This window comes from Microcebus murinus, chromosome 28, assembly GCF_040939455.1.
Source record: "Microcebus murinus isolate Inina chromosome 28, M.murinus_Inina_mat1.0, whole genome shotgun sequence".
NCBI classification, from domain to species: Eukaryota; Metazoa; Chordata; class Mammalia; order Primates; family Cheirogaleidae; genus Microcebus; species Microcebus murinus.
In genome coordinates, this window is record NC_134131.1 from 16,790,964 (window position 1) to 16,896,668 (window position 105,705).

At 63.5% G+C, this 105,705-nt stretch overlaps 29 non-coding genes across 29 annotated transcripts; all 29 read right to left on the minus strand.

The window, feature by feature from the left end:
• Positions 1–242: 242 nt before the first annotated feature.
• On the minus strand, positions 243–361 carry LOC142865254 (5S ribosomal RNA). The gene has a single exon (XR_012915557.1). It is a non-coding gene; the product is annotated as a 5S ribosomal RNA (ribosomal RNA).
• A 3,533-nt stretch (positions 362–3,894) lies between these two features.
• LOC142865255 (5S ribosomal RNA) lies at positions 3,895–4,013 on the minus strand. Its single transcript, XR_012915558.1, has one exon. It is a non-coding gene; the product is annotated as a 5S ribosomal RNA (ribosomal RNA).
• A 3,530-nt stretch (positions 4,014–7,543) lies between these two features.
• LOC142865256 (5S ribosomal RNA) lies at positions 7,544–7,662 on the minus strand. Its single transcript, XR_012915559.1, has one exon. It is a non-coding gene; the product is annotated as a 5S ribosomal RNA (ribosomal RNA).
• A 3,530-nt stretch (positions 7,663–11,192) lies between these two features.
• Positions 11,193–11,311, minus strand: LOC142865257 (5S ribosomal RNA). The gene has a single exon (XR_012915560.1). It is a non-coding gene; the product is annotated as a 5S ribosomal RNA (ribosomal RNA).
• Positions 11,312–14,845: 3,534 nt separating this feature from the next.
• On the minus strand, positions 14,846–14,964 carry LOC142865259 (5S ribosomal RNA). The gene has a single exon (XR_012915562.1). It is a non-coding gene; the product is annotated as a 5S ribosomal RNA (ribosomal RNA).
• Positions 14,965–18,497: 3,533 nt separating this feature from the next.
• LOC142865261 (5S ribosomal RNA) lies at positions 18,498–18,616 on the minus strand. The gene has a single exon (XR_012915563.1). It is a non-coding gene; the product is annotated as a 5S ribosomal RNA (ribosomal RNA).
• Positions 18,617–22,146: 3,530 nt separating this feature from the next.
• LOC142865262 (5S ribosomal RNA) lies at positions 22,147–22,265 on the minus strand. The gene has a single exon (XR_012915564.1). It is a non-coding gene; the product is annotated as a 5S ribosomal RNA (ribosomal RNA).
• Positions 22,266–25,795: 3,530 nt separating this feature from the next.
• On the minus strand, positions 25,796–25,914 carry LOC142865263 (5S ribosomal RNA). The gene has a single exon (XR_012915565.1). It is a non-coding gene; the product is annotated as a 5S ribosomal RNA (ribosomal RNA).
• Positions 25,915–29,447: 3,533 nt separating this feature from the next.
• Positions 29,448–29,566, minus strand: LOC142865264 (5S ribosomal RNA). The gene has a single exon (XR_012915566.1). It is a non-coding gene; the product is annotated as a 5S ribosomal RNA (ribosomal RNA).
• A 3,533-nt stretch (positions 29,567–33,099) lies between these two features.
• On the minus strand, positions 33,100–33,218 carry LOC142865266 (5S ribosomal RNA). The gene has a single exon (XR_012915569.1). It is a non-coding gene; the product is annotated as a 5S ribosomal RNA (ribosomal RNA).
• A 3,532-nt stretch (positions 33,219–36,750) lies between these two features.
• Positions 36,751–36,869, minus strand: LOC142865074 (5S ribosomal RNA). Its single transcript, XR_012915375.1, has one exon. It is a non-coding gene; the product is annotated as a 5S ribosomal RNA (ribosomal RNA).
• Positions 36,870–40,407: 3,538 nt separating this feature from the next.
• LOC142865267 (5S ribosomal RNA) lies at positions 40,408–40,526 on the minus strand. The gene has a single exon (XR_012915570.1). It is a non-coding gene; the product is annotated as a 5S ribosomal RNA (ribosomal RNA).
• Positions 40,527–44,060: 3,534 nt separating this feature from the next.
• On the minus strand, positions 44,061–44,179 carry LOC142865268 (5S ribosomal RNA). Its single transcript, XR_012915571.1, has one exon. It is a non-coding gene; the product is annotated as a 5S ribosomal RNA (ribosomal RNA).
• Positions 44,180–47,721: 3,542 nt separating this feature from the next.
• On the minus strand, positions 47,722–47,840 carry LOC142865269 (5S ribosomal RNA). Its single transcript, XR_012915572.1, has one exon. It is a non-coding gene; the product is annotated as a 5S ribosomal RNA (ribosomal RNA).
• Positions 47,841–51,373: 3,533 nt separating this feature from the next.
• LOC142865076 (5S ribosomal RNA) lies at positions 51,374–51,492 on the minus strand. Its single transcript, XR_012915377.1, has one exon. It is a non-coding gene; the product is annotated as a 5S ribosomal RNA (ribosomal RNA).
• Positions 51,493–55,025: 3,533 nt separating this feature from the next.
• LOC142865270 (5S ribosomal RNA) lies at positions 55,026–55,144 on the minus strand. Its single transcript, XR_012915573.1, has one exon. It is a non-coding gene; the product is annotated as a 5S ribosomal RNA (ribosomal RNA).
• Positions 55,145–58,677: 3,533 nt separating this feature from the next.
• On the minus strand, positions 58,678–58,796 carry LOC142865271 (5S ribosomal RNA). The gene has a single exon (XR_012915574.1). It is a non-coding gene; the product is annotated as a 5S ribosomal RNA (ribosomal RNA).
• Positions 58,797–62,326: 3,530 nt separating this feature from the next.
• LOC142865272 (5S ribosomal RNA) lies at positions 62,327–62,445 on the minus strand. Its single transcript, XR_012915575.1, has one exon. It is a non-coding gene; the product is annotated as a 5S ribosomal RNA (ribosomal RNA).
• A 3,528-nt stretch (positions 62,446–65,973) lies between these two features.
• On the minus strand, positions 65,974–66,092 carry LOC142865273 (5S ribosomal RNA). Its single transcript, XR_012915576.1, has one exon. It is a non-coding gene; the product is annotated as a 5S ribosomal RNA (ribosomal RNA).
• Positions 66,093–69,624: 3,532 nt separating this feature from the next.
• LOC142865274 (5S ribosomal RNA) lies at positions 69,625–69,743 on the minus strand. Its single transcript, XR_012915577.1, has one exon. It is a non-coding gene; the product is annotated as a 5S ribosomal RNA (ribosomal RNA).
• A 3,533-nt stretch (positions 69,744–73,276) lies between these two features.
• On the minus strand, positions 73,277–73,395 carry LOC142865275 (5S ribosomal RNA). The gene has a single exon (XR_012915578.1). It is a non-coding gene; the product is annotated as a 5S ribosomal RNA (ribosomal RNA).
• A 3,530-nt stretch (positions 73,396–76,925) lies between these two features.
• Positions 76,926–77,044, minus strand: LOC142865277 (5S ribosomal RNA). The gene has a single exon (XR_012915580.1). It is a non-coding gene; the product is annotated as a 5S ribosomal RNA (ribosomal RNA).
• A 3,529-nt stretch (positions 77,045–80,573) lies between these two features.
• On the minus strand, positions 80,574–80,692 carry LOC142865278 (5S ribosomal RNA). The gene has a single exon (XR_012915581.1). It is a non-coding gene; the product is annotated as a 5S ribosomal RNA (ribosomal RNA).
• A 3,533-nt stretch (positions 80,693–84,225) lies between these two features.
• LOC142865279 (5S ribosomal RNA) lies at positions 84,226–84,344 on the minus strand. Its single transcript, XR_012915582.1, has one exon. It is a non-coding gene; the product is annotated as a 5S ribosomal RNA (ribosomal RNA).
• A 3,536-nt stretch (positions 84,345–87,880) lies between these two features.
• LOC142865280 (5S ribosomal RNA) lies at positions 87,881–87,999 on the minus strand. The gene has a single exon (XR_012915583.1). It is a non-coding gene; the product is annotated as a 5S ribosomal RNA (ribosomal RNA).
• A 3,535-nt stretch (positions 88,000–91,534) lies between these two features.
• On the minus strand, positions 91,535–91,653 carry LOC142865281 (5S ribosomal RNA). Its single transcript, XR_012915584.1, has one exon. It is a non-coding gene; the product is annotated as a 5S ribosomal RNA (ribosomal RNA).
• Positions 91,654–95,189: 3,536 nt separating this feature from the next.
• On the minus strand, positions 95,190–95,308 carry LOC142865282 (5S ribosomal RNA). Its single transcript, XR_012915585.1, has one exon. It is a non-coding gene; the product is annotated as a 5S ribosomal RNA (ribosomal RNA).
• Positions 95,309–98,835: 3,527 nt separating this feature from the next.
• On the minus strand, positions 98,836–98,954 carry LOC142865293 (5S ribosomal RNA). Its single transcript, XR_012915596.1, has one exon. It is a non-coding gene; the product is annotated as a 5S ribosomal RNA (ribosomal RNA).
• Positions 98,955–102,490: 3,536 nt separating this feature from the next.
• On the minus strand, positions 102,491–102,609 carry LOC142865283 (5S ribosomal RNA). The gene has a single exon (XR_012915586.1). It is a non-coding gene; the product is annotated as a 5S ribosomal RNA (ribosomal RNA).
• Between the last annotated feature and the right edge of the window lie 3,096 nt (positions 102,610–105,705).

Below are 105,705 nucleotides of genomic sequence, written 5' to 3' on the forward strand. Positions count from 1 at the left end.
TCCAGCGTGTCGGTTCCCACAGAGCAGACCTTTGGTCTGAGACCTGACAGTCCAGAAGCCACGCATGCTGCCGCGTGACGGCGGTGTCGCGGCTTGGGACAAGAGGAGGCCCCACGGTGCGGGCTGGGGCGCCAGGCACCGCGGCGGGCGCTGAGGGTGGGGGTGACCCCCACCCCGGGCCGCCGACTCGCTCCCAGAAAGGGGACAGAACAAGAGGCAAAACAAAAAAAAAAAAAAGAAGAAGCCTACGGCACCCGGTATTCCCAGGCGGTCTCCCATCCAAGTACTAACCAGGCCCGACCCTGCTTAGCTTCCGAGACCAGACGAGATCGGGCGCGTTCAGGGTGGTGTGGCCCTAGACGGCGGAGGGCGCCCCTGCCCCGCTCAAGAAGCCGAGCCTCTCTGCGCTTCCCCGCCGCCTCCTCCCCCCGCCCCAGGCCCCGCGCCGGCGCTGACCCGCACCGGGCCGGGCCTGTTGAGTTCACCGGCCGGGTCCGGCGGGCTCCGAGGGACGGGGGTGACAGGCGGGGCGGGGCGGGGCGGGGCGGGCAGGGAGCGGCGGGCCGGGGTGGGGGGCTGTCTCTCTCTACACACACACACACACACACACACACACTCACACTCACACTCACACTCACTCACTCACACTCACACAAGATGCGCCTCCACGGCTGGACTCGCCAAGGTGGAGACCTTCCAGCCCCCTTCCTCTCCTCGCCTGGCCCACCCCCAGCTCGTGGCCGCCGCCGCCGCCGCCGATTGCGCACGCGCGGGTCGCCCGCCCTTTGACCCCAGGCAGGGGCCGCCCTCCCCGACAACCCCTTTCAGCTGCGCCCCCCACCCTGTGGGTGGGCTGCCGCCTATTCCCCCGGGCCCGGGCTGGGGCACAGCGCATGGGGGAGGGGAGCGAGTGTATGGGGCGTCTCTCTCTCTCTCTAGGGATGTGTCCCATGGGTGGGGTGGCGTGGTTTGTGGGGCGCTGAAGAAATCAGTCCCCTCCATCTCCTACCTCTGGAAAACGCCCAAGCCCTTGGAGAACTGCCGGCAACGCGACCGTGGGGGCCGGGACCCTCCTCTGTGTCCTCCTGTGGCCCAGTCCAAGGGGCCTGGGCCTGGCCGGGGCTGCATTGGACCCCGACCACCCTGGCGTGTGGACTCGCTAAAAATCGGCGATTAGATATTGGATTCCAGCTTCATTGAGGTCATTTCACTAATGAGTGCACCGGAAAGAGTTTCCTAATCCATCTGTGAGGGTGGCAACTGAAAGAGAATTTTAAAGCTGACAGAATAGGCGAGGAAAGGCATAGGAGATTTCCACACCCAGTAAGGAAGCCTTTCCCGAAATGGAAGAAAGAAACGAGCAAACAGAGACACCGGTAGCCCGCCAGGATCAGAGTCTGCCCCCGAGAGAAAGTACCCTGACCAGGTTCACCCGTGGGTGGGTGGCGAGCTAGCGGCATTCAGAAGAGCGAGGCCCGCAGTCTGTGCAGAAGACACCTGCACTCGGGTGTGTGTGGCGGCACGATTCACAAGCAGCTCCAGATGTTAAGCCAAGGAGAAGCCAGGGAGTTCCCAACGCCCCAGGTGTCCTCAGCCCACGACTGGCTGCTGGGGGAATGCGAAGCCCGGCTCCTTGTCTCAGAGCCCTTGTCTCAGAGCGGGACAACCAGGAGGTGTGACGTACACCCCGGGGTTCCCAGGAGGATCAGGCTGAAGCTGGGACTTGGCCTGAAAGTGTCCCCTCGCATGGCCACCCCCTTCCCCTTCCTGCTCCTCTACTCCTGGTGCCCCTCCATCCAGGGGCCAGACCTTAAAGAGTCACCCGCAAGAGAATCCTGGTCCCAAAGGAGCCTTCTGGGGGACCCGTGCTGAGAGAGGTTGTGGGCATGGCCCGCTGGGGCTCTGCCCGACCCAGGGCTGAGAGATGCAACCTCCCAGCTCTGGGTCCCTGCAGGGGAAGCATTGGCAAGCACAGGGCCAGTCCTCCAAAGGCCCAGGTGCAGGGAGCCCAGGCCAAGCAGCCTGTGGAAGAAGCCACCCCGGGAACACGACTGCAGGCCACGGCCCTTCCCACCTCCTCCTCCTCCTCCTCCTGCTCCTCCACCCCCCCCCGACCTCCCACCCCCCCACCCCACCCCCCGACATGGCGCAGGGCTCAGAGACACCTCAGACACTTGCTACCCAAAGTGCAAAGGGCATCAGTTGCTCCTCCAAACCCCCCCCCCTGCCCAGCAGACCGCGTTGTCCAGCCAGCCCCCGGGCCTCCCTGGGGTGCCCAGCACAAAAGTGCAGACAACCACCGGACCCTCAATCTCAGTTTTCGGATGTTTTTGCCACTCTAAGGACCCGCAGGCCAGCTGGGCCTTCTGGCAGGACAGAGAGCCCCGGAATCCGACGTGGAGAGCTGGGTGTACGTCCCCACGAGGAGGCGGTCCCCACCTCCGCGGCTCTCCCCTTGCGGGGGGGAAAAGCAGCCACGGGGCCTCAGAGAAGACACCAGGCTGGGCGCCCGCCCCACAGTGGGGGCACGTCCCCCACAGGCCACTTAGCGCCGGCCGCCGGCCGGCGGACGGTTGGGTGGCGCGAGACGCTGCGGCCGCCCTGCTACCGGGTTCCTGGGAGGGCGTCCTGGAACCAGCGTCCACACCAAGCCCTTGGAAGGCCCAGGCGACGGAGGAGCCCCGTCAGGCAGGGGCCGAGGACGGTGACGGCCCGGGCGGGGAGGAGCGTGTCAGGCAGGGGCAGAGGACGGTGACAGGTGACAGGCCGGGCGGGAAGGAGTCAGTCAGGCAGGGGCCGAGGAGGAGACGGGCTGGGTAAGGGTTAGGGTTAGAGTCAGGGCACAAGTCACAATCGCAAAGACCTGGAAGCGACCCGAGTGCCCATCGACCCACGAGTGCGTAAATGAAATGTGGCGCGTGGACACCACGGAGTGCTATTCAGCTAGGAGGAGCAGCGGTGAGAGGGCACCTCTCGTGGTTCTCCTGGCCAGAGCTGGAACCCGTTCCAGTAAGCCAGGTAGCCCAAGAATGGACACACGAGCACCACGTGCTCGCGCTCACCAGCAAATGGGTACGAACCGATGGACACCTAAGTGGACACAGAGGAATCACCTTCATCGGGTGGGTGTCGGGCGGGTGGGGGGAGGGGATGGGCATACACCTCCATTAGGAACGGGGTGGGTGCGCACCGACTGGGGGATGGGCGCACTTGAGGCTCTGACCGGAGGGGGGAGGCTGGGAGAGGGCAACGTACCCGACCTTAACATTGGTACCCCCACAATACGCTGGAACAACATCAGAGGTAAATGAATAAGAACACAGGGGGGAGGGGGGCACGGGCAACACATGTCACCTTAATACTTGGACTCCCATCATCTGCTTGAAAAGAGAGAGAAAAGAAAATGCAATCATAGAGATAAGAGACACTTTTTAAACATAATGAATCCGAAGAGAAAAGTAAAAGGAGGCCTGTGGAGCAGGTCTGGGTGTGACTCCGGATCCCCCAACATCAGGTGCCACCACCAAAGATTCCTACGTGTAGCCCATAGAACCCCAAAAGCAACGGGACGAGTTCTGGTCACATACTCCCTCAAAATGACATCCTGGCCTTCTTCTGGAACTCCCTCCCCTCTCAGACTCTCAAGGTTTCCTCCAGCGTGTCGGTTCCCACAGAGCAGACCTTTGGTCTGAGACCTGACAGTCCAGAAGCCACGCATGCTGCCGCGTGACGGCGGTGTCGCGGCTTGGGACAAGAGGAGGCCCCACGGTGCGGGCTGGGGCGCCAGGCACCGCGGCGGGCGCTGAGGGTGGGGGTGACCCCCACCCCGGGCCGCCGACTCGCTCCCAGAAAGGGGACAGAACAAGAGGCAAAACAAAAAAAAAAAAAAGAAGAAGCCTACGGCACCCGGTATTCCCAGGCGGTCTCCCATCCAAGTACTAACCAGGCCCGACCCTGCTTAGCTTCCGAGACCAGACGAGATCGGGCGCGTTCAGGGTGGTGTGGCCCTAGACGGCGGAGGGCGCCCCTGCCCCGCTCAAGAAGCCGAGCCTCTCTGCGCTTCCCCGCCGCCTCCTCCCCCCGCCCCAGGCCCCGCGCCGGCGCTGACCCGCACCGGGCCGGGCCTGTTGAGTTCACCGGCCGGGTCCGGCGGGCTCCGAGGGACGGGGGTGACAGGCGGGGCGGGGCGGGGCGGGGCGGGCAGGGAGCGGCGGGCCGGGGTGGGGGGCTGTCTCTCTCTACACACACACACACACACACACACACACTCACACTCACACTCACACTCACTCACTCACACTCACACAAGATGCGCCTCCACGGCTGGACTCGCCAAGGTGGAGACCTTCCAGCCCCCTTCCTCTCCTCGCCTGGCCCACCCCCAGCTCGTGGCCGCCGCCGCCGCCGCCGATTGCGCACGCGCGGGTCGCCCGCCCTTTGACCCCAGGCAGGGGCCGCCCTCCCCGACAACCCCTTTCAGCTGCGCCCCCCACCCTGTGGGTGGGCTGCCGCCTATTCCCCCGGGCCCGGGCTGGGGCACAGCGCATGGGGGAGGGGAGCGAGTGTATGGGGCGTCTCTCTCTCTCTCTAGGGATGTGTCCCATGGGTGGGGTGGCGTGGTTTGTGGGGCGCTGAAGAAATCAGTCCCCTCCATCTCCTACCTCTGGAAAACGCCCAAGCCCTTGGAGAACTGCCGGCAACGCGACCGTGGGGGCCGGGACCCTCCTCTGTGTCCTCCTGTGGCCCAGTCCAAGGGGCCTGGGCCTGGCCGGGGCTGCATTGGACCCCGACCACCCTGGCGTGTGGACTCGCTAAAAATCGGCGATTAGATATTGGATTCCAGCTTCATTGAGGTCATTTCACTAATGAGTGCACCGGAAAGAGTTTCCTAATCCATCTGTGAGGGTGGCAACTGAAAGAGAATTTTAAAGCTGACAGAATAGGCGAGGAAAGGCATAGGAGATTTCCACACCCAGTAAGGAAGCCTTTCCCGAAATGGAAGAAAGAAACGAGCAAACAGAGACACCGGTAGCCCGCCAGGATCAGAGTCTGCCCCCGAGAGAAAGTACCCTGACCAGGTTCACCCGTGGGTGGGTGGCGAGCTAGCGGCATTCAGAAGAGCGAGGCCCGCAGTCTGTGCAGAAGACACCTGCACTCGGGTGTGTGTGGCGGCACGATTCACAAGCAGCTCCAGATGTTAAGCCAAGGAGAAGCCAGGGAGTTCCCAACGCCCCAGGTGTCCTCAGCCCACGACTGGCTGCTGGGGGAATGCGAAGCCCGGCTCCTTGTCTCAGAGCCCTTGTCTCAGAGCGGGACAACCAGGAGGTGTGACGTACACCCCGGGGTTCCCAGGAGGATCAGGCTGAAGCTGGGACTTGGCCTGAAAGTGTCCCCTCGCATGGCCACCCCCTTCCCCTTCCTGCTCCTCTACTCCTGGTGCCCCTCCATCCAGGGGCCAGACCTTAAAGAGTCACCCGCAAGAGAATCCTGGTCCCAAAGGAGCCTTCTGGGGGACCCGTGCTGAGAGAGGTTGTGGGCATGGCCCGCTGGGGCTCTGCCCGACCCAGGGCTGAGAGATGCAACCTCCCAGCTCTGGGTCCCTGCAGGGGAAGCATTGGCAAGCACAGGGCCAGTCCTCCAAAGGCCCAGGTGCAGGGAGCCCAGGCCAAGCAGCCTGTGGAAGAAGCCACCCCGGGAACACGACTGCAGGCCACGGCCCTTCCCACCTCCTCCTCCTCCTCCTCCTGCTCCTCCACCCCCCCGACCTCCCACCCCCCACCCCACCCCCCGACATGGCGCAGGGCTCAGAGACACCTCAGACACTTGCTACCCAAAGTGCAAAGGGCATCAGTTGCTCCTCCAAACCCCCCCCCCTGCCCAGCAGACCGCGTTGTCCAGCCAGCCCCCGGGCCTCCCTGGGGTGCCCAGCACAAAAGTGCAGACAACCACCGGACCCTCAATCTCAGTTTTCGGATGTTTTTGCCACTCTAAGGACCCGCAGGCCAGCTGGGCCTTCTGGCAGGACAGAGAGCCCCGGAATCCGACGTGGAGAGCTGGGTGTACGTCCCCACGAGGAGGCGGTCCCCACCTCCGCGGCTCTCCCCTTGCGGGGGGGAAAAGCAGCCACGGGGCCTCAGAGAAGACACCAGGCTGGGCGCCCGCCCCACAGTGGGGGCACGTCCCCCGCAGGCCACTTAGCGCCGGCCGCCGGCCGGCGGACGGTTGGGTGGCGCGAGACGCTGCGGCCGCCCTGCTACCGGGTTCCTGGGAGGGCGTCCTGGAACCAGCGTCCACACCAAGCCCTTGGAAGGCCCAGGCGACGGAGGAGCCCCGTCAGGCAGGGGCCGAGGACGGTGACGGCCCGGGCGGGGAGGAGCGTGTCAGGCAGGGGCAGAGGACGGTGACAGGTGACAGGCCGGGCGGGAAGGAGTCAGTCAGGCAGGGGCCGAGGAGGAGACGGGCTGGGTAAGGGTTAGGGTTAGAGTCAGGGCACAAGTCACAATCGCAAAGACCTGGAAGCGACCCGAGTGCCCATCGACCCACGAGTGCGTAAATGAAATGTGGCGCGTGGACACCACGGAGTGCTATTCAGCTAGGAGGAGCAGCGGTGAGAGGGCACCTCTCGTGGTTCTCCTGGCCAGAGCTGGAACCCGTTCCAGTAAGCCAGGTAGCCCAAGAATGGACACACGAGCACCACGTGCTCGCGCTCACCAGCAAATGGGTACGAACCGATGGACACCTAAGTGGACACAGAGGAATCACCTTCATCGGGTGGGTGTCGGGCGGGTGGGGGGAGGGGATGGGCATACACCTCCATTAGGAATGGGGTGGGTGCGCACCGACTGGGGGATGGGCGCACTTGAGGCTCTGACCGGAGGGGGGAGGCTGGGAGAGGGCAACGTACCCGACCTTAACATTGGTACCCCCACAATACGCTGGAACAACATCAGAGGTAAATGAATAAGAACACAGGGGGGAGGGGGGCACGGGCAACACATGTCACCTTAATACTTGGACTCCCATCATCTGCTTGAAAAGAGAGAGAAAAGAAAATGCAATCATAGAGATAAGAGACACTTTTTAAACATAATGAATCCGAAGAGAAAAGTAAAAGGAGGCCTGTGGAGCAGGTCTGGGTGTGACTCCGGATCCCCCAACATCAGGTGCCACCACCAAAGATTCCTACGTGTAGCCCATAGAACCCCAAAAGCAACGGGACGAGTTCTGGTCACATACTCCCTCAAAATGACATCCTGGCCTTCTTCTGGAACTCCCTCCCCTCTCAGACTCTCAAGGTTTCCTCCAGCGTGTCGGTTCCCACAGAGCAGACCTTTGGTCTGAGACCTGACAGTCCAGAAGCCACGCATGCTGCCGCGTGACGGCGGTGTCGCGGCTTGGGACAAGAGGAGGCCCCACGGTGCGGGCTGGGGCGCCAGGCACCGCGGCGGGCGCTGAGGGTGGGGGTGACCCCCACCCCGGGCCGCCGACTCGCTCCCAGAAAGGGGACAGAACAAGAGGCAAAACAAAAAAAAAAAAAAGAAGAAGCCTACGGCACCCGGTATTCCCAGGCGGTCTCCCATCCAAGTACTAACCAGGCCCGACCCTGCTTAGCTTCCGAGACCAGACGAGATCGGGCGCGTTCAGGGTGGTGTGGCCCTAGACGGCGGAGGGCGCCCCTGCCCCGCTCAAGAAGCCGAGCCTCTCTGCGCTTCCCCGCCGCCTCCTCCCCCCGCCCCAGGCCCCGCGCCGGCGCTGACCCGCACCGGGCCGGGCCTGTTGAGTTCACCGGCCGGGTCCGGCGGGCTCCGAGGGACGGGGGTGACAGGCGGGGCGGGGCGGGGCGGGGCGGGCAGGGAGCGGCGGGCCGGGGTGGGGGGCTGTCTCTCTCTACACACACACACACACACACACACACACTCACACTCACACTCACACTCACTCACTCACACTCACACAAGATGCGCCTCCACGGCTGGACTCGCCAAGGTGGAGACCTTCCAGCCCCCTTCCTCTCCTCGCCTGGCCCACCCCCAGCTCGTGGCCGCCGCCGCCGCCGCCGATTGCGCACGCGCGGGTCGCCCGCCCTTTGACCCCAGGCAGGGGCCGCCCTCCCCGACAACCCCTTTCAGCTGCGCCCCCCACCCTGTGGGTGGGCTGCCGCCTATTCCCCCGGGCCCGGGCTGGGGCACAGCGCATGGGGGAGGGGAGCGAGTGTATGGGGCGTCTCTCTCTCTCTCTAGGGATGTGTCCCATGGGTGGGGTGGCGTGGTTTGTGGGGCGCTGAAGAAATCAGTCCCCTCCATCTCCTACCTCTGGAAAACGCCCAAGCCCTTGGAGAACTGCCGGCAACGCGACCGTGGGGGCCGGGACCCTCCTCTGTGTCCTCCTGTGGCCCAGTCCAAGGGGCCTGGGCCTGGCCGGGGCTGCATTGGACCCCGACCACCCTGGCGTGTGGACTCGCTAAAAATCGGCGATTAGATATTGGATTCCAGCTTCATTGAGGTCATTTCACTAATGAGTGCACCGGAAAGAGTTTCCTAATCCATCTGTGAGGGTGGCAACTGAAAGAGAATTTTAAAGCTGACAGAATAGGCGAGGAAAGGCATAGGAGATTTCCACACCCAGTAAGGAAGCCTTTCCCGAAATGGAAGAAAGAAACGAGCAAACAGAAACACCGGTAGCCCGCCAGGATCAGAGTCTGCCCCCGAGAGAAAGTACCCTGACCAGGTTCACCCGTGGGTGGGTGGCGAGCTAGCGGCATTCAGAAGAGCGAGGCCCGCAGTCTGTGCAGAAGACACCTGCACTCGGGTGTGTGTGGCGGCACGATTCACAAGCAGCTCCAGATGTTAAGCCAAGGAGAAGCCAGGGAGTTCCCAACGCCCCAGGTGTCCTCAGCCCACGACTGGCTGCTGGGGGAATGCGAAGCCCGGCTCCTTGTCTCAGAGCCCTTGTCTCAGAGCGGGACAACCAGGAGGTGTGACGTACACCCCGGGGTTCCCAGGAGGATCAGGCTGAAGCTGGGACTTGGCCTGAAAGTGTCCCCTCGCATGGCCACCCCCTTCCCCTTCCTGCTCCTCTACTCCTGGTGCCCCTCCATCCAGGGGCCAGACCTTAAAGAGTCACCCGCAAGAGAATCCTGGTCCCAAAGGAGCCTTCTGGGGGACCCGTGCTGAGAGAGGTTGTGGGCATGGCCCGCTGGGGCTCTGCCCGACCCAGGGCTGAGAGATGCAACCTCCCAGCTCTGGGTCCCTGCAGGGGAAGCATTGGCAAGCACAGGGCCAGTCCTCCAAAGGCCCAGGTGCAGGGAGCCCAGGCCAAGCAGCCTGTGGAAGAAGCCACCCCGGGAACACGACTGCAGGCCACGGCCCTTCCCACCTCCTCCTCCTCCTCCTCCTGCTCCTCCACCCCCCCGACCTCCCACCCCCCACCCCACCCCCCGACATGGCGCAGGGCTCAGAGACACCTCAGACACTTGCTACCCAAAGTGCAAAGGGCATCAGTTGCTCCTCCAAACCCCCCCCCCTGCCCAGCAGACCGCGTTGTCCAGCCAGCCCCCGGGCCTCCCTGGGGTGCCCAGCACAAAAGTGCAGACAACCACCGGACCCTCAATCTCAGTTTTCGGATGTTTTTGCCACTCTAAGGACCCGCAGGCCAGCTGGGCCTTCTGGCAGGACAGAGAGCCCCGGAATCCGACGTGGAGAGCTGGGTGTACGTCCCCACGAGGAGGCGGTCCCCACCTCCGCGGCTCTCCCCTTGCGGGGGGGAAAAGCAGCCACGGGGCCTCAGAGAAGACACCAGGCTGGGCGCCCGCCCCACAGTGGGGGCACGTCCCCCGCAGGCCACTTAGCGCCGGCCGCCGGCCGGCGGACGGTTGGGTGGCGCGAGACGCTGCGGCCGCCCTGCTACCGGGTTCCTGGGAGGGCGTCCTGGAACCAGCGTCCACACCAAGCCCTTGGAAGGCCCAGGCGACGGAGGAGCCCCGTCAGGCAGGGGCCGAGGACGGTGACGGCCCGGGCGGGGAGGAGCGTGTCAGGCAGGGGCAGAGGACGGTGACAGGTGACAGGCCGGGCGGGAAGGAGTCAGTCAGGCAGGGGCCGAGGAGGAGACGGGCTGGGTAAGGGTTAGGGTTAGAGTCAGGGCACAAGTCACAATCGCAAAGACCTGGAAGCGACCCGAGTGCCCATCGACCCACGAGTGCGTAAATGAAATGTGGCGCGTGGACACCACGGAGTGCTATTCAGCTAGGAGGAGCAGCGGTGAGAGGGCACCTCTCGTGGTTCTCCTGGCCAGAGCTGGAACCCGTTCCAGTAAGCCAGGTAGCCCAAGAATGGACACACGAGCACCACGTGCTCGCGCTCACCAGCAAATGGGTACGAACCGATGGACACCTAAGTGGACACAGAGGAATCACCTTCATCGGGTGGGTGTCGGGCGGGTGGGGGGAGGGGATGGGCATACACCTCCATTAGGAATGGGGTGGGTGCGCACCGACTGGGGGATGGGCGCACTTGAGGCTCTGACCGGAGGGGGGAGGCTGGGAGAGGGCAACGTACCCGACCTTAACATTGGTACCCCCACAATACGCTGGAACAACATCAGAGGTAAATGAATAAGAACACAGGGGGGAGGGGGGCACGGGCAACACATGTCACCTTAATACTTGGACTCCCATCATCTGCTTGAAAAGAGAGAGAAAAGAAAATGCAATCATAGAGATAAGAGACACTTTTTAAACATAATGAATCCGAAGAGAAAAGTAAAAGGAGGCCTGTGGAGCAGGTCTGGGTGTGACTCCGGATCCCCCAACATCAGGTGCCACCACCAAAGATTCCTACGTGTAGCCCATAGAACCCCAAAAGCAACGGGACGAGTTCTGGTCACATACTCCCTCAAAATGACATCCTGGCCTTCTTCTGGAACTCCCTCCCCTCTCAGACTCTCAAGGTTTCCTCCAGCGTGTCGGTTCCCACAGAGCAGACCTTTGGTCTGAGACCTGACAGTCCAGAAGCCACGCATGCTGCCGCGTGACGGCGGTGTCGCGGCTTGGGACAAGAGGAGGCCCCACGGTGCGGGCTGGGGCGCCAGGCACCGCGGCGGGCGCTGAGGGTGGGGGTGACCCCCACCCCGGGCCGCCGACTCGCTCCCAGAAAGGGGACAGAACAAGAGGCAAAACAAAAAAAAAAAAAAGAAGAAGCCTACGGCACCCGGTATTCCCAGGCGGTCTCCCATCCAAGTACTAACCAGGCCCGACCCTGCTTAGCTTCCGAGACCAGACGAGATCGGGCGCGTTCAGGGTGGTGTGGCCCTAGACGGCGGAGGGCGCCCCTGCCCCGCTCAAGAAGCCGAGCCTCTCTGCGCTTCCCCGCCGCCTCCTCCCCCCGCCCCAGGCCCCGCGCCGGCGCTGACCCGCACCGGGCCGGGCCTGTTGAGTTCACCGGCCGGGTCCGGCGGGCTCCGAGGGACGGGGGTGACAGGCGGGGCGGGGCGGGGCGGGGCGGGCAGGGAGCGGCGGGCCGGGGTGGGGGGCTGTCTCTCTCTACACACACACACACACACACACACACACTCACACTCACACTCACACTCACTCACTCACACTCACACAAGATGCGCCTCCACGGCTGGACTCGCCAAGGTGGAGACCTTCCAGCCCCCTTCCTCTCCTCGCCTGGCCCACCCCCAGCTCGTGGCCGCCGCCGCCGCCGCCGATTGCGCACGCGCGGGTCGCCCGCCCTTTGACCCCAGGCAGGGGCCGCCCTCCCCGACAACCCCTTTCAGCTGCGCCCCCCACCCTGTGGGTGGGCTGCCGCCTATTCCCCCGGGCCCGGGCTGGGGCACAGCTCATGGGGGAGGGGAGCGAGTGTATGGGGCGTCTCTCTCTCTCTCTAGGGATGTGTCCCATGGGTGGGGTGGCGTGGTTTGTGGGGCGCTGAAGAAATCAGTCCCCTCCATCTCCTACCTCTGGAAAACGCCCAAGCCCTTGGAGAACTGCCGGCAACGCGACCGTGGGGGCCGGGACCCTCCTCTGTGTCCTCCTGTGGCCCAGTCCAAGGGGCCTGGGCCTGGCCGGGGCTGCATTGGACCCCGACCACCCTGGCGTGTGGACTCGCTAAAAATCGGCGATTAGATATTGGATTCCAGCTTCATTGAGGTCATTTCACTAATGAGTGCACCGGAAAGAGTTTCCTAATCCATCTGTGAGGGTGGCAACTGAAAGAGAATTTTAAAGCTGACAGAATAGGCGAGGAAAGGCATAGGAGATTTCCACACCCAGTAAGGAAGCCTTTCCCGAAATGGAAGAAAGAAACGAGCAAACAGAGACACCGGTAGCCCGCCAGGATCAGAGTCTGCCCCCGAGAGAAAGTACCCTGACCAGGTTCACCCGTGGGTGCGTGGCGAGCTAGCGGCATTCAGAAGAGCGAGGCCCGCAGTCTGTGCAGAAGACACCTGCACTCGGGTGTGTGTGGCGGCACGATTCACAAGCAGCTCCAGATGTTAAGCCAAGGAGAAGCCAGGGAGTTCCCAACGCCCCAGGTGTCCTCAGCCCACGACTGGCTGCTGGGGGAATGCGAAGCCCGGCTCCTTGTCTCAGAGCCCTTGTCTCAGAGCGGGACAACCAGGAGGTGTGACGTACACCCCGGGGTTCCCAGGAGGATCAGGCTGAAGCTGGGACTTGGCCTGAAAGTGTCCCCTCGCATGGCCACCCCCTTCCCCTTCCTGCTCCTCTACTCCTGGTGCCCCTCCATCCAGGGGCCAGACCTTAAAGAGTCACCCGCAAGAGAATCCTGGTCCCAAAGGAGCCTTCTGGGGGACCCGTGCTGAGAGAGGTTGTGGGCATGGCCCGCTGGGGCTCTGCCCGACCCAGGGCTGAGAGATGCAACCTCCCAGCTCTGGGTCCCTGCAGGGGAAGCATTGGCAAGCACAGGGCCAGTCCTCCAAAGGCCCAGGTGCAGGGAGCCCAGGCCAAGCAGCCTGTGGAAGAAGCCACCCCGGGAACACGACTGCAGGCCACGGCCCTTCCCACCTCCTCCTCCTCCTCCTCCTGCTCCTCCACACCCCCCCCGACCTCCCACCCCCCACCCCACCCCCCGACATGGCGCAGGGCTCAGAGACACCTCAGACACTTGCTACCCAAAGTGCAAAGGGCATCAGTTGCTCCTCCAAACCCCCCCCCCCCGCCCAGCAGACCGCGTTGTCCAGCCAGCCCCCGGGCCTCCCTGGGGTGCCCAGCACAAAAGTGCAGACAACCACCGGACCCTCAATCTCAGTTTTCGGATGTTTTTGCCACTCTAAGGACCCGCAGGCCAGCTGGGCCTTCTGGCAGGACAGAGAGCCCCGGAATCCGACGTGGAGAGCTGGGTGTACGTCCCCACGAGGAGGCGGTCCCCACCTCCGCGGCTCTCCCCTTGCGGGGGGGAAAAGCAGCCACGGGGCCTCAGAGAAGACACCAGGCTGGGCGCCCGCCCCACAGTGGGGGCACGTCCCCCGCAGGCCACTTAGCGCCGGCCGCCGGCCGGCGGACGGTTGGGTGGCGCGAGACGCTGCGGCCGCCCTGCTACCGGGTTCCTGGGAGGGCGTCCTGGAACCAGCGTCCACACCAAGCCCTTGGAAGGCCCAGGCGACGGAGGAGCCCCGTCAGGCAGGGGCCGAGGACGGTGACGGCCCGGGCGGGGAGGAGCGTGTCAGGCAGGGGCAGAGGACGGTGACAGGTGACAGGCCGGGCGGGAAGGAGTCAGTCAGGCAGGGGCCGAGGAGGAGACGGGCTGGGTAAGGGTTAGGGTTAGAGTCAGGGCACAAGTCACAATCGCAAAGACCTGGAAGCGACCCGAGTGCCCATCGACCCACGAGTGCGTAAATGAAATGTGGCGCGTGGACACCACGGAGTGCTATTCAGCTAGGAGGAGCAGCGGTGAGAGGGCACCTCTCGTGGTTCTCCTGGCCAGAGCTGGAACCCGTTCCAGTAAGCCAGGTAGCCCAAGAATGGACACACGAGCACCACGTGCTCGCGCTCACCAGCAAATGGGTACGAACCGATGGACACCTAAGTGGACACAGAGGAATCACCTTCATCGGGTGGGTGTCGGGCGGGTGGGGGGAGGGGATGGGCATACACCTCCATTAGGAATGGGGTGGGTGCGCACCGACTGGGGGATGGGCGCACTTGAGGCTCTGACCGGAGGGGGGAGGCTGGGAGAGGGCAACGTACCCGACCTTAACATTGGTACCCCCACAATACGCTGGAACAACATCAGAGGTAAATGAATAAGAACACAGGGGGGAGGGGGGCACGGGCAACACATGTCACCTTAATACTTGGACTCCCATCATCTGCTTGAAAAGAGAGAGAAAAGAAAATGCAATCATAGAGATAAGAGACACTTTTTAAACATAATGAATCCGAAGAGAAAAGTAAAAGGAGGCCTGTGGAGCAGGTCTGGGTGTGACTCCGGATCCCCCAACATCAGGTGCCACCACCAAAGATTCCTACGTGTAGCCCATAGAACCCCAAAAGCAACGGGACGAGTTCTGGTCACATACTCCCTCAAAATGACATCCTGGCCTTCTTCTGGAACTCCCTCCCCTCTCAGACTCTCAAGGTTTCCTCCAGCGTGTCGGTTCCCACAGAGCAGACCTTTGGTCTGAGACCTGACAGTCCAGAAGCCACGCATGCTGCCGCGTGACGGCGGTGTCGCGGCTTGGGACAAGAGGAGGCCCCACGGTGCGGGCTGGGGCGCCAGGCACCGCGGCGGGCGCTGAGGGTGGGGGTGACCCCCACCCCGGGCCGCCGACTCGCTCCCAGAAAGGGGACAGAACAAGAGGCAAAACAAAAAAAAAAAAAAGAAGAAGCCTACGGCACCCGGTATTCCCAGGCGGTCTCCCATCCAAGTACTAACCAGGCCCGACCCTGCTTAGCTTCCGAGACCAGACGAGATCGGGCGCGTTCAGGGTGGTGTGGCCCTAGACGGCGGAGGGCGCCCCTGCCCCGCTCAAGAAGCCGAGCCTCTCTGCGCTTCCCCGCCGCCTCCTCCCCCCGCCCCAGGCCCCGCGCCGGCGCTGACCCGCACCGGGCCGGGCCTGTTGAGTTCACCGGCCGGGTCCGGCGGGCTCCGAGGGACGGGGGTGACAGGCGGGGCGGGGCGGGGCGGGGCGGGCAGGGAGCGGCGGGCCGGGGTGGGGGGCTGTCTCTCTCTACACACACACACACACACACACACACACTCACACTCACACTCACACTCACTCACTCACACTCACACAAGATGCGCCTCCACGGCTGGACTCGCCAAGGTGGAGACCTTCCAGCCCCCTTCCTCTCCTCGCCTGGCCCACCCCCAGCTCGTGGCCGCCGCCGCCGCCGCCGATTGCGCACGCGCGGGTCGCCCGCCCTTTGACCCCAGGCAGGGGCCGCCCTCCCCGACAACCCCTTTCAGCTGCGCCCCCCACCCTGTGGGTGGGCTGCCGCCTATTCCCCCGGGCCCGGGCTGGGGCACAGCGCATGGGGGAGGGGAGCGAGTGTATGGGGCGTCTCTCTCTCTCTCTAGGGATGTGTCCCATGGGTGGGGTGGCGTGGTTTGTGGGGCGCTGAAGAAATCAGTCCCCTCCATCTCCTACCTCTGGAAAACGCCCAAGCCCTTGGAGAACTGCCGGCAACGCGACCGTGGGGGCCGGGACCCTCCTCTGTGTCCTCCTGTGGCCCAGTCCAAGGGGCCTGGGCCTGGCCGGGGCTGCATTGGACCCCGACCACCCTGGCGTGTGGACTCGCTAAAAATCGGCGATTAGATATTGGATTCCAGCTTCATTGAGGTCATTTCACTAATGAGTGCACCGGAAAGAGTTTCCTAATCCATCTGTGAGGGTGGCAACTGAAAGAGAATTTTAAAGCTGACAGAATAGGCGAGGAAAGGCATAGGAGATTTCCACACCCAGTAAGGAAGCCTTTCCCGAAATGGAAGAAAGAAACGAGCAAACAGAGACACCGGTAGCCCGCCAGGATCAGAGTCTGCCCCCGAGAGAAAGTACCCTGACCAGGTTCACCCGTGGGTGGGTGGCGAGCTAGCGGCATTCAGAAGAGCGAGGCCCGCAGTCTGTGCAGAAGACACCTGCACTCGGGTGTGTGTGGCGGCACGATTCACAAGCAGCTCCAGATGTTAAGCCAAGGAGAAGCCAGGGAGTTCCCAACGCCCCAGGTGTCCTCAGCCCACGACTGGCTGCTGGGGGAATGCGAAGCCCGGCTCCTTGTCTCAGAGCCCTTGTCTCAGAGCGGGACAACCAGGAGGTGTGACGTACACCCCGGGGTTCCCAGGAGGATCAGGCTGAAGCTGGGACTTGGCCTGAAAGTGTCCCCTCGCATGGCCACCCCCTTCCCCTTCCTGCTCCTCTACTCCTGGTGCCCCTCCATCCAGGGGCCAGACCTTAAAGAGTCACCCGCAAGAGAATCCTGGTCCCAAAGGAGCCTTCTGGGGGACCCGTGCTGAGAGAGGTTGTGGGCATGGCCCGCTGGGGCTCTGCCCGACCCAGGGCTGAGAGATGCAACCTCCCAGCTCTGGGTCCCTGCAGGGGAAGCATTGGCAAGCACAGGGCCAGTCCTCCAAAGGCCCAGGTGCAGGGAGCCCAGGCCAAGCAGCCTGTGGAAGAAGCCACCCCGGGAACACGACTGCAGGCCACGGCCCTTCCCACCTCCTCCTCCTCCTCCTCCTGCTCCTCCACCCCCCCCCGACCTCCCACCCCCCCACCCCACCCCCCGACATGGCGCAGGGCTCAGAGACACCTCAGACACTTGCTACCCAAAGTGCAAAGGGCATCAGTTGCTCCTCCAAACCCCCCCCCCTGCCCAGCAGACCGCGTTGTCCAGCCAGCCCCCGGGCCTCCCTGGGGTGCCCAGCACAAAAGTGCAGACAACCACCGGACCCTCAATCTCAGTTTTCGGATGTTTTTGCCACTCTAAGGACCCGCAGGCCAGCTGGGCCTTCTGGCAGGACAGAGAGCCCCGGAATCCGACGTGGAGAGCTGGGTGTACGTCCCCACGAGGAGGCGGTCCCCACCTCCGCGGCTCTCCCCTTGCGGGGGGGAAAAGCAGCCACGGGGCCTCAGAGAAGACACCAGGCTGGGCGCCCGCCCCACAGTGGGGGCACGTCCCCCACAGGCCACTTAGCGCCGGCCGCCGGCCGGCGGACGGTTGGGTGGCGCGAGACGCTGCGGCCGCCCTGCTACCGGGTTCCTGGGAGGGCGTCCTGGAACCAGCGTCCACACCAAGCCCTTGGAAGGCCCAGGCGACGGAGGAGCCCCGTCAGGCAGGGGCCGAGGACGGTGACGGCCCGGGCGGGGAGGAGCGTGTCAGGCAGGGGCAGAGGACGGTGACAGGTGACAGGCCGGGCGGGAAGGAGTCAGTCAGGCAGGGGCCGAGGAGGAGACGGGCTGGGTAAGGGTTAGGGTTAGAGTCAGGGCACAAGTCACAATCGCAAAGACCTGGAAGCGACCCGAGTGCCCATCGACCCACGAGTGCGTAAATGAAATGTGGCGCGTGGACACCACGGAGTGCTATTCAGCTAGGAGGAGCAGCGGTGAGAGGGCACCTCTCGTGGTTCTCCTGGCCAGAGCTGGAACCCGTTCCAGTAAGCCAGGTAGCCCAAGAATGGACACACGAGCACCACGTGCTCGCGCTCACCAGCAAATGGGTACGAACCGATGGACACCTAAGTGGACACAGAGGAATCACCTTCATCGGGTGGGTGTCGGGCGGGTGGGGGGAGGGGATGGGCATACACCTCCATTAGGAACGGGGTGGGTGCGCACCGACTGGGGGATGGGCGCACTTGAGGCTCTGACCGGAGGGGGGAGGCTGGGAGAGGGCAACGTACCCGACCTTAACATTGGTACCCCCACAATACGCTGGAACAACATCAGAGGTAAATGAATAAGAACACAGGGGGGAGGGGGGCACGGGCAACACATGTCACCTTAATACTTGGACTCCCATCATCTGCTTGAAAAGAGAGAGAAAAGAAAATGCAATCATAGAGATAAGAGACACTTTTTAAACATAATGAATCCGAAGAGAAAAGTAAAAGGAGGCCTGTGGAGCAGGTCTGGGTGTGACTCCGGATCCCCCAACATCAGGTGCCACCACCAAAGATTCCTACGTGTAGCCCATAGAACCCCAAAAGCAACGGGACGAGTTCTGGTCACATACTCCCTCAAAATGACATCCTGGCCTTCTTCTGGAACTCCCTCCCCTCTCAGACTCTCAAGGTTTCCTCCAGCGTGTCGGTTCCCACAGAGCAGACCTTTGGTCTGAGACCTGACAGTCCAGAAGCCACGCATGCTGCCGCGTGACGGCGGTGTCGCGGCTTGGGACAAGAGGAGGCCCCACGGTGCGGGCTGGGGCGCCAGGCACCGCGGCGGGCGCTGAGGGTGGGGGTGACCCCCACCCCGGGCCGCCGACTCGCTCCCAGAAAGGGGACAGAACAAGAGGCAAAACAAAAAAAAAAAAAAGAAGAAGCCTACGGCACCCGGTATTCCCAGGCGGTCTCCCATCCAAGTACTAACCAGGCCCGACCCTGCTTAGCTTCCGAGACCAGACGAGATCGGGCGCGTTCAGGGTGGTGTGGCCCTAGACGGCGGAGGGCGCCCCTGCCCCGCTCAAGAAGCCGAGCCTCTCTGCGCTTCCCCGCCGCCTCCTCCCCCCGCCCCAGGCCCCGCGCCGGCGCTGACCCGCACCGGGCCGGGCCTGTTGAGTTCACCGGCCGGGTCCGGCGGGCTCCGAGGGACGGGGGTGACAGGCGGGGCGGGGCGGGGCGGGGCGGGCAGGGAGCGGCGGGCCGGGGTGGGGGGCTGTCTCTCTCTACACACACACACACACACACACACACACTCACACTCACACTCACACTCACTCACTCACACTCACACAAGATGCGCCTCCACGGCTGGACTCGCCAAGGTGGAGACCTTCCAGCCCCCTTCCTCTCCTCGCCTGGCCCACCCCCAGCTCGTGGCCGCCGCCGCCGCCGCCGATTGCGCACGCGCGGGTCGCCCGCCCTTTGACCCCAGGCAGGGGCCGCCCTCCCCGACAACCCCTTTCAGCTGCGCCCCCCACCCTGTGGGTGGGCTGCCGCCTATTCCCCCGGGCCCGGGCTGGGGCACAGCGCATGGGGGAGGGGAGCGAGTGTATGGGGCGTCTCTCTCTCTCTCTAGGGATGTGTCCCATGGGTGGGGTGGCGTGGTTTGTGGGGCGCTGAAGAAATCAGTCCCCTCCATCTCCTACCTCTGGAAAACGCCCAAGCCCTTGGAGAACTGCCGGCAACGCGACCGTGGGGGCCGGGACCCTCCTCTGTGTCCTCCTGTGGCCCAGTCCAAGGGGCCTGGGCCTGGCCGGGGCTGCATTGGACCCCGACCACCCTGGCGTGTGGACTCGCTAAAAATCGGCGATTAGATATTGGATTCCAGCTTCATTGAGGTCATTTCACTAATGAGTGCACCGGAAAGAGTTTCCTAATCCATCTGTGAGGGTGGCAACTGAAAGAGAATTTTAAAGCTGACAGAATAGGCGAGGAAAGGCATAGGAGATTTCCACACCCAGTAAGGAAGCCTTTCCCGAAATGGAAGAAAGAAACGAGCAAACAGAGACACCGGTAGCCCGCCAGGATCAGAGTCTGCCCCCGAGAGAAAGTACCCTGACCAGGTTCACCCGTGGGTGGGTGGCGAGCTAGCGGCATTCAGAAGAGCGAGGCCCGCAGTCTGTGCAGAAGACACCTGCACTCGGGTGTGTGTGGCGGCACGATTCACAAGCAGCTCCAGATGTTAAGCCAAGGAGAAGCCAGGGAGTTCCCAACGCCCCAGGTGTCCTCAGCCCACGACTGGCTGCTGGGGGAATGCGAAGCCCGGCTCCTTGTCTCAGAGCCCTTGTCTCAGAGCGGGACAACCAGGAGGTGTGACGTACACCCCGGGGTTCCCAGGAGGATCAGGCTGAAGCTGGGACTTGGCCTGAAAGTGTCCCCTCGCATGGCCACCCCCTTCCCCTTCCTGCTCCTCTACTCCTGGTGCCCCTCCATCCAGGGGCCAGACCTTAAAGAGTCACCCGCAAGAGAATCCTGGTCCCAAAGGAGCCTTCTGGGGGACCCGTGCTGAGAGAGGTTGTGGGCATGGCCCGCTGGGGCTCTGCCCGACCCAGGGCTGAGAGATGCAACCTCCCAGCTCTGGGTCCCTGCAGGGGAAGCATTGGCAAGCACAGGGCCAGTCCTCCAAAGGCCCAGGTGCAGGGAGCCCAGGCCAAGCAGCCTGTGGAAGAAGCCACCCCGGGAACACGACTGCAGGCCACGGCCCTTCCCACCTCCTCCTCCTCCTCCTCCTGCTCCTCCACCCCCCCGACCTCCCACCCCCCACCCCACCCCCCGACATGGCGCAGGGCTCAGAGACACCTCAGACACTTGCTACCCAAAGTGCAAAGGGCATCAGTTGCTCCTCCAAACCCCCCCCCCTGCCCAGCAGACCGCGTTGTCCAGCCAGCCCCCGGGCCTCCCTGGGGTGCCCAGCACAAAAGTGCAGACAACCACCGGACCCTCAATCTCAGTTTTCGGATGTTTTTGCCACTCTAAGGACCCGCAGGCCAGCTGGGCCTTCTGGCAGGACAGAGAGCCCCGGAATCCGACGTGGAGAGCTGGGTGTACGTCCCCACGAGGAGGCGGTCCCCACCTCCGCGGCTCTCCCCTTGCGGGGGGGAAAAGCAGCCACGGGGCCTCAGAGAAGACACCAGGCTGGGCGCCCGCCCCACAGTGGGGGCACGTCCCCCGCAGGCCACTTAGCGCCGGCCGCCGGCCGGCGGACGGTTGGGTGGCGCGAGACGCTGCGGCCGCCCTGCTACCGGGTTCCTGGGAGGGCGTCCTGGAACCAGCGTCCACACCAAGCCCTTGGAAGGCCCAGGCGACGGAGGAGCCCCGTCAGGCAGGGGCCGAGGACGGTGACGGCCCGGGCGGGGAGGAGCGTGTCAGGCAGGGGCAGAGGACGGTGACAGGTGACAGGCCGGGCGGGAAGGAGTCAGTCAGGCAGGGGCCGAGGAGGAGACGGGCTGGGTAAGGGTTAGGGTTAGAGTCAGGGCACAAGTCACAATCGCAAAGACCTGGAAGCGACCCGAGTGCCCATCGACCCACGAGTGCGTAAATGAAATGTGGCGCGTGGACACCACGGAGTGCTATTCAGCTAGGAGGAGCAGCGGTGAGAGGGCACCTCTCGTGGTTCTCCTGGCCAGAGCTGGAACCCGTTCCAGTAAGCCAGGTAGCCCAAGAATGGACACACGAGCACCACGTGCTCGCGCTCACCAGCAAATGGGTACGAACCGATGGACACCTAAGTGGACACAGAGGAATCACCTTCATCGGGTGGGTGTCGGGCGGGTGGGGGGAGGGGATGGGCATACACCTCCATTAGGAATGGGGTGGGTGCGCACCGACTGGGGGATGGGCGCACTTGAGGCTCTGACCGGAGGGGGGAGGCTGGGAGAGGGCAACGTACCCGACCTTAACATTGGTACCCCCACAATACGCTGGAACAACATCAGAGGTAAATGAATAAGAACACAGGGGGGAGGGGGGCACGGGCAACACATGTCACCTTAATACTTGGACTCCCATCATCTGCTTGAAAAGAGAGAGAAAAGAAAATGCAATCATAGAGATAAGAGACACTTTTTAAACATAATGAATCCGAAGAGAAAAGTAAAAGGAGGCCTGTGGAGCAGGTCTGGGTGTGACTCCGGATCCCCCAACATCAGGTGCCACCACCAAAGATTCCTACGTGTAGCCCATAGAACCCCAAAAGCAACGGGACGAGTTCTGGTCACATACTCCCTCAAAATGACATCCTGGCCTTCTTCTGGAACTCCCTCCCCTCTCAGACTCTCAAGGTTTCCTCCAGCGTGTCGGTTCCCACAGAGCAGACCTTTGGTCTGAGACCTGACAGTCCAGAAGCCACGCATGCTGCCGCGTGACGGCGGTGTCGCGGCTTGGGACAAGAGGAGGCCCCACGGTGCGGGCTGGGGCGCCAGGCACCGCGGCGGGCGCTGAGGGTGGGGGTGACCCCCACCCCGGGCCGCCGACTCGCTCCCAGAAAGGGGACAGAACAAGAGGCAAAACAAAAAAAAAAAAAAGAAGAAGCCTACGGCACCCGGTATTCCCAGGCGGTCTCCCATCCAAGTACTAACCAGGCCCGACCCTGCTTAGCTTCCGAGACCAGACGAGATCGGGCGCGTTCAGGGTGGTGTGGCCCTAGACGGCGGAGGGCGCCCCTGCCCCGCTCAAGAAGCCGAGCCTCTCTGCGCTTCCCCGCCGCCTCCTCCCCCCGCCCCAGGCCCCGCGCCGGCGCTGACCCGCACCGGGCCGGGCCTGTTGAGTTCACCGGCCGGGTCCGGCGGGCTCCGAGGGACGGGGGTGACAGGCGGGGCGGGGCGGGGCGGGGCGGGCAGGGAGCGGCGGGCCGGGGTGGGGGGCTGTCTCTCTCTACACACACACACACACACACACACACACTCACACTCACACTCACACTCACTCACTCACACTCACACAAGATGCGCCTCCACGGCTGGACTCGCCAAGGTGGAGACCTTCCAGCCCCCTTCCTCTCCTCGCCTGGCCCACCCCCAGCTCGTGGCCGCCGCCGCCGCCGCCGATTGCGCACGCGCGGGTCGCCCGCCCTTTGACCCCAGGCAGGGGCCGCCCTCCCCGACAACCCCTTTCAGCTGCGCCCCCCACCCTGTGGGTGGGCTGCCGCCTATTCCCCCGGGCCCGGGCTGGGGCACAGCGCATGGGGGAGGGGAGCGAGTGTATGGGGCGTCTCTCTCTCTCTCTAGGGATGTGTCCCATGGGTGGGGTGGCGTGGTTTGTGGGGCGCTGAAGAAATCAGTCCCCTCCATCTCCTACCTCTGGAAAACGCCCAAGCCCTTGGAGAACTGCCGGCAACGCGACCGTGGGGGCCGGGACCCTCCTCTGTGTCCTCCTGTGGCCCAGTCCAAGGGGCCTGGGCCTGGCCGGGGCTGCATTGGACCCCGACCACCCTGGCGTGTGGACTCGCTAAAAATCGGCGATTAGATATTGGATTCCAGCTTCATTGAGGTCATTTCACTAATGAGTGCACCGGAAAGAGTTTCCTAATCCATCTGTGAGGGTGGCAACTGAAAGAGAATTTTAAAGCTGACAGAATAGGCGAGGAAAGGCATAGGAGATTTCCACACCCAGTAAGGAAGCCTTTCCCGAAATGGAAGAAAGAAACGAGCAAACAGAAACACCGGTAGCCCGCCAGGATCAGAGTCTGCCCCCGAGAGAAAGTACCCTGACCAGGTTCACCCGTGGGTGGGTGGCGAGCTAGCGGCATTCAGAAGAGCGAGGCCCGCAGTCTGTGCAGAAGACACCTGCACTCGGGTGTGTGTGGCGGCACGATTCACAAGCAGCTCCAGATGTTAAGCCAAGGAGAAGCCAGGGAGTTCCCAACGCCCCAGGTGTCCTCAGCCCACGACTGGCTGCTGGGGGAATGCGAAGCCCGGCTCCTTGTCTCAGAGCCCTTGTCTCAGAGCGGGACAACCAGGAGGTGTGACGTACACCCCGGGGTTCCCAGGAGGATCAGGCTGAAGCTGGGACTTGGCCTGAAAGTGTCCCCTCGCATGGCCACCCCCTTCCCCTTCCTGCTCCTCTACTCCTGGTGCCCCTCCATCCAGGGGCCAGACCTTAAAGAGTCACCCGCAAGAGAATCCTGGTCCCAAAGGAGCCTTCTGGGGGACCCGTGCTGAGAGAGGTTGTGGGCATGGCCCGCTGGGGCTCTGCCCGACCCAGGGCTGAGAGATGCAACCTCCCAGCTCTGGGTCCCTGCAGGGGAAGCATTGGCAAGCACAGGGCCAGTCCTCCAAAGGCCCAGGTGCAGGGAGCCCAGCCCAAGCAGCCTGTGGAAGAAGCCACCCCGGGAACACGACTGCAGGCCACGGCCCTTCCCACCTCCTCCTCCTCCTCCTCCTGCTCCTCCACCCCCCCGACCTCCCACCCCCCACCCCACCCCCCGACATGGCGCAGGGCTCAGAGACACCTCAGACACTTGCTACCCAAAGTGCAAAGGGCATCAGTTGCTCCTCCAAACCCCCCCCCCTGCCCAGCAGACCGCGTTGTCCAGCCAGCCCCCGGGCCTCCCTGGGGTGCCCAGCACAAAAGTGCAGACAACCACCGGACCCTCAATCTCAGTTTTCGGATGTTTTTGCCACTCTAAGGACCCGCAGGCCAGCTGGGCCTTCTGGCAGGACAGAGAGCCCCGGAATCCGACGTGGAGAGCTGGGTGTACGTCCCCACGAGGAGGCGGTCCCCACCTCCGCGGCTCTCCCCTTGCGGGGGGGAAAAGCAGCCACGGGGCCTCAGAGAAGACACCAGGCTGGGCGCCCGCCCCACAGTGGGGGCACGTCCCCCGCAGGCCACTTAGCGCCGGCCGCCGGCCGGCGGACGGTTGGGTGGCGCGAGACGCTGCGGCCGCCCTGCTACCGGGTTCCTGGGAGGGCGTCCTGGAACCAGCGTCCACACCAAGCCCTTGGAAGGCCCAGGCGACGGAGGAGCCCCGTCAGGCAGGGGCCGAGGACGGTGACGGCCCGGGCGGGGAGGAGCGTGTCAGGCAGGGGCAGAGGACGGTGACAGGTGACAGGCCGGGCGGGAAGGAGTCAGTCAGGCAGGGGCCGAGGAGGAGACGGGCTGGGTAAGGGTTAGGGTTAGAGTCAGGGCACAAGTCACAATCGCAAAGACCTGGAAGCGACCCGAGTGCCCATCGACCCACGAGTGCGTAAATGAAATGTGGCGCGTGGACACCACGGAGTGCTATTCAGCTAGGAGGAGCAGCGGTGAGAGGGCACCTCTCGTGGTTCTCCTGGCCAGAGCTGGAACCCGTTCCAGTAAGCCAGGTAGCCCAAGAATGGACACACGAGCACCACGTGCTCGCGCTCACCAGCAAATGGGTACGAACCGATGGACACCTAAGTGGACACAGAGGAATCACCTTCATCGGGTGGGTGTCGGGCGGGTGGGGGGAGGGGATGGGCATACACCTCCATTAGGAATGGGGTGGGTGCGCACCGACTGGGGGATGGGCGCACTTGAGGCTCTGACCGGAGGGGGGAGGCTGGGAGAGGGCAACGTACCCGACCTTAACATTGGTACCCCCACAATACGCTGGAACAACATCAGAGGTAAATGAATAAGAACACAGGGGGGAGGGGGGCACGGGCAACACATGTCACCTTAATACTTGGACTCCCATCATCTGCTTGAAAAGAGAGAGAAAAGAAAATGCAATCATAGAGATAAGAGACACTTTTTAAACATAATGAATCCGAAGAGAAAAGTAAAAGGAGGCCTGTGGAGCAGGTCTGGGTGTGACTCCGGATCCCCCAACATCAGGTGCCACCACCAAAGATTCCTACGTGTAGCCCATAGAACCCCAAAAGCAACGGGACGAGTTCTGGTCACATACTCCCTCAAAATGACATCCTGGCCTTCTTCTGGAACTCCCTCCCCTCTCAGACTCTCAAGGTTTCCTCCAGCGTGTCGGTTCCCACAGAGCAGACCTTTGGTCTGAGACCTGACAGTCCAGAAGCCACGCATGCTGCCGCGTGACGGCGGTGTCGCGGCTTGGGACAAGAGGAGGCCCCACGGTGCGGGCTGGGGCGCCAGGCACCGCGGCGGGCGCTGAGGGTGGGGGTGACCCCCACCCCGGGCCGCCGACTCGCTCCCAGAAAGGGGACAGAACAAGAGGCAAAACAAAAAAAAAAAAAAGAAGAAGCCTACGGCACCCGGTATTCCCAGGCGGTCTCCCATCCAAGTACTAACCAGGCCCGACCCTGCTTAGCTTCCGAGACCAGACGAGATCGGGCGCGTTCAGGGTGGTGTGGCCCTAGACGGCGGAGGGCGCCCCTGCCCCGCTCAAGAAGCCGAGCCTCTCTGCGCTTCCCCGCCGCCTCCTCCCCCCGCCCCAGGCCCCGCGCCGGCGCTGACCCGCACCGGGCCGGGCCTGTTGAGTTCACCGGCCGGGTCCGGCGGGCTCCGAGGGACGGGGGTGACAGGCGGGGCGGGGCGGGGCGGGGCGGGCAGGGAGCGGCGGGCCGGGGTGGGGGGCTGTCTCTCTCTACACACACACACACCCACACACACACACACTCACACTCACACTCACTCACTCACACTCACACAAGATGCGCCTCCACGGCTGGACTCGCCAAGGTGGAGACCTTCCAGCCCCCTTCCTCTCCTCGCCTGGCCCACCCCCAGCTCGTGGCCGCCGCCGCCGCCGCCGCCGATTGCGCACGCGCGGGTCGCCCGCCCTTTGACCCCAGGCAGGGGCCGCCCTCCCCGACAACCCCTTTCAGCTGCGCCCCCCACCCTGTGGGTGGGCTGCCGCCTATTCCCCCGGGCCCGGGCTGGGGCACAGCGCATGGGGGAGGGGAGCGAGTGTATGGGGCGTCTCTCTCTCTCTCTAGGGATGTGTCCCATGGGTGGGGTGGCGTGGTTTGTGGGGCGCTGAAGAAATCAGTCCCCTCCATCTCCTACCTCTGGAAAACGCCCAAGCCCTTGGAGAACTGCCGGCAACGCGACCGTGGGGGCCGGGACCCTCCTCTGTGTCCTCCTGTGGCCCAGTCCAAGGGGCCTGGGCCTGGCCGGGGCTGCATTGGACCCCGACCACCCTGGCGTGTGGACTCGCTAAAAATCGGCGATTAGATATTGGATTCCAGCTTCATTGAGGTCATTTCACTAATGAGTGCACCGGAAAGAGTTTCCTAATCCATCTGTGAGGGTGGCAACTGAAAGAGAATTTTAAAGCTGACAGAATAGGCGAGGAAAGGCATAGGAGATTTCCACACCCAGTAAGGAAGCCTTTCCCGAAATGGAAGAAAGAAACGAGCAAACAGAGACACCGGTAGCCCGCCAGGATCAGAGTCTGCCCCCGAGAGAAAGTACCCTGACCAGGTTCACCCGTGGGTGGGTGGCGAGCTAGCGGCATTCAGAAGAGCGAGGCCCGCAGTCTGTGCAGAAGACACCTGCACTCGGGTGTGTGTGGCGGCACGATTCACAAGCAGCTCCAGATGTTAAGCCAAGGAGAAGCCAGGGAGTTCCCAACGCCCCAGGTGTCCTCAGCCCACGACTGGCTGCTGGGGGAATGCGAAGCCCGGCTCCTTGTCTCAGAGCCCTTGTCTCAGAGCGGGACAACCAGGAGGTGTGACGTACACCCCGGGGTTCCCAGGAGGATCAGGCTGAAGCTGGGACTTGGCCTGAAAGTGTCCCCTCGCATGGCCACCCCCTTCCCCTTCCTGCTCCTCTACTCCTGGTGCCCCTCCATCCAGGGGCCAGACCTTAAAGAGTCACCCGCAAGAGAATCCTGGTCCCAAAGGAGCCTTCTGGGGGACCCGTGCTGAGAGAGGTTGTGGGCATGGCCCGCTGGGGCTCTGCCCGACCCAGGGCTGAGAGATGCAACCTCCCAGCTCTGGGTCCCTGCAGGGGAAGCATTGGCAAGCACAGGGCCAGTCCTCCAAAGGCCCAGGTGCAGGGAGCCCAGGCCAAGCAGCCTGTGGAAGAAGCCACCCCGGGAACACGACTGCAGGCCACGGCCCTTCCCACCTCCTCCTCCTCCTCCTCCTGCTCCTCCACCCCCCCCCCGACCTCCCACCCCCCCACCCCACCCCCCGACATGGCGCAGGGCTCAGAGACACCTCAGACACTTGCTACCCAAAGTGCAAAGGGCATCAGTTGCTCCTCCAAACCCCCCCCCCTGCCCAGCAGACCGCGTTGTCCAGCCAGCCCCCGGGCCTCCCTGGGGTGCCCAGCACAAAAGTGCAGACAACCACCGGACCCTCAATCTCAGTTTTCGGATGTTTTTGCCACTCTAAGGACCCGCAGGCCAGCTGGGCCTTCTGGCAGGACAGAGAGCCCCGGAATCCGACGTGGAGAGCTGGGTGTACGTCCCCACGAGGAGGCGGTCCCCACCTCCGCGGCTCTCCCCTTGCGGGGGGGAAAAGCAGCCACGGGGCCTCAGAGAAGACACCAGGCTGGGCGCCCGCCCCACAGTGGGGGCACGTCCCCCGCAGGCCACTTAGCGCCGGCCGCCGGCCGGCGGACGGTTGGGTGGCGCGAGACGCTGCGGCCGCCCTGCTACCGGGTTCCTGGGAGGGCGTCCTGGAACCAGCGTCCACACCAAGCCCTTGGAAGGCCCAGGCGACGGAGGAGCCCCGTCAGGCAGGGGCCGAGGACGGTGACGGCCCGGGCGGGGAGGAGCGTGTCAGGCAGGGGCAGAGGACGGTGACAGGTGACAGGCCGGGCGGGAAGGAGTCAGTCAGGCAGGGGCCGAGGAGGAGACGGGCTGGGTAAGGGTTAGGGTTAGAGTCAGGGCACAAGTCACAATCGCAAAGACCTGGAAGCGACCCGAGTGCCCATCGACCCACGAGTGCGTAAATGAAATGTGGCGCGTGGACACCACGGAGTGCTATTCAGCTAGGAGGAGCAGCGGTGAGAGGGCACCTCTCGTGGTTCTCCTGGCCAGAGCTGGAACCCGTTCCAGTAAGCCAGGTAGCCCAAGAATGGACACACGAGCACCACGTGCTCGCGCTCACCAGCAAATGGGTACGAACCGATGGACACCTAAGTGGACACAGAGGAATCACCTTCATCGGGTGGGTGTCGGGCGGGTGGGGGGAGGGGATGGGCATACACCTCCATTAGGAATGGGGTGGGTGCGCACCGACTGGGGGATGGGCGCACTTGAGGCTCTGACCGGAGGGGGGAGGCTGGGAGAGGGCAACGTACCCGACCTTAACATTGGTACCCCCACAATACGCTGGAACAACATCAGAGGTAAATGAATAAGAACACAGGGGGGAGGGGGGCACGGGCAACACATGTCACCTTAATACTTGGACTCCCATCATCTGCTTGAAAAGAGAGAGAAAAGAAAATGCAATCATAGAGATAAGAGACACTTTTTAAACATAATGAATCCGAAGAGAAAAGTAAAAGGAGGCCTGTGGAGCAGGTCTGGGTGTGACTCCGGATCCCCCAACATCAGGTGCCACCACCAAAGATTCCTACGTGTAGCCCATAGAACCCCAAAAGCAACGGGACGAGTTCTGGTCACATACTCCCTCAAAATGACATCCTGGCCTTCTTCTGGAACTCCCTCCCCTCTCAGACTCTCAAGGTTTCCTCCAGCGTGTCGGTTCCCACAGAGCAGACCTTTGGTCTGAGACCTGACAGTCCAGAAGCCACGCATGCTGCCGCGTGACGGCGGTGTCGCGGCTTGGGACAAGAGGAGGCCCCACGGTGCGGGCTGGGGCGCCAGGCACCGCGGCGGGCGCTGAGGGTGGGGGTGACCCCCACCCCGGGCCGCCGACTCGCTCCCAGAAAGGGGACAGAACAAGAGGCAAAACAAAAAAAAAAAAAAGAAGAAGCCTACGGCACCCGGTATTCCCAGGCGGTCTCCCATCCAAGTACTAACCAGGCCCGACCCTGCTTAGCTTCCGAGACCAGACGAGATCGGGCGCGTTCAGGGTGGTGTGGCCCTAGACGGCGGAGGGCGCCCCTGCCCCGCTCAAGAAGCCGAGCCTCTCTGCGCTTCCCCGCCGCCTCCTCCCCCCGCCCCAGGCCCCGCGCCGGCGCTGACCCGCACCGGGCCGGGCCTGTTGAGTTCACCGGCCGGGTCCGGCGGGCTCCGAGGGACGGGGGTGACAGGCGGGGCGGGGCGGGGCGGGGCGGGCAGGGAGCGGCGGGCCGGGGTGGGGGGCTGTCTCTCTCTACACACACACACACCCACACACACACACACTCACACTCACACTCACTCACTCACACTCACACAAGATGCGCCTCCACGGCTGGACTCGCCAAGGTGGAGACCTTCCAGCCCCCTTCCTCTCCTCGCCTGGCCCACCCCCAGCTCGTGGCCGCCGCCGCCGCCGCCGCCGATTGCGCACGCGCGGGTCGCCCGCCCTTTGACCCCAGGCAGGGGCCGCCCTCCCCGACAACCCCTTTCAGCTGCGCCCCCCACCCTGTGGGTGGGCTGCCGCCTATTCCCCCGGGCCCGGGCTGGGGCACAGCGCATGGGGGAGGGGAGCGAGTGTATGGGGCGTCTCTCTCTCTCTCTAGGGATGTGTCCCATGGGTGGGGTGGCGTGGTTTGTGGGGCGCTGAAGAAATCAGTCCCCTCCATCTCCTACCTCTGGAAAACGCCCAAGCCCTTGGAGAACTGCCGGCAACGCGACCGTGGGGGCCGGGACCCTCCTCTGTGTCCTCCTGTGGCCCAGTCCAAGGGGCCTGGGCCTGGCCGGGGCTGCATTGGACCCCGACCACCCTGGCGTGTGGACTCGCTAAAAATCGGCGATTAGATATTGGATTCCAGCTTCATTGAGGTCATTTCACTAATGAGTGCACCGGAAAGAGTTTCCTAATCCATCTGTGAGGGTGGCAACTGAAAGAGAATTTTAAAGCTGACAGAATAGGCGAGGAAAGGCATAGGAGATTTCCACACCCAGTAAGGAAGCCTTTCCCGAAATGGAAGAAAGAAACGAGCAAACAGAGACACCGGTAGCCCGCCAGGATCAGAGTCTGCCCCCGAGAGAAAGTACCCTGACCAGGTTCACCCGTGGGTGGGTGGCGAGCTAGCGGCATTCAGAAGAGCGAGGCCCGCAGTCTGTGCAGAAGACACCTGCACTCGGGTGTGTGTGGCGGCACGATTCACAAGCAGCTCCAGATGTTAAGCCAAGGAGAAGCCAGGGAGTTCCCAACGCCCCAGGTGTCCTCAGCCCACGACTGGCTGCTGGGGGAATGCGAAGCCCGGCTCCTTGTCTCAGAGCCCTTGTCTCAGAGCGGGACAACCAGGAGGTGTGACGTACACCCCGGGGTTCCCAGGAGGATCAGGCTGAAGCTGGGACTTGGCCTGAAAGTGTCCCCTCGCATGGCCACCCCCTTCCCCTTCCTGCTCCTCTACTCCTGGTGCCCCTCCATCCAGGGGCCAGACCTTAAAGAGTCACCCGCAAGAGAATCCTGGTCCCAAAGGAGCCTTCTGGGGGACCCGTGCTGAGAGAGGTTGTGGGCATGGCCCGCTGGGGCTCTGCCCGACCCAGGGCTGAGAGATGCAACCTCCCAGCTCTGGGTCCCTGCAGGGGAAGCATTGGCAAGCACAGGGCCAGTCCTCCAAAGGCCCAGGTGCAGGGAGCCCAGGCCAAGCAGCCTGTGGAAGAAGCCACCCCGGGAACACGACTGCAGGCCACGGCCCTTCCCACCTCCTCCTCCTCCTCCTCCTGCTCCTCCACCCCCCCCCCGACCTCCCACCCCCCCACCCCACCCCCCGACATGGCGCAGGGCTCAGAGACACCTCAGACACTTGCTACCCAAAGTGCAAAGGGCATCAGTTGCTCCTCCAAACCCCCCCCCCTGCCCAGCAGACCGCGTTGTCCAGCCAGCCCCCGGGCCTCCCTGGGGTGCCCAGCACAAAAGTGCAGACAACCACCGGACCCTCAATCTCAGTTTTCGGATGTTTTTGCCACTCTAAGGACCCGCAGGCCAGCTGGGCCTTCTGGCAGGACAGAGAGCCCCGGAATCCGACGTGGAGAGCTGGGTGTACGTCCCCACGAGGAGGCGGTCCCCACCTCCGCGGCTCTCCCCTTGCGGGGGGGAAAAGCAGCCACGGGGCCTCAGAGAAGACACCAGGCTGGGCGCCCGCCCCACAGTGGGGGCACGTCCCCCGCAGGCCACTTAGCGCCGGCCGCCGGCCGGCGGACGGTTGGGTGGCGCGAGACGCTGCGGCCGCCCTGCTACCGGGTTCCTGGGAGGGCGTCCTGGAACCAGCGTCCACACCAAGCCCTTGGAAGGCCCAGGCGACGGAGGAGCCCCGTCAGGCAGGGGCCGAGGACGGTGACGGCCCGGGCGGGGAGGAGCGTGTCAGGCAGGGGCAGAGGACGGTGACAGGTGACAGGCCGGGCGGGAAGGAGTCAGTCAGGCAGGGGCCGAGGAGGAGACGGGCTGGGTAAGGGTTAGGGTTAGAGTCAGGGCACAAGTCACAATCGCAAAGACCTGGAAGCGACCCGAGTGCCCATCGACCCACGAGTGCGTAAATGAAATGTGGCGCGTGGACACCACGGAGTGCTATTCAGCTAGGAGGAGCAGCGGTGAGAGGGCACCTCTCGTGGTTCTCCTGGCCAGAGCTGGAACCCGTTCCAGTAAGCCAGGTAGCCCAAGAATGGACACACGAGCACCACGTGCTCGCGCTCACCAGCAAATGGGTACGAACCGATGGACACCTAAGTGGACACAGAGGAATCACCTTCATCGGGTGGGTGTCGGGCGGGTGGGGGGAGGGGATGGGCATACACCTCCATTAGGAATGGGGTGGGTGCGCACCGACTGGGGGATGGGCGCACTTGAGGCTCTGACCGGAGGGGGGAGGCTGGGAGAGGGCAACGTACCCGACCTTAACATTGGTACCCCCACAATACGCTGGAACAACATCAGAGGTAAATGAATAAGAACACAGGGGGGAGGGGGGCACGGGCAACACATGTCACCTTAATACTTGGACTCCCATCATCTGCTTGAAAAGAGAGAGAAAAGAAAATGCAATCATAGAGATAAGAGACACTTTTTAAACATAATGAATCCGAAGAGAAAAGTAAAAGGAGGCCTGTGGAGCAGGTCTGGGTGTGACTCCGGATCCCCCAACATCAGGTGCCACCACCAAAGATTCCTACGTGTAGCCCATAGAACCCCAAAAGCAACGGGACGAGTTCTGGTCACATACTCCCTCAAAATGACATCCTGGCCTTCTTCTGGAACTCCCTCCCCTCTCAGACTCTCAAGGTTTCCTCCAGCGTGTCGGTTCCCACAGAGCAGACCTTTGGTCTGAGACCTGACAGTCCAGAAGCCACGCATGCTGCCGCGTGACGGCGGTGTCGCGGCTTGGGACAAGAGGAGGCCCCACGGTGCGGGCTGGGGCGCCAGGCACCGCGGCGGGCGCTGAGGGTGGGGGTGACCCCCACCCCGGGCCGCCGACTCGCTCCCAGAAAGGGGACAGAACAAGAGGCAAAACAAAAAAAAAAAAAAGAAGAAGCCTACGGCACCCGGTATTCCCAGGCGGTCTCCCATCCAAGTACTAACCAGGCCCGACCCTGCTTAGCTTCCGAGACCAGACGAGATCGGGCGCGTTCAGGGTGGTGTGGCCCTAGACGGCGGAGGGCGCCCCTGCCCCGCTCAAGAAGCCGAGCCTCTCTGCGCTTCCCCGCCGCCTCCTCCCCCCGCCCCAGGCCCCGCGCCGGCGCTGACCCGCACCGGGCCGGGCCTGTTGAGTTCACCGGCCGGGTCCGGCGGGCTCCGAGGGACGGGGGTGACAGGCGGGGCGGGGCGGGGCGGGGCGGGCAGGGAGCGGCGGGCCGGGGTGGGGGGCTGTCTCTCTCTACACACACACACACACACACACACACACACTCACACTCACACTCACTCACTCACACTCACACAAGATGCGCCTCCACGGCTGGACTCGCCAAGGTGGAGACCTTCCAGCCCCCTTCCTCTCCTCGCCTGGCCCACCCCCAGCTCGTGGCCGCCGCCGCCGCCGCCGCCGATTGCGCACGCGCGGGTCGCCCGCCCTTTGACCCCAGGCAGGGGCCGCCCTCCCCGACAACCCCTTTCAGCTGCGCCCCCCACCCTGTGGGTGGGCTGCCGCCTATTCCCCCGGGCCCGGGCTGGGGCACAGCGCATGGGGGAGGGGAGCGAGTGTATGGGGCGTCTCTCTCTCTCTCTAGGGATGTGTCCCATGGGTGGGGTGGCGTGGTTTGTGGGGCGCTGAAGAAATCAGTCCCCTCCATCTCCTACCTCTGGAAAACGCCCAAGCCCTTGGAGAACTGCCGGCAACGCGACCGTGGGGGCCGGGACCCTCCTCTGTGTCCTCCTGTGGCCCAGTCCAAGGGGCCTGGGCCTGGCCGGGGCTGCATTGGACCCCGACCACCCTGGCGTGTGGACTCGCTAAAAATCGGCGATTAGATATTGGATTCCAGCTTCATTGAGGTCATTTCACTAATGAGTGCACCGGAAAGAGTTTCCTAATCCATCTGTGAGGGTGGCAACTGAAAGAGAATTTTAAAGCTGACAGAATAGGCGAGGAAAGGCATAGGAGATTTCCACACCCAGTAAGGAAGCCTTTCCCGAAATGGAAGAAAGAAACGAGCAAACAGAGACACCGGTAGCCCGCCAGGATCAGAGTCTGCCCCCGAGAGAAAGTACCCTGACCAGGTTCACCCGTGGGTGGGTGGCGAGCTAGCGGCATTCAGAAGAGCGAGGCCCGCAGTCTGTGCAGAAGACACCTGCACTCGGGTGTGTGTGGCGGCACGATTCACAAGCAGCTCCAGATGTTAAGCCAAGGAGAAGCCAGGGAGTTCCCAACGCCCCAGGTGTCCTCAGCCCACGACTGGCTGCTGGGGGAATGCGAAGCCCGGCTCCTTGTCTCAGAGCCCTTGTCTCAGAGCGGGACAACCAGGAGGTGTGACGTACACCCCGGGGTTCCCAGGAGGATCAGGCTGAAGCTGGGACTTGGCCTGAAAGTGTCCCCTCGCATGGCCACCCCCTTCCCCTTCCTGCTCCTCTACTCCTGGTGCCCCTCCATCCAGGGGCCAGACCTTAAAGAGTCACCCGCAAGAGAATCCTGGTCCCAAAGGAGCCTTCTGGGGGACCCGTGCTGAGAGAGGTTGTGGGCATGGCCCGCTGGGGCTCTGCCCGACCCAGGGCTGAGAGATGCAACCTCCCAGCTCTGGGTCCCTGCAGGGGAAGCATTGGCAAGCACAGGGCCAGTCCTCCAAAGGCCCAGGTGCAGGGAGCCCAGGCCAAGCAGCCTGTGGAAGAAGCCACCCCGGGAACACGACTGCAGGCCACGGCCCTTCCCACCTCCTCCTCCTCCTCCTCCTGCTCCTCCACCCCCCCCCGACCTCCCACCCCCCCACCCCACCCCCCGACATGGCGCAGGGCTCAGAGACACCTCAGACACTTGCTACCCAAAGTGCAAAGGGCATCAGTTGCTCCTCCAAACCCCCCCCCCTGCCCAGCAGACCGCGTTGTCCAGCCAGCCCCCGGGCCTCCCTGGGGTGCCCAGCACAAAAGTGCAGACAACCACCGGACCCTCAATCTCAGTTTTCGGATGTTTTTGCCACTCTAAGGACCCGCAGGCCAGCTGGGCCTTCTGGCAGGACAGAGAGCCCCGGAATCCGACGTGGAGAGCTGGGTGTACGTCCCCACGAGGAGGCGGTCCCCACCTCCGCGGCTCTCCCCTTGCGGGGGGGAAAAGCAGCCACGGGGCCTCAGAGAAGACACCAGGCTGGGCGCCCGCCCCACAGTGGGGGCACGTCCCCCACAGGCCACTTAGCGCCGGCCGCCGGCCGGCGGACGGTTGGGTGGCGCGAGACGCTGCGGCCGCCCTGCTACCGGGTTCCTGGGAGGGCGTCCTGGAACCAGCGTCCACACCAAGCCCTTGGAAGGCCCAGGCGACGGAGGAGCCCCGTCAGGCAGGGGCCGAGGACGGTGACGGCCCGGGCGGGGAGGAGCGTGTCAGGCAGGGGCAGAGGACGGTGACAGGTGACAGGCCGGGCGGGAAGGAGTCAGTCAGGCAGGGGCCGAGGAGGAGACGGGCTGGGTAAGGGTTAGGGTTAGAGTCAGGGCACAAGTCACAATCGCAAAGACCTGGAAGCGACCCGAGTGCCCATCGACCCACGAGTGCGTAAATGAAATGTGGCGCGTGGACACCACGGAGTGCTATTCAGCTAGGAGGAGCAGCGGTGAGAGGGCACCTCTCGTGGTTCTCCTGGCCAGAGCTGGAACCCGTTCCAGTAAGCCAGGTAGCCCAAGAATGGACACACGAGCACCACGTGCTCGCGCTCACCAGCAAATGGGTACGAACCGATGGACACCTAAGTGGACACAGAGGAATCACCTTCATCGGGTGGGTGTCGGGCGGGTGGGGGGAGGGGATGGGCATACACCTCCATTAGGAATGGGGTGGGTGCGCACCGACTGGGGGATGGGCGCACTTGAGGCTCTGACCGGAGGGGGGAGGCTGGGAGAGGGCAACGTACCCGACCTTAACATTGGTACCCCCACAATACGCTGGAACAACATCAGAGGTAAATGAATAAGAACACAGGGGGGAGGGGGGCACGGGCAACACATGTCACCTTAATACTTGGACTCCCATCATCTGCTTGAAAAGAGAGAGAAAAGAAAATGCAATCATAGAGATAAGAGACACTTTTTAAACATAATGAATCCGAAGAGAAAAGTAAAAGGAGGCCTGTGGAGCAGGTCTGGGTGTGACTCCGGATCCCCCAACATCAGGTGCCACCACCAAAGATTCCTACGTGTAGCCCATAGAACCCCAAAAGCAACGGGACGAGTTCTGGTCACATACTCCCTCAAAATGACATCCTGGCCTTCTTCTGGAACTCCCTCCCCTCTCAGACTCTCAAGGTTTCCTCCAGCGTGTCGGTTCCCACAGAGCAGACCTTTGGTCTGAGACCTGACAGTCCAGAAGCCACGCATGCTGCCGCGTGACGGCGGTGTCGCGGCTTGGGACAAGAGGAGGCCCCACGGTGCGGGCTGGGGCGCCAGGCACCGCGGCGGGCGCTGAGGGTGGGGGTGACCCCCACCCCGGGCCGCCGACTCGCTCCCAGAAAGGGGACAGAACAAGAGGCAAAACAAAAAAAAAAAAAAGAAGAAGCCTACGGCACCCGGTATTCCCAGGCGGTCTCCCATCCAAGTACTAACCAGGCCCGACCCTGCTTAACTTCCGAGACCAGACGAGATCGGGCGCGTTCAGGGTGGTGTGGCCCTAGACGGCGGAGGGCGCCCCTGCCCCGCTCAAGAAGCCGAGCCTCTCTGCGCTTCCCCGCCGCCTCCTCCCCCCGCCCCAGGCCCCGCGCCGGCGCTGACCCGCACCGGGCCGGGCCTGTTGAGTTCACCGGCCGGGTCCGGCGGGCTCCGAGGGACGGGGGTGACAGGCGGGGCGGGGCGGGGCGGGGCGGGCAGGGAGCGGCGGGCCGGGGTGGGGGGCTGTCTCTCTCTACACACACACACACACACACACACACACTCACACTCACACTCACACTCACTCACTCACACTCACACAAGATGCGCCTCCACGGCTGGACTCGCCAAGGTGGAGACCTTCCAGCCCCCTTCCTCTCCTCGCCTGGCCCACCCCCAGCTCGTGGCCGCCGCCGCCGCCGCCGATTGCGCACGCGCGGGTCGCCCGCCCTTTGACCCCAGGCAGGGGCCGCCCTCCCCGACAACCCCTTTCAGCTGCGCCCCCCACCCTGTGGGTGGGCTGCCGCCTATTCCCCCGGGCCCGGGCTGGGGCACAGCGCATGGGGGAGGGGAGCGAGTGTATGGGGCGTCTCTCTCTCTCTCTAGGGATGTGTCCCATGGGTGGGGTGGCGTGGTTTGTGGGGCGCTGAAGAAATCAGTCCCCTCCATCTCCTACCTCTGGAAAACGCCCAAGCCCTTGGAGAACTGCCGGCAACGCGACCGTGGGGGCCGGGACCCTCCTCTGTGTCCTCCTGTGGCCCAGTCCAAGGGGCCTGGGCCTGGCCGGGGCTGCATTGGACCCCGACCACCCTGGCGTGTGGACTCGCTAAAAATCGGCGATTAGATATTGGATTCCAGCTTCATTGAGGTCATTTCACTAATGAGTGCACCGGAAAGAGTTTCCTAATCCATCTGTGAGGGTGGCAACTGAAAGAGAATTTTAAAGCTGACAGAATAGGCGAGGAAAGGCATAGGAGATTTCCACACCCAGTAAGGAAGCCTTTCCCGAAATGGAAGAAAGAAACGAGCAAACAGAGACACCGGTAGCCCGCCAGGATCAGAGTCTGCCCCCGAGAGAAAGTACCCTGACCAGGTTCACCCGTGGGTGGGTGGCGAGCTAGCGGCATTCAGAAGAGCGAGGCCCGCAGTCTGTGCAGAAGACACCTGCACTCGGGTGTGTGTGGCGGCACGATTCACAAGCAGCTCCAGATGTTAAGCCAAGGAGAAGCCAGGGAGTTCCCAACGCCCCAGGTGTCCTCAGCCCACGACTGGCTGCTGGGGGAATGCGAAGCCCGGCTCCTTGTCTCAGAGCCCTTGTCTCAGAGCGGGACAACCAGGAGGTGTGACGTACACCCCGGGGTTCCCAGGAGGATCAGGCTGAAGCTGGGACTTGGCCTGAAAGTGTCCCCTCGCATGGCCACCCCCTTCCCCTTCCTGCTCCTCTACTCCTGGTGCCCCTCCATCCAGGGGCCAGACCTTAAAGAGTCACCCGCAAGAGAATCCTGGTCCCAAAGGAGCCTTCTGGGGGACCCGTGCTGAGAGAGGTTGTGGGCATGGCCCGCTGGGGCTCTGCCCGACCCAGGGCTGAGAGATGCAACCTCCCAGCTCTGGGTCCCTGCAGGGGAAGCATTGGCAAGCACAGGGCCAGTCCTCCAAAGGCCCAGGTGCAGGGAGCCCAGGCCAAGCAGCCTGTGGAAGAAGCCACCCCGGGAACACGACTGCAGGCCACGGCCCTTCCCACCTCCTCCTCCTCCTCCTCCTGCTCCTCCACCCCCCCCCCCCCGACCTCCCACCCCCCCACCCCACCCCCCGACATGGCGCAGGGCTCAGAGACACCTCAGACACTTGCTACCCAAAGTGCAAAGGGCATCAGTTGCTCCTCCAAACCCCCCCCCCCCGCCCAGCAGACCGCGTTGTCCAGCCAGCCCCCGGGCCTCCCTGGGGTGCCCAGCACAAAAGTGCAGACAACCACCGGACCCTCAATCTCAGTTTTCGGATGTTTTTGCCACTCTAAGGACCCGCAGGCCAGCTGGGCCTTCTGGCAGGACAGAGAGCCCCGGAATCCGACGTGGAGAGCTGGGTGTACGTCCCCACGAGGAGGCGGTCCCCACCTCCGCGGCTCTCCCCTTGCGGGGGGGAAAAGCAGCCACGGGGCCTCAGAGAAGACACCAGGCTGGGCGCCCGCCCCACAGTGGGGGCACGTCCCCCGCAGGCCACTTAGCGCCGGCCGCCGGCCGGCGGACGGTTGGGTGGCGCGAGACGCTGCGGCCGCCCTGCTACCGGGTTCCTGGGAGGGCGTCCTGGAACCAGCGTCCACACCAAGCCCTTGGAAGGCCCAGGCGACGGAGGAGCCCCGTCAGGCAGGGGCCGAGGACGGTGACGGCCCGGGCGGGGAGGAGCGTGTCAGGCAGGGGCAGAGGACGGTGACAGGTGACAGGCCGGGCGGGAAGGAGTCAGTCAGGCAGGGGCCGAGGAGGAGACGGGCTGGGTAAGGGTTAGGGTTAGAGTCAGGGCACAAGTCACAATCGCAAAGACCTGGAAGCGACCCGAGTGCCCATCGACCCACGAGTGCGTAAATGAAATGTGGCGCGTGGACACCACGGAGTGCTATTCAGCTAGGAGGAGCAGCGGTGAGAGGGCACCTCTCGTGGTTCTCCTGGCCAGAGCTGGAACCCGTTCCAGTAAGCCAGGTAGCCCAAGAATGGACACACGAGCACCACGTGCTCGCGCTCACCAGCAAATGGGTACGAACCGATGGACACCTAAGTGGACACAGAGGAATCACCTTCATCGGGTGGGTGTCGGGCGGGTGGGGGGAGGGGATGGGCATACACCTCCATTAGGAATGGGGTGGGTGCGCACCGACTGGGGGATGGGCGCACTTGAGGCTCTGACCGGAGGGGGGAGGCTGGGAGAGGGCAACGTACCCGACCTTAACATTGGTACCCCCACAATACGCTGGAACAACATCAGAGGTAAATGAATAAGAACACAGGGGGGAGGGGGGCACGGGCAACACATGTCACCTTAATACTTGGACTCCCATCATCTGCTTGAAAAGAGAGAGAAAAGAAAATGCAATCATAGAGATAAGAGACACTTTTTAAAAATAATGAATCCGAAGAGAAAAGTAAAAGGAGGCCTGTGGAGCAGGTCTGGGTGTGACTCCGGATCCCCCAACATCAGGTGCCACCACCAAAGATTCCTACGTGTAGCCCATAGAACCCCAAAAGCAACGGGACGAGTTCTGGTCACATACTCCCTCAAAATGACATCCTGGCCTTCTTCTGGAACTCCCTCCCCTCTCAGACTCTCAAGGTTTCCTCCAGCGTGTCGGTTCCCACAGAGCAGACCTTTGGTCTGAGACCTGACAGTCCAGAAGCCACGCATGCTGCCGCGTGACGGCGGTGTCGCGGCTTGGGACAAGAGGAGGCCCCACGGTGCGGGCTGGGGCGCCAGGCACCGCGGCGGGCGCTGAGGGTGGGGGTGACCCCCACCCCGGGCCGCCGACTCGCTCCCAGAAAGGGGACAGAACAAGAGGCAAAACAAAAAAAAAAAAAAGAAGAAGCCTACGGCACCCGGTATTCCCAGGCGGTCTCCCATCCAAGTACTAACCAGGCCCGACCCTGCTTAGCTTCCGAGACCAGACGAGATCGGGCGCGTTCAGGGTGGTGTGGCCCTAGACGGCGGAGGGCGCCCCTGCCCCGCTCAAGAAGCCGAGCCTCTCTGCGCTTCCCCGCCGCCTCCTCCCCCCGCCCCAGGCCCCGCGCCGGCGCTGACCCGCACCGGGCCGGGCCTGTTGAGTTCACCGGCCGGGTCCGGCGGGCTCCGAGGGACGGGGGTGACAGGCGGGGCGGGGCGGGGCGGGGCGGGCAGGGAGCGGCGGGCCGGGGTGGGGGGCTGTCTCTCTCTACACACACACACACACACACACACACACTCACACTCACACTCACACTCACTCACTCACACTCACACAAGATGCGCCTCCACGGCTGGACTCGCCAAGGTGGAGACCTTCCAGCCCCCTTCCTCTCCTCGCCTGGCCCACCCCCAGCTCGTGGCCGCCGCCGCCGCCGCCGATTGCGCACGCGCGGGTCGCCCGCCCTTTGACCCCAGGCAGGGGCCGCCCTCCCCGACAACCCCTTTCAGCTGCGCCCCCCACCCTGTGGGTGGGCTGCCGCCTATTCCCCCGGGCCCGGGCTGGGGCACAGCGCATGGGGGAGGGGAGCGAGTGTATGGGGCGTCTCTCTCTCTCTCTAGGGATGTGTCCCATGGGTGGGGTGGCGTGGTTTGTGGGGCGCTGAAGAAATCAGTCCCCTCCATCTCCTACCTCTGGAAAACGCCCAAGCCCTTGGAGAACTGCCGGCAACGCGACCGTGGGGGCCGGGACCCTCCTCTGTGTCCTCCTGTGGCCCAGTCCAAGGGGCCTGGGCCTGGCCGGGGCTGCATTGGACCCCGACCACCCTGGCGTGTGGACTCGCTAAAAATCGGCGATTAGATATTGGATTCCAGCTTCATTGAGGTCATTTCACTAATGAGTGCACCGGAAAGAGTTTCCTAATCCATCTGTGAGGGTGGCAACTGAAAGAGAATTTTAAAGCTGACAGAATAGGCGAGGAAAGGCATAGGAGATTTCCACACCCAGTAAGGAAGCCTTTCCCGAAATGGAAGAAAGAAACGAGCAAACAGAGACACCGGTAGCCCGCCAGGATCAGAGTCTGCCCCCGAGAGAAAGTACCCTGACCAGGTTCACCCGTGGGTGCGTGGCGAGCTAGCGGCATTCAGAAGAGCGAGGCCCGCAGTCTGTGCAGAAGACACCTGCACTCGGGTGTGTGTGGCGGCACGATTCACAAGCAGCTCCAGATGTTAAGCCAAGGAGAAGCCAGGGAGTTCCCAACGCCCCAGGTGTCCTCAGCCCACGACTGGCTGCTGGGGGAATGCGCAGCCCGGCTCCTTGTCTCAGAGCCCTTGTCTCAGAGCGGGACAACCAGGAGGTGTGACGTACACCCCGGGGTTCCCAGGAGGATCAGGCTGAAGCTGGGACTTGGCCTGAAAGTGTCCCCTCGCATGGCCACCCCCTTCCCCTTCCTGCTCCTCTACTCCTGGTGCCCCTCCATCCAGGGGCCAGACCTTAAAGAGTCACCCGCAAGAGAATCCTGGTCCCAAAGGAGCCTTCTGGGGGACCCGTGCTGAGAGAGGTTGTGGGCATGGCCCGCTGGGGCTCTGCCCGACCCAGGGCTGAGAGATGCAACCTCCCAGCTCTGGGTCCCTGCAGGGGAAGCATTGGCAAGCACAGGGCCAGTCCTCCAAAGGCCCAGGTGCAGGGAGCCCAGGCCAAGCAGCCTGTGGAAGAAGCCACCCCGGGAACACGACTGCAGGCCACGGCCCTTCCCACCTCCTCCTCCTCCTCCTCCTGCTCCTCCACCCCCCCCCCGACCTCCCACCCCCCACCCCACCCCCCGACATGGCGCAGGGCTCAGAGACACCTCAGACACTTGCTACCCAAAGTGCAAAGGGCATCAGTTGCTCCTCCAAACCCCCCCCCCCCGCCCAGCAGACCGCGTTGTCCAGCCAGCCCCCGGGCCTCCCTGGGGTGCCCAGCACAAAAGTGCAGACAACCACCGGACCCTCAATCTCAGTTTTCGGATGTTTTTGCCACTCTAAGGACCCGCAGGCCAGCTGGGCCTTCTGGCAGGACAGAGAGCCCCGGAATCCGACGTGGAGAGCTGGGTGTACGTCCCCACGAGGAGGCGGTCCCCACCTCCGCGGCTCTCCCCTTGCGGGGGGGAAAAGCAGCCACGGGGCCTCAGAGAAGACACCAGGCTGGGCGCCCGCCCCACAGTGGGGGCACGTCCCCCGCAGGCCACTTAGCGCCGGCCGCCGGCCGGCGGACGGTTGGGTGGCGCGAGACGCTGCGGCCGCCCTGCTACCGGGTTCCTGGGAGGGCGTCCTGGAACCAGCGTCCACACCAAGCCCTTGGAAGGCCCAGGCGACGGAGGAGCCCCGTCAGGCAGGGGCCGAGGACGGTGACGGCCCGGGCGGGGAGGAGCGTGTCAGGCAGGGGCAGAGGACGGTGACAGGTGACAGGCCGGGCGGGAAGGAGTCAGTCAGGCAGGGGCCGAGGAGGAGACGGGCTGGGTAAGGGTTAGGGTTAGAGTCAGGGCACAAGTCACAATCGCAAAGACCTGGAAGCGACCCGAGTGCCCATCGACCCACGAGTGCGTAAATGAAATGTGGCGCGTGGACACCACGGAGTGCTATTCAGCTAGGAGGAGCAGCGGTGAGAGGGCACCTCTCGTGGTTCTCCTGGCCAGAGCTGGAACCCGTTCCAGTAAGCCAGGTAGCCCAAGAATGGACACACGAGCACCACGTGCTCGCGCTCACCAGCAAATGGGTACGAACCGATGGACACCTAAGTGGACACAGAGGAATCACCTTCATCGGGTGGGTGTCGGGCGGGTGGGGGGAGGGGATGGGCATACACCTCCATTAGGAATGGGGTGGGTGCGCACCGACTGGGGGATGGGCGCACTTGAGGCTCTGACCGGAGGGGGGAGGCTGGGAGAGGGCAACGTACCCGACCTTAACATTGGTACCCCCACAATACGCTGGAACAACATCAGAGGTAAATGAATAAGAACACAGGGGGGAGGGGGGCACGGGCAACACATGTCACCTTAATACTTGGACTCCCATCATCTGCTTGAAAAGAGAGAGAAAAGAAAATGCAATCATAGAGATAAGAGACACTTTTTAAAAATAATGAATCCGAAGAGAAAAGTAAAAGGAGGCCTGTGGAGCAGGTCTGGGTGTGACTCCGGATCCCCCAACATCAGGTGCCACCACCAAAGATTCCTACGTGTAGCCCATAGAACCCCAAAAGCAACGGGACGAGTTCTGGTCACATACTCCCTCAAAATGACATCCTGGCCTTCTTCTGGAACTCCCTCCCCTCTCAGACTCTCAAGGTTTCCTCCAGCGTGTCGGTTCCCACAGAGCAGACCTTTGGTCTGAGACCTGACAGTCCAGAAGCCACGCATGCTGCCGCGTGACGGCGGTGTCGCGGCTTGGGACAAGAGGAGGCCCCACGGTGCGGGCTGGGGCGCCAGGCACCGCGGCGGGCGCTGAGGGTGGGGGTGACCCCCACCCCGGGCCGCCGACTCGCTCCCAGAAAGGGGACAGAACAAGAGGCAAAACAAAAAAAAAAAAAAGAAGAAGCCTACGGCACCCGGTATTCCCAGGCGGTCTCCCATCCAAGTACTAACCAGGCCCGACCCTGCTTAGCTTCCGAGACCAGACGAGATCGGGCGCGTTCAGGGTGGTGTGGCCCTAGACGGCGGAGGGCGCCCCTGCCCCGCTCAAGAAGCCGAGCCTCTCTGCGCTTCCCCGCCGCCTCCTCCCCCCGCCCCAGGCCCCGCGCCGGCGCTGACCCGCACCGGGCCGGGCCTGTTGAGTTCACCGGCCGGGTCCGGCGGGCTCCGAGGGACGGGGGTGACAGGCGGGGCGGGGCGGGGCGGGGCGGGGCGGGCAGGGAGCGGCGGGCCGGGGTGGGGGGCTGTCTCTCTCTACACACACACACACACACACACACACACTCACACTCACACTCACACTCACTCACTCACACTCACACAAGATGCGCCTCCACGGCTGGACTCGCCAAGGTGGAGACCTTCCAGCCCCCTTCCTCTCCTCGCCTGGCCCACCCCCAGCTCGTGGCCGCCGCCGCCGCCGCCGATTGCGCACGCGCGGGTCGCCCGCCCTTTGACCCCAGGCAGGGGCCGCCCTCCCCGACAACCCCTTTCAGCTGCGCCCCCCACCCTGTGGGTGGGCTGCCGCCTATTCCCCCGGGCCCGGGCTGGGGCACAGCGCATGGGGGAGGGGAGCGAGTGTATGGGGCGTCTCTCTCTCTCTCTAGGGATGTGTCCCATGGGTGGGGTGGCGTGGTTTGTGGGGCGCTGAAGAAATCAGTCCCCTCCATCTCCTACCTCTGGAAAACGCCCAAGCCCTTGGAGAACTGCCGGCAACGCGACCGTGGGGGCCGGGACCCTCCTCTGTGTCCTCCTGTGGCCCAGTCCAAGGGGCCTGGGCCTGGCCGGGGCTGCATTGGACCCCGACCACCCTGGCGTGTGGACTCGCTAAAAATCGGCGATTAGATATTGGATTCCAGCTTCATTGAGGTCATTTCACTAATGAGTGCACCGGAAAGAGTTTCCTAATCCATCTGTGAGGGTGGCAACTGAAAGAGAATTTTAAAGCTGACAGAATAGGCGAGGAAAGGCATAGGAGATTTCCACACCCAGTAAGGAAGCCTTTCCCGAAATGGAAGAAAGAAACGAGCAAACAGAAACACCGGTAGCCCGCCAGGATCAGAGTCTGCCCCCGAGAGAAAGTACCCTGACCAGGTTCACCCGTGGGTGGGTGGCGAGCTAGCGGCATTCAGAAGAGCGAGGCCCGCAGTCTGTGCAGAAGACACCTGCACTCGGGTGTGTGTGGCGGCACGATTCACAAGCAGCTCCAGATGTTAAGCCAAGGAGAAGCCAGGGAGTTCCCAACGCCCCAGGTGTCCTCAGCCCACGACTGGCTGCTGGGGGAATGCGAAGCCCGGCTCCTTGTCTCAGAGCCCTTGTCTCAGAGCGGGACAACCAGGAGGTGTGACGTACACCCCGGGGTTCCCAGGAGGATCAGGCTGAAGCTGGGACTTGGCCTGAAAGTGTCCCCTCGCATGGCCACCCCCTTCCCCTTCCTGCTCCTCTACTCCTGGTGCCCCTCCATCCAGGGGCCAGACCTTAAAGAGTCACCCGCAAGAGAATCCTGGTCCCAAAGGAGCCTTCTGGGGGACCCGTGCTGAGAGAGGTTGTGGGCATGGCCCGCTGGGGCTCTGCCCGACCCAGGGCTGAGAGATGCAACCTCCCAGCTCTGGGTCCCTGCAGGGGAAGCATTGGCAAGCACAGGGCCAGTCCTCCAAAGGCCCAGGTGCAGGGAGCCCAGGCCAAGCAGCCTGTGGAAGAAGCCACCCCGGGAACACGACTGCAGGCCACGGCCCTTCCCACCTCCTCCTCCTCCTCCTCCTGCTCCTCCACCCCACCCCCCGACCTCCCACCCCCCCACCCCACCCCCCGACATGGCGCAGGGCTCAGAGACACCTCAGACACTTGCTACCCAAAGTGCAAAGGGCATCAGTTGCTCCTCCAAACCCCCCCCCCCCCGCCCAGCAGACCGCGTTGTCCAGCCAGCCCCCGGGCCTCCCTGGGGTGCCCAGCACAAAAGTGCAGACAACCACCGGACCCTCAATCTCAGTTTTCGGATGTTTTTGCCACTCTAAGGACCCGCAGGCCAGCTGGGCCTTCTGGCAGGACAGAGAGCCCCGGAATCCGACGTGGAGAGCTGGGTGTACGTCCCCACGAGGAGGCGGTCCCCACCTCCGCGGCTCTCCCCTTGCGGGGGGGAAAAGCAGCCACGGGGCCTCAGAGAAGACACCAGGCTGGGCGCCCGCCCCACAGTGGGGGCACGTCCCCCGCAGGCCACTTAGCGCCGGCCGCCGGCCGGCGGACGGTTGGGTGGCGCGAGACGCTGCGGCCGCCCTGCTACCGGGTTCCTGGGAGGGCGTCCTGGAACCAGCGTCCACACCAAGCCCTTGGAAGGCCCAGGCGACGGAGGAGCCCCGTCAGGCAGGGGCCGAGGACGGTGACGGCCCGGGCGGGGAGGAGCGTGTCAGGCAGGGGCAGAGGACGGTGACAGGTGACAGGCCGGGCGGGAAGGAGTCAGTCAGGCAGGGGCCGAGGAGGAGACGGGCTGGGTAAGGGTTAGGGTTAGAGTCAGGGCACAAGTCACAATCGCAAAGACCTGGAAGCGACCCGAGTGCCCATCGACCCACGAGTGCGTAAATGAAATGTGGCGCGTGGACACCACGGAGTGCTATTCAGCTAGGAGGAGCAGCGGTGAGAGGGCACCTCTCGTGGTTCTCCTGGCCAGAGCTGGAACCCGTTCCAGTAAGCCAGGTAGCCCAAGAATGGACACACGAGCACCACGTGCTCGCGCTCACCAGCAAATGGGTACGAACCGATGGACACCTAAGTGGACACAGAGGAATCACCTTCATCGGGTGGGTGTCGGGCGGGTGGGGGGAGGGGATGGGCATACACCTCCATTAGGAATGGGGTGGGTGCGCACCGACTGGGGGATGGGCGCACTTGAGGCTCTGACCGGAGGGGGGAGGCTGGGAGAGGGCAACGTACCCGACCTTAACATTGGTACCCCCACAATACGCTGGAACAACATCAGAGGTAAATGAATAAGAACACAGGGGGGAGGGGGGCACGGGCAACACATGTCACCTTAATACTTGGACTCCCATCATCTGCTTGAAAAGAGAGAGAAAAGAAAATGCAATCATAGAGATAAGAGACACTTTTTAAACATAATGAATCCGAAGAGAAAAGTAAAAGGAGGCCTGTGGAGCAGGTCTGGGTGTGACTCCGGATCCCCCAACATCAGGTGCCACCACCAAAGATTCCTACGTGTAGCCCATAGAACCCCAAAAGCAACGGGACGAGTTCTGGTCACATACTCCCTCAAAATGACATCCTGGCCTTCTTCTGGAACTCCCTCCCCTCTCAGACTCTCAAGGTTTCCTCCAGCGTGTCGGTTCCCACAGAGCAGACCTTTGGTCTGAGACCTGACAGTCCAGAAGCCACGCATGCTGCCGCGTGACGGCGGTGTCGCGGCTTGGGACAAGAGGAGGCCCCACGGTGCGGGCTGGGGCGCCAGGCACCGCGGCGGGCGCTGAGGGTGGGGGTGACCCCCACCCCGGGCCGCCGACTCGCTCCCAGAAAGGGGACAGAACAAGAGGCAAAACAAAAAAAAAAAAAAGAAGAAGCCTACGGCACCCGGTATTCCCAGGCGGTCTCCCATCCAAGTACTAACCAGGCCCGACCCTGCTTAGCTTCCGAGACCAGACGAGATCGGGCGCGTTCAGGGTGGTGTGGCCCTAGACGGCGGAGGGCGCCCCTGCCCCGCTCAAGAAGCCGAGCCTCTCTGCGCTTCCCCGCCGCCTCCTCCCCCCGCCCCAGGCCCCGCGCCGGCGCTGACCCGCACCGGGCCGGGCCTGTTGAGTTCACCGGCCGGGTCCGGCGGGCTCCGAGGGACGGGGGTGACAGGCGGGGCGGGGCGGGGCGGGGCGGGCAGGGAGCGGCGGGCCGGGGTGGGGGGCTGTCTCTCTCTACACACACACACACACACACACACACACTCACACTCACACTCACACTCACTCACTCACACTCACACAAGATGCGCCTCCACGGCTGGACTCGCCAAGGTGGAGACCTTCCAGCCCCCTTCCTCTCCTCGCCTGGCCCACCCCCAGCTCGTGGCCGCCGCCGCCGCCGCCGATTGCGCACGCGCGGGTCGCCCGCCCTTTGACCCCAGGCAGGGGCCGCCCTCCCCGACAACCCCTTTCAGCTGCGCCCCCCACCCTGTGGGTGGGCTGCCGCCTATTCCCCCGGGCCCGGGCTGGGGCACAGCGCATGGGGGAGGGGAGCGAGTGTATGGGGCGTCTCTCTCTCTCTCTAGGGATGTGTCCCATGGGTGGGGTGGCGTGGTTTGTGGGGCGCTGAAGAAATCAGTCCCCTCCATCTCCTACCTCTGGAAAACGCCCAAGCCCTTGGAGAACTGCCGGCAACGCGACCGTGGGGGCCGGGACCCTCCTCTGTGTCCTCCTGTGGCCCAGTCCAAGGGGCCTGGGCCTGGCCGGGGCTGCATTGGACCCCGACCACCCTGGCGTGTGGACTCGCTAAAAATCGGCGATTAGATATTGGATTCCAGCTTCATTGAGGTCATTTCACTAATGAGTGCACCGGAAAGAGTTTCCTAATCCATCTGTGAGGGTGGCAACTGAAAGAGAATTTTAAAGCTGACAGAATAGGCGAGGAAAGGCATAGGAGATTTCCACACCCAGTAAGGAAGCCTTTCCCGAAATGGAAGAAAGAAACGAGCAAACAGAGACACCGGTAGCCCGCCAGGATCAGAGTCTGCCCCCGAGAGAAAGTACCCTGACCAGGTTCACCCGTGGGTGGGTGGCGAGCTAGCGGCATTCAGAAGAGCGAGGCCCGCAGTCTGTGCAGAAGACACCTGCACTCGGGTGTGTGTGGCGGCACGATTCACAAGCAGCTCCAGATGTTAAGCCAAGGAGAAGCCAGGGAGTTCCCAACGCCCCAGGTGTCCTCAGCCCACGACTGGCTGCTGGGGGAATGCGAAGCCCGGCTCCTTGTCTCAGAGCCCTTGTCTCAGAGCGGGACAACCAGGAGGTGTGACGTACACCCCGGGGTTCCCAGGAGGATCAGGCTGAAGCTGGGACTTGGCCTGAAAGTGTCCCCTCGCATGGCCACCCCCTTCCCCTTCCTGCTCCTCTACTCCTGGTGCCCCTCCATCCAGGGGCCAGACCTTAAAGAGTCACCCGCAAGAGAATCCTGGTCCCAAAGGAGCCTTCTGGGGGACCCGTGCTGAGAGAGGTTGTGGGCATGGCCCGCTGGGGCTCTGCCCGACCCAGGGCTGAGAGATGCAACCTCCCAGCTCTGGGTCCCTGCAGGGGAAGCATTGGCAAGCACAGGGCCAGTCCTCCAAAGGCCCAGGTGCAGGGAGCCCAGGCCAAGCAGCCTGTGGAAGAAGCCACCCCGGGAACACGACTGCAGGCCACGGCCCTTCCCACCTCCTCCTCCTCCTCCTCCTGCTCCTCCACCCCCCCCCGACCTCCCACCCCCCCACCCCACCCCCCGACATGGCGCAGGGCTCAGAGACACCTCAGACACTTGCTACCCAAAGTGCAAAGGGCATCAGTTGCTCCTCCAAACCCCCCCCCCTGCCCAGCAGACCGCGTTGTCCAGCCAGCCCCCGGGCCTCCCTGGGGTGCCCAGCACAAAAGTGCAGACAACCACCGGACCCTCAATCTCAGTTTTCGGATGTTTTTGCCACTCTAAGGACCCGCAGGCCAGCTGGGCCTTCTGGCAGGACAGAGAGCCCCGGAATCCGACGTGGAGAGCTGGGTGTACGTCCCCACGAGGAGGCGGTCCCCACCTCCGCGGCTCTCCCCTTGCGGGGGGGAAAAGCAGCCACGGGGCCTCAGAGAAGACACCAGGCTGGGCGCCCGCCCCACAGTGGGGGCACGTCCCCCACAGGCCACTTAGCGCCGGCCGCCGGCCGGCGGACGGTTGGGTGGCGCGAGACGCTGCGGCCGCCCTGCTACCGGGTTCCTGGGAGGGCGTCCTGGAACCAGCGTCCACACCAAGCCCTTGGAAGGCCCAGGCGACGGAGGAGCCCCGTCAGGCAGGGGCCGAGGACGGTGACGGCCCGGGCGGGGAGGAGCGTGTCAGGCAGGGGCAGAGGACGGTGACAGGTGACAGGCCGGGCGGGAAGGAGTCAGTCAGGCAGGGGCCGAGGAGGAGACGGGCTGGGTAAGGGTTAGGGTTAGAGTCAGGGCACAAGTCACAATCGCAAAGACCTGGAAGCGACCCGAGTGCCCATCGACCCACGAGTGCGTAAATGAAATGTGGCGCGTGGACACCACGGAGTGCTATTCAGCTAGGAGGAGCAGCGGTGAGAGGGCACCTCTCGTGGTTCTCCTGGCCAGAGCTGGAACCCGTTCCAGTAAGCCAGGTAGCCCAAGAATGGACACACGAGCACCACGTGCTCGCGCTCACCAGCAAATGGGTACGAACCGATGGACACCTAAGTGGACACAGAGGAATCACCTTCATCGGGTGGGTGTCGGGCGGGTGGGGGGAGGGGATGGGCATACACCTCCATTAGGAATGGGGTGGGTGCGCACCGACTGGGGGATGGGCGCACTTGAGGCTCTGACCGGAGGGGGGAGGCTGGGAGAGGGCAACGTACCCGACCTTAACATTGGTACCCCCACAATACGCTGGAACAACATCAGAGGTAAATGAATAAGAACACAGGGGGGAGGGGGGCACGGGCAACACATGTCACCTTAATACTTGGACTCCCATCATCTGCTTGAAAAGAGAGAGAAAAGAAAATGCAATCATAGAGATAAGAGACACTTTTTAAACATAATGAATCCGAAGAGAAAAGTAAAAGGAGGCCTGTGGAGCAGGTCTGGGTGTGACTCCGGATCCCCCAACATCAGGTGCCACCACCAAAGATTCCTACGTGTAGCCCATAGAACCCCAAAAGCAACGGGACGAGTTCTGGTCACATACTCCCTCAAAATGACATCCTGGCCTTCTTCTGGAACTCCCTCCCCTCTCAGACTCTCAAGGTTTCCTCCAGCGTGTCGGTTCCCACAGAGCAGACCTTTGGTCTGAGACCTGACAGTCCAGAAGCCACGCATGCTGCCGCGTGACGGCGGTGTCGCGGCTTGGGACAAGAGGAGGCCCCACGGTGCGGGCTGGGGCGCCAGGCACCGCGGCGGGCGCTGAGGGTGGGGGTGACCCCCACCCCGGGCCGCCGACTCGCTCCCAGAAAGGGGACAGAACAAGAGGCAAAACAAAAAAAAAAAAAAGAAGAAGCCTACGGCACCCGGTATTCCCAGGCGGTCTCCCATCCAAGTACTAACCAGGCCCGACCCTGCTTAACTTCCGAGACCAGACGAGATCGGGCGCGTTCAGGGTGGTGTGGCCCTAGACGGCGGAGGGCGCCCCTGCCCCGCTCAAGAAGCCGAGCCTCTCTGCGCTTCCCCGCCGCCTCCTCCCCCCGCCCCAGGCCCCGCGCCGGCGCTGACCCGCACCGGGCCGGGCCTGTTGAGTTCACCGGCCGGGTCCGGCGGGCTCCGAGGGACGGGGGTGACAGGCGGGGCGGGGCGGGGCGGGGCGGGCAGGGAGCGGCGGGCCGGGGTGGGGGGCTGTCTCTCTCTACACACACACACACACACACACACACACTCACACTCACACTCACACTCACTCACTCACACTCACACAAGATGCGCCTCCACGGCTGGACTCGCCAAGGTGGAGACCTTCCAGCCCCCTTCCTCTCCTCGCCTGGCCCACCCCCAGCTCGTGGCCGCCGCCGCCGCCGCCGATTGCGCACGCGCGGGTCGCCCGCCCTTTGACCCCAGGCAGGGGCCGCCCTCCCCGACAACCCCTTTCAGCTGCGCCCCCCACCCTGTGGGTGGGCTGCCGCCTATTCCCCCGGGCCCGGGCTGGGGCACAGCGCATGGGGGAGGGGAGCGAGTGTATGGGGCGTCTCTCTCTCTCTCTAGGGATGTGTCCCATGGGTGGGGTGGCGTGGTTTGTGGGGCGCTGAAGAAATCAGTCCCCTCCATCTCCTACCTCTGGAAAACGCCCAAGCCCTTGGAGAACTGCCGGCAACGCGACCGTGGGGGCCGGGACCCTCCTCTGTGTCCTCCTGTGGCCCAGTCCAAGGGGCCTGGGCCTGGCCGGGGCTGCATTGGACCCCGACCACCCTGGCGTGTGGACTCGCTAAAAATCGGCGATTAGATATTGGATTCCAGCTTCATTGAGGTCATTTCACTAATGAGTGCACCGGAAAGAGTTTCCTAATCCATCTGTGAGGGTGGCAACTGAAAGAGAATTTTAAAGCTGACAGAATAGGCGAGGAAAGGCATAGGAGATTTCCACACCCAGTAAGGAAGCCTTTCCCGAAATGGAAGAAAGAAACGAGCAAACAGAGACACCGGTAGCCCGCCAGGATCAGAGTCTGCCCCCGAGAGAAAGTACCCTGACCAGGTTCACCCGTGGGTGGGTGGCGAGCTAGCGGCATTCAGAAGAGCGAGGCCCGCAGTCTGTGCAGAAGACACCTGCACTCGGGTGTGTGTGGCGGCACGATTCACAAGCAGCTCCAGATGTTAAGCCAAGGAGAAGCCAGGGAGTTCCCAACGCCCCAGGTGTCCTCAGCCCACGACTGGCTGCTGGGGGAATGCGAAGCCCGGCTCCTTGTCTCAGAGCCCTTGTCTCAGAGCGGGACAACCAGGAGGTGTGACGTACACCCCGGGGTTCCCAGGAGGATCAGGCTGAAGCTGGGACTTGGCCTGAAAGTGTCCCCTCGCATGGCCACCCCCTTCCCCTTCCTGCTCCTCTACTCCTGGTGCCCCTCCATCCAGGGGCCAGACCTTAAAGAGTCACCCGCAAGAGAATCCTGGTCCCAAAGGAGCCTTCTGGGGGACCCGTGCTGAGAGAGGTTGTGGGCATGGCCCGCTGGGGCTCTGCCCGACCCAGGGCTGAGAGATGCAACCTCCCAGCTCTGGGTCCCTGCAGGGGAAGCATTGGCAAGCACAGGGCCAGTCCTCCAAAGGCCCAGGTGCAGGGAGCCCAGGCCAAGCAGCCTGTGGAAGAAGCCACCCCGGGAACACGACTGCAGGCCACGGCCCTTCCCACCTCCTCCTCCTCCTCCTCCTGCTCCTCCACCCCCCCCCGACCTCCCACCCCCCCACCCCACCCCCCGACATGGCGCAGGGCTCAGAGACACCTCAGACACTTGCTACCCAAAGTGCAAAGGGCATCAGTTGCTCCTCCAAACCCCCCCCCCTGCCCAGCAGACCGCGTTGTCCAGCCAGCCCCCGGGCCTCCCTGGGGTGCCCAGCACAAAAGTGCAGACAACCACCGGACCCTCAATCTCAGTTTTCGGATGTTTTTGCCACTCTAAGGACCCGCAGGCCAGCTGGGCCTTCTGGCAGGACAGAGAGCCCCGGAATCCGACGTGGAGAGCTGGGTGTACGTCCCCACGAGGAGGCGGTCCCCACCTCCGCGGCTCTCCCCTTGCGGGGGGGAAAAGCAGCCACGGGGCCTCAGAGAAGACACCAGGCTGGGCGCCCGCCCCACAGTGGGGGCACGTCCCCCACAGGCCACTTAGCGCCGGCCGCCGGCCGGCGGACGGTTGGGTGGCGCGAGACGCTGCGGCCGCCCTGCTACCGGGTTCCTGGGAGGGCGTCCTGGAACCAGCGTCCACACCAAGCCCTTGGAAGGCCCAGGCGACGGAGGAGCCCCGTCAGGCAGGGGCCGAGGACGGTGACGGCCCGGGCGGGGAGGAGCGTGTCAGGCAGGGGCAGAGGACGGTGACAGGTGACAGGCCGGGCGGGAAGGAGTCAGTCAGGCAGGGGCCGAGGAGGAGACGGGCTGGGTAAGGGTTAGGGTTAGAGTCAGGGCACAAGTCACAATCGCAAAGACCTGGAAGCGACCCGAGTGCCCATCGACCCACGAGTGCGTAAATGAAATGTGGCGCGTGGACACCACGGAGTGCTATTCAGCTAGGAGGAGCAGCGGTGAGAGGGCACCTCTCGTGGTTCTCCTGGCCAGAGCTGGAACCCGTTCCAGTAAGCCAGGTAGCCCAAGAATGGACACACGAGCACCACGTGCTCGCGCTCACCAGCAAATGGGTACGAACCGATGGACACCTAAGTGGACACAGAGGAATCACCTTCATCGGGTGGGTGTCGGGCGGGTGGGGGGAGGGGATGGGCATACACCTCCATTAGGAATGGGGTGGGTGCGCACCGACTGGGGGATGGGCGCACTTGAGGCTCTGACCGGAGGGGGGAGGCTGGGAGAGGGCAACGTACCCGACCTTAACATTGGTACCCCCACAATACGCTGGAACAACATCAGAGGTAAATGAATAAGAACACAGGGGGGAGGGGGGCACGGGCAACACATGTCACCTTAATACTTGGACTCCCATCATCTGCTTGAAAAGAGAGAGAAAAGAAAATGCAATCATAGAGATAAGAGACACTTTTTAAACATAATGAATCCGAAGAGAAAAGTAAAAGGAGGCCTGTGGAGCAGGTCTGGGTGTGACTCCGGATCCCCCAACATCAGGTGCCACCACCAAAGATTCCTACGTGTAGCCCATAGAACCCCAAAAGCAACGGGACGAGTTCTGGTCACATACTCCCTCAAAATGACATCCTGGCCTTCTTCTGGAACTCCCTCCCCTCTCAGACTCTCAAGGTTTCCTCCAGCGTGTCGGTTCCCACAGAGCAGACCTTTGGTCTGAGACCTGACAGTCCAGAAGCCACGCATGCTGCCGCGTGACGGCGGTGTCGCGGCTTGGGACAAGAGGAGGCCCCACGGTGCGGGCTGGGGCGCCAGGCACCGCGGCGGGCGCTGAGGGTGGGGGTGACCCCCACCCCGGGCCGCCGACTCGCTCCCAGAAAGGGGACAGAACAAGAGGCAAAACAAAAAAAAAAAAAAGAAGAAGCCTACGGCACCCGGTATTCCCAGGCGGTCTCCCATCCAAGTACTAACCAGGCCCGACCCTGCTTAGCTTCCGAGACCAGACGAGATCGGGCGCGTTCAGGGTGGTGTGGCCCTAGACGGCGGAGGGCGCCCCTGCCCCGCTCAAGAAGCCGAGCCTCTCTGCGCTTCCCCGCCGCCTCCTCCCCCCGCCCCAGGCCCCGCGCCGGCGCTGACCCGCACCGGGCCGGGCCTGTTGAGTTCACCGGCCGGGTCCGGCGGGCTCCGAGGGACGGGGGTGACAGGCGGGGCGGGGCGGGGCGGGGCGGGCAGGGAGCGGCGGGCCGGGGTGGGGGGCTGTCTCTCTCTACACACACACACACACACACACACACACTCACACTCACACTCACACTCACTCACTCACACTCACACAAGATGCGCCTCCACGGCTGGACTCGCCAAGGTGGAGACCTTCCAGCCCCCTTCCTCTCCTCGCCTGGCCCACCCCCAGCTCGTGGCCGCCGCCGCCGCCGCCGATTGCGCACGCGCGGGTCGCCCGCCCTTTGACCCCAGGCAGGGGCCGCCCTCCCCGACAACCCCTTTCAGCTGCGCCCCCCACCCTGTGGGTGGGCTGCCGCCTATTCCCCCGGGCCCGGGCTGGGGCACAGCGCATGGGGGAGGGGAGCGAGTGTATGGGGCGTCTCTCTCTCTCTCTAGGGATGTGTCCCATGGGTGGGGTGGCGTGGTTTGTGGGGCGCTGAAGAAATCAGTCCCCTCCATCTCCTACCTCTGGAAAACGCCCAAGCCCTTGGAGAACTGCCGGCAACGCGACCGTGGGGGCCGGGACCCTCCTCTGTGTCCTCCTGTGGCCCAGTCCAAGGGGCCTGGGCCTGGCCGGGGCTGCATTGGACCCCGACCACCCTGGCGTGTGGACTCGCTAAAAATCGGCGATTAGATATTGGATTCCAGCTTCATTGAGGTCATTTCACTAATGAGTGCACCGGAAAGAGTTTCCTAATCCATCTGTGAGGGTGGCAACTGAAAGAGAATTTTAAAGCTGACAGAATAGGCGAGGAAAGGCATAGGAGATTTCCACACCCAGTAAGGAAGCCTTTCCCGAAATGGAAGAAAGAAACGAGCAAACAGAGACACCGGTAGCCCGCCAGGATCAGAGTCTGCCCCCGAGAGAAAGTACCCTGACCAGGTTCACCCGTGGGTGGGTGGCGAGCTAGCGGCATTCAGAAGAGCGAGGCCCGCAGTCTGTGCAGAAGACACCTGCACTCGGGTGTGTGTGGCGGCACGATTCACAAGCAGCTCCAGATGTTAAGCCAAGGAGAAGCCAGGGAGTTCCCAACGCCCCAGGTGTCCTCAGCCCACGACTGGCTGCTGGGGGAATGCGAAGCCCGGCTCCTTGTCTCAGAGCCCTTGTCTCAGAGCGGGACAACCAGGAGGTGTGACGTACACCCCGGGGTTCCCAGGAGGATCAGGCTGAAGCTGGGACTTGGCCTGAAAGTGTCCCCTCGCATGGCCACCCCCTTCCCCTTCCTGCTCCTCTACTCCTGGTGCCCCTCCATCCAGGGGCCAGACCTTAAAGAGTCACCCGCAAGAGAATCCTGGTCCCAAAGGAGCCTTCTGGGGGACCCGTGCTGAGAGAGGTTGTGGGCATGGCCCGCTGGGGCTCTGCCCGACCCAGGGCTGAGAGATGCAACCTCCCAGCTCTGGGTCCCTGCAGGGGAAGCATTGGCAAGCACAGGGCCAGTCCTCCAAAGGCCCAGGTGCAGGGAGCCCAGGCCAAGCAGCCTGTGGAAGAAGCCACCCCGGGAACACGACTGCAGGCCACGGCCCTTCCCACCTCCTCCTCCTCCTCCTCCTGCTCCTCCACCCCCCCCCGACCTCCCACCCCCCCACCCCACCCCCCGACATGGCGCAGGGCTCAGAGACACCTCAGACACTTGCTACCCAAAGTGCAAAGGGCATCAGTTGCTCCTCCAAACCCCCCCCCCTGCCCAGCAGACCGCGTTGTCCAGCCAGCCCCCGGGCCTCCCTGGGGTGCCCAGCACAAAAGTGCAGACAACCACCGGACCCTCAATCTCAGTTTTCGGATGTTTTTGCCACTCTAAGGACCCGCAGGCCAGCTGGGCCTTCTGGCAGGACAGAGAGCCCCGGAATCCGACGTGGAGAGCTGGGTGTACGTCCCCACGAGGAGGCGGTCCCCACCTCCGCGGCTCTCCCCTTGCGGGGGGGAAAAGCAGCCACGGGGCCTCAGAGAAGACACCAGGCTGGGCGCCCGCCCCACAGTGGGGGCACGTCCCCCGCAGGCCACTTAGCGCCGGCCGCCGGCCGGCGGACGGTTGGGTGGCGCGAGACGCTGCGGCCGCCCTGCTACCGGGTTCCTGGGAGGGCGTCCTGGAACCAGCGTCCACACCAAGCCCTTGGAAGGCCCAGGCGACGGAGGAGCCCCGTCAGGCAGGGGCCGAGGACGGTGACGGCCCGGGCGGGGAGGAGCGTGTCAGGCAGGGGCAGAGGACGGTGACAGGTGACAGGCCGGGCGGGAAGGAGTCAGTCAGGCAGGGGCCGAGGAGGAGACGGGCTGGGTAAGGGTTAGGGTTAGAGTCAGGGCACAAGTCACAATCGCAAAGACCTGGAAGCGACCCGAGTGCCCATCGACCCACGAGTGCGTAAATGAAATGTGGCGCGTGGACACCACGGAGTGCTATTCAGCTAGGAGGAGCAGCGGTGAGAGGGCACCTCTCGTGGTTCTCCTGGCCAGAGCTGGAACCCGTTCCAGTAAGCCAGGTAGCCCAAGAATGGACACACGAGCACCACGTGCTCGCGCTCACCAGCAAATGGGTACGAACCGATGGACACCTAAGTGGACACAGAGGAATCACCTTCATCGGGTGGGTGTCGGGCGGGTGGGGGGAGGGGATGGGCATACACCTCCATTAGGAATGGGGTGGGTGCGCACCGACTGGGGGATGGGCGCACTTGAGGCTCTGACCGGAGGGGGGAGGCTGGGAGAGGGCAACGTACCCGACCTTAACATTGGTACCCCCACAATACGCTGGAACAACATCAGAGGTAAATGAATAAGAACACAGGGGGGAGGGGGGCACGGGCAACACATGTCACCTTAATACTTGGACTCCCATCATCTGCTTGAAAAGAGAGAGAAAAGAAAATGCAATCATAGAGATAAGAGACACTTTTTAAACATAATGAATCCGAAGAGAAAAGTAAAAGGAGGCCTGTGGAGCAGGTCTGGGTGTGACTCCGGATCCCCCAACATCAGGTGCCACCACCAAAGATTCCTACGTGTAGCCCATAGAACCCCAAAAGCAACGGGACGAGTTCTGGTCACATACTCCCTCAAAATGACATCCTGGCCTTCTTCTGGAACTCCCTCCCCTCTCAGACTCTCAAGGTTTCCTCCAGCGTGTCGGTTCCCACAGAGCAGACCTTTGGTCTGAGACCTGACAGTCCAGAAGCCACGCATGCTGCCGCGTGACGGCGGTGTCGCGGCTTGGGACAAGAGGAGGCCCCACGGTGCGGGCTGGGGCGCCAGGCACCGCGGCGGGCGCTGAGGGTGGGGGTGACCCCCACCCCGGGCCGCCGACTCGCTCCCAGAAAGGGGACAGAACAAGAGGCAAAACAAAAAAAAAAAAAAGAAGAAGCCTACGGCACCCGGTATTCCCAGGCGGTCTCCCATCCAAGTACTAACCAGGCCCGACCCTGCTTAGCTTCCGAGACCAGACGAGATCGGGCGCGTTCAGGGTGGTGTGGCCCTAGACGGCGGAGGGCGCCCCTGCCCCGCTCAAGAAGCCGAGCCTCTCTGCGCTTCCCCGCCGCCTCCTCCCCCCGCCCCAGGCCCCGCGCCGGCGCTGACCCGCACCGGGCCGGGCCTGTTGAGTTCACCGGCCGGGTCCGGCGGGCTCCGAGGGACGGGGGTGACAGGCGGGGCGGGGCGGGGCGGGGCGGGCAGGGAGCGGCGGGCCGGGGTGGGGGGCTGTCTCTCTCTACACACACACACACACACACACACACACTCACACTCACACTCACACTCACTCACTCACACTCACACAAGATGCGCCTCCACGGCTGGACTCGCCAAGGTGGAGACCTTCCAGCCCCCTTCCTCTCCTCGCCTGGCCCACCCCCAGCTCGTGGCCGCCGCCGCCGCCGCCGATTGCGCACGCGCGGGTCGCCCGCCCTTTGACCCCAGGCAGGGGCCGCCCTCCCCGACAACCCCTTTCAGCTGCGCCCCCCACCCTGTGGGTGGGCTGCCGCCTATTCCCCCGGGCCCGGGCTGGGGCACAGCGCATGGGGGAGGGGAGCGAGTGTATGGGGCGTCTCTCTCTCTCTCTAGGGATGTGTCCCATGGGTGGGGTGGCGTGGTTTGTGGGGCGCTGAAGAAATCAGTCCCCTCCATCTCCTACCTCTGGAAAACGCCCAAGCCCTTGGAGAACTGCCGGCAACGCGACCGTGGGGGCCGGGACCCTCCTCTGTGTCCTCCTGTGGCCCAGTCCAAGGGGCCTGGGCCTGGCCGGGGCTGCATTGGACCCCGACCACCCTGGCGTGTGGACTCGCTAAAAATCGGCGATTAGATATTGGATTCCAGCTTCATTGAGGTCATTTCACTAATGAGTGCACCGGAAAGAGTTTCCTAATCCATCTGTGAGGGTGGCAACTGAAAGAGAATTTTAAAGCTGACAGAATAGGCGAGGAAAGGCATAGGAGATTTCCACACCCAGTAAGGAAGCCTTTCCCGAAATGGAAGAAAGAAACGAGCAAACAGAAACACCGGTAGCCCGCCAGGATCAGAGTCTGCCCCCGAGAGAAAGTACCCTGACCAGGTTCACCCGTGGGTGGGTGGCGAGCTAGCGGCATTCAGAAGAGCGAGGCCCGCAGTCTGTGCAGAAGACACCTGCACTCGGGTGTGTGTGGCGGCACGATTCACAAGCAGCTCCAGATGTTAAGCCAAGGAGAAGCCAGGGAGTTCCCAACGCCCCAGGTGTCCTCAGCCCACGACTGGCTGCTGGGGGAATGCGAAGCCCGGCTCCTTGTCTCAGAGCCCTTGTCTCAGAGCGGGACAACCAGGAGGTGTGACGTACACCCCGGGGTTCCCAGGAGGATCAGGCTGAAGCTGGGACTTGGCCTGAAAGTGTCCCCTCGCATGGCCACCCCCTTCCCCTTCCTGCTCCTCTACTCCTGGTGCCCCTCCATCCAGGGGCCAGACCTTAAAGAGTCACCCGCAAGAGAATCCTGGTCCCAAAGGAGCCTTCTGGGGGACCCGTGCTGAGAGAGGTTGTGGGCATGGCCCGCTGGGGCTCTGCCCGACCCAGGGCTGAGAGATGCAACCTCCCAGCTCTGGGTCCCTGCAGGGGAAGCATTGGCAAGCACAGGGCCAGTCCTCCAAAGGCCCAGGTGCAGGGAGCCCAGGCCAAGCAGCCTGTGGAAGAAGCCACCCCGGGAACACGACTGCAGGCCACGGCCCTTCCCACCTCCTCCTCCTCCTCCTCCTGCTCCTCCACCCCCCCGACCTCCCACCCCCCACCCCACCCCCCGACATGGCGCAGGGCTCAGAGACACCTCAGACACTTGCTACCCAAAGTGCAAAGGGCATCAGTTGCTCCTCCAAACCCCCCCCCCTGCCCAGCAGACCGCGTTGTCCAGCCAGCCCCCGGGCCTCCCTGGGGTGCCCAGCACAAAAGTGCAGACAACCACCGGACCCTCAATCTCAGTTTTCGGATGTTTTTGCCACTCTAAGGACCCGCAGGCCAGCTGGGCCTTCTGGCAGGACAGAGAGCCCCGGAATCCGACGTGGAGAGCTGGGTGTACGTCCCCACGAGGAGGCGGTCCCCACCTCCGCGGCTCTCCCCTTGCGGGGGGGAAAAGCAGCCACGGGGCCTCAGAGAAGACACCAGGCTGGGCGCCCGCCCCACAGTGGGGGCACGTCCCCCGCAGGCCACTTAGCGCCGGCCGCCGGCCGGCGGACGGTTGGGTGGCGCGAGACGCTGCGGCCGCCCTGCTACCGGGTTCCTGGGAGGGCGTCCTGGAACCAGCGTCCACACCAAGCCCTTGGAAGGCCCAGGCGACGGAGGAGCCCCGTCAGGCAGGGGCCGAGGACGGTGACGGCCCGGGCGGGGAGGAGCGTGTCAGGCAGGGGCAGAGGACGGTGACAGGTGACAGGCCGGGCGGGAAGGAGTCAGTCAGGCAGGGGCCGAGGAGGAGACGGGCTGGGTAAGGGTTAGGGTTAGAGTCAGGGCACAAGTCACAATCGCAAAGACCTGGAAGCGACCCGAGTGCCCATCGACCCACGAGTGCGTAAATGAAATGTGGCGCGTGGACACCACGGAGTGCTATTCAGCTAGGAGGAGCAGCGGTGAGAGGGCACCTCTCGTGGTTCTCCTGGCCAGAGCTGGAACCCGTTCCAGTAAGCCAGGTAGCCCAAGAATGGACACACGAGCACCACGTGCTCGCGCTCACCAGCAAATGGGTACGAACCGATGGACACCTAAGTGGACACAGAGGAATCACCTTCATCGGGTGGGTGTCGGGCGGGTGGGGGGAGGGGATGGGCATACACCTCCATTAGGAATGGGGTGGGTGCGCACCGACTGGGGGATGGGCGCACTTGAGGCTCTGACCGGAGGGGGGAGGCTGGGAGAGGGCAACGTACCCGACCTTAACATTGGTACCCCCACAATACGCTGGAACAACATCAGAGGTAAATGAATAAGAACACAGGGGGGAGGGGGGCACGGGCAACACATGTCACCTTAATACTTGGACTCCCATCATCTGCTTGAAAAGAGAGAGAAAAGAAAATGCAATCATAGAGATAAGAGACACTTTTTAAACATAATGAATCCGAAGAGAAAAGTAAAAGGAGGCCTGTGGAGCAGGTCTGGGTGTGACTCCGGATCCCCCAACATCAGGTGCCACCACCAAAGATTCCTACGTGTAGCCCATAGAACCCCAAAAGCAACGGGACGAGTTCTGGTCACATACTCCCTCAAAATGACATCCTGGCCTTCTTCTGGAACTCCCTCCCCTCTCAGACTCTCAAGGTTTCCTCCAGCGTGTCGGTTCCCACAGAGCAGACCTTTGGTCTGAGACCTGACAGTCCAGAAGCCACGCATGCTGCCGCGTGACGGCGGTGTCGCGGCTTGGGACAAGAGGAGGCCCCACGGTGCGGGCTGGGGCGCCAGGCACCGCGGCGGGCGCTGAGGGTGGGGGTGACCCCCACCCCGGGCCGCCGACTCGCTCCCAGAAAGGGGACAGAACAAGAGGCAAAACAAAAAAAAAAAAAAGAAGAAGCCTACGGCACCCGGTATTCCCAGGCGGTCTCCCATCCAAGTACTAACCAGGCCCGACCCTGCTTAGCTTCCGAGACCAGACGAGATCGGGCGCGTTCAGGGTGGTGTGGCCCTAGACGGCGGAGGGCGCCCCTGCCCCGCTCAAGAAGCCGAGCCTCTCTGCGCTTCCCCGCCGCCTCCTCCCCCCGCCCCAGGCCCCGCGCCGGCGCTGACCCGCACCGGGCCGGGCCTGTTGAGTTCACCGGCCGGGTCCGGCGGGCTAAGAGGGACGGGGGTGACAGGCGGGGCGGGGCGGGGCGGGGCGGGCAGGGAGCGGCGGGCCGGGGTGGGGGGCTGTCTCTCTCTACACACACACACACCCACACACACACACACTCACACTCACACTCACTCACTCACACTCACACAAGATGCGCCTCCACGGCTGGACTCGCCAAGGTGGAGACCTTCCAGCCCCCTTCCTCTCCTCGCCTGGCCCACCCCCAGCTCGTGGCCGCCGCCGCCGCCGCCGATTGCGCACGCGCGGGTCGCCCGCCCTTTGACCCCAGGCAGGGGCCGCCCTCCCCGACAACCCCTTTCAGCTGCGCCCCCCACCCTGTGGGTGGGCTGCCGCCTATTCCCCCGGGTCCGGGCTGGGGCACAGCGCATGGGGGAGGGGAGCGAGTGTATGGGGCGTCTCTCTCTCTCTCTAGGGATGTGTCCCATGGGTGGGGTGGCGTGGTTTGTGGGGCGCTGAAGAAATCAGTCCCCTCCATCTCCTACCTCTGGAAAACGCCCAAGCCCTTGGAGAACTGCCGGCAACGCGACCGTGGGGGCCGGGACCCTCCTCTGTGTCCTCCTGTGGCCCAGTCCAAGGGGCCTGGGCCTGGCCGGGGCTGCATTGGACCCCGACCACCCTGGCGTGTGGACTCGCTAAAAATCGGCGATTAGATATTGGATTCCAGCTTCATTGAGGTCATTTCACTAATGAGTGCACCGGAAAGAGTTTCCTAATCCATCTGTGAGGGTGGCAACTGAAAGAGAATTTTAAAGCTGACAGAATAGGCGAGGAAAGGCATAGGAGATTTCCACACCCAGTAAGGAAGCCTTTCCCGAAATGGAAGAAAGAAACGAGCAAACAGAGACACCGGTAGCCCGCCAGGATCAGAGTCTGCCCCCGAGAGAAAGTACCCTGACCAGGTTCACCCGTGGGTGGGTGGCGAGCTAGCGGCATTCAGAAGAGCGAGGCCCGCAGTCTGTGCAGAAGACACCTGCACTCGGGTGTGTGTGGCGGCACGATTCACAAGCAGCTCCAGATGTTAAGCCAAGGAGAAGCCAGGGAGTTCCCAACGCCCCAGGTGTCCTCAGCCCACGACTGGCTGCTGGGGGAATGCGAAGCCCGGCTCCTTGTCTCAGAGCCCTTGTCTCAGAGCGGGACAACCAGGAGGTGTGACGTACACCCCGGGGTTCCCAGGAGGATCAGGCTGAAGCTGGGACTTGGCCTGAAAGTGTCCCCTCGCATGGCCACCCCCTTCCCCTTCCTGCTCCTCTACTCCTGGTGCCCCTCCATCCAGGGGCCAGACCTTAAAGAGTCACCCGCAAGAGAATCCTGGTCCCAAAGGAGCCTTCTGGGGGACCCGTGCTGAGAGAGGTTGTGGGCATGGCCCGCTGGGGCTCTGCCCGACCCAGGGCTGAGAGATGCAACCTCCCAGCTCTGGGTCCCTGCAGGGGAAGCATTGGCAAGCACAGGGCCAGTCCTCCAAAGGCCCAGGTGCAGGGAGCCCAGGCCAAGCAGCCTGTGGAAGAAGCCACCCCGGGAACACGACTGCAGGCCACGGCCCTTCCCACCTCCTCCTCCTCCTCCTCCTGCTCCTCCACCCCCCCCCGACCTCCCACCCCCCCACCCCACCCCCCGACATGGCGCAGGGCTCAGAGACACCTCAGACACTTGCTACCCAAAGTGCAAAGGGCATCAGTTGCTCCTCCAAACCCCCCCCCTGCCCAGCAGACCGCGTTGTCCAGCCAGCCCCCGGGCCTCCCTGGGGTGCCCAGCACAAAAGTGCAGACAACCACCGGACCCTCAATCTCAGTTTTCGGATGTTTTTGCCACTCTAAGGACCCGCAGGCCAGCTGGGCCTTCTGGCAGGACAGAGAGCCCCGGAATCCGACGTGGAGAGCTGGGTGTACGTCCCCACGAGGAGGCGGTCCCCACCTCCGCGGCTCTCCCCTTGCGGGGGGGAAAAGCAGCCACGGGGCCTCAGAGAAGACACCAGGCTGGGCGCCCGCCCCACAGTGGGGGCACGTCCCCCGCAGGCCACTTAGCGCCGGCCGCCGGCCGGCGGACGGTTGGGTGGCGCGAGACGCTGCGGCCGCCCTGCTACCGGGTTCCTGGGAGGGCGTCCTGGAACCAGCGTCCACACCAAGCCCTTGGAAGGCCCAGGCGACGGAGGAGCCCCGTCAGGCAGGGGCCGAGGACGGTGACGGCCCGGGCGGGGAGGAGCGTGTCAGGCAGGGGCAGAGGACGGTGACAGGTGACAGGCCGGGCGGGAAGGAGTCAGTCAGGCAGGGGCCGAGGAGGAGACGGGCTGGGTAAGGGTTAGGGTTAGAGTCAGGGCACAAGTCACAATCGCAAAGACCTGGAAGCGACCCGAGTGCCCATCGACCCACGAGTGCGTAAATGAAATGTGGCGCGTGGACACCACGGAGTGCTATTCAGCTAGGAGGAGCAGCGGTGAGAGGGCACCTCTCGTGGTTCTCCTGGCCAGAGCTGGAACCCGTTCCAGTAAGCCAGGTAGCCCAAGAATGGACACACGAGCACCACGTGCTCGCGCTCACCAGCAAATGGGTACGAACCGATGGACACCTAAGTGGACACAGAGGAATCACCTTCATCGGGTGGGTGTCGGGCGGGTGGGGGGAGGGGATGGGCATACACCTCCATTAGGAATGGGGTGGGTGCGCACCGACTGGGGGATGGGCGCACTTGAGGCTCTGACCGGAGGGGGGAGGCTGGGAGAGGGCAACGTACCCGACCTTAACATTGGTACCCCCACAATACGCTGGAACAACATCAGAGGTAAATGAATAAGAACACAGGGGGGAGGGGGGCACGGGCAACACATGTCACCTTAATACTTGGACTCCCATCATCTGCTTGAAAAGAGAGAGAAAAGAAAATGCAATCATAGAGATAAGAGACACTTTTTAAACATAATGAATCCGAAGAGAAAAGTAAAAGGAGGCCTGTGGAGCAGGTCTGGGTGTGACTCCGGATCCCCCAACATCAGGTGCCACCACCAAAGATTCCTACGTGTAGCCCATAGAACCCCAAAAGCAACGGGACGAGTTCTGGTCACATACTCCCTCAAAATGACATCCTGGCCTTCTTCTGGAACTCCCTCCCCTCTCAGACTCTCAAGGTTTCCTCCAGCGTGTCGGTTCCCACAGAGCAGACCTTTGGTCTGAGACCTGACAGTCCAGAAGCCACGCATGCTGCCGCGTGACGGCGGTGTCGCGGCTTGGGACAAGAGGAGGCCCCACGGTGCGGGCTGGGGCGCCAGGCACCGCGGCGGGCGCTGAGGGTGGGGGTGACCCCCACCCCGGGCCGCCGACTCGCTCCCAGAAAGGGGACAGAACAAGAGGCAAAACAAAAAAAAAAAAAAGAAGAAGCCTACGGCACCCGGTATTCCCAGGCGGTCTCCCATCCAAGTACTAACCAGGCCCGACCCTGCTTAGCTTCCGAGACCAGACGAGATCGGGCGCGTTCAGGGTGGTGTGGCCCTAGACGGCGGAGGGCGCCCCTGCCCCGCTCAAGAAGCCGAGCCTCTCTGCGCTTCCCCGCCGCCTCCTCCCCCCGCCCCAGGCCCCGCGCCGGCGCTGACCCGCACCGGGCCGGGCCTGTTGAGTTCACCGGCCGGGTCCGGCGGGCTCCGAGGGACGGGGGTGACAGGCGGGGCGGGGCGGGGCGGGGCGGGCAGGGAGCGGCGGGCCGGGGTGGGGGGCTGTCTCTCTCTACACACACACACACACACACACACACACTCACACTCACACTCACACTCACTCACTCACACTCACACAAGATGCGCCTCCACGGCTGGACTCGCCAAGGTGGAGACCTTCCAGCCCCCTTCCTCTCCTCGCCTGGCCCACCCCCAGCTCGTGGCCGCCGCCGCCGCCGCCGATTGCGCACGCGCGGGTCGCCCGCCCTTTGACCCCAGGCAGGGGCCGCCCTCCCCGACAACCCCTTTCAGCTGCGCCCCCCACCCTGTGGGTGGGCTGCCGCCTATTCCCCCGGGCCCGGGCTGGGGCACAGCGCATGGGGGAGGGGAGCGAGTGTATGGGGCGTCTCTCTCTCTCTCTAGGGATGTGTCCCATGGGTGGGGTGGCGTGGTTTGTGGGGCGCTGAAGAAATCAGTCCCCTCCATCTCCTACCTCTGGAAAACGCCCAAGCCCTTGGAGAACTGCCGGCAACGCGACCGTGGGGGCCGGGACCCTCCTCTGTGTCCTCCTGTGGCCCAGTCCAAGGGGCCTGGGCCTGGCCGGGGCTGCATTGGACCCCGACCACCCTGGCGTGTGGACTCGCTAAAAATCGGCGATTAGATATTGGATTCCAGCTTCATTGAGGTCATTTCACTAATGAGTGCACCGGAAAGAGTTTCCTAATCCATCTGTGAGGGTGGCAACTGAAAGAGAATTTTAAAGCTGACAGAATAGGCGAGGAAAGGCATAGGAGATTTCCACACCCAGTAAGGAAGCCTTTCCCGAAATGGAAGAAAGAAACGAGCAAACAGAGACACCGGTAGCCCGCCAGGATCAGAGTCTGCCCCCGAGAGAAAGTACCCTGACCAGGTTCACCCGTGGGTGGGTGGCGAGCTAGCGGCATTCAGAAGAGCGAGGCCCGCAGTCTGTGCAGAAGACACCTGCACTCGGGTGTGTGTGGCGGCACGATTCACAAGCAGCTCCAGATGTTAAGCCAAGGAGAAGCCAGGGAGTTCCCAACGCCCCAGGTGTCCTCAGCCCACGACTGGCTGCTGGGGGAATGCGAAGCCCGGCTCCTTGTCTCAGAGCCCTTGTCTCAGAGCGGGACAACCAGGAGGTGTGACGTACACCCCGGGGTTCCCAGGAGGATCAGGCTGAAGCTGGGACTTGGCCTGAAAGTGTCCCCTCGCATGGCCACCCCCTTCCCCTTCCTGCTCCTCTACTCCTGGTGCCCCTCCATCCAGGGGCCAGACCTTAAAGAGTCACCCGCAAGAGAATCCTGGTCCCAAAGGAGCCTTCTGGGGGACCCGTGCTGAGAGAGGTTGTGGGCATGGCCCGCTGGGGCTCTGCCCGACCCAGGGCTGAGAGATGCAACCTCCCAGCTCTGGGTCCCTGCAGGGGAAGCATTGGCAAGCACAGGGCCAGTCCTCCAAAGGCCCAGGTGCAGGGAGCCCAGGCCAAGCAGCCTGTGGAAGAAGCCACCCCGGGAACACGACTGCAGGCCACGGCCCTTCCCACCTCCTCCTCCTCCTCCTCCTGCTCCTCCACCCCCCCCCGACCTCCCACCCCCCCACCCCACCCCCCGACATGGCGCAGGGCTCAGAGACAACTCAGACACTTGCTACCCAAAGTGCAAAGGGCATCAGTTGCTCCTCCAAACCCCCCCCCTGCCCAGCAGACCGCGTTGTCCAGCCAGCCCCCGGGCCTCCCTGGGGTGCCCAGCACAAAAGTGCAGACAACCACCGGACCCTCAATCTCAGTTTTCGGATGTTTTTGCCACTCTAAGGACCCGCAGGCCAGCTGGGCCTTCTGGCAGGACAGAGAGCCCCGGAATCCGACGTGGAGAGCTGGGTGTACGTCCCCACGAGGAGGCGGTCCCCACCTCCGCGGCTCTCCCCTTGCGGGGGGGAAAAGCAGCCACGGGGCCTCAGAGAAGACACCAGGCTGGGCGCCCGCCCCACAGTGGGGGCACGTCCCCCGCAGGCCACTTAGCGCCGGCCGCCGGCCGGCGGACGGTTGGGTGGCGCGAGACGCTGCGGCCGCCCTGCTACCGGGTTCCTGGGAGGGCGTCCTGGAACCAGCGTCCACACCAAGCCCTTGGAAGGCCCAGGCGACGGAGGAGCCCCGTCAGGCAGGGGCCGAGGACGGTGACGGCCCGGGCGGGGAGGAGCGTGTCAGGCAGGGGCAGAGGACGGTGACAGGTGACAGGCCGGGCGGGAAGGAGTCAGTCAGGCAGGGGCCGAGGAGGAGACGGGCTGGGTAAGGGTTAGGGTTAGAGTCAGGGCACAAGTCACAATCGCAAAGACCTGGAAGCGACCCGAGTGCCCATCGACCCACGAGTGCGTAAATGAAATGTGGCGCGTGGACACCACGGAGTGCTATTCAGCTAGGAGGAGCAGCGGTGAGAGGGCACCTCTCGTGGTTCTCCTGGCCAGAGCTGGAACCCGTTCCAGTAAGCCAGGTAGCCCAAGAATGGACACACGAGCACCACGTGCTCGCGCTCACCAGCAAATGGGTACGAACCGATGGACACCTAAGTGGACACAGAGGAATCACCTTCATCGGGTGGGTGTCGGGCGGGTGGGGGGAGGGGATGGGCATACACCTCCATTAGGAATGGGGTGGGTGCGCACCGACTGGGGGATGGGCGCACTTGAGGCTCTGACCGGAGGGGGGAGGCTGGGAGAGGGCAACGTACCCGACCTTAACATTGGTACCCCCACAATACGCTGGAACAACATCAGAGGTAAATGAATAAGAACACAGGGGGGAGGGGGGCACGGGCAACACATGTCACCTTAATACTTGGACTCCCATCATCTGCTTGAAAAGAGAGAGAAAAGAAAATGCAATCATAGAGATAAGAGACACTTTTTAAACATAATGAATCCGAAGAGAAAAGTAAAAGGAGGCCTGTGGAGCAGGTCTGGGTGTGACTCCGGATCCCCCAACATCAGGTGCCACCACCAAAGATTCCTACGTGTAGCCCATAGAACCCCAAAAGCAACGGGACGAGTTCTGGTCACATACTCCCTCAAAATGACATCCTGGCCTTCTTCTGGAACTCCCTCCCCTCTCAGACTCTCAAGGTTTCCTCCAGCGTGTCGGTTCCCACAGAGCAGACCTTTGGTCTGAGACCTGACAGTCCAGAAGCCACGCATGCTGCCGCGTGACGGCGGTGTCGCGGCTTGGGACAAGAGGAGGCCCCACGGTGCGGGCTGGGGCGCCAGGCACCGCGGCGGGCGCTGAGGGTGGGGGTGACCCCCACCCCGGGCCGCCGACTCGCTCCCAGAAAGGGGACAGAACAAGAGGCAAAACAAAAAAAAAAAAAAGAAGAAGCCTACGGCACCCGGTATTCCCAGGCGGTCTCCCATCCAAGTACTAACCAGGCCCGACCCTGCTTAGCTTCCGAGACCAGACGAGATCGGGCGCGTTCAGGGTGGTGTGGCCCTAGACGGCGGAGGGCGCCCCTGCCCCGCTCAAGAAGCCGAGCCTCTCTGCGCTTCCCCGCCGCCTCCTCCCCCCGCCCCAGGCCCCGCGCCGGCGCTGACCCGCACCGGGCCGGGCCTGTTGAGTTCACCGGCCGGGTCCGGCGGGCTCCGAGGGACGGGGGTGACAGGCGGGGCGGGGCGGGGCGGGGCGGGCAGGGAGCGGCGGGCCGGGGTGGGGGGCTGTCTCTCTCTACACACACACACACACACACACACACACTCACACTCACACTCACACTCACTCACTCACACTCACACAAGATGCGCCTCCACGGCTGGACTCGCCAAGGTGGAGACCTTCCAGCCCCCTTCCTCTCCTCGCCTGGCCCACCCCCAGCTCGTGGCCGCCGCCGCCGCCGCCGATTGCGCACGCGCGGGTCGCCCGCCCTTTGACCCCAGGCAGGGGCCGCCCTCCCCGACAACCCCTTTCAGCTGCGCCCCCCACCCTGTGGGTGGGCTGCCGCCTATTCCCCCGGGCCCGGGCTGGGGCACAGCGCATGGGGGAGGGGAGCGAGTGTATGGGGCGTCTCTCTCTCTCTCTAGGGATGTGTCCCATGGGTGGGGTGGCGTGGTTTGTGGGGCGCTGAAGAAATCAGTCCCCTCCATCTCCTACCTCTGGAAAACGCCCAAGCCCTTGGAGAACTGCCGGCAACGCGACCGTGGGGGCCGGGACCCTCCTCTGTGTCCTCCTGTGGCCCAGTCCAAGGGGCCTGGGCCTGGCCGGGGCTGCATTGGACCCCGACCACCCTGGCGTGTGGACTCGCTAAAAATCGGCGATTAGATATTGGATTCCAGCTTCATTGAGGTCATTTCACTAATGAGTGCACCGGAAAGAGTTTCCTAATCCATCTGTGAGGGTGGCAACTGAAAGAGAATTTTAAAGCTGACAGAATAGGCGAGGAAAGGCATAGGAGATTTCCACACCCAGTAAGGAAGCCTTTCCCGAAATGGAAGAAAGAAACGAGCAAACAGAGACACCGGTAGCCCGCCAGGATCAGAGTCTGCCCCCGAGAGAAAGTACCCTGACCAGGTTCACCCGTGGGTGGGTGGCGAGCTAGCGGCATTCAGAAGAGCGAGGCCCGCAGTCTGTGCAGAAGACACCTGCACTCGGGTGTGTGTGGCGGCACGATTCACAAGCAGCTCCAGATGTTAAGCCAAGGAGAAGCCAGGGAGTTCCCAACGCCCCAGGTGTCCTCAGCCCACGACTGGCTGCTGGGGGAATGCGAAGCCCGGCTCCTTGTCTCAGAGCCCTTGTCTCAGAGCGGGACAACCAGGAGGTGTGACGTACACCCCGGGGTTCCCAGGAGGATCAGGCTGAAGCTGGGACTTGGCCTGAAAGTGTCCCCTCGCATGGCCACCCCCTTCCCCTTCCTGCTCCTCTACTCCTGGTGCCCCTCCATCCAGGGGCCAGACCTTAAAGAGTCACCCGCAAGAGAATCCTGGTCCCAAAGGAGCCTTCTGGGGGACCCGTGCTGAGAGAGGTTGTGGGCATGGCCCGCTGGGGCTCTGCCCGACCCAGGGCTGAGAGATGCAACCTCCCAGCTCTGGGTCCCTGCAGGGGAAGCATTGGCAAGCACAGGGCCAGTCCTCCAAAGGCCCAGGTGCAGGGAGCCCAGGCCAAGCAGCCTGTGGAAGAAGCCACCCCGGGAACACGACTGCAGGCCACGGCCCTTCCCACCTCCTCCTCCTCCTCCTCCTGCTCCTCCACCCCCCCCCGACCTCCCACCCCCCCACCCCACCCCCCGACATGGCGCAGGGCTCAGAGACACCTCAGACACTTGCTACCCAAAGTGCAAAGGGCATCAGTTGCTCCTCCAAACCCCCCCCCCTGCCCAGCAGACCGCGTTGTCCAGCCAGCCCCCGGGCCTCCCTGGGGTGCCCAGCACAAAAGTGCAGACAACCACCGGACCCTCAATCTCAGTTTTCGGATGTTTTTGCCACTCTAAGGACCCGCAGGCCAGCTGGGCCTTCTGGCAGGACAGAGAGCCCCGGAATCCGACGTGGAGAGCTGGGTGTACGTCCCCACGAGGAGGCGGTCCCCACCTCCGCGGCTCTCCCCTTGCGGGGGGGAAAAGCAGCCACGGGGCCTCAGAGAAGACACCAGGCTGGGCGCCCGCCCCACAGTGGGGGCACGTCCCCCACAGGCCACTTAGCGCCGGCCGCCGGCCGGCGGACGGTTGGGTGGCGCGAGACGCTGCGGCCGCCCTGCTACCGGGTTCCTGGGAGGGCGTCCTGGAACCAGCGTCCACACCAAGCCCTTGGAAGGCCCAGGCGACGGAGGAGCCCCGTCAGGCAGGGGCCGAGGACGGTGACGGCCCGGGCGGGGAGGAGCGTGTCAGGCAGGGGCAGAGGACGGTGACAGGTGACAGGCCGGGCGGGAAGGAGTCAGTCAGGCAGGGGCCGAGGAGGAGACGGGCTGGGTAAGGGTTAGGGTTAGAGTCAGGGCACAAGTCACAATCGCAAAGACCTGGAAGCGACCCGAGTGCCCATCGACCCACGAGTGCGTAAATGAAATGTGGCGCGTGGACACCACGGAGTGCTATTCAGCTAGGAGGAGCAGCGGTGAGAGGGCACCTCTCGTGGTTCTCCTGGCCAGAGCTGGAACCCGTTCCAGTAAGCCAGGTAGCCCAAGAATGGACACACGAGCACCACGTGCTCGCGCTCACCAGCAAATGGGTACGAACCGATGGACACCTAAGTGGACACAGAGGAATCACCTTCATCGGGTGGGTGTCGGGCGGGTGGGGGGAGGGGATGGGCATACACCTCCATTAGGAATGGGGTGGGTGCGCACCGACTGGGGGATGGGCGCACTTGAGGCTCTGACCGGAGGGGGGAGGCTGGGAGAGGGCAACGTACCCGACCTTAACATTGGTACCCCCACAATACGCTGGAACAACATCAGAGGTAAATGAATAAGAACACAGGGGGGAGGGGGGCACGGGCAACACATGTCACCTTAATACTTGGACTCCCATCATCTGCTTGAAAAGAGAGAGAAAAGAAAATGCAATCATAGAGATAAGAGACACTTTTTAAACATAATGAATCCGAAGAGAAAAGTAAAAGGAGGCCTGTGGAGCAGGTCTGGGTGTGACTCCGGATCCCCCAACATCAGGTGCCACCACCAAAGATTCCTACGTGTAGCCCATAGAACCCCAAAAGCAACGGGACGAGTTCTGGTCACATACTCCCTCAAAATGACATCCTGGCCTTCTTCTGGAACTCCCTCCCCTCTCAGACTCTCAAGGTTTCCTCCAGCGTGTCGGTTCCCACAGAGCAGACCTTTGGTCTGAGACCTGACAGTCCAGAAGCCACGCATGCTGCCGCGTGACGGCGGTGTCGCGGCTTGGGACAAGAGGAGGCCCCACGGTGCGGGCTGGGGCGCCAGGCACCGCGGCGGGCGCTGAGGGTGGGGGTGACCCCCACCCCGGGCCGCCGACTCGCTCCCAGAAAGGGGACAGAACAAGAGGCAAAACAAAAAAAAAAAAAAGAAGAAGCCTACGGCACCCGGTATTCCCAGGCGGTCTCCCATCCAAGTACTAACCAGGCCCGACCCTGCTTAGCTTCCGAGACCAGACGAGATCGGGCGCGTTCAGGGTGGTGTGGCCCTAGACGGCGGAGGGCGCCCCTGCCCCGCTCAAGAAGCCGAGCCTCTCTGCGCTTCCCCGCCGCCTCCTCCCCCCGCCCCAGGCCCCGCGCCGGCGCTGACCCGCACCGGGCCGGGCCTGTTGAGTTCACCGGCCGGGTCCGGCGGGCTCCGAGGGACGGGGGTGACAGGCGGGGCGGGGCGGGGCGGGGCGGGCAGGGAGCGGCGGGCCGGGGTGGGGGGCTGTCTCTCTCTACACACACACACACACACACACACACACTCACACTCACACTCACACTCACTCACTCACACTCACACAAGATGCGCCTCCACGGCTGGACTCGCCAAGGTGGAGACCTTCCAGCCCCCTTCCTCTCCTCGCCTGGCCCACCCCCAGCTCGTGGCCGCCGCCGCCGCCGCCGATTGCGCACGCGCGGGTCGCCCGCCCTTTGACCCCAGGCAGGGGCCGCCCTCCCCGACAACCCCTTTCAGCTGCGCCCCCCACCCTGTGGGTGGGCTGCCGCCTATTCCCCCGGGCCCGGGCTGGGGCACAGCGCATGGGGGAGGGGAGCGAGTGTATGGGGCGTCTCTCTCTCTCTCTAGGGATGTGTCCCATGGGTGGGGTGGCGTGGTTTGTGGGGCGCTGAAGAAATCAGTCCCCTCCATCTCCTACCTCTGGAAAACGCCCAAGCCCTTGGAGAACTGCCGGCAACGCGACCGTGGGGGCCGGGACCCTCCTCTGTGTCCTCCTGTGGCCCAGTCCAAGGGGCCTGGGCCTGGCCGGGGCTGCATTGGACCCCGACCACCCTGGCGTGTGGACTCGCTAAAAATCGGCGATTAGATATTGGATTCCAGCTTCATTGAGGTCATTTCACTAATGAGTGCACCGGAAAGAGTTTCCTAATCCATCTGTGAGGGTGGCAACTGAAAGAGAATTTTAAAGCTGACAGAATAGGCGAGGAAAGGCATAGGAGATTTCCACACCCAGTAAGGAAGCCTTTCCCGAAATGGAAGAAAGAAACGAGCAAACAGAGACACCGGTAGCCCGCCAGGATCAGAGTCTGCCCCCGAGAGAAAGTACCCTGACCAGGTTCACCCGTGGGTGGGTGGCGAGCTAGCGGCATTCAGAAGAGCGAGGCCCGCAGTCTGTGCAGAAGACACCTGCACTCGGGTGTGTGTGGCGGCACGATTCACAAGCAGCTCCAGATGTTAAGCCAAGGAGAAGCCAGGGAGTTCCCAACGCCCCAGGTGTCCTCAGCCCACGACTGGCTGCTGGGGGAATGCGAAGCCCGGCTCCTTGTCTCAGAGCCCTTGTCTCAGAGCGGGACAACCAGGAGGTGTGACGTACACCCCGGGGTTCCCAGGAGGATCAGGCTGAAGCTGGGACTTGGCCTGAAAGTGTCCCCTCGCATGGCCACCCCCTTCCCCTTCCTGCTCCTCTACTCCTGGTGCCCCTCCATCCAGGGGCCAGACCTTAAAGAGTCACCCGCAAGAGAATCCTGGTCCCAAAGGAGCCTTCTGGGGGACCCGTGCTGAGAGAGGTTGTGGGCATGGCCCGCTGGGGCTCTGCCCGACCCAGGGCTGAGAGATGCAACCTCCCAGCTCTGGGTCCCTGCAGGGGAAGCATTGGCAAGCACAGGGCCAGTCCTCCAAAGGCCCAGGTGCAGGGAGCCCAGGCCAAGCAGCCTGTGGAAGAAGCCACCCCGGGAACACGACTGCAGGCCACGGCCCTTCCCACCTCCTCCTCCTCCTCCTCCTGCTCCTCCACCCCCCCGACCTCCCACCCCCCACCCCACCCCCCGACATGGCGCAGGGCTCAGAGACACCTCAGACACTTGCTACCCAAAGTGCAAAGGGCATCAGTTGCTCCTCCAAACCCCCCCCCCTGCCCAGCAGACCGCGTTGTCCAGCCAGCCCCCGGGCCTCCCTGGGGTGCCCAGCACAAAAGTGCAGACAACCACCGGACCCTCAATCTCAGTTTTCGGATGTTTTTGCCACTCTAAGGACCCGCAGGCCAGCTGGGCCTTCTGGCAGGACAGAGAGCCCCGGAATCCGACGTGGAGAGCTGGGTGTACGTCCCCACGAGGAGGCGGTCCCCACCTCCGCGGCTCTCCCCTTGCGGGGGGGAAAAGCAGCCACGGGGCCTCAGAGAAGACACCAGGCTGGGCGCCCGCCCCACAGTGGGGGCACGTCCCCCGCAGGCCACTTAGCGCCGGCCGCCGGCCGGCGGACGGTTGGGTGGCGCGAGACGCTGCGGCCGCCCTGCTACCGGGTTCCTGGGAGGGCGTCCTGGAACCAGCGTCCACACCAAGCCCTTGGAAGGCCCAGGCGACGGAGGAGCCCCGTCAGGCAGGGGCCGAGGACGGTGACGGCCCGGGCGGGGAGGAGCGTGTCAGGCAGGGGCAGAGGACGGTGACAGGTGACAGGCCGGGCGGGAAGGAGTCAGTCAGGCAGGGGCCGAGGAGGAGACGGGCTGGGTAAGGGTTAGGGTTAGAGTCAGGGCACAAGTCACAATCGCAAAGACCTGGAAGCGACCCGAGTGCCCATCGACCCACGAGTGCGTAAATGAAATGTGGCGCGTGGACACCACGGAGTGCTATTCAGCTAGGAGGAGCAGCGGTGAGAGGGCACCTCTCGTGGTTCTCCTGGCCAGAGCTGGAACCCGTTCCAGTAAGCCAGGTAGCCCAAGAATGGACACACGAGCACCACGTGCTCGCGCTCACCAGCAAATGGGTACGAACCGATGGACACCTAAGTGGACACAGAGGAATCACCTTCATCGGGTGGGTGTCGGGCGGGTGGGGGGAGGGGATGGGCATACACCTCCATTAGGAATGGGGTGGGTGCGCACCGACTGGGGGATGGGCGCACTTGAGGCTCTGACCGGAGGGGGGAGGCTGGGAGAGGGCAACGTACCCGACCTTAACATTGGTACCCCCACAATACGCTGGAACAACATCAGAGGTAAATGAATAAGAACACAGGGGGGAGGGGGGCACGGGCAACACATGTCACCTTAATACTTGGACTCCCATCATCTGCTTGAAAAGAGAGAGAAAAGAAAATGCAATCATAGAGATAAGAGACACTTTTTAAACATAATGAATCCGAAGAGAAAAGTAAAAGGAGGCCTGTGGAGCAGGTCTGGGTGTGACTCCGGATCCCCCAACATCAGGTGCCACCACCAAAGATTCCTACGTGTAGCCCATAGAACCCCAAAAGCAACGGGACGAGTTCTGGTCACATACTCCCTCAAAATGACATCCTGGCCTTCTTCTGGAACTCCCTCCCCTCTCAGACTCTCAAGGTTTCCTCCAGCGTGTCGGTTCCCACAGAGCAGACCTTTGGTCTGAGACCTGACAGTCCAGAAGCCACGCATGCTGCCGCGTGATGGCGGTGTCGCGGCTTGGGACAAGAGGAGGCCCCACGGTGCGGGCTGGGGCGCCAGGCACCGCGGCGGGCGCTGAGGGTGGGGGTGACCCCCACCCCGGGCCGCCGACTCGCTCCCAGAAAGGGGACAGAACAAGAGGCAAAACAAAAAAAAAAAAAAGAAGAAGCCTACGGCACCCGGTATTCCCAGGCGGTCTCCCATCCAAGTACTAACCAGGCCCGACCCTGCTTAGCTTCCGAGACCAGACGAGATCGGGCGCGTTCAGGGTGGTGTGGCCCTAGACGGCGGAGGGCGCCCCTGCCCCGCTCAAGAAGCCGAGCCTCTCTGCGCTTCCCCGCCGCCTCCTCCCCCCGCCCCAGGCCCCGCGCCGGCGCTGACCCGCACCGGGCCGGGCCTGTTGAGTTCACCGGCCGGGTCCGGCGGGCTCCGAGGGACGGGGGTGACAGGCGGGGCGGGGCGGGGCGGGGCGGGCAGGGAGCGGCGGGCCGGGGTGGGGGGCTGTCTCTCTCTACACACACACACACCCACACACACACACACTCACACTCACACTCACTCACTCACACTCACACAAGATGCGCCTCCACGGCTGGACTCGCCAAGGTGGAGACCTTCCAGCCCCCTTCCTCTCCTCGCCTGGCCCACCCCCAGCTCGTGGCCGCCGCCGCCGCCGCCGCCGATTGCGCACGCGCGGGTCGCCCGCCCTTTGACCCCAGGCAGGGGCCGCCCTCCCCGACAACCCCTTTCAGCTGCGCCCCCCACCCTGTGGGTGGGCTGCCGCCTATTCCCCCGGGCCCGGGCTGGGGCACAGCGCATGGGGGAGGGGAGCGAGTGTATGGGGCGTCTCTCTCTCTCTCTAGGGATGTGTCCCATGGGTGGGGTGGCGTGGTTTGTGGGGCGCTGAAGAAATCAGTCCCCTCCATCTCCTACCTCTGGAAAACGCCCAAGCCCTTGGAGAACTGCCGGCAACGCGACCGTGGGGGCCGGGACCCTCCTCTGTGTCCTCCTGTGGCCCAGTCCAAGGGGCCTGGGCCTGGCCGGGGCTGCATTGGACCCCGACCACCCTGGCGTGTGGACTCGCTAAAAATCGGCGATTAGATATTGGATTCCAGCTTCATTGAGGTCATTTCACTAATGAGTGCACCGGAAAGAGTTTCCTAATCCATCTGTGAGGGTGGCAACTGAAAGAGAATTTTAAAGCTGACAGAATAGGCGAGGAAAGGCATAGGAGATTTCCACACCCAGTAAGGAAGCCTTTCCCGAAATGGAAGAAAGAAACGAGCAAACAGAGACACCGGTAGCCCGCCAGGATCAGAGTCTGCCCCCGAGAGAAAGTACCCTGACCAGGTTCACCCGTGGGTGGGTGGCGAGCTAGCGGCATTCAGAAGAGCGAGGCCCGCAGTCTGTGCAGAAGACACCTGCACTCGGGTGTGTGTGGCGGCACGATTCACAAGCAGCTCCAGATGTTAAGCCAAGGAGAAGCCAGGGAGTTCCCAACGCCCCAGGTGTCCTCAGCCCACGACTGGCTGCTGGGGGAATGCGAAGCCCGGCTCCTTGTCTCAGAGCCCTTGTCTCAGAGCGGGACAACCAGGAGGTGTGACGTACACCCCGGGGTTCCCAGGAGGATCAGGCTGAAGCTGGGACTTGGCCTGAAAGTGTCCCCTCGCATGGCCACCCCCTTCCCCTTCCTGCTCCTCTACTCCTGGTGCCCCTCCATCCAGGGGCCAGACCTTAAAGAGTCACCCGCAAGAGAATCCTGGTCCCAAAGGAGCCTTCTGGGGGACCCGTGCTGAGAGAGGTTGTGGGCATGGCCCGCTGGGGCTCTGCCCGACCCAGGGCTGAGAGATGCAACCTCCCAGCTCTGGGTCCCTGCAGGGGAAGCATTGGCAAGCACAGGGCCAGTCCTCCAAAGGCCCAGGTGCAGGGAGCCCAGGCCAAGCAGCCTGTGGAAGAAGCCACCCCGGGAACACGACTGCAGGCCACGGCCCTTCCCACCTCCTCCTCCTCCTCCTCCTGCTCCTCCACCCCCCCGACCTCCCACCCCCCACCCCACCCCCCGACATGGCGCAGGGCTCAGAGACACCTCAGACACTTGCTACCCAAAGTGCAAAGGGCATCAGTTGCTCCTCCAAACCCCCCCCCCTGCCCAGCAGACCGCGTTGTCCAGCCAGCCCCCGGGCCTCCCTGGGGTGCCCAGCACAAAAGTGCAGACAACCACCGGACCCTCAATCTCAGTTTTCGGATGTTTTTGCCACTCTAAGGACCCGCAGGCCAGCTGGGCCTTCTGGCAGGACAGAGAGCCCCGGAATCCGACGTGGAGAGCTGGGTGTACGTCCCCACGAGGAGGCGGTCCCCACCTCCGCGGCTCTCCCCTTGCGGGGGGGAAAAGCAGCCACGGGGCCTCAGAGAAGACACCAGGCTGGGCGCCCGCCCCACAGTGGGGGCACGTCCCCCGCAGGCCACTTAGCGCCGGCCGCCGGCCGGCGGACGGTTGGGTGGCGCGAGACGCTGCGGCCGCCCTGCTACCGGGTTCCTGGGAGGGCGTCCTGGAACCAGCGTCCACACCAAGCCCTTGGAAGGCCCAGGCGACGGAGGAGCCCCGTCAGGCAGGGGCCGAGGACGGTGACGGCCCGGGCGGGGAGGAGCGTGTCAGGCAGGGGCAGAGGACGGTGACAGGTGACAGGCCGGGCGGGAAGGAGTCAGTCAGGCAGGGGCCGAGGAGGAGACGGGCTGGGTAAGGGTTAGGGTTAGAGTCAGGGCACAAGTCACAATCGCAAAGACCTGGAAGCGACCCGAGTGCCCATCGACCCACGAGTGCGTAAATGAAATGTGGCGCGTGGACACCACGGAGTGCTATTCAGCTAGGAGGAGCAGCGGTGAGAGGGCACCTCTCGTGGTTCTCCTGGCCAGAGCTGGAACCCGTTCCAGTAAGCCAGGTAGCCCAAGAATGGACACACGAGCACCACGTGCTCGCGCTCACCAGCAAATGGGTACGAACCGATGGACACCTAAGTGGACACAGAGGAATCACCTTCATCGGGTGGGTGTCGGGCGGGTGGGGGGAGGGGATGGGCATACACCTCCATTAGGAATGGGGTGGGTGCGCACCGACTGGGGGATGGGCGCACTTGAGGCTCTGACCGGAGGGGGGAGGCTGGGAGAGGGCAACGTACCCGACCTTAACATTGGTACCCCCACAATACGCTGGAACAACATCAGAGGTAAATGAATAAGAACACAGGGGGGAGGGGGGCACGGGCAACACATGTCACCTTAATACTTGGACTCCCATCATCTGCTTGAAAAGAGAGAGAAAAGAAAATGCAATCATAGAGATAAGAGACACTTTTTAAACATAATGAATCCGAAGAGAAAAGTAAAAGGAGGCCTGTGGAGCAGGTCTGGGTGTGACTCCGGATCCCCCAACATCAGGTGCCACCACCAAAGATTCCTACGTGTAGCCCATAGAACCCCAAAAGCAACGGGACGAGTTCTGGTCACATACTCCCTCAAAATGACATCCTGGCCTTCTTCTGGAACTCCCTCCCCTCTCAGACTCTCAAGGTTTCCTCCAGCGTGTCGGTTCCCACAGAGCAGACCTTTGGTCTGAGACCTGACAGTCCAGAAGCCACGCATGCTGCCGCGTGACGGCGGTGTCGCGGCTTGGGACAAGAGGAGGCCCCACGGTGCGGGCTGGGGCGCCAGGCACCGCGGCGGGCGCTGAGGGTGGGGGTGACCCCCACCCCGGGCCGCCGACTCGCTCCCAGAAAGGGGACAGAACAAGAGGCAAAACAAAAAAAAAAAAAAGAAGAAGCCTACGGCACCCGGTATTCCCAGGCGGTCTCCCATCCAAGTACTAACCAGGCCCGACCCTGCTTAGCTTCCGAGACCAGACGAGATCGGGCGCGTTCAGGGTGGTGTGGCCCTAGACGGCGGAGGGCGCCCCTGCCCCGCTCAAGAAGCCGAGCCTCTCTGCGCTTCCCCGCCGCCTCCTCCCCCCGCCCCAGGCCCCGCGCCGGCGCTGACCCGCACCGGGCCGGGCCTGTTGAGTTCACCGGCCGGGTCCGGCGGGCTCCGAGGGACGGGGGTGACAGGCGGGGCGGGGCGGGGCGGGGCGGGCAGGGAGCGGCGGGCCGGGGTGGGGGGCTGTCTCTCTCTACACACACACACACACACACACACACACTCACACTCACACTCACACTCACTCACTCACACTCACACAAGATGCGCCTCCACGGCTGGACTCGCCAAGGTGGAGACCTTCCAGCCCCCTTCCTCTCCTCGCCTGGCCCACCCCCAGCTCGTGGCCGCCGCCGCCGCCGCCGCCGATTGCGCACGCGCGGGTCGCCCGCCCTTTGACCCCAGGCAGGGGCCGCCCTCCCCGACAACCCCTTTCAGCTGCGCCCCCCACCCTGTGGGTGGGCTGCCGCCTATTCCCCCGGGCCCGGGCTGGGGCACAGCGCATGGGGGAGGGGAGCGAGTGTATGGGGCGTCTCTCTCTCTCTCTAGGGATGTGTCCCATGGGTGGGGTGGCGTGGTTTGTGGGGCGCTGAAGAAATCAGTCCCCTCCATCTCCTACCTCTGGAAAACGCCCAAGCCCTTGGAGAACTGCCGGCAACGCGACCGTGGGGGCCGGGACCCTCCTCTGTGTCCTCCTGTGGCCCAGTCCAAGGGGCCTGGGCCTGGCCGGGGCTGCATTGGACCCCGACCACCCTGGCGTGTGGACTCGCTAAAAATCGGCGATTAGATATTGGATTCCAGCTTCATTGAGGTCATTTCACTAATGAGTGCACCGGAAAGAGTTTCCTAATCCATCTGTGAGGGTGGCAACTGAAAGAGAATTTTAAAGCTGACAGAATAGGCGAGGAAAGGCATAGGAGATTTCCACACCCAGTAAGGAAGCCTTTCCCGAAATGGAAGAAAGAAACGAGCAAACAGAGACACCGGTAGCCCGCCAGGATCAGAGTCTGCCCCCGAGAGAAAGTACCCTGACCAGGTTCACCCGTGGGTGGGTGGCGAGCTAGCGGCATTCAGAAGAGCGAGGCCCGCAGTCTGTGCAGAAGACACCTGCACTCGGGTGTGTGTGGCGGCACGATTCACAAGCAGCTCCAGATGTTAAGCCAAGGAGAAGCCAGGGAGTTCCCAACGCCCCAGGTGTCCTCAGCCCACGACTGGCTGCTGGGGGAATGCGAAGCCCGGCTCCTTGTCTCAGAGCCCTTGTCTCAGAGCGGGACAACCAGGAGGTGTGACGTACACCCCGGGGTTCCCAGGAGGATCAGGCTGAAGCTGGGACTTGGCCTGAAAGTGTCCCCTCGCATGGCCACCCCCTTCCCCTTCCTGCTCCTCTACTCCTGGTGCCCCTCCATCCAGGGGCCAGACCTTAAAGAGTCACCCGCAAGAGAATCCTGGTCCCAAAGGAGCCTTCTGGGGGACCCGTGCTGAGAGAGGTTGTGGGCATGGCCCGCTGGGGCTCTGCCCGACCCAGGGCTGAGAGATGCAACCTCCCAGCTCTGGGTCCCTGCAGGGGAAGCATTGGCAAGCACAGGGCCAGTCCTCCAAAGGCCCAGGTGCAGGGAGCCCAGGCCAAGCAGCCTGTGGAAGAAGCCACCCCGGGAACACGACTGCAGGCCACGGCCCTTCCCACCTCCTCCTCCTCCTCCTCCTGCTCCTCCACCCCCCCGACCTCCCACCCCCCACCCCACCCCCCGACATGGCGCAGGGCTCAGAGACACCTCAGACACTTGCTACCCAAAGTGCAAAGGGCATCAGTTGCTCCTCCAAACCCCCCCCCCTGCCCAGCAGACCGCGTTGTCCAGCCAGCCCCCGGGCCTCCCTGGGGTGCCCAGCACAAAAGTGCAGACAACCACCGGACCCTCAATCTCAGTTTTCGGATGTTTTTGCCACTCTAAGGACCCGCAGGCCAGCTGGGCCTTCTGGAAGGACAGAGAGCCCCGGAATCCGACGTGGAGAGCTGGGTGTACGTCCCCACGAGGAGGCGGTCCCCACCTCCGCGGCTCTCCCCTTGCAGGGGGGAAAAGCAGCCACGGGGCCTCAGAGAAGACACCAGGCTGGGCGCCCGCCCCACAGTGGGGGCACGTCCCCCGCAGGCCACTTAGCGCCGGCCGCCGGCCGGCGGACGGTTGGGTGGCGCGAGACGCTGCGGCCGCCCTGCTACCGGGTTCCTGGGAGGGCGTCCTGGAACCAGCGTCCACACCAAGCCCTTGGAAGGCCCAGGCGACGGAGGAGCCCCGTCAGGCAGGGGCCGAGGACGGTGACGGCCCGGGCGGGGAGGAGCGTGTCAGGCAGGGGCAGAGGACGGTGACAGGTGACAGGCCGGGCGGGAAGGAGTCAGTCAGGCAGGGGCCGAGGAGGAGACGGGCTGGGTAAGGGTTAGGGTTAGAGTCAGGGCACAAGTCACAATCGCAAAGACCTGGAAGCGACCCGAGTGCCCATCGACCCACGAGTGCGTAAATGAAATGTGGCGCGTGGACACCACGGAGTGCTATTCAGCTAGGAGGAGCAGCGGTGAGAGGGCACCTCTCGTGGTTCTCCTGGCCAGAGCTGGAACCCGTTCCAGTAAGCCAGGTAGCCCAAGAATGGACACACGAGCACCACGTGCTCGCGCTCACCAGCAAATGGGTACGAACCGATGGACACCTAAGTGGACACAGAGGAATCACCTTCATCGGGTGGGTGTCGGGCGGGTGGGGGGAGGGGATGGGCATACACCTCCATTAGGAATGGGGTGGGTGCGCACCGACTGGGGGATGGGCGCACTTGAGGCTCTGACCGGAGGGGGGAGGCTGGGAGAGGGCAACGTACCCGACCTTAACATTGGTACCCCCACAATACGCTGGAACAACATCAGAGGTAAATGAATAAGAACACAGGGGGGAGGGGGGCACGGGCAACACATGTCACCTTAATACTTGGACTCCCATCATCTGCTTGAAAAGAGAGAGAAAAGAAAATGCAATCATAGAGATAAGAGACACTTTTTAAACATAATGAATCCGAAGAGAAAAGTAAAAGGAGGCCTGTGGAGCAGGTCTGGGTGTGACTCCGGATCCCCCAACATCAGGTGCCACCACCAAAGATTCCTACGTGTAGCCCATAGAACCCCAAAAGCAACGGGACGAGTTCTGGTCACATACTCCCTCAAAATGACATCCTGGCCTTCTTCTGGAACTCCCTCCCCTCTCAGACTCTCAAGGTTTCCTCCAGCGTGTCGGTTCCCACAGAGCAGACCTTTGGTCTGAGACCTGACAGTCCAGAAGCCACGCATGCTGCCGCGTGACGGCGGTGTCGCGGCTTGGGACAAGAGGAGGCCCCACGGTGCGGGCTGGGGCGCCAGGCACCGCGGCGGGCGCTGAGGGTGGGGGTGACCCCCACCCCGGGCCGCCGACTCGCTCCCAGAAAGGGGACAGAACAAGAGGCAAAACAAAAAAAAAAAAAAGAAGAAGCCTACGGCACCCGGTATTCCCAGGCGGTCTCCCATCCAAGTACTAACCAGGCCCGACCCTGCTTAGCTTCCGAGACCAGACGAGATCGGGCGCGTTCAGGGTGGTGTGGCCCTAGACGGCGGAGGGCGCCCCTGCCCCGCTCAAGAAGCCGAGCCTCTCTGCGCTTCCCCGCCGCCTCCTCCCCCCGCCCCAGGCCCCGCGCCGGCGCTGACCCGCACCGGGCCGGGCCTGTTGAGTTCACCGGCCGGGTCCGGCGGGCTCCGAGGGACGGGGGTGACAGGCGGGGCGGGGCGGGGCGGGGCGGGCAGGGAGCGGCGGGCCGGGGTGGGGGGCTGTCTCTCTCTACACACACACACACACACACACACACACACACACTCACACTCACACTCACACTCACTCACTCACACTCACACAAGATGCGCCTCCACGGCTGGACTCGCCAAGGTGGAGACCTTCCAGCCCCCTTCCTCTCCTCGCCTGGCCCACCCCCAGCTCGTGGCCGCCGCCGCCGCCGCCGATTGCGCACGCGCGGGTCGCCCGCCCTTTGACCCCAGGCAGGGGCCGCCCTCCCCGACAACCCCTTTCAGCTGCGCCCCCCACCCTGTGGGTGGGCTGCCGCCTATTCCCCCGGGCCCGGGCTGGGGCACAGCGCATGGGGGAGGGGAGCGAGTGTATGGGGCGTCTCTCTCTCTCTCTAGGGATGTGTCCCATGGGTGGGGTGGCGTGGTTTGTGGGGCGCTGAAGAAATCAGTCCCCTCCATCTCCTACCTCTGGAAAACGCCCAAGCCCTTGGAGAACTGCCGGCAACGCGACCGTGGGGGCCGGGACCCTCCTCTGTGTCCTCCTGTGGCCCAGTCCAAGGGGCCTGGGCCTGGCCGGGGCTGCATTGGACCCCGACCACCCTGGCGTGTGGACTCGCTAAAAATCGGCGATTAGATATTGGATTCCAGCTTCATTGAGGTCATTTCACTAATGAGTGCACCGGAAAGAGTTTCCTAATCCATCTGTGAGGGTGGCAACTGAAAGAGAATTTTAAAGCTGACAGAATAGGCGAGGAAAGGCATAGGAGATTTCCACACCCAGTAAGGAAGCCTTTCCCGAAATGGAAGAAAGAAACGAGCAAACAGAGACACCGGTAGCCCGCCAGGATCAGAGTCTGCCCCCGAGAGAAAGTACCCTGACCAGGTTCACCCGTGGGTGGGTGGCGAGCTAGCGGCATTCAGAAGAGCGAGGCCCGCAGTCTGTGCAGAAGACACCTGCACTCGGGTGTGTGTGGCGGCACGATTCACAAGCAGCTCCAGATGTTAAGCCAAGGAGAAGCCAGGGAGTTCCCAACGCCCCAGGTGTCCTCAGCCCACGACTGGCTGCTGGGGGAATGCGAAGCCCGGCTCCTTGTCTCAGAGCCCTTGTCTCAGAGCGGGACAACCAGGAGGTGTGACGTACACCCCGGGGTTCCCAGGAGGATCAGGCTGAAGCTGGGACTTGGCCTGAAAGTGTCCCCTCGCATGGCCACCCCCTTCCCCTTCCTGCTCCTCTACTCCTGGTGCCCCTCCATCCAGGGGCCAGACCTTAAAGAGTCACCCGCAAGAGAATCCTGGTCCCAAAGGAGCCTTCTGGGGGACCCGTGCTGAGAGAGGTTGTGGGCATGGCCCGCTGGGGCTCTGCCCGACCCAGGGCTGAGAGATGCAACCTCCCAGCTCTGGGTCCCTGCAGGGGAAGCATTGGCAAGCACAGGGCCAGTCCTCCAAAGGCCCAGGTGCAGGGAGCCCAGGCCAAGCAGCCTGTGGAAGAAGCCACCCCGGGAACACGACTGCAGGCCACGGCCCTTCCCACCTCCTCCTCCTCCTCCTCCTGCTCCTCCACCCCCCCGACCTCCCACCCCCCACCCCACCCCCCGACATGGCGCAGGGCTCAGAGACACCTCAGACACTTGCTACCCAAAGTGCAAAGGGCATCAGTTGCTCCTCCAAACCCCCCCCCCTGCCCAGCAGACCGCGTTGTCCAGCCAGCCCCCGGGCCTCCCTGGGGTGCCCAGCACAAAAGTGCAGACAACCACCGGACCCTCAATCTCAGTTTTCGGATGTTTTTGCCACTCTAAGGACCCGCAGGCCAGCTGGGCCTTCTGGAAGGACAGAGAGCCCCGGAATCCGACGTGGAGAGCTGGGTGTACGTCCCCACGAGGAGGCGGTCCCCACCTCCGCGGCTCTCCCCTTGCAGGGGGGAAAAGCAGCCACGGGGCCTCAGAGAAGACACCAGGCTGGGCGCCCGCCCCACAGTGGGGGCACGTCCCCCGCAGGCCACTTAGCGCCGGCCGCCGGCCGGCGGACGGTTGGGTGGCGCGAGACGCTGCGGCCGCCCTGCTACCGGGTTCCTGGGAGGGCGTCCTGGAACCAGCGTCCACACCAAGCCCTTGGAAGGCCCAGGCGACGGAGGAGCCCCGTCAGGCAGGGGCCGAGGACGGTGACGGCCCGGGCGGGGAGGAGCGTGTCAGGCAGGGGCAGAGGACGGTGACAGGTGACAGGCCGGGCGGGAAGGAGTCAGTCAGGCAGGGGCCGAGGAGGAGACGGGCTGGGTAAGGGTTAGGGTTAGAGTCAGGGCACAAGTCACAATCGCAAAGACCTGGAAGCGACCCGAGTGCCCATCGACCCACGAGTGCGTAAATGAAATGTGGTGCGTGGACACCACGGAGTGCTATTCAGCTAGGAGGAGCAGCGGTGAGAGGGCACCTCTCGTGGTTCTCCTGGCCAGAGCTGGAACCCGTTCCAGTAAGCCAGGTAGCCCAAGAATGGACACACGAGCACCACGTGCTCGCGCTCACCAGCAAATGGGTACGAACCGATGGACACCTAAGTGGACACAGAGGAATCACCTTCATCGGGTGGGTGTCGGGCGGGTGGGGGGAGGGGATGGGCATACACCTCCATTAGGAATGGGGTGGGTGCGCACCGACTGGGGGATGGGCGCACTTGAGGCTCTGACCGGAGGGGGGAGGCTGGGAGAGGGCAACGTACCCGACCTTAACATTGGTACCCCCACAATACGCTGGAACAACATCAGAGGTAAATGAATAAGAACACAGGGGGGAGGGGGGCACGGGCAACACATGTCACCTTAATACTTGGACTCCCATCATCTGCTTGAAAAGAGAGAGAAAAGAAAATGCAATCATAGAGATAAGAGACACTTTTTAAAAATAATGAATCCGAAGAGAAAAGTAAAAGGAGGCCTGTGGAGCAGGTCTGGGTGTGACTCCGGATCCCCCAACATCAGGTGCCACCACCAAAGATTCCTACGTGTAGCCCATAGAACCCCAAAAGCAACGGGACGAGTTCTGGTCACATACTCCCTCAAAATGACATCCTGGCCTTCTTCTGGAACTCCCTCCCCTCTCAGACTCTCAAGGTTTCCTCCAGCGTGTCGGTTCCCACAGAGCAGACCTTTGGTCTGAGACCTGACAGTCCAGAAGCCACGCATGCTGCCGCGTGACGGCGGTGTCGCGGCTTGAGACAAGAGGAGGCCCCACGGTGCGGGCTGGGGCGCCAGGCACCGCGGCGGGCGCTGAGGGTGGGGGTGACCCCCACCCCGGGCCGCCGACTCGCTCCCAGAAAGGGGACAGAACAAGAGGCAAAACAAAAAAAAAAAAAAGAAGAAGCCTACGGCACCCGGTATTCCCAGGCGGTCTCCCATCCAAGTACTAACCAGGCCCGACCCTGCTTAGCTTCCGAGACCAGACGAGATCGGGCGCGTTCAGGGTGGTGTGGCCCTAGACGGCGGAGGGCGCCCCTGCCCCGCTCAAGAAGCCGAGCCTCTCTGCGCTTCCCCGCCGCCTCCTCCCCCCGCCCCAGGCCCCGCGCCGGCGCTGACCCGCACCGGGCCGGGCCTGTTGAGTTCACCGGCCGGGTCCGGCGGGCTCCGAGGGACGGGGGTGACAGGCGGGGCGGGGCGGGGCGGGGCGGGCAGGGAGCGGCGGGCCGGGGTGGGGGGCTGTCTCTCTCTACACACACACACACACACACACACACACTCACACTCACACTCACACTCACTCACTCACACTCACACAAGATGCGCCTCCACGGCTGGACTCGCCAAGGTGGAGACCTTCCAGCCCCCTTCCTCTCCTCGCCTGGCCCACCCCCAGCTCGTGGCCGCCGCCGCCGCCGCCGATTGCGCACGCGCGGGTCGCCCGCCCTTTGACCCCAGGCAGGGGCCGCCCTCCCCGACAACCCCTTTCAGCTGCGCCCCCCACCCTGTGGGTGGGCTGCCGCCTATTCCCCCGGGCCCGGGCTGGGGCACAGCGCATGGGGGAGGGGAGCGAGTGTATGGGGCGTCTCTCTCTCTCTCTAGGGATGTGTCCCATGGGTGGGGTGGCGTGGTTTGTGGGGCGCTGAAGAAATCAGTCCCCTCCATCTCCTACCTCTGGAAAACGCCCAAGCCCTTGGAGAACTGCCGGCAACGCGACCGTGGGGGCCGGGACCCTCCTCTGTGTCCTCCTGTGGCCCAGTCCAAGGGGCCTGGGCCTGGCCGGGGCTGCATTGGACCCCGACCACCCTGGCGTGTGGACTCGCTAAAAATCGGCGATTAGATATTGGATTCCAGCTTCATTGAGGTCATTTCACTAATGAGTCCACCGGAAAGAGTTTCCTAATCCATCTGTGAGGGTGGCAACTGAAAGAGAATTTTAAAGCTGACAGAATAGGCGAGGAAAGGCATAGGAGATTTCCACACCCAGTAAGGAAGCCTTTCCCGAAATGGAAGAAAGAAACGAGCAAACAGAGACACCGGTAGCCCGCCAGGATCAGAGTCTGCCCCCGAGAGAAAGTACCCTGACCAGGTTCACCCGTGGGTGGGTGGCGAGCTAGCGGCATTCAGAAGAGCGAGGCCCGCAGTCTGTGCAGAAGACACCTGCACTCGGGTGTGTGTGGCGGCACGATTCACAAGCAGCTCCAGATGTTAAGCCAAGGAGAAGCCAGGGAGTTCCCAACGCCCCAGGTGTCCTCAGCCCACGACTGGCTGCTGGGGGAATGCGAAGCCCGGCTCCTTGTCTCAGAGCCCTTGTCTCAGAGCGGGACAACCAGGAGGTGTGACGTACACCCCGGGGTTCCCAGGAGGATCAGGCTGAAGCTGGGACTTGGCCTGAAAGTGTCCCCTCGCATGGCCACCCCCTTCCCCTTCCTGCTCCTCTACTCCTGGTGCCCCTCCATCCAGGGGCCAGACCTTAAAGAGTCACCCGCAAGAGAATCCTGGTCCCAAAGGAGCCTTCTGGGGGACCCGTGCTGAGAGAGGTTGTGGGCATGGCCCGCTGGGGCTCTGCCCGACCCAGGGCTGAGAGATGCAACCTCCCAGCTCTGGGTCCCTGCAGGGGAAGCATTGGCAAGCACAGGGCCAGTCCTCCAAAGGCCCAGGTGCAGGGAGCCCAGGCCAAGCAGCCTGTGGAAGAAGCCACCCCGGGAACACGACTGCAGGCCACGGCCCTTCCCACCTCCTCCTCCTCCTCCTCCTGCTCCTCCACCCCCCCCCCCGACCTCCCACCCCCCCACCCCACCCCCCGACATGGCGCAGGGCTCAGAGACACCTCAGACACTTGCTACCCAAAGTGCAAAGGGCATCAGTTGCTCCTCCAAACCCCCCCCCCTGCCCAGCAGACCGCGTTGTCCAGCCAGCCCCCGGGCCTCCCTGGGGTGCCCAGCACAAAAGTGCAGACAACCACCGGACCCTCAATCTCAGTTTTCGGATGTTTTTGCCACTCTAAGGACCCGCAGGCCAGCTGGGCCTTCTGGCAGGACAGAGAGCCCCGGAATCCGACGTGGAGAGCTGGGTGTACGTCCCCACGAGGAGGCGGTCCCCACCTCCGCGGCTCTCCCCTTGCGGGGGGGAAAAGCAGCCACGGGGCCTCAGAGAAGACACCAGGCTGGGCGCCCGCCCCACAGTGGGGGCACGTCCCCCACAGGCCACTTAGCGCCGGCCGCCGGCCGGCGGACGGTTGGGTGGCGCGAGACGCTGCGGCCGCCCTGCTACCGGGTTCCTGGGAGGGCGTCCTGGAACCAGCGTCCACACCAAGCCCTTGGAAGGCCCAGGCGACGGAGGAGCCCCGTCAGGCAGGGGCCGAGGACGGTGACGGCCCGGGCGGGGAGGAGCGTGTCAGGCAGGGGCAGAGGACGGTGACAGGTGACAGGCCGGGCGGGAAGGAGTCAGTCAGGCAGGGGCCGAGGAGGAGACGGGCTGGGTAAGGGTTAGGGTTAGAGTCAGGGCACAAGTCACAATCGCAAAGACCTGGAAGCGACCCGAGTGCCCATCGACCCACGAGTGCGTAAATGAAATGTGGCGCGTGGACACCACGGAGTGCTATTCAGCTAGGAGGAGCAGCGGTGAGAGGGCACCTCTCGTGGTTCTCCTGGCCAGAGCTGGAACCCGTTCCAGTAAGCCAGGTAGCCCAAGAATGGACACACGAGCACCACGTGCTCGCGCTCACCAGCAAATGGGTACGAACCCATGGACACCTAAGTGGACACAGAGGAATCACCTTCATCGGGTGGGTGTCGGGCGGGTGGGGGGAGGGGATGGGCATACACCTCCATTAGGAATGGGGTGGGTGCGCACCGACTGGGGGATGGGCGCACTTGAGGCTCTGACCGGAGGGGGGAGGCTGGGAGAGGGCAACGTACCCGACCTTAACATTGGTACCCCCACAATACACTGGAACAACATCAGAGGTAAATGAATAAGAACACAGGGGGGAGGGGGGCACGGGCAACACATGTCACCTTAATACTTGGACTCCCATCATCTGCTTGAAAAGAGAGAGAAAAGAAAATGCAATCATAGAGATAAGAGACACTTTTTAAACATAATGAATCCGAAGAGAAAAGTAAAAGGAGGCCTGTGGAGCAGGTCTGGGTGTGACTCCGGATCCCCCAACATCAGGTGCCACCACCAAAGATTCCTACGTGTAGCCCATAGAACCCCAAAAGCAACGGGACGAGTTCTGGTCACATACTCCCTCAAAATGACATCCTGGCCTTCTTCTGGAACTCCCTCCCCTCTCAGACTCTCAAGGTTTCCTCCAGCGTGTCGGTTCCCACAGAGCAGACCTTTGGTCTGAGACCTGACAGTCCAGAAGCCACGCATGCTGCCGCGTGACGGCGGTGTCGCGGCTTGGGACAAGAGGAGGCCCCACGGTGCGGGCTGGGGCGCCAGGCACCGCGGCGGGCGCTGAGGGTGGGGGTGACCCCCACCCCGGGCCGCCGACTCGCTCCCAGAAAGGGGACAGAACAAGAGGCAAAACAAAAAAAAAAAAAAGAAGAAGCCTACGGCACCCGGTATTCCCAGGCGGTCTCCCATCCAAGTACTAACCAGGCCCGACCCTGCTTAGCTTCCGAGACCAGACGAGATCGGGCGCGTTCAGGGTGGTGTGGCCCTAGACGGCGGAGGGCGCCCCTGCCCCGCTCAAGAAGCCGAGCCTCTCTGCGCTTCCCCGCCGCCTCCTCCCCCCGCCCCAGGCCCCGCGCCAGCGCTGACCCGCACCGGGCCGGGCCTGTTGAGTTCACCGGCCGGGTCCGGCGGGCTCCGAGGGACGGGGGTGACAGGCGGGGCGGGGCGGGGCGGGGCGGGCAGGGAGCGGCGGGCCGGGGTGGGGGGCTGTCTCTCTCTACACACACACACACACACACACACACACTCACACTCACACTCACACTCACTCACTCACACTCACACAAGATGCGCCTCCACGGCTGGACTCGCCAAGGTGGAGACCTTCCAGCCCCCTTCCTCTCCTCGCCTGGCCCACCCCCAGCTCGTGGCCGCCGCCGCCGCCGCCGCCGATTGCGCACGCGCGGGTCGCCCGCCCTTTGACCCCAGGCAGGGGCCGCCCTCCCCGACAACCCCTTTCAGCTGCGCCCCCCACCCTGTGGGTGGGCTGCCGCCTATTCCCCCGGGCCCGGGCTGGGGCACAGCGCATGGGGGAGGGGAGCGAGTGTATGGGGCGTCTCTCTCTCTCTCTAGGGATGTGTCCCATGGGTGGGGTGGCGTGGTTTGTGGGGCGCTGAAGAAATCAGTCCCCTCCATCTCCTACCTCTGGAAAACGCCCAAGCCCTTGGAGAACTGCCGGCAACGCGACCGTGGGGGCCGGGACCCTCCTCTGTGTCCTCCTGTGGCCCAGTCCAAGGGGCCTGGGCCTGGCCGGGGCTGCATTGGACCCCGACCACCCTGGCGTGTGGACTCGCTAAAAATCGGCGATTAGATATTGGATTCCAGCTTCATTGAGGTCATTTCACTAATGAGTCCACCGGAAAGAGTTTCCTAATCCATCTGTGAGGGTGGCAACTGAAAGAGAATTTTAAAGCTGACAGAATAGGCGAGGAAAGGCATAGGAGATTTCCACACCCAGTAAGGAAGCCTTTCCCGAAATGGAAGAAAGAAACGAGCAAACAGAGACACCGGTAGCCCGCCAGGATCAGAGTCTGCCCCCGAGAGAAAGTACCCTGACCAGGTTCACCCGTGGGTGGGTGGCGAGCTAGCGGCATTCAGAAGAGCGAGGCCCGCAGTCTGTGCAGAAGACACCTGCACTCGGGTGTGTGTGGCGGCACGATTCACAAGCAGCTCCAGATGTTAAGCCAAGGAGAAGCCAGGGAGTTCCCAACGCCCCAGGTGTCCTCAGCCCACGACTGGCTGCTGGGGGAATGCGAAGCCCGGCTCCTTGTCTCAGAGCCCTTGTCTCAGAGCGGGACAACCAGGAGGTGTGACGTACACCCCGGGGTTCCCAGGAGGATCAGGCTGAAGCTGGGACTTGGCCTGAAAGTGTCCCCTCGCATGGCCACCCCCTTCCCCTTCCTGCTCCTCTACTCCTGGTGCCCCTCCATCCAGGGGCCAGACCTTAAAGAGTCACCCGCAAGAGAATCCTGGTCCCAAAGGAGCCTTCTGGGGGACCCGTGCTGAGAGAGGTTGTGGGCATGGCCCGCTGGGGCTCTGCCCGACCCAGGGCTGAGAGATGCAACCTCCCAGCTCTGGGTCCCTGCAGGGGAAGCATTGGCAAGCACAGGGCCAGTCCTCCAAAGGCCCAGGTGCAGGGAGCCCAGGCCAAGCAGCCTGTGGAAGAAGCCACCCCGGGAACACGACTGCAGGCCACGGCCCTTCCCACCTCCTCCTCCTCCTCCTCCTGCTCCTCCACCCCCCCCCGACCTCCCACCCCCCCACCCCACCCCCCGACATGGCGCAGGGCTCAGAGACACCTCAGACACTTGCTACCCAAAGTGCAAAGGGCATCAGTTGCTCCTCCAAACCCCCCCCCCTGCCCAGCAGACCGCGTTGTCCAGCCAGCCCCCGGGCCTCCCTGGGGTGCCCAGCACAAAAGTGCAGACAACCACCGGACCCTCAATCTCAGTTTTCGGATGTTTTTGCCACTCTAAGGACCCGCAGGCCAGCTGGGCCTTCTGGCAGGACAGAGAGCCCCGGAATCCGACGTGGAGAGCTGGGTGTACGTCCCCACGAGGAGGCGGTCCCCACCTCCGCGGCTCTCCCCTTGCGGGGGGGAAAAGCAGCCACGGGGCCTCAGAGAAGACACCAGGCTGGGCGCCCGCCCCACAGTGGGGGCACGTCCCCCACAGGCCACTTAGCGCCGGCCGCCGGCCGGCGGACGGTTGGGTGGCGCGAGACGCTGCGGCCGCCCTGCTACCGGGTTCCTGGGAGGGCGTCCTGGAACCAGCGTCCACACCAAGCCCTTGGAAGGCCCAGGCGACGGAGGAGCCCCGTCAGGCAGGGGCCGAGGACGGTGACGGCCCGGGCGGGGAGGAGCGTGTCAGGCAGGGGCAGAGGACGGTGACAGGTGACAGGCCGGGCGGGAAGGAGTCAGTCAGGCAGGGGCCGAGGAGGAGACGGGCTGGGTAAGGGTTAGGGTTAGAGTCAGGGCACAAGTCACAATCGCAAAGACCTGGAAGCGACCCGAGTGCCCATCGACCCACGAGTGCGTAAATGAAATGTGGCGCGTGGACACCACGGAGTGCTATTCAGCTAGGAGGAGCAGCGGTGAGAGGGCACCTCTCGTGGTTCTCCTGGCCAGAGCTGGAACCCGTTCCAGTAAGCCAGGTAGCCCAAGAATGGACACACGAGCACCACGTGCTCGCGCTCACCAGCAAATGGGTACGAACCGATGGACACCTAAGTGGACACAGAGGAATCACCTTCATCGGGTGGGTGTCGGGCGGGTGGGGGGAGGGGATGGGCATACACCTCCATTAGGAATGGGGTGGGTGCGCCCCGACTGGGGGATGGGCACACTTGAGGCTCTGACCGGAGGGGGGAGGCTGGGAGAGAGCAACGTACCCGACCTTAACATTGGTACCCCCACAATACGCTGGAACAACATCAGAGGTAAATGAATAAGAACACAGGGGGGAGGGGGGCACGGGCAACACATGTCACCTTAATACTTGGACTCCCATCATCTGCTTGAAAAGAGAGAGAAAAGAAAATGCAATCATAGAGATAAGAGACACTTTTTAAACATAATGAATCCGAAGAGAAAAGTAAAAGGAGGCCTGTGGAGCAGGTCTGGGTGTGACTCCGGATCCCCCAACATCAGGTGCCACCACCAAAGATTCCTACGTGTAGCCCATAGAACCCCAAAAGCAACGGGACGAGTTCTGGTCACATACTCCCTCAAAATGACATCCTGGCCTTCTTCTGGAACTCCCTCCCCTCTCAGACTCTCAAGGTTTCCTCCAGCGTGTCGGTTCCCACAGAGCAGACCTTTGGTCTGAGACCTGACAGTCCAGAAGCCACGCATGCTGCCGCGTGACGGCGGTGTCGCGGCTTGAGACAAGAGGAGGCCCCACGGTGCGGGCTGGGGCGCCAGGCACCGCGGCGGGCGCTGAGGGTGGGGGTGACCCCCACCCCGGGCCGCCGACTCGCTCCCAGAAAGGGGACAGAACAAGAGGCAAAACAAAAAAAAAAAAAAGAAGAAGCCTACGGCACCCGGTATTCCCAGGCGGTCTCCCATCCAAGTACTAACCAGGCCCGACCCTGCTTAGCTTCCGAGACCAGACGAGATCGGGCGCGTTCAGGGTGGTGTGGCCCTAGACGGCGGAGGGCGCCCCTGCCCCGCTCAAGAAGCCGAGCCTCTCTGCGCTTCCCCGCCGCCTCCTCCCCCCGCCCCAGGCCCCGCGCCGGCGCTGACCCGCACCGGGCCGGGCCTGTTGAGTTCACCGGCCGGGTCCGGCGGGCTCCGAGGGACGGGGGTGACAGGCGGGGCGGGGCGGGGCGGGGCGGGCAGGGAGCGGCGGGCCGGGGTGGGGGGCTGTCTCTCTATACACACACACACACACACACAGACACTCACACTCACACTCACTCACTCACACTCACACAAGATGCGCCTCCACGGCTGGACTCGCCAAGGTGGAGACCTTCCAGCCCCCTTCCTCTCCTCGCCTGGCCCACCCCCAGCTCGTGGCCGCCGCCGCCGCCGCCGATTGCGCACGCGCGGGGTCGCCCGCCCTTTGACCCCAGGCAGGGGCCGCCCTCCCCGACAACCCCTTTCAGCTGCGCCCCCCACCCTGTGGGTGGGCTGCCGCCTATTCCCCCGGGCCCGGGCTGGGGCACAGCGCATGGGGGAGGGGAGCGAGTGTATGGGGCGTCTCTCTCTCTCTCTCTAGGGATGTGTCCCATGGGTGGGGTGGCGTGGTTTGTGGGGCGCTGAAGAAATCAGTCCCCTCCATCTCCTACCTCTGGAAAACGCCCAAGCCCTTGGAGAACTGCCGGCAACGCGACCGTGGGGGCCGGGACCCTCCTCTGTGTCCTCCTGTGGCCCAGTCCAAGGGGCCTGGGCCTGGCCGGGGCTGCATTGGACCCCGACCACCCTGGCGTGTGGACTCGCTAAAAATCGGCGATTAGATATTGGATTCCAGCTTCATTGAGGTCATTTCACTAATGAGTCCACCGGAAAGAGTTTCCTAATCCATCTGTGAGGGTGGCAACTGAAAGAGAATTTTAAAGCTGACAGAATAGGCGAGGAAAGGCATAGGAGATTTCCACACCCAGTAAGGAAGCCTTTCCCGAAATGGAAGAAAGAAACGAGCAAACAGAGACACCGGTAGCCCGCCAGGATCAGAGTCTGCCCCCGAGAGAAAGTACCCTGACCAGGTTCACCCGTGGGTGGGTGGCGAGCTAGCGGCATTCAGAAGAGCGAGGCCCGCAGTCTGTGCAGAAGACACCTGCACTCGGGTGTGTGTGGCGGCACGATTCACAAGCAGCTCCAGATGTTAAGCCAAGGAGAAGCCAGGGAGTTCCCAACGCCCCAGGTGTCCTCAGCCCACGACTGGCTGCTGGGGGAATGCGAAGCCCGGCTCCTTGTCTCAGAGCCCTTGTCTCAGAGCGGGACAACCAGGAGGTGTGACGTACACCCCGGGGTTCCCAGGAGGATCAGGCTGAAGCTGGGACTTGGCCTGAAAGTGTCCCCTCGCATGGCCACCCCCTTCCCCTTCCTGCTCCTCTACTCCTGGTGCCCCTCCATCCAGGGGCCAGACCTTAAAGAGTCACCCGCAAGAGAATCCTGGTCCCAAAGGAGCCTTCTGGGGGACCCGTGCTGAGAGAGGTTGTGGGCATGGCCCGCTGGGGCTCTGCCCGACCCAGGGCTGAGAGATGCAACCTCCCAGCTCTGGGTCCCTGCAGGGGAAGCATTGGCAAGCACAGGGCCAGTCCTCCAAAGGCCCAGGTGCAGGGAGCCCAGGCCAAGCAGCCTGTGGAAGAAGCCACCCCGGGAACACGACTGCAGGCCACGGCCCTTCCCACCTCCTCCTCCTCCTCCTCCTGCTCCTCCACCCCCCCCGACCTCCCACCCCCCCACCCCACCCCCCGACATGGCGCAGGGCTCAGAGACACCTCAGACACTTGCTACCCAAAGTGCAAAGGGCATCAGTTGCTCCTCCAAACCCCCCCCCCTGCCCAGCAGACCGCGTTGTCCAGCCAGCCCCCGGGCCTCCCTGGGGTGCCCAGCACAAAAGTGCAGACAACCACCGGACCCTCAATCTCAGTTTTCGGATGTTTTTGCCACTCTAAGGACCCGCAGGCCAGCTGGGCCTTCTGGCAGGACAGAGAGCCCCGGAATCCGACGTGGAGAGCTGGGTGTACGTCCCCACGAGGAGGCGGTCCCCACCTCCGCGGCTCTCCCCTTGCGGGGGGGAAAAGCAGCCACGGGGCCTCAGAGAAGACACCAGGCTGGGCGCCCGCCCCACAGTGGGGGCACGTCCCCCACAGGCCACTTAGCGCCGGCCGCCGGCCGGCGGACGGTTGGGTGGCGCGAGACGCTGCGGCCGCCCTGCTACCGGGTTCCTGGGAGGGCGTCCTGGAACCAGCGTCCACACCAAGCCCTTGGAAGGCCCAGGCGACGGAGGAGCCCCGTCAGGCAGGGGCCGAGGACGGTGACGGCCCGGGCGGGGAGGAGCGTGTCAGGCAGGGGCAGAGGACGGTGACAGGTGACAGGCCGGGCGGGAAGGAGTCAGTCAGGCAGGGGCCGAGGAGGAGACGGGCTGGGTAAGGGTTAGGGTTAGAGTCAGGGCACAAGTCACAATCGCAAAGACCTGGAAGCGACCCGAGTGCCCATCGACCCACGAGTGCGTAAATGAAATGTGGCGCGTGGACACCACGGAGTGCTATTCAGCTAGGAGGAGCAGCGGTGAGAGGGCACCTCTCGTGGTTCTCCTGGCCAGAGCTGGAACCCGTTCCAGTAAGCCAGGTAGCCCAAGAATGGACACACGAGCACCACGTGCTCGCGCTCACCAGCAAATGGGTACGAACCGATGGACACCTAAGTGGACACAGAGGAATCACCTTCATCGGGTGGGTGTCGGGCGGGTGGGGGGAGGGGATGGGCATACACCTCCATTAGGAATGGGGTGGGTGCGCCCCGACTGGGGGATGGGCACACTTGAGGCTCTGACCGGAGGGGGGAGGCTGGGAGAGAGCAACGTACCCGACCTTAACATTGGTACCCCCACAATACGCTGGAACAACATCAGAGGTAAATGAATAAGAACACAGGGGGGAGGGGGGCACGGGCAACACATGTCACCTTAATACTTGGACTCCCATCATCTGCTTGAAAAGAGAGAGAAAAGAAAATGCAATCATAGAGATAAGAGACACTTTTTAAACATAATGAATCCGAAGAGAAAAGTAAAAGGAGGCCTGTGGAGCAGGTCTGGGTGTGACTCCGGATCCCCCAACATCAGGTGCCACCACCAAAGATTCCTACGTGTAGCCCATAGAACCCCAAAAGCAACGGGACGAGTTCTGGTCACATACTCCCTCAAAATGACATCCTGGCCTTCTTCTGGAACTCCCTCCCCTCTCAGACTCTCAAGGTTTCCTCCAGCGTGTCGGTTCCCACAGAGCAGACCTTTGGTCTGAGACCTGACAGTCCAGAAGCCACGCATGCTGCCGCGTGACGGCGGTGTCGCGGCTTGGGACAAGAGGAGGCCCCACGGTGCGGGCTGGGGCGCCAGGCACCGCGGCGGGCGCTGAGGGTGGGGGTGACCCCCACCCCGGGCCGCCGACTCGCTCCCAGAAAGGGGACAGAACAAGAGGCAAAACAAAAAAAAAAAAAAGAAGAAGCCTACGGCACCCGGTATTCCCAGGCGGTCTCCCATCCAAGTACTAACCAGGCCCGACCCTGCTTAGCTTCCGAGACCAGACGAGATCGGGCGCGTTCAGGGTGGCGTGGCCATAGACGGCGGAGGGCGCCCCTGCCCCGCTCAAGAAGCCGAGCCTCTCTGCGCTTCCCCGCCGCCTCCTCCCCCCGCCCCAGGCCCCGCGCCGGCGCTGACCCGCACCGGGCCGGGCCTGTTGAGTTCACCGGCCGGGTCCGGCGGGCTCCGAGGGACGGGGGTGACAGGCGGGGCGGGGCGGGGCGGGGCGGGCAGGGAGCGGCGGGCCGGGGTGGGGGGCTGTCTCTCTCTACACACACACACACACACACACACACACTCACACTCACACTCACACTCACTCACTCACACTCACACAAGATGCGCCTCCACGGCTGGACTCGCCAAGGTGGAGACCTTCCAGCCCCCTTCCTCTCCTCGCCTGGCCCACCCCCAGCTCGTGGCCGCCGCCGCCGCCGCCGCCGATTGCGCACGGGCGGGTCGCCCGCCCTTTGACCCCAGGCAGGGGCCGCCCTCCCCGACAACCCCTTTCAGCTGCGCCCCCCACCCTGTGGGTGGGCTGCCGCCTATTCCCCCGGGCCCGGGCTGGGGCACAGCGCATGGGGGAGGGGAGCGAGTGTATGGGGCGTCTCTCTCTCTCTCTAGGGATGTGTCCCATGGGTGGGGTGGCGTGGTTTGTGGGGCGCTGAAGAAATCAGTCCCCTCCATCTCCTACCTCTGGAAAACGCCCAAGCCCTTGGAGAACTGCCGGCAACGCGACCGTGGGGGCCGGGACCCTCCTCTGTGTCCTCCTGTGGCCCAGTCCAAGGGGCCTGGGCCTGGCCGGGGCTGCATTGGACCCCGACCACCCTGGCGTGTGGACTCGCTAAAAATCGGCGATTAGATATTGGATTCCAGCTTCATTGAGGTCATTTCACTAATGAGTCCACCGGAAAGAGTTTCCTAATCCATCTGTGAGGGTGGCAACTGAAAGAGAATTTTAAAGCTGACAGAATAGGCGAGGAAAGGCATAGGAGATTTCCACACCCAGTAAGGAAGCCTTTCCCGAAATGGAAGAAAGAAACGAGCAAACAGAGACACCGGTAGCCCGCCAGGATCAGAGTCTGCCCCCGAGAGAAAGTACCCTGACCAGGTTCACCCGTGGGTGGGTGGCGAGCTAGCGGCATTCAGAAGAGCGAGGCCCGCAGTCTGTGCAGAAGACACCTGCACTCGGGTGTGTGTGGCGGCACGATTCACAAGCAGCTCCAGATGTTAAGCCAAGGAGAAGCCAGGGAGTTCCCAACGCCCCAGGTGTCCTCAGCCCACGACTGGCTGCTGGGGGAATGCGAAGCCCGGCTCCTTGTCTCAGAGCCCTTGTCTCAGAGCGGGACAACCAGGAGGTGTGACGTACACCCCGGGGTTCCCAGGAGGATCAGGCTGAAGCTGGGACTTGGCCTGAAAGTGTCCCCTCGCATGGCCACCCCCTTCCCCTTCCTGCTCCTCTACTCCTGGTGCCCCTCCATCCAGGGGCCAGACCTTAAAGAGTCACCCGCAAGAGAATCCTGGTCCCAAAGGAGCCTTCTGGGGGACCCGTGCTGAGAGAGGTTGTGGGCATGGCCCGCTGGGGCTCTGCCCGACCCAGGGCTGAGAGATGCAACCTCCCAGCTCTGGGTCCCTGCAGGGGAAGCATTGGCAAGCACAGGGCCAGTCCTCCAAAGGCCCAGGTGCAGGGAGCCCAGGCCAAGCAGCCTGTGGAAGAAGCCACCCCGGGAACACGACTGCAGGCCACGGCCCTTCCCACCTCCTCCTCCTCCTCCTCCTGCTCCTCCACCCCCCCCCGACCTCCCACCCCCCCACCCCACCCCCCGACATGGCGCAGGGCTCAGAGACACCTCAGACACTTGCTACCCAAAGTGCAAAGGGCATCAGTTGCTCCTCCAAACCCCCCCCCCTGCCCAGCAGACCGCGTTGTCCAGCCAGCCCCCGGGCCTCCCTGGGGTGCCCAGCACAAAAGTGCAGACAACCACCGGACCCTCAATCTCAGTTTTCGGATGTTTTTGCCACTCTAAGGACCCGCAGGCCAGCTGGGCCTTCTGGCAGGACAGAGAGCCCCGGAATCCGACGTGGAGAGCTGGGTGTACGTCCCCACGAGGAGGCGGTCCCCACCTCCGCGGCTCTCCCCTTGCGGGGGGGAAAAGCAGCCACGGGGCCTCAGAGAAGACACCAGGCTGGGCGCCCGCCCCACAGTGGGGGCACGTCCCCCGCAGGCCACTTAGCGCCGGCCGCCGGCCGGCGGACGGTTGGGTGGCGCGAGACGCTGCGGCCGCCCTGCTACCGGGTTCCTGGGAGGGCGTCCTGGAACCAGCGTCCACACCAAGCCCTTGGAAGGCCCAGGCGACGGAGGAGCCCCGTCAGGCAGGGGCCGAGGACGGTGACGGCCCGGGCGGGGAGGAGCGTGTCAGGCAGGGGCAGAGGACGGTGACAGGTGACAGGCCGGGCGGGAAGGAGTCAGTCAGGCAGGGGCCGAGGAGGAGACGGGCTGGGTAAGGGTTAGGGTTAGAGTCAGGGCACAAGTCACAATCGCAAAGACCTGGAAGCGACCCGAGTGCCCATCGACCCACGAGTGCGTAAATGAAATGTGGCGCGTGGACACCACGGAGTGCTATTCAGCTAGGAGGAGCAGCGGTGAGAGGGCACCTCTCGTGGTTCTCCTGGCCAGAGCTGGAACCCGTTCCAGTAAGCCAGGTAGCCCAAGAATGGACACACGAGCACCACGTGCTCGCGCTCACCAGCAAATGGGTACGAACCGATGGACACCTAAGTGGACACAGAGGAATCACCTTCATCGGGTGGGTGTCGGGCGGGTGGGGGGAGGGGATGGGCATACACCTCCATTAGGAATGGGGTGGGTGCGCACCGACTGGGGGATGGGCGCACTTGAGGCTCTGACCGGAGGGGGGAGGCTGGGAGAGGGCAACGTACCCGACCTTAACATTGGTACCCCCACAATACGCTGGAACAACATCAGAGGTAAATGAATAAGAACACAGGGGGGAGGGGGGCACGGGCAACACATGTCACCTTAATACTTGGACTCCCATCATCTGCTTGAAAAGAGAGAGAAAAGAAAATGCAATCATAGAGATAAGAGACACTTTTTAAACATAATGAATCCGAAGAGAAAAGTAAAAGGAGGCCTGTGGAGCAGGTCTGGGTGTGACTCCGGATCCCCCAACATCAGGTGCCACCACCAAAGATTCCTACGTGTAGCCCATAGAACCCCAAAAGCAACGGGACGAGTTCTGGTCACATACTCCCTCAAAATGACATCCTGGCCTTCTTCTGGAACTCCCTCCCCTCTCAGACTCTCAAGGTTTCCTCCAGCGTGTCGGTTCCCACAGAGCAGACCTTTGGTCTGAGACCTGACAGTCCAGAAGCCACGCATGCTGCCGCGTGACGGCGGTGTCGCGGCTTGAGACAAGAGGAGGCCCCACGGTGCGGGCTGGGGCGCCAGGCACCGCGGCGGGCGCTGAGGGTGGGGGTGACCCCCACCCCGGGCCGCCGACTCGCTCCCAGAAAGGGGACAGAACAAGAGGCAAAACAAAAAAAAAAAAAAGAAGAAGCCTACGGCACCCGGTATTCCCAGGCGGTCTCCCATCCAAGTACTAACCAGGCCCGACCCTGCTTAGCTTCCGAGACCAGACGAGATCGGGCGCGTTCAGGGTGGTGTGGCCCTAGACGGCGGAGGGCGCCCCTGCCCCGCTCAAGAAGCCGAGCCTCTCTGCGCTTCCCCGCCGCCTCCTCCCCCCGCCCCAGGCCCCGCGCCGGCGCTGACCCGCACCGGGCCGGGCCTGTTGAGTTCACCGGCCGGGTCCGGCGGGCTCCGAGGGACGGGGGTGACAGGCGGGGCGGGGCGGGGCGGGGCGGGCAGGGAGCGGCGGGCCGGGGTGGGGGGCTGTCTCTCTATACACACACACACACACACACAGACACTCACACTCACACTCACTCACTCACACTCACACAAGATGCGCCTCCACGGCTGGACTCGCCAAGGTGGAGACCTTCCAGCCCCCTTCCTCTCCTCGCCTGGCCCACCCCCAGCTCGTGGCCGCCGCCGCCGCCGCCGATTGCGCACGCGCGGGGTCGCCCGCCCTTTGACCCCAGGCAGGGGCCGCCCTCCCCGACAACCCCTTTCAGCTGCGCCCCCCACCCTGTGGGTGGGCTGCCGCCTATTCCCCCGGGCCCGGGCTGGGGCACAGCGCATGGGGGAGGGGAGCGAGTGTATGGGGCGTCTCTCTCTCTCTCTCTAGGGATGTGTCCCATGGGTGGGGTGGCGTGGTTTGTGGGGCGCTGAAGAAATCAGTCCCCTCCATCTCCTACCTCTGGAAAACGCCCAAGCCCTTGGAGAACTGCCGGCAACGCGACCGTGGGGGCCGGGACCCTCCTCTGTGTCCTCCTGTGGCCCAGTCCAAGGGGCCTGGGCCTGGCCGGGGCTGCATTGGACCCCGACCACCCTGGCGTGTGGACTCGCTAAAAATCGGCGATTAGATATTGGATTCCAGCTTCATTGAGGTCATTTCACTAATGAGTGCACCGGAAAGAGTTTCCTAATCCATCTGTGAGGGTGGCAACTGAAAGAGAATTTTAAAGCTGACAGAATAGGCGAGGAAAGGCATAGGAGATTTCCACACCCAGTAAGGAAGCCTTTCCCGAAATGGAAGAAAGAAACGAGCAAACAGAGACACCGGTAGCCCGCCAGGATCAGAGTCTGCCCCCGAGAGAAAGTACCCTGACCAGGTTCACCCGTGGGTGGGTGGCGAGCTAGCGGCATTCAGAAGAGCGAGGCCCGCAGTCTGTGCAGAAGACACCTGCACTCGGGTGTGTGTGGCGGCACGATTCACAAGCAGCTCCAGATGTTAAGCCAAGGAGAAGCCAGGGAGTTCCCAACGCCCCAGGTGTCCTCAGCCCACGACTGGCTGCTGGGGGAATGCGAAGCCCGGCTCCTTGTCTCAGAGCCCTTGTCTCAGAGCGGGACAACCAGGAGGTGTGACGTACACCCCGGGGTTCCCAGGAGGATCAGGCTGAAGCTGGGACTTGGCCTGAAAGTGTCCCCTCGCATGGCCACCCCCTTCCCCTTCCTGCTCCTCTACTCCTGGTGCCCCTCCATCCAGGGGCCAGACCTTAAAGAGTCACCCGCAAGAGAATCCTGGTCCCAAAGGAGCCTTCTGGGGGACCCGTGCTGAGAGAGGTTGTGGGCATGGCCCGCTGGGGCTCTGCCCGACCCAGGGCTGAGAGATGCAACCTCCCAGCTCTGGGTCCCTGCAGGGGAAGCATTGGCAAGCACAGGGCCAGTCCTCCAAAGGCCCAGGTGCAGGGAGCCCAGGCCAAGCAGCCTGTGGAAGAAGCCACCCCGGGAACACGACTGCAGGCCACGGCCCTTCCCACCTCCTCCTCCTCCTCCTCCTGCTCCTCCACCCCCCCCCGACCTCCCACCCCCCCACCCCACCCCCCGACATGGCGCAGGGCTCAGAGACACCTCAGACACTTGCTACCCAAAGTGCAAAGGGCATCAGTTGCTCCTCCAAACCCCCCCCCTGCCCAGCAGACCGCGTTGTCCAGCCAGCCCCCGGGCCTCCCTGGGGTGCCCAGCACAAAAGTGCAGACAACCACCGGACCCTCAATCTCAGTTTTCGGATGTTTTTGCCACTCTAAGGACCCGCAGGCCAGCTGGGCCTTCTGGCAGGACAGAGAGCCCCGGAATCCGACGTGGAGAGCTGGGTGTACGTCCCCACGAGGAGGCGGTCCCCACCTCCGTGGCTCTCCCCTTGCGGGGGGGAAAAGCAGCCACGGGGCCTCAGAGAAGACACCAGGCTGGGCGCCCGCCCCACAGTGGGGGCACGTCCCCCGCAGGCCACTTAGCGCCGGCCGCCGGCCGGCGGACGGTTGGGTGGCGCGAGACGCTGCGGCCGCCCTGCTACCGGGTTCCTGGGAGGGCGTCCTGGAACCAGCGTCCACACCAAGCCCTTGGAAGGCCCAGGCGACGGAGGAGCCCCGTCAGGCAGGGGCCGAGGACGGTGACGGCCCGGGCGGGGAGGAGCGTGTCAGGCAGGGACAGAGGACGGTGACAGGTGACAGGCCGGGCGGGAAGGAGTCAGTCAGGCAGGGGCCGAGGAGGAGACGGGCTGGGTAAGGGTTAGGGTTAGAGTCAGGGCACAAGTCACAATCGCAAAGACCTGGAAGCGACCCGAGTGCCCATGGACCCACGAGTGCGTAAATGAAATGTGGCGCGTGGACACCACGGAGTGCTATTCAGCTAGGAGGAGCAGCGGTGAGAGGGCACCTCTCGTGGTTCTCCTGGCCAGAGCTGGAACCCGTTCCAGTAAGCCAGGTAGCCCAAGAATGGACACACGAGCACCACGTGCTCGCGCTCACCAGCAAATGGGTACGAACCGATGGACACCTAAGTGGACACAGAGGAATCACCTTCATCGGGTGGGTGTCGGGCGGGTGGGGGGAGGGGATGGGCATACACCTCCATTAGGAATGGGGTGGGTGCGCACCGACTGGGGGATGGGCGCACTTGAGGCTCTGACCGGAGGGGGGAGGCTGGGAGAGGGCAACGTACCCGACCTTAACATTGGTACCCCCACAATACGCTGGAACAACATCAGAGGTAAATGAATAAGAACACAGGGGGGAGGGGGGCACGGGCAACACATGTCACCTTGATACTTGGACTCCCATCATCTGCTTGAAAAGAGAGAGAAAAGAAAATGCAATCATAGAGATAAGAGACACTTTTTAAAAATAATGAATCCGAAGAGAAAAGTAAA